General features: G+C 45.8%; 1 protein-coding gene across 1 annotated transcript; it reads left to right on the forward strand.

The window, feature by feature from the left end:
* Nucleotides 1-25040: 25040 nt before the first annotated feature.
* On the forward strand, nucleotides 25041-95254 carry DUSP26 (dual specificity phosphatase 26). Its single transcript, XM_073653560.1, has 4 exons — nucleotides 25041-25253; nucleotides 69674-69845; nucleotides 77052-77263; nucleotides 94260-95254. Exons 2-4 carry the CDS (start codon nucleotides 69682-69684, stop codon nucleotides 94451-94453), a joined length of 570 nt encoding a protein of 189 aa, XP_073509661.1. The 5' UTR covers nucleotides 25041-25253; nucleotides 69674-69681; the 3' UTR covers nucleotides 94454-95254.
* Nucleotides 95255-144179: the final 48925 nt, after the last annotated feature.

Consider the following 144179-nt stretch of genomic DNA (forward strand, 5'->3'; position numbering starts at 1 on the left):
CCTTGATCACATTTCTGTTGTGCGAGGTTGGGGGGAGAGGGCAGAGGAAGGAAGCATGATTGTTACCTCGCCACCAACACAACAGTGACTTGGTGCTCCTGGATGCGCAAGACACATGAGTGCCTTCTTGCTGCACTACCTGCAACATGACCCTTGAATTTTGAGAATTAGAAATAATCCTGACTACTGGGTTGCCACACTGTTAGATCCCCGGTACAAAAGTAAATTTGCAGAAATTATTCCTGCCATAGAAAGAGGTGCACGCATGCAGGAGTATCAGCAGAGACTGTTGCAGAATCTTACATGTGCTTTTCCCCAAAACACAAGTGGTGCACGTAGTGAATCTCACAGTTCCAACTTGCCAACCGTGGGACCGTCGAGTGTTCAGCACTCAAAACGTAACAGAAACACAGTATCTGCTGGTAACATCAATTTTGCGGAATCATTTCACCACTTTTTTAGCCCATCCTTTGCAAGGCCACAGGAGACAAGAAGTCTGACACATAGTCAACGCCTAGAGACGATGGTACAGGAGTATCTCCAAGTAAACATTGAAGCCATGACTGTGTCACTGGACCCTTGCTCTTTTTGGGCTTCCAATCTGGATAAATGGCCGGAGCTCGCCACTTACGCCTTGGAGATCTTGTCATGCCCCGCAGCCAGCTTTCTGTCTGAACGTGTGTTCAGCGCTGCTGGTGGTGTGCTGACAGATAAGCACACGCGGCTCTCCACTGATAATGTAGACAGACTCACGTTCATAAAGATGAACAAATCATGGATCCGAAATGACTTTTCTACCCCTGTGTCATCGTGGGGAGAGTGAAAGCTTGATGATTTGTTAAAATCACCTCACCAACCATTTTAAGCTTTCAAATTACTAATCATGTTTATCTGTTTATTGGCTGGAAAATAATTTGGTCCTTGGAGCAGTGTGCAGTACTGATTCTATTAGGCCATCTATACTAAACCCCACCAGATTTAAAATTACTAATCATGTTTATCTGTATCTTGGCTGGAAAATAATTTGGGCCTTGTAGCAGTGTGCAGTACTGATTCTATTAGGTCATCTATACTAAACTCCACCAGATTTAAAATTACTAATCATGTTTATCTGTATCTTGGCTGGAAAATAGTTTGGGCCTTGTAGCAGTGTGCGGTACTGATACTATTAGGCCATCTATACTAAGCTCCACCAGATTTAAAATTACTAATCTTGTTTATCTGTATCTTGGCTGGAAAATAATTTGGGCCTTGTAGCAGTGTGCAGTGCTGATTCTATTAGGCCATCTATACTAAACTCCACCAGATTTAAAATTACTAATCATGTTTATCTGTATCTTGGCTGGAAAATAATTTGGGCCTTGTAGCAGTTTGCAGTACTGATTCTATTAGGCCATCTATACTAAGCTCCACCAGCTTTCAAATTAATAATAATTTTTAGCTGCATCTAGCCCGGAAAATAATTTTGGGGCTCCTAGATGCGCAAAATACATGACTGCTTTCTTGCTGCACTACCTGCAACATGACCCTCAGATTGTCAGAATTCGAAATAATCCTGACTACTGGGTTGCCACACTCTTAGATCTCCCACACTCTTCGATCAACCTTTTCATTTTAATAAAGAACAAAAAAATGGTAATTTTTGAAATTATAAGCATTAGCAGGTTATTAGAAACTGAAATCAAACAGTTTTCAACTCAAAACTTTATTCTAGGTGATGTTACATTTGCACATAGGACCCCTTGTTCGAAAGGAGCTTCTGAACTCTCTCGTCCATTGAATTTGTCAGGTTTTGGATGGTTTATGCTTCAATTGTTTTGCATGAGGACAGAATACCCTCCCAGAGCTGTTGCTTAGATGTGAACTGCCTCCTGCCATCATAGACACTCCTTTTGATGATGCTCCAGAGGTTCTCAATGGGGTTGAGGTCAGGGGAGCATGGGGGTCACACCATAAGTTTGTCCCCTTTTATGCCCATATCAGCCAGAGATGCAGATGTGTTATGTGCAGCATGAGACGGTGCATTATCATGCATGAAAATGATCTTGCTGCGGAATACACGGTTCTTCTTCTTGAACCATGGCAGGAAGTGCTGTTTGAGAAACTCCACATACATTATGGAGTTCATCTTTACCCCTTCAGGGATCCTAAAGGGGCCGACAATCTCTCTCCCCATGATACCAGCCCAAAACATTACTCCACCTCCTCCTTGTTGGCGCCGTAGCCGTGTTTGCATGGGGTGTCCATCAACCAGCCATCCTCCACTCCATCCATCTGGACCATCGAGCGTTGCACGGCACTCATCGGTGAACAAAATAGTTTTGAAGTCAGTCTTCATGTATTGTTTGGCCCACTGGAGCCGTTTCTGCTTGTGTACAGTGGATAGAGGAAGTCGACAGGATGGCTTACGCACAGCTGCAAACCTCTGAAGGACCCTGCATCTTGTTATTCGGGGGACGTTGGAGGCACCAGCAGCTTCAAAAACTTGTCTGCTGCTATGACAAGGCTTTTTTGCCGCTGCTCTTTTAACCTGACGTAATTGCCTGTAGGAAAGAGTCCTCAATTTTCCCTTATCAGCACGCACACGTGTGTACTGTGAATCAGCTACATACTTCTTGATTGTGCGATGATCAGGATGAAGTGTCTTGGCAATGTTGATTGTAGTCATGCCTTGACCTAAACACTCCACAATTTGTTGCTTCACAGCAGCCGACACATCCTTTTTCTTTCCCATTTTGGCAGAAAATGTAGGCTGCTTAATAATGTGGGACAGCCTTCTTAAGTAGTCTTGCCTTTCATTGGACACACCTGCCAAACTAATTAGCACAGGTGTCTGCAATTGCTTACAGTGATATAAAGAGCCCTGACACACATCACCATCAATGAGTTTAACTGACAAACAAAAAAATTCTTACCTTATCACTCCTAAACACTTTTTGCATAATAATTTGGAACACAGTGTACATGTGCTTTTCCACAAAACACCAGTGGTTCACGTAGTGAATCTTACAGTTCTAACTTGCCAACCGTGGTCTGTATGGAGTTGTTCAATAAAGGGCCCAAAATTAAGATAACATAGACGGGAGAGGTCTCTATGAATACGAATTCCTAAGTATTTGATACCCTGTGAGGGCCAGGCAAAGGGAAAGTTGGACTGGATGAAATCCTGTATGGATTTGGGGAGGGAGACATCGAGGGCCTCAGACTTCGCTGCATTGATTTTAAAATTTGACCATGTAACAAAGTTATCTATTTCAGCCATAACAGCAGGGATGGATATATATGTGATTGAGTGATATATACTAGGACATCATCAGCAAATGCAGAGCACTTGTACTCAGTGCCTCCCACCTCAATCCACCTAATATTGGGGTTATGGCGAATTGATGAGAGCAGGTGCTCCTTCACTAGGATGTATAAGAGAGGGGACAGAGGACATCCCTGCCTTGTCCCATTGGTGATTATGAAAGGTGATGAAAATGTTCCATTTATCTTCAGCCTAGGTGACGTATTGCGATACAGGGCCATGATTTTGGCTATAAAAGGGTCCCCTAGACCCCTACCCCAAGCTTTTTAAGAGAATAATATATGGCGTGCCAGGAGACTCTATGGAATGCTTTCTCAGCATCGAACGAGATTATCTAATTACAAATTTTTAACTGCATCTAGCCCAGGAAATACTTTGTGCCTAGTAGCAGTGTCTGCTAGTCAGCGGATTATCCCAGCTGTTAAGCAAGCTACACCACCTGTAGTTTGGACACTTAATTTTTTCAAATGAAATGGTTCGGGCCCCCGGGACACTCAGTGAAGAGCATCGGGGAGGCACCACAAGGCACAGGGGCTGGGACTGGCGGTAGGACGCCTTGTGGTGGACCGCCAAGCTTGATCCTTCTTAAAGCTTTTTAACTGTAGCAGCTTTAGTGGACGCTACTGGAGCTGGAATTACCGCGGCTGCAGGCATGAGACTTGCCCTTCAATAGATCCTTGTAAAAGGATTTAAAGTCTACTCATTCAAATTAGAGAGACAATGTAAATTAAAAAGATTAGACCTGCCTCCACCACAGGGGGGCTCGCTCGACCCACCAGCGGACAGGCACCAGTATTGGGAGAGGGGGGCTGGCCTTCAGGGTCCACCGCGGCTCTGGCACAAACCCGGCGACAGGGAGGTCGCACGGGCAGGAACGGACTGGCCGTGTCGGCTTCGCACTTTTTTGGTTTTAGAAGGGCATGACATGCCTATATCTGTGTCTCCCCCTCCTTTTACTCCTCCACCTCTTTTCTTTTCGCATGACTATATGTACTTGTCACTTTTCCATGTGTTAGTTGTGTCTTCTGAGCAGTTTGTCAGCTTTTGGACACCTTTGAAGGTGTTTTCTATGTGTTTCTATGTGTTTTTGTTTGCCTGCCATTGGTTTTAACGGTGTTCGACGGTGTTCGACGAACAGTTCGGCGAACATACGGGTGTTCGACGAACCGAACTCGAACACTACGGGGGTGGCTCAACACTAGTCTGCAGTGGCGTATCGCTAAGGAAATAGCACACCCACTTGGTCAGGATCCCCCTTTTTCTGTAGCTTGGAGGGGTGCGGATGAGCCACAGCCACCCTGCCCATTACACTCAGCTAAGCTCCTGCTGCAAATGCTGAGTTGTTGTGCCGATCTCAGCATGTTAACCCCTCATGTGTTGTTAGTAGTGACAGCAGCATGTGATGGATCTGATAAAGGGAGATTGCTCCCTTAGTAAGCCCATCAGCACCCTGGCAGCGCTATTGGATGGATGCTATGGCAACACAGAGGCCTGACAATGGCTTCCCTGTCTGCCATATCCCACAGCCAATCAGATCCTGCTGGGGTGAGGCCTGATTGGCTAGCTGTCAGCGCACTGTAGGAAATAAGTACAGTATTACAGTGTGTTATTAAAGTGATCAAAGGATCACAGGTCCAAGTCCCCTTATGGGTGTAATAACTACTGTAAAAAGAAAAGAAAAAAATGTTTTCAAGTATAATAAAGTTTAAAATGTAAGTCATAAATTCACAGTTTTAATGATAAAAATGTTTTTTTTTTGTTGAAAAAAAAATCAACCACCAACAAAAACGTTACGTATTTGGTATCAACGCATTTGTAACGACCCATACTAAAAAACCTTACACATGTTCATCCCCTATGGTGAATGCCGTAAAATAAATATATGAAAAACTATGCCATAATTGCTAATTTTGCCTCAAAAATAAATAAAAATTATCAAAAAGTCATATAAAGCCAAAATGGTAGAAAAAATAAACTACAATTTATTATGCAAAAAAAACAAGTTATATGCAAACAAGTTATAAAAAAACAAGTTATATGCAAAAAATACTGTTTTATAAATAGAAAGATGGAAAAGTTCGGGTTCTTACACTATGACGACCAAAAAGAAGTGATTTTTTTTTTAAGTTAATTTTCGTGTCAAAAAGTAGCAAAACATGTTAAAAAAAATTGCACTTACGTTGATACCCAATTTATATCGACCCACAAAATAATATTAATATGTCAGTTATACTGCATGGTGAACTCAGTAAAAAAACAACATTTAAAAGCAATTCCAGATTAAAAAAAATTTGTACAGGCCTACTGCAAAAAAACTAAGCAGTGATCAACAAATAGTACATACCAAAAAATGGTACCAGTAAAATCTACAGCTCGCCCAGCAAAAAACAAGTCCTCATGCAGCACCAGCTACAGAAATATATAAAAAGTTATGGGTGTCAGAATATGGTCAGAAATGTTTTATTAAAAAAGTCATTTCTTGTGCAAAAGTAGCAAAACAGAAGAAAATGTGATATTGTCGTAACCGCCGAATAAAGATAACATGTCAATTATACCGAAAGATGACTGGTGTTCGGAAAAAATAATCAAAATATATAATTGCTAGTTTTTTTTGTACTTCTTGTCTCCCAAAAAGTTAATAAAAAGTTATCAAAAAGTCACATTTACCACAACTTACCTCTCAAAAAATAGGCCCTTATACAGCTCCACTGATCGAAATTTTATAGCTCTCAGAATATGGCAACCCCAAAACAAAACAAATATTTTTTTTAGTGTAAAACTAGATAAATTTGTTATTGACATATTATTGATATTGACTGACCCACAGAATAAAGTTAACACTTTATTTGTGCAGCATGGCAAATAGAGTCAATTTTAACCGTAATGACCAAGCCAAATAAATCTGACCAGTGTCACTTTATGTGGTAACAACTCTGGAATGTCTCAACGTATCCCAGTGATTCTGAGCTTGATTTTCATGACACAATGTTATATTAGTGGTAAATTTAGGTTTAGCCCCTGAGGTGCCAGAACAGCAGAAACTCCCCACATCTGAGGGTGTAGTGAGTATGTTGAACGCACATATGCCTCACAGAATTTTATAACATTGGAATGTGGAAATATAACACTTTAGTGGTAAAAATGTAATTTTTTTATTTGTTTCAAATTTGTCACTTAAACAAGGGTTAATAGGTGAAACTGGACCCCATAATTTATTGCGCAATTTCTCCCAAACGTGGTGATGTCTCATATGTCAACAGAAACTATTGTTTGTAGCCTTAGAATAGCTTGCAGGCGACGTTTGCAGAGCCCCTATGGTGCCAGAACAGCAGAAAAACCACAAAAGTGACCCCATTGTAAAAATTGCATTTCTATTTTGTAACATCTACAGCACGCTTTTTTTTTTGGCAAATTGCAAATCTGCCAGTTTAGTGCCCATACATTGTGCCGCCATACAGTGCAGTGCCCCCATACATTGTGCCTAACTTGTGCTTCTGGAGACACGCACCCCATAAATTAAGTGCGCTCTCCCCGCTACAATAATGCCAAACATGTGACCGCTTACTGCAGTTTAGGCACAGTGGGGCTCCGAAGGAGTGGGGGGGCATTTGTATTTGTGAGCGCAGATTTCACTGTATTTTATTTAAGGGGTGGGAGCCATCTCTTTTCCAGAGTCTTTGTTCTACTAGTAAGGTGGGAACCCCTATATTTCCAGTGACAGATGACGGACCTGAGTTTGGGCTGGTTTTGTGCTGGATAAGTTAAGGTTCGTGTTGGTAACATTTTGGGATACATAACATTTTTTTATCGCTTTCTGTATAAGGCTGGGATCACATTCTTGTGTCTGGTTTTCCGTGTAAATCCCACAAAAATTTGATTCAGACGAAACCCCCAACAGAACCACTTACTATAATGAGGCACATGGAAACGCTTTGGACTCTGTTTGCTGTCCAGTTCCGATGGTATCAATCTTTTTAGTCACTCACAGAAGGGTGGTCAACCACACTTGTGCGCTAAAATGACACCTAAAATGATGGGACATTGCCGAAACAGAGACCAGACGCAGTCCAAAGTGACGGAGAACTCACCACCTCTCGTGGCAGCCTGTTCCAAGTTTTAAGTTTTTTCTAATATCTAATCTATATCTTCTCCCTTTCAGTTTCATTCCATTGCTTCTCGTGTTTCTATGTGTTAATGAGAATAAGGATGATCCCTCTACACTGTGATATTCCTTCAGATATTTGTAGACAGCTATTAAGTCTCCTATTAACCTTCTTTTTTGCAAGCAAAATATTCCCAGATCCTTTAACCGTTGCTTGTAGGACATACTTTGCAGTCCACTCACCATCCTGTTAGCTCTTCTCTGAAATTGCCCCAGTTTTTCTATGTCTTTTTTAAAATGTGGTGCCCAGAACTATAAACAGCATTCCAGATGAGGTCTGACCAAGGAGGAGTAGAGGGGCATAATTACTTCACGTGATCTAGACTCTATGCTTTTCTTAAAACATCCCAGAACTGTGTTTGCCTTTTTTGCTGCTGCATCACACTGTTAACTCATGTGCAGTTTGTGATCTATTAGTATACCCAAGTCTTTTTCACCCGTGCTGTTGCCTAGTTCTATTCCTCCCATTTTGTAGATGTAATTTTCGTTTTTCTTGCCAAGATGTACAATCTTGCATTGCTCCCTGTTAAATACCATTCCATTAGTTGCTGCCCATTGTTCAAGCTTATCTAGATCCTTCTGAATTCTTTCTCTGTTTTCTCTACTGTTATCTATCCCTCCTAGCTTTGCATCATCTGAAAATGTGATTAGTTTACATTCAGTGCCCTTATCTAGATAATTTATAATCATTTATAAAAATGTTGAACAACACTGGAGCCAAGACAGAGCCTTATGGTACCCCACTTGAAACACTTTTCCAATTGGATGTGCAACCATTTATTACCACTCTTTGAGTATGATCACTGAACCAGTTATGAATCCACCTAACCGTAGCCTTGTCAATCCCATACTTGGTAATTTTTTCAATACGGATAGTATGAAATACTTTATCAAATGCTTTGCTGAAGTCGAGATATACTATATCTACCACGTTTCCCTGATCCACCCAGTCAGTGATTCCATCATAGAAGGAAATTAGATTAGTTTGACTTGAATTGTATGCTACAAACCCATGCTGGCTCTAGTTAATTACTGTATTCTTATCCACGTACTTACATACATGCTGTTTAAACCCTTTACGATCTATGATGTATAGGCACTTCATAGGTCGCCTCCCCCTGTTTGATGAGCCAGTATTTTTTCATCAGCTGACATGTGCTCCTAACAGCTGCGGGTGGAATTGCGTTGTCAAACTCTAACAGCGGCATTTAGCTCCGCCCATCGGCACCCTGTCACATTATCGTGGGGTGCCAATGGGTTGGCATGACAACCCAGGGTTTGCAGGAAACCCCTGTGGTTATCATTGCCGATCTGCTATGAGCGCCGTCCGGTGGCCGGCACTCATGACAGATGAGCATTTTTGCAACACAAGTGATCTGATGATCACAAATTCTAGTCTCCCATGGAGACTATTGAAGCCAGTGAAAAGTAAAAAAAAGTTCTTAAAAATATAAAAAAATAAAAAAAATATAAAAGTTCAAATCACCCCCTTTTGCCCCATTCAAACAATTAAAAAAAAATCAAAAATACACATTTGGTATCGCTGCGTTCTTGAACACCGAATCTATCAATATATAAAAATAATTAATTGAATCGGTAAACGTCGTAACGAGAAAAAAAAATGAAAACGCCAGAATTACGTTTTTTTTTATAGTTGCAACATTGCAATAAAATGAAATAACGGGCGATCAAAACATTGAATCTATCCCAAAATTGTATTAATAAAAATGTCAGCTCGGCGCACAAAAAATAAGCCCTCAGCCAGCCCCAGATCACGAAAAATGGAGACGCTATGGATCTCAGAAAATGGCACCATTTCTTTTTTTTACAAACTTTGGATTTTTTTATCACCACTTAGTTTAAAAAGAACTTATACAGTTTGGTATCTGCAAACTAGTAATGACAGGTCAGTTTAAGCATTTAGTGGAATTGCACTTTTTTTGCAATTTCACCGCACTTGGAATTTTTTTTCGCGTTTTCCAGTACACTATATAGTAAAATCAATAGTGTCAATCAAAAGTACAACTCATCACGCAAAAAACAAGCCCTCACATGGCCAAAAAATAAAAAAAGTTATGGCTCTGGGAAGAAGGGAAGCAAAAAACTAAAATGCAAAAATGGAAAAACCTAAGGTAGTAAAGGGGTTAATAATTTGTTCAAAGATCTTTCCTGTTATAGAAGTAAGGCTCACTGGCCTGTAATTTCCAGGCACCTTCTTCTTTCCTTTTTTGAAGATTGTGGATGGTGGTTCTGCAATTTCCTCTGCTATCTCTTTCAGTACCTTAGGATGCAAATTGCCTCTTCAGAGATGGAGAGAACTTGAACTCTATAGCGCCACCTATCGGAAGTAGCAATCCTAAAAGTCATAATCCACCCTTTAACGAGTCTTGCAATATGACTTAGGATAATAGCTAAATCAGAATCTCAATTTGCAGACATTGTGTTTCGGGTTATTGACCCTCATCAGTGCAAAGTATGCGATCTGATTTGGCTAGATGAGAGGCTCTGAACTGAGGTCTAAGGGGTAATGTTTCTCCTTGTGGAGAGTGACACACCGGCTCTGGCATGCCAAGGTAAGGAGGCTTTTTCGCCATGCAATGCTCCTCTGGGAAATTTAATATGCAAATTGCCTTCTTCAGAGAGGAAGAGGACTAGAACTCTATAGCGCCACCTATTGGAAGCAGCAATCCTACAAGTCACAATTGACCCTTTAACAAGTCTTGCAATGTGACTTAGGACAATAGCTAAATCAGAATCTCAATTTGCAGACACTGTGTTTCGGGCTATTTAGGGCCAATAGTACCCTAAGATGTAATTCATCTGGACCAGGAGTTTAAAATTCATTTAAAATTTTTTGGTACCATTTTGGGGTACATAACTTTTTTGATCACTTTTATTCAGATTTTTTAGATGTAGAATGAACAAAAAACAGCACTTTAATTATTGTTTTTATTTTTTATGCAGTTCACCATGCTGGAAAAGTAAGACAGATTTGTTCGTCGAGTCAGTACGATTCCAGCGATACCAGATTTATATAGGTTTTTTTATGCTTTGCTACTTTTACACACTAAAAACAATATTTTTCAAAAATTGATTTATTTTTGCATCATTATATTCTGAGATGAGAGCTGTAACTTTTTTTTTACGAATGAGCCAAATTAGGGCTTGTTTTTAGCGGGACAGTTTGGCGTTTTCATTTATACCATTTTTTTTTACATACAGTATGTCATTTTAATATTTTTGTATTAAATGTTTTGTGTCAGTATGATGAAAAAGCGACGCAGGGGATGCTATTCACTTATTCGTGACAAACGGCGGTGAGGAGCAAGGCCCCTTAACGGTCGCCATTTTAATGAGTATTGGTGGTCATTAAGGGGTTAAAAAGCAAAAACAAAGTGACAGAACAGCTGTTTTGTTTATATTCCTACCCATAAAGGTTTAATAAAAGTTTGCTAATAAGTGCTATGAACCCTACAATGATGCCACTGAGAAATACAACTCATCCTGAAAAAAAAAAGTTTTCATATGACTATGTTGCTGGAAATTGACATTAGAGAAGTGAAAAAAATGGTCTGGTATAAAGGCCAAATCTTGCTGTAGAGTAACTAAACTTTTGGGAGATTTTTCATGTTTTAGACCCTTCTAAGCAGCTCGATAATGGACCGGATCCTGAGACTCCCACCAATCACACAATAGATATCTTAAACTTATACAGCTTAGGAGACAAGAGACAAGAGATACACAGCTCAGAGTGGATGCAGTGGAAAATCATAGTCTTTCTGTATGCTTCTGTTTCCTGAGATGCACACTTCTAAGAGGTCTTTTGAGTGATCAGTGCGGGTCTCAGGACCCAAGCACCACCAATCTGTTCAGAAAAAAAGAGCATAATATATCTCCCAAAGTTAAGTTACTCTATAAAAGTTTATAGCTACTGCTTGTGCCTAATCAGTACTGTGGTTTCTCAATGGTCTACAATCTGATGATAGATGACTTCCATCATCTCCTTACCATGGTTAAAGACATACTGGGAGTTGCAAGTCCATGTGATACAATTGTATGTGCTGAAGATTGGGCTAAGCTGACATTGCAATTGATCACTGTACTATGCTTAGTACTTTATTCATGTATTAATGGTGGTTCTGGTGCTGTATTTATACACTAATGTTGGTTCTTGTGTTGTATTCATGTTCAGATTGTGGTTCTTCTGATGTATTCATATTCTAGTGATGTTTCTGGTAAAGTATTCATGTACTGATGGTGGTTCTAGTGCTTTTATCATGTACTAATGGTAGTTCTAGTGCTGTTTTCATGTACAGTTGGTGGTTTTGATTATGTATTCTTGTATTGATGTTTTTTATAATCCTATATTAATGTAAATGTAGTAATTTTGAATTTATTACACTTAATACTAGATCATTGTAGGGTCAGTGTGCTGTTCGTTGCATATAGGGTCAGTGTGCTGTCCGTTGCATACATGAGCAACACAATGACTGAAAATGCAGCGGTCTGAACAAGGCCATGTATGTCGGCTGAACAAGTATTTGACTAAAGTCCCCATACACTTTAGATAGCTGCCATTTAGGCCACGGCCCCACTATCAGTATTTGGTCAGTATTCGGTCAGTTTTTTCTCAGGAGCGGAAGCCAAAACCAGATGAGGAACAATCAGAGAAAAGGTATAATAGAAACAAGTCACCAATTCTGCATTTATCACCCACTCCTGAGAAAAAATACTGACCGAATACTGATCAAATGCTGATAGTGGGGCCATAGCCTTACAGGAGAACTGGTTTTGCCAAGTGCTCCCGTGTTCTCTATAAGAGAGCTAGAACTCTCTGGCCACTGTTTATCTCTTAGAGAACAAAAGGATCTGCAGTATGAAATCAGACATGCTGGATCCTTATCTTCCCTGATAATTCTTCATCAAAGGCACCAATACACATTACACTTTTGGCCAAACCCGTTGATATTGGGTAGTTAAGGCCCCCATACTCATTAGACTATTTAAATGGTATTTGCACTATTAGGAAATGTGCACACAATGACTTTTAGACATCTGAAAATCCGGCAAGCTTTACAAGCGGAAGATGTATCCGGAAATGCCGGCATCTTTTGTACTGAACTGTCTTTGTTTTGCATCTTTTTGGCAGTTTTTCCAACATCTTTTGGTCTCTGGCTTTTTATTTCAATTGTATTGAATAAACTAGTGAGCAGAAATAGGAAGCCACCAGAAGAATGGTTAGGTTTACTTCTTTTAACCTCTTCATGTCTTTGGAAACCTGAAGTGGTTGAGACGCTGAAAAGACAGAACATGTGAACAACAAATTGTTTCTACATTGCTACCCAACTGAGAAAGACATAATGTGCACATACCCTTAGTTTGACGTACTAGTAAGGGGCATAACGACGTAAAGTATGAACATCATATACAGTCCTGTCTACAGCTCCATAATACAAATCTGTAGAGACTTGTGTCTGTACAAGGTAGATACACGTGGCTATGCAATGTGCACAAACTCTAAGGATAATCAAAATTATTAAATTGCTAAAAATGCAAAATTTTGTATTAATTATTTTTAATAATATTTCTATGACATAAATATTCTGAAGCTATAACATTTATCTGCAACTTATTTTTAAGTAAACTTAGAAATCCTTTGTGATGAATTTGTATAAATTGCCACAGTGGCATCTAGTGAACGATTATGTGTACTACAAAAAGAACAAAATCTATGTTAATGTCACAATGTGATTCCTGAGAAAATCCAATAGTGACCGGAATTGCATTAATCCGTTAAAGGAGTGGACATACCATTGGTGCAACCAGTGCAGCCATGCACAGGGGCAAAAGTAGTGTTGCATGGTGTATCCGTTTGTAATCCTAAACTTCATGAATATCATTATATGCTGCTCTTATAAGAGTGGAAAAAGGTAGTATGATACGGACTCTACAACCCACAGAAGTTGCTCAGGTAGTGCAGCTCATCCAGGAGCTGTGGCAAGAAGGTTTGCTGTGTCTGTCAGCATCGTGTCCAGAGGCTGGAGGCGCTGCCAGGAGTCAGGCCAGTACACCAGGAGATGTGGAGGGGGCTGTAGCAGGGCAACAACCCAGCAGCAGGACCGCTACCTCCGCCTTTGTGCAAGAAGGAACTGGAGGAGCACTGCCAGAGCCTTGCAAAATGACCTCCAGAAGGCCATAAATGTGCATGTGTCTGCACAAACGGTTAGAAACCGACTCCATGAGGGTGATATGAGGGCCTGATGTCTACAGATGGGGGTTGTGCTCACAGCCCAACACCGTACAGGGCGCTTGGCATTTGCCACAGAACACCAGGATGGGCAAAGTCGCCACTGGCGCCCTGTGCTCTTCACAGATGAAAGCAGGTTCACACTGAGCACATGTGACAGACGTGACAGAGTCTGGAGACGCTGTGGAGAGCGATTTGCTGCCTGCAACATCCTTCAGCATGACCGGTTTGGCAGTGGGTCAGTAATGGTGTGGGGTGGCATTTCTTTGGAGGGCCGCACAGCCCTCCATGTGCTCGCCAGAGGTAGCCTGACTGCCATTAAGTACTGAGATGAGATTCTCAGACCCCTTGTGAGACCATATGCTGGTGCGGTTGGCCCTGGGTTCCTCCTAATGCAGGACAATGCCAGACCTCATGCGGCTGGGGTGTGTCAGCAGTTCCTGCAAGATGAAGGCACTGAAGCTATGGACTGGGCTGCCCATTCCCCAGACCTGAATCCGATTGAGCACATCTGGGGCATCATGTCTCGCTCCTTCCACCAACGTCATGTTGCACCACAGACTGTCCAGGAATTGGCAGATGCTTTAGTCCAGGTCTAGGAGGTGATCCCACAGGAGACCATCCGCAACCTCATCAGGAGCATACCCAGGTATTGTAGGGAGGTCATACAGGCACGTGGAGGCCATACACAATAATGAGCCTCATTTTGACTTGTTTTAAGGACATTACATCAAAGTTGGATCAGCCTGTAGTGTTTTTCCACCTTAATTTTGGGGGTGACTCCAAATCCAGGCCTCCATTGGTTAATAAATTTGATTTCCATTGATGATTTTTGTGTGATTTTGTTGTCAGCACATTCAACTTTGTACAGAACAAAGTATTCAATTAGAATATTTCATTCATTCAGATCTAGGATGTGTTATTTGAGTGTTCTCTTTATTTTTTTGAGCAGTGTACAATGTCTGTAGACCCTGAGCAGCTTATCACAGAAGGGGGTGGAGTCGGACCATGAGTCACAGGCTGCTGTGTCCTGTCCAAGCAATGATAAGCTCCTGGTGCTAAAACAATCATTGCAAGTAAACAAAACCTTAAGCTTGATAAGAGAGGCATCAATGAAATCTGAGTTTTAACCCCTACCTAATGCTGTCTTCAGATTACATAGCAAAAACTTGTTGACATATTCCATTTAACAGTTAGCCAGCCCTACAGATGGAAGATTTTGGAAGTAAGAAGAAAGTTATATCCTGGTTAGAGTAAAGGCCCCGTCACACTTAGCGACGCTGCAACGATCCCGACAACGATACGACCTGTCAGGGATCGTTGCTGCGTCGCTATGTGGTCGCTGGTGAGCTGTCAAACAGGCAGGCTCACCAACGATCAGGGGAACAACGACATCGTGGAAAGAATCTTTCCACGATGTCCTGCTCCTGGTTACGAGCCTGCTGAAGCAGGAGCAGGCTGGTAACTATGGTAAACATCGGGTTACTAGGGGCACACGCGCTCCTAGTAACCCGTTGTTTATCATGGTTACCACTCTGCTACAGTGAGCGGGAGGTTACCGCTCACCGTAGCAGGCTCGTAACCATGATAAACAGCGGGTTACTAGGAGCTCGTGTGCCCCTAGTAACCCGATGTTTACCATAGTTACCAGCCTGATCGCTGCTCCCGCTGGTCACACACAGCGATGTGTGCTGACCAGCGGGAGAGCAACGACCAAAAAATGGTCCAGGATACTTTGCAGCGATCAGCGACCTCACAGCAGGGGCCTGATCGTTGCAAAGTGTCACACATAGCGACATCGCTGATGAGGTCGCTGTTGCGTCACCAAAACCGTGACACAGCAGCGATCTCGCTAGCGATCTCTCTATGTGAGACGGGGGCTTAAGTCTTCAGTTAGTAGTGAAGTGAAGAGAGTGAAGCCAGTCACAGAGATTGTGACAGACTAGGCCACATGCTGGATGTGTGGTCAAGGAAGAGATTTTCTTAGGTAGTAAGACCTGTAATTGTACTGGGTAAAGTGGCAGTCTGGTTCTTAATATGGCTAACTGATTCTTGGCAAGAGTAAAAGACAAGGAAGGAGAGCTCAGCTATGGTGTGTATGGCCCAGGAGCCCAAGGAGGAATAGCTGTGGGTTTGTGGGAGTCCTGAGACAGCTCAGACAAAGTGGGACTGAAGAGGCAATGTATAGGACAGACCTGGGGGTCTTAATGAGGAAATACTGGACTTGCAAGGCCGAGGCACAGGTACTGCTTGGAAGTGGGCTGTGATCAGTGAAGAACAGTTAGTTGAAAAGGAGTATTCAAGTCAGACATGAAGTCATGCTGAAATATTGTTGCTAACAAGTGATGTACTGCCACATGAAACAGATACATCTGTGCCTCTTTGTAAAACAGAAGTGAAAACCAAGCTTTGTATCTTCTACCTACTGTATACACTGTGTTCCAAATTATTATGCAAATAATATTTTCTCAGATTTTCCCAAATTACCTTTATGAATTGCAGTCATTGTAATTTTCCAGTCAAATAACTATTAGAGTACAATTGAAAGGTTTTTGTACAAACTGCCTATGATAACAGTATATTTTTTAAAAAATAAAAAACTCAAACTGCACTCAAAATGCATGTTCCAAATTATTATGCACAGCAGAGTTTTCAACCGTTTCATTTTAATAAAGAACAAAAAAATTGTCATTTTTGAAATCATAAGCATTAGCAGGTTATTACAAACTGAAATCAAACAGTTTTCAACTCAAAACTTTATTCTAGGTGATGTTACATTTGCACATAGGACCGCTTGTTCGAAAGGAGCTTCTGAACTCTCTCGTCCATTGAATTTATCAGCTCCCAGAGCTGTTGCTTAGATGTGAACTGCCTCCCGCCATCATAGACACTCCTTTTTATGATGCTCCAGAGGTTCTCAATGGGGTTGAGGTCAGGGGAGCATGGGTGCCACACCATAAGTTTGTCCACTTTTATGCCCATAGCAGCCAGAGACGCAGATGTGTTATGTGCAGCATGAGACGGGGCATTATCATGCATGAAATGATCTCGATGGTCCAGATGGATGGAGTGGAGGATGGCTGATTGATGGACAGCCCATGCAAACACGGCTACGGCGCTAACAAGGAGGAGGTGGAGTAATGTTTTGGGCTGCAATCATGGGGAGAGAGATTGTCAGCCCTTTTAGGATCCCTGAAGGGGTAAAGATGAACTCCATAATGTATGTTGAGTTTCTCAAACAGCACTTCCTTCCATGGTTCAAGAAGAAGAACCGTGCATTCCGCAGCAAGATCATTTTCATGCATGACCATTTTTTTGTTCTTTATTAAAATGAAAAGGTTGAAAACTCTGCTGTGCATAATAATTTGGAACGTGCATTTTGAGTGCAGTTTGAGTTTATTTTTTTAAAAATATACTGTTATCATAGGCAGTTTGTACAAAAACCTTTCAATTGTACTCTAATAGTTATTTGACTGGAAAATTACAATGACTGCAATTCATAAAGGTAATTTGGGAAAATCTGAGAAAATATTATTTGCATAATAATTTGCAACACAGTGTACATGTTACACTAGTTTCAACAGTAAAGTTCACTTTATTTTTATAAAATGGCCTAAATTCTTCTTTGCTATTCCTTTAAATCTGGGGTTCCTGTATTATCTAAGAGTATGTGGGCTGGGTGGGAAGCATCTGAAGGGATCAACATCACACACTGAGTGGAACCAAGATAATTGGTTCCTAGGACTGCAACACACACCTTGACCAGAGCTAGCCCTACACTCCCACACATTAAATGAGCTGTATGTAAATGTAACCAGATTCTGCAGATGGGTAATGGCCCAAATGGAAAACCTGTAACAGGATCACTAAGTATAACACATCAGTCATAAGACTGGTACATTTATACATTGCTAGCTAATCTAGAGATTTGAATCATCTCAACTGCATAAAGACCTACGATATTTTATAGCTTTCCATAATGAATACATTTGGTAAAAAGATCTGTCATTTGCAACAAATATGTTTTTTTTTTACCTGTTGTAAATGATACAGTTCGCCTAAATCTGGTGTGTTGTTTTCTGTTCCTGTGACCTCTACATTCCTGAGATATTTCCATCTTCCTTGTATATACAGTAAATCCAGGGGCCGACACTGACAGTTTGGGGTCCCTGTGCAAGAAATGTGTCTGGCCCTCGCTCCTTTTATGGCAACCAAGCTATATATAGATATACAGTTAGGTCCATATATATTTGGACAGAGACAACATTTTTCTAATTTTGATTCTAGACATTACCACAATGAATTTTAAACAAAACATTTCAGATGCAGTTGAAGTTCAGACTTTCAGCTTTCATTTGAGGGTATCCACATTAAAATTGGATGAAGGGTTTAGGAGTTTCAGCTCCTTAACATGTGCCACCCTGTTTTTAAAGGGACCAAAAGTATTTGGACAATTGACTCCAAGGCTATTTCATGGACAGGTGTGGGCAATCCCATTGTTATGGCATTCTCAATTAAGCAGATAGAAGGCCTGGAGTTGATCTGAGGAGTGGTGCTTGTATCTGGAAGGTTTTGCTGTGAAGTAAACATGCGGTCAAAGGAGCTCTCCATGCAGGTGAAACAAGCCATCCTTAAGCTGCAAAAACAGAAAAAAAACATCCGAGAAATTGCTACAATATTAGGAGTGGCAAAATCTACAGTTTGGTACATCCTGAGAAAGAAAGAAAGAAAGCACTGGTGAACTCATCAATGCAAAAAGACCTGGGCGCCCACAGAAGACAACAGTGGTGGATGATCGCAGAATAATTTCCATGGTGAAGAGAAACCCCTTCACAACAGCCAACCAAGTGAACAACACTCTCCAGGAGGTAGGCGTATCAATATCCAAATCTACCATAAAGAGAAGACTGCATGAAAGTAAATACAGAGGGTTCACTGCACGGTGCAAGCCACTCATAAGCATCAAAAATAAAAAGGCTAGACTGGACTTTGCTAAAAAACATCTAAAAAAGCCAGCACAGTTCTGGAAAAACATTCTTTGGACAGATGAAACCAAGATCAACCTCTACCAGAATGATGGAAAGAGAAAAGTATGGCGAAGGCGTGGTACAGCTCATGATCGAAAGTATACCACATCATCTGTAAAACACGGCGGAGGCAGTGTGATGGCTTGGGCATGCATGGCTGCCAGTGGCACTGGGTCACTAGTGTTTATTGATGATGTGACACAGGACAGAAGCAGCCGAATGAATTCTGATGTATTCAGAGCCATACTGTTTGCTCAGATCCAGCCAAATACAGCCAAACTGATTGGTCGTCGTTTCATACTACAGATGGACAATGACCCAAAACATAAAGCCAAATCAACGCAGGCGTTTATTAAAGCAAAGAAGTGGAATATTCTTGAATGGCCAAGTCAGTCACCTGATCTCAACCCAATTGAGCATGCATTTCACTTGTTAAAGACAAAACTTCAGACAGAAAGGCCCACAAACAAACAGCAACTGAAAACCACAGCAGTGAAGGCCTGGCAGAGCATCAAAAAGGAGGAAACACAGCGTCTGGTGATGTCCATGAGTTCAAGACTTCAGGCAGTCAATGCCAACAAAGGGTTTTCAACCAAGTACTAGAAATGAACATTTTATTTACAATTATTTAATCTGTCCAATTACTTTTGGTCCCTTTAAAAACAGGGTGTCACATGTTAAGGAGCTGAAACTCCTAAACCCTTCATCCAATTTTAATGTGGATACCCTCAAATGAAAACTGAAAGTCTGAACTTCAACTGCATCTGAATTGTTTTGTTTAAAATTCATTGTGGTAATGTCTAGAACCAAAATTAGAAAAATGTTGTCTCTGTCCAAATATATATGGACCTAACTGTATGTAAATATATCTAAATATAGATATATATATATATATATATATATATACAGTTGAAACCAGAAGTTTACATACACTATATAAAAAGACACATACAGTGGTGGCCAAAAGTATTGGCACCGCTGCAATTCTGTCAGATAATACTCAGTTTCTTCCTGATAATGATTGTGACGCGCCCCCTGGGCCAGTGTTGTTAGGGATACCCGGAGCCGGATCAGATGGGGGTTGTAGTCTCCGAGTGGCTGTGACCCGGTCCGTGCCCAGGGTGTCAAACTCAGTGTGTGGCAGTCCTTATGATGTTACTAGATGTTCTTTTGTGTCGACTATGCCACCCGTTGATTTGCGGTCAATACGGCCGCCGCTGCAGCAGGGTCCACTGAGGCTGATGATGTGAGTGCAGCTTAGGTAGTATAACCCCCAACGGGAGGGGTATAGCCTCAGGGGGTCAGCCGTGGAGGATGGTGGTTGTGAAGGTGCAGCAAGGAGACTCAGAGGCATAAAATGCAGTTCCAGGGTTTTACTTACTGGTGTTGCTCGGGTCACTGTGTACAGCAGTGACCACCCAAGCCGTGCTGCGTCCACCAGGTCCTGGACTCGGTCAACTCCCAGGCAACTCCGGAGTGTGGTCCTGAGCTCCTTTCTGTCTCTCCCTTCTTCTGGCCGTTCCCACCAGGGATCCACCTAAGTCCGGCTCCCTCGGGCCTCTTGTTGGTCAAGCCTCCTCTGGCCTCCCTGACCCTATTCTTGGTCTGCCTTCCGGGTGGATTTAGTGGGTGATCATGGCAGATCCTGCCCACGACCTCCGGTTCCTGGCTAAGGTGTGCTGTAGCCTCTGCCAGCTTGGGATCCGGTACCCTGTTGCCGACCCTTCACCCTATTAGCTCTCTTATGGGCTCTTGGGGTCCCCTCTGCGCCTCTGGGTCTCTCTCTCTTCTCCTCTGCTCTGCTTCTCAGGCTCTCAGACAGACTGACTGACTGACTGACGTCTCACAGACTGACCCTGATCTAAGATGGTGCCCACCTTATATACTCCCTCTATGTGTGAGCTCAGGTGACCAGCACCCAACGAGCTCCTAGCTTTACCCAGGCTGCTCCCCCTATCTGCCCCTACACTACTGGGATGTTCCACCCCCCTCCCACTCCAGCCAGGAACAGACACTGTCGTACCTGCACATTTCTCTAGTGGGAGTACCGTCGGTCTGTTCCTCGGAAATGGGATGTGTGTAGTGCATGCAGCCTACTAGCTCAGTTCCACACTCCATCCTTACCCGGGAGTGGAATATCACACCTCTGGGTTGAGGTGCAATACCCCTGCAGCAGCCGAATCCTCAGGGTGCTACAATTGCAATCACAAATTCTTTGGTATTATTATCTTCATTTAATTTGTCTTCAATGAAAAAACACAAAAAGAATTGTGCTAAAGCCAAATTGGATATAATTCCACACCAAACCTAAAAAAGGGGGTGGACAAAAGTATTGGCACTGTTTGAAAAATCATGTGATGCTTCTCTAATTCGTGTAATTAACAGCACCTGTAACTTACCTGTGGCACCTAACAGGTGTTGGCAATGACTAAATCACACTTGCAGCCAGTTAACATGGATTAAAGTTGACTCAACCTCTGTCCTGTGTCCTTGTGTGTACCACATTGAGCATGGAGAAAAGAAAGAAGACCAAAGAACTGTCTGAGGACTTGAGAAACCAAATTTTGAGGAAGCATGAGCAATCTCAAGGCTACAAGTCCATCTCCAAAGACCTGAATGTTCCTGTGTCTTCTGTGCGCAGTGTCATCAAGAAGTTTAAAGCCCATGGCACTGTGGCTAACCTCCCTAGATGTGGACGGAAAAGAAAAATTGACGAGAGATTTCAACGCAAGATTGTGCGGATGGTAGATAAAGAACCTCGACTAACATCCAAACAAGTTCAAGCTGCCCTGCAGTCCGAGGGTACAACAGTGTCAACCCGTACTATCCGTCGGCGTCTGAATGAAAAGGGACTGTATGGTAGGATACCCAGGAAGACCCCACATAAAAAAATATAAAAGACCGAGACATAAAAAAGGCAGGCTGGAGTTTGCCAAAACTTACCTGAGAAAGCCTAAAACATTTTGGAAGAATGTTCTCTGGTCAGATGAGACAAAAGTAGAGCTTTTTGGGAAAAAGCATCAACATAGAGTGTACAGGAAAAAAAAGAGGCATTCAAAGAAAAGAACACGGTCCCTACAGTCAAACATGGCGGAGGTTCCCTGATTGACCGTGTGCATGGCATTATGAAGTCTGAAGACTACCAACAAATTTTGCAGCATAATGTAGGGCCCAGTGTGAGAAAGCTGGGTCTCCCTCAGAGGTCATGGGTCTTCCAACAGGACAATGACCCAAAACACACTTCTAAAAGCACTATAAAATGGTTTGAGAGAAAGCACTGGAGACTTCTAAGGTGGCCAGCAATGAGTCCAGACCTAAATCCCATAGAACACCTGTGGAGAGATCTCAAAATGGCAGTTTGGAGAAGGCACCCTTCAAATATCAGGGACCTGGAGCAGTTTGCCAAAGAAGAATGGTCTACAATTCCAGCAGAGCATTGTAAGAAACTCATTGATGGTTACCGGAAGCGGTTGTTCGCAGTTATTTTGGCTAAAGGTTGTGCAACCAAGTATTAGGCTGAGGGTGCCAATACTTTTGTCTGGCCCATTTTTGGAGTTTTGTGTGAAATGATCAATGATTTGATTTTTGCTTCATTCTCTTTTGTGTTTTTTCCTTGCAAGCAAATTAAATGAAGATAATAAGACCAAAGAATTTGTGACTGCAATCATTTTCAGGAAGAAACTGAGTATTATCTGACAGAATTGCAGGGGTGCCAATACTTTTGGCCACCACTGTATGCATGTTTTTCTCAATATCTGACATGAAATCAGAATAATCCTTTCCCGTTTTAGGTCAATTAGGATTACCATAATTTTTAATATTTTCAAAATGCCAGAATAATGAGAGAGAATTTTTAAGGCATTTTTATTACTTACTGTAAAGTCAAAAGTTTACATACACTAAGATTACTATGCCTTTAGACAATTCTGGACTGCCCAAATGATGATGTCATGTGTTTGTTCTCTTAACGGGGCTCCAAAGGCTAGTTGAAGAAGACAGAGATCGTTGTGGGTCCTCCATTTGGATTGCGGCAGACCACTGTGTATTATTATTATATTTTTTAATAAATGGGTAAAACAAAGTAATTTTTACAAATTTTTTACAAATTAAGGACTTCTTTTCTGTGTGTTTCTTTCTTTTGGCTACGGGGTTAGTAATGGGGGTGTCTGACAGACACCACTCCATTACTAACCCTTGGGCTTGATGTTAGTGGACATTACACAGCTGACATCAACCACAAAACCATTACCCCAATTGCCACCGCACTAGGGCAATCGGAAAAGCTGAGACTATGCACCAGAATTGAGGCATCTAATGGATGCGCCATTTCTGGGGTAGCTGAGGGCTGGTCTTATTAAGCTGGGAAGGGGCCAATATCCATGGCCCTTCCCAGCTTATTAATATCAACCTACAGCTGTCTTCTTAGCCTTTGGTGGCTATTAAAAATAAGGGGGACACACATCATTTATTTTTGGCCCCCTGCATTTTTAATAAGCAGCAAAAGCAAAGCAGACAGCTGCGGGCTGATATTAATAGGCTGGGAATGTGCATGGATATTGGCCCCTTCCCATCATAATAAGACCAGCTCATAGCAGTCTGCTTTCCCTTGGCTGGTTATAAAAAGATGTGGGACTGCACGCCGTTTTATTAAATTATTTATTTATTTCACAATGTCAGGCCGGGTCATATGCTGCAGCTGCCAATCACAGCCATGCCAATACTTGGCATGGCCATGATGGGGCTGGAAGTGCCCACAGCCTTAAAGCTTGTTGATTGGCTGCGCTGCAGCCTTTCAACAAGCTTTAATAGTCTGCCAAGCCCAAACAGTAACACGGACTTACAGTCAAAAGTCCCTGTTTGGGGTTCAGTACCGGACACCAAGTGTTCGGTACGAACCCCGAACTTTACAGTACGGGTTCACTCATCCCTAATCCTGCATTATTCTGAGTACAGATAATTAGAACTAGAAATTCTGAACATTTAAGCATCTACCCAAAACAAATGCACATTTTCTGTCAATAGAGTTGAATCAGGGCTTGGTTTTTACTGAATGAGATGTACTGTAGATTTTATCATTACCATTTTGGGGTTCATAAGACTTTTTTATCTCTTTTTATTTCCATTTCTTGGAGCAATGAGTGCCAAAGATACCAGCAATTCTGCCATGTTTTTTTCTTTCAATTGATTTTCTATTAGTCTGAGTTATGCACATGACAATATCAAATATGTAAAAAATATATACTTTAGATTTTGCTTACACTCCAGAAAAAGGTGTATTACACTTTTTTTTTTTCATTTTTTTTTTTTATGTTTTTTTATTACATTTTTTTATTGGTCTCACTTATAGACTTTAAACAGTGGTGATTTGATGGCGCGTACAATGCAATGCAATACTGTAATCAGGAACAAGCATGACTAACACGGGGGCCTTCAGTAGGTCCCCTCGGCTGCCATGGCAGTTCCATTGTCACCAAGAAATCATGTTGCGGAGGGCAAGGGATGGGCATCAGAAGCGACACCTCCCCCCATTTCCAACCACATAAATGCCACTGTCACGAAGCCACGGACTAAACTGCTGGCTCCAATGCAGCAATTACTCTAATGTGCCGACTGTGTACCACACCCAGCATCCGCACTGCGTGGAGGGCTTGTTGCCCTGAACAGTAAAAAATATATAAAGTTGAAATGAACTCACAAGTCTGCAATATATATCAGACTCTGCTTATCGGATGGGACCTGCTTGCTCTGCTGGCCAGCAAAAACATGGGGAAAAAAAAAGTGCTGTAGGAAAAAGCAGGTACGACCCCTTATAAAATTTAAAAATATTTCTTTATTCGGTATCCAATAAAAAAGTTTCTGATTACATTGATTGTTTTCCTGACCTCCGCCGGTTGCTATGGGCACCAAGTTTTTTGTTTTTTTTTAATGTTCTTTTTATTTTTTCCTAAAATGTAGGCTTGTTTCCTGCCAACAGTAAAGATGATGACTGCCATTTATTTCCTTCTTTTTTTTCTAATACCAGCTGTGGATTAGACAGGTGGACAGTTTCTTTTCATATGAAAATTATATACAAGAAAATGGTAACAAAAAAAAATAATAATGCCGCAAATGACTCATTGTTTTCCTTTTTTTTTCCCCAATACAGCATTTAAATGGAGGTTTATTTTGCGCCGCCATCCATTCACTGGACTGTCGGAGGGACACACAATGAGAAGAAATCATTTGCACGTAATTTACACGTTGCTAACAAAAAATACCAACATCGAAGGAAATTAAAGCAGGAGAGAAAACGTGCCGCCATAATGTAAAGTGTTTATATATCATTAACTAGACATGTCTGACTGTCTCCTTCTCTCCCTTCCCAGATCTGCACTTGTCACCGCTTAAAATAGATGTTTACTGAGCGGTTTCCAAGTGCAGCGGAGCAGGCATTATAATTAAGTCACACAAAAACAAGCTACGTGTTAACCCCACACACCGGTACAAGCTGCTAGACTCCATTACAGGAAGGTAAGTTGTGTCTTCTTCATTGTCCAGATAAGTTATGGAGGAGAATGGATATGCTGCCTTCTAATCACACATGGAGGTAGCAGCTCCGAATCCATCAGACATAGCAGGAATCAGTCGGGAACATGATGATGTGTTGTCTGGTTTTACATAAAGCTGCAAGTCGATCTGCTAAGAGTTTTTTAATTATGTGCAAGTAATGCAACCCAATATAGTACAGTTCACCTACAGTTTTTATATTTTACCCTTTATTCCAGTTTGTTTTACTATCTGGCTACATTTTCAACATGGATTTGAAAAGAAAATGGGACTGTAGGTCTTGGTGCAGTGTTATTTATTTTGATTCGGCAAGGAGTCTAAACAGATATGGTCCAATGTTTCGACCGAGAACGGTCTTTGTGAAGGACATCTGTGTGTAGGAAATTTGGCAGGGTGTATGCTGATAGAGGTGGTCTGACCGTTGGGACCCCCAACAATCTTGAGATTGGGGATCTGGAACCCAGAAAACATGACTATGCAAGCCCCATCCTGAATGGAGTGAAGGTGGGGCTGCCGAGTGCAGTCATCGGCTATTTCCTTCATGTACCACAGAAAATGAATGGAGTGGAGGCTGAGAACGCACACCTCCACTCCATTCAGGATGAGGCGGCAGATCCAAGTTCTCTGGGTTTCAAAGACTCATTCAAGGGGCCACCTGGGGTCCCAGCAGTCAGCAAGTTATCACCTTTCCTATTGATCAACAATAACTTGATTTTTGAGAGGTAAAAAAAAACCACCATGCTGTTCACCATGTAATCCCACCACATACAACAAACCTATCCATAGACCCTCATCCACATAACATATAGATGTAACAATTGCCACCATGATAGTGAAAAAAAAATACATTAATAATTGAGTGCGCTGTGCTGTGCTATGCTGTATACATAGCATGATGTATAATCCAATTGTGGCTGCTTCTCAGGCCGCTGTACGCACACCAAATGGAGAGAGCACATAGCATGTAAAGAGAGGAGTGCGGTGTGGTGGATCCCAGGCGCTGCTGCTGACAAAGGTTAATCCAGGCGGTAAGTATAAAAAACTTCCAATTTATTGCAACGCGTTTCAGAGTAGAACCTACTCCTTCCTCAGGCAGAATTTATACCTTGAAATGCGTTGTGAAGGGATGAATTGGAAGTTTTTTATACTTACTGCCTGGATTAACCTTTGTCAGCAGCAGCACCTGGGATCCACCACACCGCACTCTTCTCTCCTTTTCATGCTATGTCCTCTCCATTTGGTGTGAGTACAGCGGCCGGAGCAGCAGCCACAATTGGATTATACATCACTCTTCGTGTAGTTGTGCCGCGCACAACCTGATCAGGTGAGTGACCAACCCTCCGACTCACCTTCACGTTGCCCACACATGGAGCACCTCTTGTTTTTTATCTGTCTAGATATACATATCATGGTCGCCATCATTCACTTTGAATAGGCAGCCTACTATGCCAGCATGTGTGCCATGTTGTCACCAAAGCGCGCAACATATACAATGGCTGCAGTTGCATGCCACAGGAATGTTCTTTTGGCCTCCGTCAGGCTGATATACATTCGTAAAGCCCCATTCAGACGTCTGCTTTTCATGTATATGTTATGTGTTTTTCATGGATAGAACGCATACTCATTTAAGTTCACATGTCTTGTGTTTTTGAAAAAAAAAATGTCAGTTTTTTATTGTTGCTCACGGATCAAATTCCCAAATGAAAACCTATGGATCAGTGAAAAATTCGGACAGAACACAAATGGCATCCACATTGCATCCTTGTACTGTCCATTTTTCCCTGACTGCTGCGAGAAGCTTGAGAAACCTCCATCAGATTTTTTTCATATGATAAAAACTGACACATTGACCAAACACCGAAGATTGAAAATGTAATCCGAAATACTGATGGAAATCGGGCTGTTTTTTAGCATAGGAGAAAATTACTGGATTTACTGAATAGAATAGCACATTAATTTTCTGACTAGAAAGGGGTAAGGAGCGAACAGTACTATTCTTCCCATTAAAGTGACACACGATTCGATCTATCATATGAGGGATCCAGCACAGAAATTTGGCCTCCAATACAATCAGAAGCCACAATGTAAATGTGAACAGAGCCAAAGAGAGATTGTCCTGATTTTATTACAGTCGCAGTAAGGCCTCTTCACATGACCATATTTTTACATAGTAACATCGTTTTTAAGGTTGAAGGAAGACTAAGTCCATCTAGTTCAACCCATAGCCTAACATGTTGATCCAGAAGAAGGCAAAAAAAAACCATGTGGCAAACACCAAGCTCCGCATTGGGGAAAAAAATTCCTTCCTGACTTCATACTACAATCAGACTAGTTCCCTGGATCAACGCCCTATCATGGAATCTAGTATATACATTGCTCAAAAAAATAAAGGGAACACTCAAATAACACATCCTAGATCTGAATGAATGAAATATTCTCATTGAATACTTTGTTCTGTACAAAGTTGAATGTGCTGACAACAAAATCACACAAAAATCATCAATGGAAATCAAATTTATTAACCAATGGAGGCCTGGATTTGGAGTCACCCCCAAAATGAAAGTGGAAAAACACACTACAGGCTGATCCAACTTTGATGTAATGTCCTTAAAACAAGTCAAAATGAGGCTCAATATTGTGTGTGGCCTCCACGTGCCTGTATGACCTCCCTACAATGCCTGGGCATGCTCCTGATGAGGTTGCGGATGGTCTTCTGTGGGATCTCCTCCCAGACCTGGATTAAAGCATCCGCCAACTCCTGGACAGTCTGTGGTGCAACGTGCCGTTGGTGGATGGAGTGAGACGTGATGACCCAGATGTGCTCAATCGGATTCAGGTCTGGGGAACGGGCGGGCCAGTCCATAGCTTCAATGCCTTCATCTTGCAGGAACTGCTGACACACTCCAGCCACATGAGGTCTGGCATTGTCCTGCATTAGGAGGAACCCAGGCCCAACTGCACCAGGATATGGTCTCACAAGGGGTCTGAGGATCTCATCTCGGTACCTAATGGCAGTAAGGCTACCTCTGGTGAGCACATGGAGGGCTGTGTGGCCCTCCAAAGAAATGCTACCCCACACCATTACTGACCCACTGCCAAACCGGTCATGCTGAAGGATGTTGCAGGCAGCAGATCGCTCTCCACAGCGTCTCCAGACTCTGTCACGTCTGTCACATGTGCTCAGTGTGAACCTGCTTTCATCTGTGAAGAGCACAGGGCACCAGTGGCGACTTTGCCAATCCTGGTGTTCTGTGGCAAATGCCAAGCGTCCTGCACGGTGTTGGGTTGTGAGCACAATTTCCATCTGTGGACGTCGGGCCCTCATACCACCGTCATGGAGTCGGTTTCTAACCGTTTGTGCATACACATGCACATTTGTGGCCTGCTGGAGGTAATTTTGCAGGGCTCTGGCAGTGCTTCTCCTCTTCCTCCTTGCACAAAGGCGGAGGTAGCGGTCCTGCTGCTGGGTTGTTGCCCTCCTACAGCCCCCTCCACGTCTCCTGGTGTACTGGCCTGTCTCCTGGTAGCGCCTCCAGCCTCTGGACACTACGCTGACAGACACAGCAAACCTTCTTGACACAGATCGCATTGATGTGCCATCCTGGAGGAGATCCCACAGGAGACCATCCGCAACCTCATCAGCCCAGGTGTTGTAGGGAGGTCATACAGGCACGTGGAGGCCACACACAATACTGAGCCTCATTTTGACTTGTTTTAAGGACATTACATCAAAGTTGGATCAGCCTGTAGTGTTTTTTTCCACTTTCATTTTGGGGGTGACTCCAAATCCAGGCCTCCATTGGTTAATAAATTTGATTTCCATTGATGATTTTTGTGTGATTTTGTTGTCAGCACATTCAACTTTGTACAGAGCAAAGTATTCAATGAGAATATTTCATTCATTCAGATCTAGGATGTGCTATTTGAGTGTTCCCTTTATTTTTTTGAGCAGTGTATTTTTGATCCATGTGCTGTTAGTTGTGGAAAACTGACAGTACATGGATCCAATGTTCTCCTACAGGCTAATTCACATGAGCCGTTCTTCACACGGACCTCACTATTGCAGTACGATCTACTCTGGGCTAATTTACGGACCAGACTTATACATGTAAATCGCAGGCAACGTCTACGCTCATCTGCTTTGCGGACGGGCACACAGAGCTGCACACTGTCTCAATCACATAATTTGCACAGCTAACTGGCTGGAGTTTTACATGTTTTTAACTCTAAGGCCCCACTATCAGTATTCGGTCAGTATTTTTTCTCAGGAGTGGGAGCCAAAACCAGGAGTGGGTGATAAATGCAGAATTGGTAACTTGTTTTAGCTCCTACTCCTGAGAAAAAATACTGATGGAATACTGACCAAATACTGATAGTGGGGCCATGGCCTAAGAGTGGATATTTGTTACTTTTTTTTGCTTATTTCTTTATTTTAGCCAAAGACAGACAGGTGTTACTATAGTTCATAAGGAAATCAGTGGCATAACTAGAGTCTGATGGACCCCAGTGCAAAATTTGGACCTGGGCCCCCCCACATACTCACACAACCACCCCATCCACCGCTGCATGTTGGTCAGATGTATGGGCCCTTGTAGTGTTCTAAATCCTGTAAGGACATAGGAGTTGTGACACCTCTCGCCCTCCCTGGGAAATGGGGTTACTCGGAGACGGGTCAGTGTAGGTGTTACGGGGGATGCAGTCGTGGCCTGGACCCGTTCCGTGCCTAGGGCAGTCACATAAAAGATATAATGGGCTTTCAAGTAAGAGTGGAATGTCGACTACGCCACCTGCGGTTTCCGGTGATGGACACCAGCGCTGCTTCAGTCCACTGAGGCCGGTGTTACGGGCAGCTAAGATGGGACGGCTCCTCGCAGGCGCAGCAGGCCTCAGTACAGTGTGAGAAGAAATGGTGGGTGCAGTGCCGCGCAGGAAATAACAAGCTGAGACGGTGTATGAAGTCATCCGGGTCTTTACTCACTTGGGATGAACTTTCAGCCGCAAAGCTTCTCTCTGCCACTCACGGCGTACTGCGGCCACCGGGAAGGGGGTTCAGCACTTTCCAGGTAGATCAGGTGCACCTGTCGAGACCCCTCTGGTGTGTGTTCCTCTCCTTGGTAAGTTCTCCCACTACGTCTTCTCCTGACTGTGTGTGGTACGAACGTGGTGTGAGGCCAGGTCCCACTGGATAAACGCAGTGTAAGAGATACAGGTGGCGTAGGCTGCTCCGTCCGTATCCCTCTGGGATCCACTAAGCCTCAGGGCTTTTTTGACTGAGACGTGAAGTGACAAAGTCAGATATCGGGGGCCGGTCACCCCTCTTGCAGCAGGAATCCCTCTGACTAGGCCAGAGTAAAGAATACAGGTGGCGACTCCGCTCCGTCCGTATCCCCCTGGGATCCTTTTGCCTGTGGAGCCTATCTCCTCCACACCCCTCCAGGCCTTCTTAGGTCAGGACCTTGACCGGGTAGAGACAGTGGTTAACTCTGACCCGCTCCTCGTCTCAAGGCCAGAGTACGAGGACCATGTATCTTCAGTCAGCTGCAGCCTTTTGCTGGACTCTGGCAGAAGACCACAATCCAAGACGAAGACCACAATCAAAGACGAAGATCACAATCAAAGACCTTGAACTTAAGATGGCCGTAGATTAAATATGAATGAATAGGTGTTTCCTAAAAGTGTGTCCTCCACCCTCACCCACTCCATGGTTCCCCCTTTCTTTGGTTCCCCCCCATCTCCTCTATCCCGGGCCGGGGCAGCACCCTGGTGCATTTAGGCCCCCTTCAGGACAGGAGTGGTGTAGTGTTGAGTGGTGAAGTGGGGTCCTGAGAGATGCTCCATCCTTACCTGAAAGAGGAGATACCACACCTCGAACTGAGGTGCAGTATCCCTGTGGCGACTGAACCCTCAGGGGCGCCACAGAGTAACCCCATCCCCCTCACAAAATACAAAATGTGAAACTCATATATTATATAGAGTCATGACAAGCAGAGTGATCTATTTCAAGTGTTTATTTCTGTTAATGTTGATGATTATGGCTTAAAGCCAATGAAAACATAAATGTCATTATCTCAATAAATTAGAAAACTTTATAACAACAGCTTGAAAAATGCTTTTAAAATTTGAAATGTATGTTCAGTAAATGCACTCAATACTTGGTCGGGGCTCCTTTTGCATCAATTACTGCATCAATGTGGCGTGGCATGGAGGCGATCAGCCTGTGGTACTGCTGGGGTGTTATAAATGCCCAGTTTGCTTTGATAGCAGCCTTCAGCTCGTCTGCATAGTTGGGTCTGGTGTCTCTCATCTTCCTCTTGACAATACCCCATAGATTCTCTATGGGGTTAAGGTCAGACGAGTTTGATGCCAATCAAGCACAGTGATACTGTTGTTTTTAGATCAGGTATTGGTACTTGTGGCAGTGTGGACAGGTGCCAAGTCCTGCTGGAGAATGAAATTTCCATCTCCAAAAAGCTTGTCGGCAGAGGGAAGCATGAAGTGCTCTAAAATTTCCTGGTAGACGGCTGCGCTGACTTTGGTCTTGATAAAACACAGTGGACCTACACCAGCAGATGACATGGCTCCCCAAACCATCACTGATTGTGGAAACTTCACACTAGACCTCAAGCAGCTTGGATTGTGGCCTCTCCACTCTTCCTCCAGACTCTGGGACCTTGATTTCCAAATAAAAATTGGAACTCTGGGATCTTATGGAGTGTGTCAATGACTGCCTTCTGGACATCTGTCAAGTCAGCAGTCTTCCCCATGATTGTGGTGCCTACTGAAACAGACTAAGGGACCTTTTTAAATGCTTAGGAAGCTTTTGCAGGTGTTTTTTGTTAATTATTTTAATTTACTGAGATAATGACCTTTGCGTTTCCAACATTAACAGAAATAAACACTTGAAATAGATCACTCTGTTTGTAATGACTCTATATAATATATGAGTTTCACTTTTTGGATTGAAGAACTGAAATGAATTAACTTTTTGCTAATATTCTAATTTTGTGAGATGCACCTGTATGTCCCCATCCTGTAATATATGTTCCCCATACTGGTATATGCAGGTGCATCTCACTAAATTAGAATATCATCAAGGCCACTGCCTTTTTTTTTCTAAAAGCAACACACTCTTGGTGTGGTTTTCCTTCATGCATTTTCCCACAGGCTGTGCATGCATAAACAAAACTAGCAAGAAAAACAATGCAAAGATTTTAAGACACAGCGCAAGAAAAAAAATCAAGTGCAAATTCAGACTTTAACATCTGAGTGCATAAAAAACATAGATACAAATGCTGCAAAAACACCTTAAAAATAAATAAACACACAAAAATTGTGTTCAAAAGTCGAGAGAAAATTTATTGTAAAGAAGAGAACTTCATGGATAACTGGCAGAACAAGCAAATCTCCTGTAAGGTCATTATTCTGCCAGACATGGGATCAATCACTGACAACATTTTCCGCCTTTTGGAATAACACCCTCTCAACAGTGATGATCATAACTAGGGGAATGTGAGCAGCAGCTCCTTGAGCCACTTTTCATGAGGGCACAGCTGTTAGCATTATTATATGGCCACTTGGCGCTGTTACTCTGCTTGTCACTGTGTGGTCAGAATTTGAGGAAAGAGACGTATGCAAGAAAAATTGTATCACAACTCAGGCCCCGATTCATCAAGACCAGCAATTTTCTCACTAGAGTTGATGAGGTGGTGTGGTAGAGTCAGAATCTCCGAATTCATGAAGAGGTACAAGCACGCTTCCATCTACCCCGCCAAAAATCTCACTCTAGTCAGGGACTGGAGTAAGAGTTCTGGCATTTGGAATGCCACAGCTTGTCATGAATTAGATGAGCTATTGATTGCCACCCCGCTTACAGTAGTGGAAACCAAAGCCCCCATTACTGGTATAATGATAACCAAAACTTTTCCACAGAAATCACACTGAAGCAGTATACCAAGATCCAAGGGGTTCCCACAATACCCCCATTCAGTATTCTCCCAACACACTGTCGTATGCAGCTTCAAGCACCTCCTCTGACCAGTAGTATCATCCAGTCTTCAGCTTCCCATACTTAAATTATCTCTAAACCCCTAAGACCAGTATATGTGCATCCAGATTTGCTCTTCTGTGCAGGAATACACACAAAATCCACCATTTTGAGATGTGCTCTTCATACCTGTTTGCTAGACCTGGAGCTAATCCACCAAGCTGGCAGTCAGCCGTGAGCCCCAATTCATGGGACCACGAGCCACATGTGGCTCCTGAGCTACAGGTTGGGGACCCCTGTCTTGGAGGATTACTTTCCATTTAATCTTCTGTTTTATTTTGTTGAACATTGGTTGCCGGATGGATAAAGAAAATCCAACCCTAAGTCTCAAGGCGAAACACACAGATAAGAAATACACATTCTTTTTATATAAAGTATTACTTTAATGAGCAGAGCCCTCAGGACGTTCTGTGCTCCCCAAAGCGAATTCTGAGGTTTGCTGTGATGAGAATAGCAGGTGGATGGAAAGTAAAGATTGCCCCGCAGTTGTGCTCCGGCTATAATTAAACCCAATCTGTGGCTGGCTGCCATCACTGTGTCACTCCCTTATTATTTGGGAAAGCACCTGTTACAAGGAAGATTAGCGCGGCTGTGTGGCGCAGATAAGTGAGCGTTCAAGTATCTTTCCTTTCAGTGGAGTGCATTGTCATCGAGATCACGTCTAGCAATAGGCACCATAATTAGGAAGATTAGTGCTTACAAAACAACTGTTTACAGATTTGTCTTGGATTGCTGATCGGGAAACCAAAATATATCAGAGAGGCTGCTGAACCCCCCTGGCCTAGATCAGTATTTTAAGGGACAAGGACAAAGCATTTCTGAAGCTCTGTAATCAGGACCTGATTATAAAATTATCTGAAATTACAATGTTTTATAAAACTTATTACCGCACTTATTTTTGGATCATTCCCTTTTTCTTCAGAGCAGATAGCAAGAAAAACGCATCATACAGTATGTAAAACTTGTATATCAGCAAAAGGGCCCTGTAAGGAAGAGGACCACTGCTACCTTCAAAGAAGAATATTATTACTTCTTACTGCTTAAAGGGATAATCTAGTCTTTGAATAAAAATTAATAAAATGACCTCTTTATTCAATCAATCAATGGCCTCAGCGGTCCAGTGCCTTATAAGGGTTCATTCACACATCCAATTTTCTCACGTACAAGAAAACACAACCAATTATTTTTATCTGACTTTGATCAGAGTTTGGTCCGAGTGCCATCAGTTTTTCTCGTACATGGAGGAAAAAAAAAATTTTCTCCATCGTCTCCTTTTTGACAGTCCGTGAAAATCGGACGGAACTCAGATGTTATCCGAGTGCGGTCCGATCTTTTTTTACAGACCCATAGACCTGCAATGCCGATTTTAATCTGATGCTTGGATCAAAATCGGACATGTCTCCGATATTTTCCATGGACCTGTCGGTCAGAGTTAAAAATCCTATATGTGCACAGCCCTCATACAGTAGGTACAAGAGTTACAGTTATATGAAAAAGTTTGGGCACCCCTATTAATCTTAAGCTTAATGTTTTCTTAAAATTGGTGTTTTTGCAACAGCTATTTCAGTTTGATATATAATAACTGTTGGATATAGTAATGTTTCTGCCTTGAAATGAGGTTTATTGTACTAACAGAAAATGTGCAATCTGCATTCAAACAAAATTTGACAGGTGCATAAGTATGGGCACCTCACCAGAAAAGTGACATTAATTTTTAGTAGATCCTCCTTTTGCAAAAATAACAGCCTCTAGTCACTTCCTGTAGCTTTTAATGATTTCCTGGATCCTGGATGAAGGTATTTTTGACCATTCCTCTTTACAAAACAATTCCAGTTCAGTTAAGTTTGATGGTCGTCGAGCGTGGACAGCCCTCTTCAAATGATCCCACAGATGTTCAATGATATTCAGGTCTGGGGACTGGGATGGCCATTCCAGAACATTGTAATTGTTCCTCTGCATGAATGCCTGAGTAGATTTGGAGCGGTGTTTTGGATCATTGTCTTGCTGAAAGATCCATCCCCTGTGTAACTTCAACTTTGTCACTGATTCTTGAACATTATTGTCAAGAATCTACTGATACTGAGTGGAATCCATGCGTCCCTCAACTTTAACAAGATTCCCTGTGCCGGCATTGGCCACACAGCCCCAAAGCATGATGGAACCTCCACCAAATTTTACTGTGGGTAGCAAGTGTTTTTTTTGGAATGCTGTGTTTTTTTGCCACCATGCATAACGCCTTTTTGTATGACCAAACAACTCAATCTTGGTTTCATCAGTCTACAGGACCTTCTTCCAAAAAGAAATTGGCTTCTCCAAATGTGCTTTTGCATACCTCAGCCGACTCTGTTTGTGGCGTGCTTGCAGAAACGGCTTCTTTCGCATCACTCTCCCATACAGCTTCTCCTTGTGCAAAGTGCGTTGTATAGTTGACCGATGCACAGTGACCCCATCTGCAGCAAGTTGATGCTGCAGCTCTCTGGAGGTGGTCTGAGGATTGTCCTCGACTGATCTCATCATTCTTCTTCTCTGCCTTTCTGATGTTTTTCTTGGCCTGCCACTTCTGGCCTTAACAAGAACTGTCCCTGTGTTCTTCCATTTCCTTACTATGTTCCTCACAGTGGAAACTGACAGGTTAAATCGCTGAGACAGCTTTTTGTATCCTTCCCCTGAACAACTATGTTGAATAATCTTTGTTTTCAGATCATTTGACAGTTGTTTTGAGGAGCCCATGATGCCACTCTTCAGAGGAGATTCAAACAGGAGAACAACTTGCAAGTGGCCACTTTAAGTAGCTTTTCTCATGATTGCATACACCTGGCTATGAAGTTTAAAGCTCAATGAGGTTACAAAACCAAAAAAAGTGCTTTAGTAAGTCAGTAAAAAGTAGGTAGGAGTATTTAAAACAAGAAAATGATAAGGGTGCCCATACAAATTTTGTTTGAATGCAGATTGCACATTTTCTGTTAGTACAATAAACCTCATTTCAAGGCAGAAACATTACTGTGTCCAACAGTTATTACATATATCAAACTGAAATAGCTGTTGCAAAAACACCAATTTTTATAAAACATTAAGCTTAAGATTAATAGGGGTGCCCAAACTTTTTCATATAACTGTATCTGTAAAAGCCATGGATAGCACTCGTATGAGAAAATCTGATGTGTGAACGAGACCTTACTGGCATCACCACTTTGCAGTGGGGACCATGATGCCATTAACACTTGATGCATTGCTGAATTTTCAAGTTTTTTCTATAGCTGGAGAACCTCTTTCATATGCATATATTTTTTTCTTCAACTGTGTTATGGCCAAAACTCAGATGGTCTGATGACCCAAATAAAAGACAGGGATGTCTAAAATTGTTCATTCAGGTAAATAAACCAGCACAAAAATGTGTCCAAAGGCAAAATGTTCAAGTAGACGATTATCACCCATTTGCAGTATAGGTAAAACGTTTCTGATTGCTGGGGGTCCCACGCTAGGATTCCCACTGATCACGATAATGTGGTCCCTATTGCCCCACGTGAATTGGACATACAGAGCATTCAGTCAGTCCACTCAAAATCTATGGGACTGACGGAGATAGCCAACTGTGCAATGTCCACCAGTCCCATAGACTTTGAATATAATGGCTGTGCACATACTTGACCACTTGTTCATTCAAATGGGGGAACTATGTGCAGTGGGAGACTGGAGGGCACACGGTGATTTTGAGATTTTTAAGCTATTCAGCAATTTCAGTACAATTGTATGTGGAAAGCAATAAAAAAATTCTATGCATAGATCTAGTCTAAAGTTGAGATGAACCCCTTGTCAGTTTGTAGCAAACCCATATGACTGCATAGATTACAGTAGTATCAGCGCTGTACCACTCATAGATTTAAAGAGAACCGTGAAAAATCATATTTATGTGCAGCCATAGCGGTAATCTGCTTTCCAGCTCTGTTCAGAGTGTTTACAACCGGCTGCCACTATAGCAGATAACAGCTGATTGGTGGAAGTGCCATGTATAGGACCAACACCGATCTGATATTGATGACCTATCTTTGGGATAAGTCATTAACATGTTGATGACTTTAAGGTTTCCATACACATAGGAGCAAAAAGATCAGAATATTCCATTTTTGCAGGAATGGACAGTCATCTTGTGCATACCGGACTCGTGACCAATCGTTTTCAGATTGACACAAATTTCAGTTTTCACATAGTTCAGGAAACTGTGTGAAAACTGAAATTTGTGTCAATCTGAAAATCTTCAGCGTTTTTAGATCTTTTAGTTGGATGTTTTGTATGGTTACAGAATTACAATTATAAGCATTTCATGAGTTTTTACACATTAATTGACAAATACATATAGTTTGGGCAGAGACCCAATATTTGCAGGGCTGACCCTTATTTTCCAAGAGTTCTGCCCTTCGCCCTTCCATGCTGGATATCAGCTTCTGGGCCAAATCCTGACTGATGACAACTGAGTCTTGCCTAATCAGTGCCTGGAGTTTATCACAATTTCTGTGCTCTTGTTTGTCCTTCTGTTTTAGAGGATTGACCTAGCGTTCTCAATTGGCTTGAGATCTGGGGAGTTTCCTGGCCATGGATCCAAAATGTTAATGTTTTATTCGCCGAGCCACTTGCTTAACACTTTTACCTTGTGACATGGTCTCCATCATGCTGGAAAAAACATTGATCATCAGAAGATTTCTCCTGGATCGTTGGCAGAAGTTGCTCTTGGAGGATGTTTAGATACCATTCTTTAATTATGGCAGTGTTCTCAGGCAAAATAGTGGGATGGATGAAAAGCAGCCCCACACATGAATGGTCTCAAGATGCCTCACTATCCTTCAATCCTCAAAAAGATGGTGGGCAAACACAGAAATTGTAATAAACTCCAAGCAGAAGCTGATATCCTGCATGTTAGGGCAACTTGCAGAAGTCTGACTAAACCATCTGACTAAAAGATCTTAAAACACTGAAGCAGCAAATTTGTGAAAACCAAAATTTGTGTTTATCTCAAAACTTTTGACCACGACTGATCTCGCGGAAAAGAAGGAACAAAATTTCCACAAGCTCAATCATTTGTTCTCATGGGGTGTCTGACATTGGCTTTCTCAACTCTACCCACTTAGACATGCATGTGACGCGCTCCCTGGGGCCTTGGGGTACTTGGTAGCCGGGCCGGTCCTTTTCGGGGTAGTCACGGTGGCAGTGACCAGTCCGTGGCCCAGGGCGGTCAATAAGTTAAAGAAAAGAGGGGAAATAAAGTTTTTGGGGATAAAGTTCGTGACGCCACCCGTATTATGCGGCTATAGGGGGCCGCCGCTGCGGTGCAGATCCACTGGGGCTGATGGTGGCGCAGCTGATATTGCAGCTCTCCACGGGCAGAGCTAAAACCAAGGGCAGTATATAGTGCTTGATGAGGTAGATGTTGTTGGCAGGGACAGTGTAGTGCGGGCCCGTGACGCAGCAATTAAGCCAAGGACACAGTGGGGTGCAGTCTTCAAGTATTTACTCACAGTTATTAAGATGCTCCAGGTTACAACAGCCAGATTATAACCGCCCACGTCGTCCTGTGTCCTCCGGGGAAGTGATCCAGCCAACTCTCAGATAATTTGGGTGCACTTGAACGGGACCCCGTTCTTGTGTACCTTTCCAGGTTGTCTCTCTGCGCTGGCTCTCACCCTCCTGCCCTGCGCCTTACACACAGTGTCTCGAGCCAGTGGCCGTGGGCCATGTTGGGCGATGTCCTGTTAGTCCCCTTTGTCCTATATGGCCACCTTTTCAGCGATTGTGTGTGGATTTTGGCTACGGCACATGAAGATACCGCAATCTCCAGTTTGCTAGCTGAGTCTTGCAGTCCTCCACCAGTCTGGGGCCGGTCCCCTATTGCGGCCTGATCCCTTCACGGTCAGCGTGAACTTGGGCGCACGGGTGGACTTCGCACTTCCCGTGCCCCTAGGATCCCTTCTCTCTCTGGAGCCCCTCTCACTGCTCCGGTGTTCTCTCCTCAATCTCCTACTAGGCCCCTTCGCCGTCAGGACCTTACTCCACGCGATCCTCCCTTGCTCCCCTGAGCAGAATTGACTGACCGCTTCTACACTGTGTTCCAAATTATTATGCAAATAATATTTTCTCAGATTTTCCCAAATTACCTTTATGAATTGCAGTCATTGTAATTTTCCAGTCAAATAACTATTAGAGTACAATTGAAAGGTTTTTGTACAAACTGCCTATGATAACAGTATATTTTTAAAAAAATAAAAACTCAAACTGCACTCAAAATGCATGTTCCAAATTATTATGCACAGCAGAGTTTTCAACCTTTTCATTTTAATAAAGAACAAAAAATGGTCATTTTTGAAATTATAAGCATTAGCAGGTTATTACAAACTGAAATCAAACAGTTTTCAGCTCAAAACTTTATTCTAGGTGATGTTACATTTGCACATAGGACCCCTTGTTCGAAAGGAGCTTCTGAACTCTCTCGTCCATTGAATTTGTCAGGTTTTGGATGGTTTCTGCTTCAATTGTTTTGCATGAGGACAGAATACCCTCCCAGAGCTGTTGCTTAGATGTGAACTGCCTCCCGCCATCATAGACACTCCTTTTGATGATGCTCCAGAGGTTCTCAATGGGGTTGAGGTCAGGGGAGCATGGGGGTCACACCATAAGTTTGTCCCCTTTTATGCCCATAGCAGCCAGAGATGCAGATGTGTTATGTGCAGCATGAGACGGGGCATTATCATGCATGAAATGATCTCGATGGACCATATGGATGGAGTGGAGGATGGCTGGTTGATGGACACCCCAAGCAAACACGGCTACGGCGCTAACAAGGAGGAGGTGGAGTAATGTTTTGGGCTGGAATCATGGGGAGAGAGATTGTCGGCCCTTTTAGGATCCCTGAAGGGGTAAAGATGAACTCCATAATGTATGTTGAGTTTCTCAAACAGCACTTCCTTCCATGGTTCAAGAAGAAGAACCGTGCATTCCGCAGCAAGATCATTTTCATGCATGGAACACAGTGTAGATGTTTCCCCCCTCCTTTTATACTCTTCCTTCAGTGCTCCCCTAAACTACTTCCTCCACCCACCTCCTCTACTTAGTTCCACCTTCCTAACAGGGACCAGGCCTGTGCTCTCCCTTAGGAGCTATCTGGACCTTCCCTAATGAAGTGATGTAGTGTTGGATGTGAGTGGTTGGATCCCGGGTAGTACTCCCTCCTTACCTGAGAGTGGGGTACCACACCTCTGGCTGAGATGCAGTACCTCTGTGGCAACTGGACCCGCAGGGGCACCACACATGTCTATTTTAAAGTTGGAAGATATTGAAGGTAGATGGGCACCTTCTCTGTTGAATTTCTGGGGCTACACTTATACCTAGCAGTAATCTAAAGAGACGCTTGAAACAACCAATTTTTTGTAATGCACATGAGCAATCATTTTGATCATATACAGTACTAGTGCGTATTATAATCCAGCACTTATTATAATCTAACACTACTAAATTAACCAAGTGTAGACAAAGAAACCTAGTTCTGTATTCTACCATCCTCTGTGGATTCGGTCACATTGGCACCTGGGTCGCTGACTGTAAGGCCCACATTGTACAATTAGGGATCCAATACAACAGAAGGCCGGGAGAAAAAGCAAATGTCATTTTTCAGCATATGAACGACCTTTCTTCACAGGGTTTTGCTGAGAAATATATAGAGATTTCTTATTACATAAACAAGCTGAATTGTTCCCCTGGTTATAGAAAGAAATGCAGCATTTTCAGCACAAAACAGAAGAATTTGCTGAGCCGGCTTCAAGGTTTGACAAGTTTATTGTATTTTGGTGTTCTATAAATTAACAGGCAAGCATAATTGTCTGCTAGAATGTAACAAGGCAAATTATGAAAAAGTACAGCCTTAATTTATTGCATATGAACTCTAACATAACACAAGACGATAATTTACTGATAAACTTGAAGGTTTCCAACTGTTAGTAATAAACCTATAAATGAGCAGTCAGTTAAAAGGATGATTCACTGCTGCGACATAGATGACCGGTCACTAATATCAGATCGATTTGAGTCCAGCACCCCCCACTGATCAGTTGTTAAAGCTTCGGATGGATGTAGACAGTATACGGAGCGGAGCACAGTTTTGCCAGCAGTTTAATGGGCATTGCTGGGTATAGGGGATCAGATCCTATTCATTTAAATAGGAATTCATTAAAAATATATGATACTGACAGTCACAACCAACCAGAATGGTATTAGTATAGCTAAAGGGTTTCAGACTGTGCAGACGCAAACGCACAAACGCGTTTGCTATACTGATACCATATATATATATATTTATATAATTTTAATTATTAAAATAAACCTGAAGTTTTTAGATCCTTGACGCTGGAACATACCCTTCTTTTCCCACATTTATCCTGCGGCACTGCTGGTTCCAAGCCTCAGACTTCCACGTGGATGAGCTGATTTATTTCTTTCTTGTTGCATGTTTATGTCTCTCTGGAGCTGAGAAAAACTGGTCGGTGGGGGTGCCAGATCCCACCAGTCTGATATTGATGACCTATCCTAAGTCCTAAGGGCTCTATCAAACATCATTATTGTTCACATATGAGAAAATTGGACTGATTATTCTGATCAAAGTTTGATCAGAGTGTGGTCTGAGTTTCATCAGTTTTCCTCGTAAATGGAGAGAAAATAAAAAAAGTTTCTCCACCTTCTACATTCTTTTAGTCTTTGAAAATCAGACTGCACTCGGATGTCATCTGATGTCACACACCCATTTACTTGAATTGCTAATTTTGATCCGATGCTTGGAACAAAATTGGACTTGTCTCCGATATTTTCCATGGATCACCCAGTCCAAGAAAAAAATTGGACATGTGCACAGCCCAGGGCCGGCGTCAGCACCCGGCGCACCCGGCAATTGCCGGGGCCCACTCACCGTTTGGCACCCCGGCGCGCTATGGGACCCGTGAGCAGTGTGGTGCCGGTGTCAGCTCCCGCTCCCCCCCACTTGCTCAGGGCCCCGGCACAATACTTACCTCTCCCAGTGCCTCCACAGCAGTTCCGGTCTCTTCCGCTGCTGCTGCACTGCGACGTCTTAGGTCAGAGGGCGTGGTGACGTCTTTACACCTCTCTACTGAGCAGTCGCTGCGCAGGGCGGGAAGACGCCGGCGCGGGTGAGGTATTTGATTTTTTTTATATATGTATGGAGGCATGCGGCATTATATGTGAGGAGGGGGAGGTGACATCCTGCATGGGGCATTATATGGGGGGAGGAACAAATGACATCCTGCATGGGGTATTATATGGGGGGAGAGGAAGTGACATCCTGCATGGGGCATTATATGGGGGGGACAAGTGACATCCTGCATGGGGAATTATATGGGGGGGAGAGGTGACCTCCTGCATGGGGCATTATATGGGGGTAGAGGTGACATCCTGCATAGGGCATCATATGGGGAGGGGAGGTGACATTCTGCAGGGGGCATTATATGGGGGGGAGTGACATTCTGCATGGGGCATTATATGGGGGGGACAAGTGACATCCTGCATGGGGAATTATATGGGGGGGGGAGGTGACCTCCTGCATGGGGCATTATATGGGGGTAGAGGTGACATCCTGCATAGGGCATCATAAGGGGAGGGGAGGTGACATTCTGCAGGGGGCATTATATGGGGGGGAGTGACATTCTGCATGGGGCATTATATGGGGGGAAACAAGTGACCTCCTGCATGGGGCATTATATGGGGGTAGAGGTGACATCCTGCATAGGGCATCATATGGGGAGGGGAGGTGACATCCTGCATAGGGCATCATATGGGGGGGGTGACATCCTGCATGGGGCATTATATGGGGGGTGACATCCTGCATGGGGCATTATATGAGGGGAGAGGTGACATCCTGCATGGGGCATTATAAGGGGAGAGGTGACATCCTGCATGGGGCATTATATGGGGGGGAGTGACATCCTGCATGGGGCATTATATGGGGGGGAGAGGTGACATCCTGCATTGGGCATTATATGGGGGGAGAGGTGACATCCTTCATGGGGCATTATATGTGAGGGGAGGTGATATCCTGCATGGGGCATTATGTGGGGGGAGAGGTGACATCCTGCATGGGGCATTATATGGAGGGGGAGAGGTGACATCCTGCATGGGGCATTATATGGGGGTTACATACTGCATGGGGCATTATATGGAGGGGGAGAGGTGACATCCTGCATGGGGCATTATATGGGGGTTACATACTGCATGGGGCATTATATGGGGGGGGAGGTGACATCCTGCATGGGGCATTATATGGGGGGAGAGGTGACATCCTGCATGGGGCATTATAAGGGGAGAGGTGACATCCTGCATGGGGCATTATATGGGGGGGTGACATCCTGCATGGGGCATTATGTGGGGGGGGAGAGGTGACATCCTGCATGGGGCATTATATGGGGGGGAGAGGTGACATCCTGCATGGGGCATTATATGGGGGGTAGAGGTAACATCCTGCATGGTGCCATAGGCGGATTATATTGATAGCAATCCATGGCCAGATTGCCCTCATTATAATATGTGCGGTGCCGTGGCACATACCGACAGTCAGAGGCGGGGGGCCCCCGGACCGCTCCCCCAGCAGCGGAGCAAGGCCGCTACTTCTTCTTCGGCCGGGCCAGCACTGCACCTGTTAACTTACCTGTGTGCCGGCGCGGCTGCGTCACTGCTAGGAGACATGGCCCTGTGCGTGGCTGTTTCTGCTAGTGTGACGTCACGCAGTGCACGCTGCACTGCTGCATCAGAGAGGAGCTGGAAGACTGGAGCCGAGCCGGGGAATGGTGTGCGTGTGTGAGAGTGTGTGTGAGTGAGTGTGTGTGTGTGTGCAGGCAGATATCATTGTGCGATGTCTGTTTATATGCATTTTTGTGTTTCAAATGTGTTTATGCGTGTATGTATATGTCTGTATATGTTTGTGTGTGTGTGTTTGACTGCGTGCGGCTTTCTGCTGTGTATAGATGGCACCGGGCAGCCTCCCGCAGTGTATAGATGGCTACGTGCGGCCTCCTGCTGTGTATAGATGGCACTGTGCGGCCTCCTGCTGTGTATAGATGGCACCGTGCGGCCTCCCGCTGTATATAGATGGCTACGTGCCGCCTCCCGCTGTTTATAGATAGCTACGTGCGGCCTCCCGCTGTTTATAGATAGCTACGTGCGGCCCCCACTGTGTATAGATGGCTACGTGCGGCCTCCTGCTGTGTATAGATGGCTACGTGCGGCTTCCTGCTGTGTATAGATGGCTACGTGCAGCCTCCTGCTGTGTATAGATGGCTACGTGCGGCCTTCTGCTGTTTATAGATGGCTACATGCGGCTTCCTGCTGTGTATAGATGGCTACGTGCGGCCTCCTGCTGTGTATAGATGGCTACGTGCGGCCTCCAGCTGTGTATAGATGACTACGTGCGGCCTCCAGCTGTGTATAGATGGCTACGTGTGCTCAATATTAGGCCTTACAATATATGTAAGGCTATGTGCCCATGATGCAGAAATGCTCCGGATTTTTTTTGAGCGTTTCTGCATCTCCCTGGCAGAAAAAACGCATGCAGATTGTACATGCGTGATTGTACATGCGGTTTTCCTGCCAGAGACAAGCAGATGTGAATCGTTCTTCACATACATTTCCGCATGCGGGTTGTCAAGCGCTTTCCTAGCGATTTTAGCATCACTTGGAAAAGTACTTGACAACTTGGTCACACTATATAAATCCATGCAACCGGCAAATATAGTGTGACCGTAAAAGAATGGTAAAAGATAATTATATACTTACCTTCTGATGGCTTGCTGACGTCAGCGGTCGCGTGACCCGTCCCATGACTAAATGATGTCACCACAGGTCCTTTAGTCTACCGCGAGCTGCCGGCAAGCCAGGACGCATCAGATAAAGACACCGGGGGCCATCAGAAGGTACTGTAAGTATAATATTTATTTTTTATTTTATTCTTTGTTTTACAGGTTCTATGGTACCCGGGTCCGGAGGAGAGTCTCCCCTTCTCCAGACCCGAGTACCATCCGCACATTGAAACGCATGGAATCCGCATGTACAGATGCAGTGATGCGCATTCCATGCGTTCCAATGCAAGTCAATGGCAGCGAAAACGCCGCGCTTCCGCAAAATAATTGGTAGTGCTGCAGATTTTTCTGCAATGATAATCTGCAGCGGAAATTTCCGCAGCATGAGCACAGCACATGCGGATTATCATTGGGGAACATGGCAGGCCTTCTACCATGCGTTTTTTAAGCATTTCTGCAGCGGAATTGCACAGCCTAAAAAAAATTATTATAATTAGTATATTAATATTGTGCCAAATTAATTTCACATGAACTATCACATGATCTATCACAGGGGATCATGTGACAAGTGATACATCAGGTGTGTGTGTGGGGGGGAGGGGCGCGCCTTCTAAACTGCCCGGGGCCCTTGCAACTCTTAATCCACCCCTGCATGGGGCATTATATGGGGGGGTGACATCCAGCATGGGGCATTATATGGGGGGAGAGGTGACATCCTGCATGGGGCATTATATGAGGGAAAGGTGGGGGGAGAGGTGACATCCTGCATGGGGCATTATATGAGGGGGAGAGGTGACATCCTGCATGGGGCATTATAAGGGGGGGTGACATCCTGCATGGGTATCCACTATGGAGCGTTATATGGGGGCCAGTATCCTGTATGGAGCATTATATGGGGACCAGTATCCTGTATGGAGTGTTATATGGGGGCCAGTATCCTGTATGGAGCATTATATGGGGACCAGTATCCTGTATGGAGCGTTATATGGGGACCAGTATCCTGTATGGAGCGTTATATGGGGACCAGTATCCTGTATGGAGCGTTATATGGGGACCAGTATCCTGTATGGAGCATTATATGGGGATGAGTATTCTGTATGGAGCGTTATATGGGGACCAGTATTCTGCATGGAGCAATATATGGTGCCATAATACTGTATGGTGTCCAGTCTGCACTTTGCGTTGAGAGAATTCGCCGGTTTCTGAGCTATTGTAGAATTTACAATAGATATCGCTCATGTAATGTAAGAAGTGAAATCTTTGGCCTTGCACTATATATCTATATTTCTCTGCGGTATCTGTGCATCATGAATCGTGGTATGTGTTAAAGGGGCCCACTGAGACTCTTTCGCCCAGGGCCCACAAAAACCTGGAGCCGGCCCTGGCACAGCCCTATAGATTATTATCATAGGTATGAGTGGTATGCGTGAAAACCACGTATAGCACTTGTATGAGACAATTGGAAGTGTGAATGAGCCCCTAGGCAAAAACACATAGGCATGAGAACAGTCCCATAGACTCTAATAGGTATTTGGTCTATCTATTGTAGGGATTGTACTTACTCAGTTGCGATGTGAGGCAAACAGGAGGCATGTTCCTTTAAATGTCCAGTACGGTTTATTGGCTTCATGAACTGGCCAGAAAGTAAAATGCAAACAAACAGTCTTCAGTGCAAGCAAAAATAAAAGTAAACAGTACTTTTAGCAAAAGTCTCTGGTTAGCCAGCGCTGTGGTCACACAGGCTGGTGTAGCATCGAGTACACGGCCTAGTCTGGAGACAACCACAACAGGAGACCTTCTCCCTCCAGACACACAGGCCATGTGCCAAACAACAACCTCCATTACATAGGCTGGTAACCACACCCAGAGGTGAGGTATGTGAGTTGCTGGACCCATCCATTCTCTCCTAACAACCCGTAACTCGGTCCCAGGTTCACCAATTAGACCTCTTAGTGCATGCGTGCACTAGAGAAATACTCCGGGTTACATCACAGAAGACAGCCATCTCTGTGATACATACCTCCCATCGACTATGCGACCATTAGCCACCTTACACTATAAAAAACAAAGATAAAACACGTACATGAAAAATGGATGTCTGAATGAGCCCTTAGAATAGGTCATGAATATCATGGAAATGAAACTGCCATTTAAGTAGGGAACTCTAGAGTGTCCTATTGGACATTATTTTTATGCTGGTCAGCGGGTAATTTGCAAGATTTTCTTCTGCAGGGAAATACTAAAGTTGAGGTGCAGTAGTGGTGACCCCACTAATTTAGTACTACCCATAAGCTTTGCTTTGCCATGCAGCTCTAACCTTAAAGATATTTTAGAGCTTAAGCAAGTTATAAACGATTCACTGGATAGGTGGTAATGGTAACAGATTGTTGGGGATTACCAACATTTGTGTCTCCCTGTTCTTTCCTGGTTGAACGAGGAGCTCCTCTCAGCTAGTTTCAAGTCTCTTCATTGATAGGAAGAGGAGTACCACAGGTATTTCTGGACACAAGTCCATATTCTGGCAATTGGTGGGAGTCTCAGCCTTCAGATCCACATTGATCTACCTAAGGGATAGGTGGTAACATGTTAGGCTGGACTATCCCTCTGAAGTGTAAACCAGGGGAAATCAAGTAAATTTCCTTTAAATTATCGTTAGCCTGGACTTACCATTCTGCCCCCAAAGTCTTACTTGTAGTTTGATACTTTATACATTTTTTGGACATTCCTGCAAAAAATACAAATTTGCATGTGGATTTGCCTACATTTTTTTTCTACATCAATCAAATCACATCAGAAAATTCATGATGTAGGTAAACTACACTCAAGTGTTTCCTCACACTATGAGTAGGTCAAATAAAAATGTGCACTGTATGCACTGATCCTTGGCCAGTACAACTGATCCTTAGCCAGAAGCAAAAATCAGGACTTTACAACCCAACCAATCCACCTAAAAAAACACCCTTCATCAGCCCTCTACCAATGATATGACGCGCCCCCTGGGCCGTGGGGTACTCGGTGCCGGGCCGGTCTTTGCTAGGGGAGATGTCACAGTGGCGGTGACCCTGTCTGTGACCCAGGGCAGTCAATAACAGGGGATTTTAGTTTTATAGTTTAATGTTTGTGACGCCACCTGTGGTTTGCGGCCATATGGAGCCGCCGCTGCGGAGCAGGTCCTCTGGAGCTGTTGGTAATGCAGCAGAGTTGGTTCAGCTCTCCACAGGTAGAGCTAAGCTCCAGGGCGGATATGTGATGGTTAATGATGAGGTAACTGTTGTTGTGCAGTGTGGTGCAGGGGATGATGGCGCAGCAATAATTCACAAAGACAGTGGGGTGCAGTATTCAGAATTTACTCACGATTATCACATTGCTGTGGCGCCCTTGTGGATTCCACAGAGGTACTGCATCTCACCCAGAGGTGTGGTAACTCACTCTCAGGTAAGGATGGAGTACTGCCCGGGACCCAAACACCTGCATCCAACACTACACTACTCCAGACCAGCAGGAGGGGCAAGATACACTGCTGCGCTGCTGAGCCCTGTCCTTGGCTGGAGTGGGGGGAAACAAGAGAGGGGGAACCATGTAGTGGGTGTTGGTGGAGGAAGAAGTTCAGGGGAGCACTTGAGAAGGAGGATATAAAAAGAGAAGCCATCTTGTGAGTCCAGTCCAGTCTGATGGGAACAGATAGTCAGTCAGTCAGAACAGTCTGAGTGCTCAGGAGGAGGGACTTGTGAGAGAGGCCAAGGACAGACTGAAGAGAGGAGAGGAGCAGAAAGGAAGGCTCCAGTAAGACAGAAAGGATCCTAGGGGCACGCACAGTGGGGATGCCACCGGTGCGCCCGAACCCACCAGGAGTGGAAGGATCAGGCCGCAGAGAGGGGACCGGCCCCTAAACTAGCAGAGTTCTTCAAGTCTCAACTAGATAACCGGAGGGTGCAGCATTTCAGGTGCTGCAGCCATAAGCCACATCTAAATCTCCAAAAGGGTGGCCATAGAGAGGGAACAGAGAAGACATCGCCCGACAAGGTCCGCGGTCACTGGCTTGGGACACTGGGTGTGAGATGCAGGGAGACGGCCAGAAGGAACACGTAGAAAGGGGTCCCGTTACGTACTCCGGAGGTACCTGGGAGTTTGCTGAACCCCTCCCTGAGTAAACACAGGACAGCGTGGGAAGTTACCCTGGCCCTGGTAACTTGGAATCTAAAAATCGCGAGTAAAACCCTGAAGACTGCACCCCACTGTCTCTGCGAACTATTACTGTGCCATCATCCCCTGCACCACTCTGCACAACCCTACACACCTACTTCATCTATAACATCCATGCAACGCCCTGGAGCTAAGCTCTACCTGTGGAGAGCTAAACCAACTCTGCTGCACTAACATCAGCTGCAGAGGACCTGCTCCGCAGCGGGAGCTCCCTTTTGCCGCATACCACAGGTGGCGTCACAAACTTTATATAAAAACTATAAAGCCCCTGTAAATATCCCCTTTTAATGACTGCCCTGGGTCACGGACCGGGTCACCGCCACTGTGACATCTCCCCTAGCAACGACCGGCCCAGCACCCAGTACCCCACGGCCCAGGGGGTGCGTCATTGCTCCTGGTTACAACTGCAGATTATAACTACCCACATCGTCCTTTGTTCACCACGGGAGGGGTTCAGCAATCCCTCAGGTAATTCAAGAGCACTTAACGGAACCCCTTTCTGCGTGCCTTTCTCAGTCATCTTCCTGCGCTGGCTCTCACCCTCCTGCCCTGCGCCTCGCAAATAGTGTCCCAAGCCGGTAACCTCAGATCTTGGTAGGCAACCTGGAGTTCCCTGGATCCTGTGTGGCTACCTTTTTGGTGATTAATTGCGGCTGTAGCAACTATACCCTGGAAATGTAGAAGCCTCCGGTTTCTAGCTGAATGTTGTAATTCCCACTAGTTAGGGGCCGGTCCCCTTTGCAGCCGGATCCTTCCACGTCCTGGTAGATTCGAGTGTACGGGTGGCCTCCAGCACTTGCCGTACCCCTAGGATCCCCTTGTTCTTTCTGGAGCCTTCCTCTCTGCTCCTCTCCTCTCTTCAGTCTTACCTCCTGGGCCTCTCTCACTCAGGCCCGCTCCTCCTGAGCAGAGCTCCTGCTCCCACTAACTCTCCTCTCAGACTGATCTGTCCTTTCAAGATGGTTCCCTCTTTTATATCCTCCTTCTCAAGTGCTCCCCTGATCTTCTTCCTCCACCCACACCCACTACATGGTTCCGCCCTCCAGCCAGGGACCAGGGACTGTGCTCTCCCTTAGGATCAATCTCGCCCTGCCCTCTGAAGTGGAGTGTAATGTATGCAAGTGGTTGGGTCCCGGGCAGTACTCCATCCTTACCTGAGAGTGAGATACTACACCTCTGGGTGAGATGCAGTACCTCTGTGGTGGCGACTGAACCCGCAGGGGCGCCACAGATACTCACCTGCAATCTCGAAATTGGCAAGAGTGCAAAGTCTACCGGAAAACTACTATGTCACCCAAATGCTAAAATGAAAGTAATAGGCATTTCTTAGCCCTTTTGAGAAAATGGATCACAGCACATAAAAGACCCTATAGTAGTAGAAATAGTAATGCATGTCTGTATGGATGATACATCTTGCCCTCCTAATTAACAGATACAAGCCACCAAATCTAGCAAAAGACTGAAATTTTGGTAAAAGGTGTAATGGAAATAAAAATTCAGAAACATCTATTCTTAAAACTTCATTATGCCATTCCTCTGTTCCACCTCCTGAAAGTATGTCTGAACTGATAACTATTCTCTCTGTCAATAGGATGGGTCCTTGACACATTAGAACTGATTGGACGGTGTGTAGCAACCAGGAGAAGTAAGCAAACAAGGTCACAATGCAGAGTACTAAGAACATTTCAGCTATTTCATACTGTAGGAGGGAATTAAGATGAAAGAGAATGAGTTGAATTATGTAACATGGGTACTTTAGATGCAGTGACACAGAAACACAAAGCAGCCAATACAGGGTTAATAAACAGGGGGGATTTATTGTAACAGGGTCAATCTCCACGCAGGTAGTAACAGGGGAAAATATGGGGAAAAACAAGGGAAGTAGCAGGTAAAAGTATATAACTGACAGTTCACAGTTTAACTAGATGTAGCAGAGTCGAACCGTCTGTAATCGACAGTTTTTACACTTAGCTGACTCTTATCACCCACAAGGCAGTTGCCAGCTGATGCCGGTGTTGCTTTCTTCAGACTTCCCTGCCCAAACAATGCTCCGTCTTCTGGTGGCAGCGGGCGGTCTCCGGTTTTACCCTCTGAGCCCCTAGTCCATAACACGGCACCTCACGTGCTCGGCTCCACAGACCCTGCGTCTCTTCTCCCTCTAGTCGGCTTGACTCCTCCGGTCCACTGCATTCGGATCTTGCTCCAAGTATTTGAGCCAAGAGCCTGGACCCTCTCACACTGCTCTCCTGAGCGGAACTCTCCTGCCGCTTTCCCGCGCAAAAGTCTTCATCTCCCCCTCTCTCTAGCCACACCACCAGTTTCCCGGTCACCTGACCTCCCAGCTCTCACTCTGGACATGCCCCCAGCTTCCCAGTCACCTGACTCCTGTGCTCGCAGTCTGTCTTCCCCCTGCAACCAGAGGTACGGCCCCGGCAGTTCCGGATCCCTTGTTCTGAAAGTACTTACACCCCTGTCTTCCCCTTTACAATTACACAACTTGAGATGTTTTTGGCACAATATAGGCTTCCGATTAGCTATGCAGAGAAATAATAACTATTTAATGACTTTGCAAATATTGTAATATGCAAATACAATTAAAATAAAGTCATTAAAAATAAGAATGGGATGAAATCTTTTTTAATATGCAACGTATTATAATATGCAATATTACGAAAACAGTAATGTTATAAAAGAGACGTTCAGCTCCAAAATTTTCATCTACCTGTTCAAATTGTAAAGTTAATAAAACATGATTAGGTACAATTCTCTGCAAGCATATTATTACTGAACCAGCATGTAAACCACGCAATGAAGCTTCGGGAATTATGTGCGGTGCATTAAATAATACCAGACTTTATTTATACAGTACCAAGTAGGGAGGTGAGAGCAGGGACATCACCTTAATTCACAGGACCCTACAGCAGAACTGCAAATGAGCCTCTACCTTTATACTTCAAAATACATAACAATGGAAAGAGAGGTCCTACGCTCCCCTCACTAGAAACCCACAATTACCTTTCCACCTCCTACTTTTACCACAAGAAATATAGATATTGATTGCCTGCTACTGCATTTAATGGCCACACCAGCCGTTTATTAACAAATCATCATATAACACATATATTATTATTATTATTTTTATTATTATCCCATGGCACTTTACATGTGAAAAACGAGGTATACATAGCAAAAAAACACAATAGTTTTGAACAAAATGAGTGAGTGATTGGTACAGGAGGAGAGAGGATAGCTCACAATCTACAAGGGATGGGTGAGGATACAGTAGGTGAAGGTGAAGCTGGTCGTGCAGCGGTATGGTGGAGTGGTGGTTACTGGAGGTTGTACGCTTGTCGGAAAAGGTGGGTCTTCAGGTTCCTTTTGAAGATTTCCATGGTAGGTGAGAGTCTGATGTGTTGGGGTAGAGAGTTCCAGAGTAGAAGGGATGCACTGGAGAAATCTTGTATGTGATTGTGGGAAAAGGAGATAAGAGGGGAGTAGAGAAGGAGATCTTGTGAAGATCGGAGGTTGCATGCAGTTAAGTTCCGGAACACTAGGTCACAGATTTATGGAGGAGACAGGTTGTGGATGGCTTTGCATGCCAAGGTTTGGGTCTTGAACCTGAGTCTCTGGGTAATGGGGAGCCAGTGAGGGGATTGACAGAGGGGAGAGGCCAGGGAATAACGGGGGGACAGGTGGATTTGTCGGGCAGCAGAGTGTTAGATTGAAGGTGTGCGAGAGTGTTAGAAGGGAGGCCACAAAGCAGGAGGTTGCAGTAGTCGAGGCGGGAGATGATGAAGGCATGCACTAGTGTTTTTGCAGAGTCTTTGCTGAGGAATGTGCAGATCCGGGAGATATTTTTAAGTTGGAGTTGGAAGGAAGTGGAAAGGGTTTGGATGTGTGGTTTGAAGGAGAGATCAGGGTCCAAGGTTACCCCGAGGCAGTGAGCTTGTGGGACTGGGGAGAGTGGGCAGCCATTAACTTTGATGGATAGGTCAGATGGGGGGGTTGAGTGAGGTGGGGGAAAGATGATGAATTCAATTTTATCCATGTTTAGTTTTAGAAATCTAGCAGAGAAGAAGGATGAAATAGCAGACACATATTGTGCGATTTTGGTTAGTAAGGAGTTGATATCAGGTCCAGATGCTGGGAGACGCTGAATGTCCGGTCTGTTAGGTATGAAGAGATTCAAGATAGGGCCAAGTCCATGATGCCAAGAGATGCGAGAGTCTGTAGTAAGACGGAATGGTCTGACTAGCCCAGGGGATGGGGATGACTCAGTACCCGGGCCTTTGCCTTGGGGATGTCGCGGTGGTCTGCTCCCGGGCCCGTACCCTGGGGTCTCTCTTTAAAAGGGTGGCTATTATACTGGGATAATAGGTTTGTCATTTTTATAAAAGTTTGTGATGCCACCTGTGGCTTCTGGTGAGAATCACCAGCGCTGCACGGTCCACTGAGGCCGATGGTATGGCAGCTCGATGGTATAGCTCCCCACAGGTGGAGCTGGGCCTCAGGGCAGCGTATGAAGGGGGATGCAGGACAGGCAAGACCCAGCCGGGTCAGAGCAAGAACAGGAACAGACACGATAGTCTCTTCAGTACCTTTTACTGATGGGAATTCAGGCACATCCCAGAGCACTGTAGGGTGAAGGGTGCATGTCAGGATACCTCCCCAATGAGCGGGTTTAGGGCCTCCTGTTTCTTGCCTCTGCATAGTAAGTTTCTGACCTGCCTGGAGCTAGGCCTAACTTTGTCTCTGTCCTGCGCTGGCTGACCTTGTGGCAGGGCCTTTTCTTGGAGCACACGCACCTCAGCTAGCGGGGCCTATGTGTCTCCCGACTCTGTTACGTATCAGCACTTTAGCGATCCTGGGGCTTGTAGTTCTCCAGGGATTCCGGTTATGTCTTACTGGGTCATAGAGATCCCGGTAAACTTCGGACCCGGTGTCCGGTAACTGCTTCAGGGTGAGCTAGTTAAGCTCCTCTGCCCCCTATGTACTAACTCTCCACTCACCTTCGGCCTACTCGGGCCCTCATTAGGCTATACACACTAACGGCAGCTTGCCGCGCTTCACCGATCTTATGCCGCTGGCACACCTAAAGCTCACTACTCTGTGCTACGACTCAACTGAACTCAACTCTGTATTCAGATTTGCACTAACTGAACTCTCCAGAGGAACTGCTGAATCACTGAGCTCCATTGCAGACTGACCTGTTTCTGTGTCTCACTCTGCAGGAACTGAACTGCCTGGCTCCACCTTCTCTATTTATATCCCTAACGGGCTCCCTCTGCTGGTCTGAGGTGAAAGGTGGAGATGTGTGAATGGTTATGGGGGCCTCTTGTGGAGGAATCCATCGATGCACTCTTCCAGGATCTGTGATACCAAGCGCAGCTGGGTGTCACATTCCCCCCTAGTAAAGCGCAGCACTCCCGGGCTGAAGTACATTTTATAACAACAGGAAACATGAACAATGCATTAACAATCATCCCTTTTTGGGAGGCACATTTCTTAAACGTTGCATAACAATAACAAATACAAAGCGTCCTCAGAATTCAAGTCTCTTGTGGTGAGGTTCCCAGACAGAATGTCCATCTCACAGGGTAGAGTACTTGGTGGTTTGAGGGACCTGTCCCAAACCCTCAACGTAGGCCCTGGGGTGGCTGCAGGGCATGAAGATCCCGTGTTGGACCTCCAATAGAGCCACTCCAGACAGCTTTTCCTTCTGAGGTTACCTAAAGGGGCACTCCAGGGTGTGCAATTATATACAAAAGCAGTTTTTGGGCTGCACCCAGTCCTCAGCCATGAAGTTCTTAGGTAAATAATAAAAAAATTAATGAGGTAAAGCACAAATTAATACAGTGCATTACAATTTTAATACACAATACCCCAGGGGTAACTATCTACACTTTCAGAAATTTGACCATTTATTGCGTGTACCTAGCAGGGGGTTTACCTCTCGTGCTACGTATTGATCTGCGTAGTGCAGTGGTCTGTGGGGTATCAGAGTCTGCATTGTCAGTTACCCTACCAGTTCTACGTGTGACCATGTTGTAAAACTGCCTTAACCTCTCTCTTGGGCTGGCAAGTTCACCATTGGCTGGGCCCTCTTGCTCTGCTCTGGGCCCTCTTCCTCTGCTCTGGGCACTCTTGCTCTGCTCTGATCCTTCATCCAGGGATACTTCTTGAGCTGGCTCTTCTGCAGCACTTACAGGTTCAACTTGCTGTGGAGGGTTTTCTGACTGTTCGTAGAATTGGAGTACTGGGATGATTACTGCACCTCCTATTTGAGGCCAATGTGCCGGGAAATCTCCTAGGTCAGTGTGTATCACTGTTTCTTCAGGTTCTTCCAGGATTGTGAGAGGCATTTCTTCTTCTTGGGTTTTCAGTAAGTTTGGACACAACTTTAGGTGGTCCCTGGACACTGTAGTAGACGTTTTTCCTCCATCTCGACTGATTAAGCATGTCTTCTTATTGTCAAATCTTGAATTCAATACAGTGTAGGGTTCTTTTTCCCACTGATCGTCAAGTTTATGGTTACGTCTTTTCCTTTTCAATACTGTTTCACCAGGTGTGAAGGGTTCGGTTCTGCGGGTGCGTTTTTGTTGTAGTGCGCCTCCTGCTTTTCTCTCACCCGAGTGAGACTGTCCTCGACACAGGCTTGCACTCTTCTGTACTGCTCTTGTCTGGTCGTGTCCCAGTCCTCAGTGGTCAAATCAGCTTCAGGCTCAACAACAACAAGCTCCAGATCCATGGGCAGCTTTCCTGGCCTTGCCCGCATGAGATATGCCGGAGTGCAGTTGGTGGAACTTACTGGTATATGATTATACAGATCCACTAGGTCAGGTAGTAGGTCTGGCCACTGGTTTCTCTCCTCAAGTGCTATGGTCTTTAGCAGGTCGATGATGATGTTGTTCATCTTTTCGCAAGACCATTTGTTTGTGGGTGGTACGGTGTAGTTCTGATCTTTTTACAACCGTACAAATGGCAGAACTCCTTGAACAACTCCGTCTCAAAGGCCGGGCCTTGGTCCGTCAGCACCTGCTCAGGATAACCATGGGGTCTACAGAAAAACGCTTGGAACGTCTTTGCTGCTGTCTCTGCCGTCAGGGGGCGACCACCAGGAAACGTGAGTAGTGATCCACCATGGTCAGAGCATAGGAGTACCCTGACCTGCTGGGGGACAGCTTGACATGGTCCAGGGCCACGATCTCCAGAGGTCGAGTCATCTTGATGGGTTGCAGGGGTGCCTTCTGGCTGCTGAAGTCTTTACTTCTTAGGCCGCAGGGTCCACAGTCCCGGCACCACCTCTCAATGGAGCTGCGCATTCCTACCCAGTAGAAGCGACACTTCAGCAGGGTCTCTAGCTTTTTCCAGCCAAAGTGCCCCGCCTGATCGTGGTAAGCTTCTAATACCTTGTGGATGTCTGTCTTCGGGACCACTATCTGCCATACCATCTCATGGGTTTTTGGATTGACGTACCTCCGGCACAGCTTCTCACGGTAGATAAACAGCCGGCTTCTCTCGTTCCACAGCTGCTTCACTTGGAGAGACGTGTCCTTCTCCAGGGAGGCACCTTCTTGGGTTATCAGCTGTTTGATGCGGCTGACAACCGGGTCACTGTCCTGGGTCTCTTTCCAGCTGTGGTGAGGAAGGGGGTTTAACGTCTTTCCACGCGGCCTCCTGGAGGCTCGTTGCTCATGGATCATCCCATTCCGGTGAAAGGCAGGTAGCTCGATCTCTTCCAGGTCATCCACTTCTTCTTCTGTGTCTGACTGGTGAGGCATCCTAGACAAGGCATCGGCGTTGGCGTTCTTGCGACCCGCCCGGTATTTGATTGTTAATTGGTAGTTTGACAGCCTAGCGCCCATCGTTGTTCCAGTGCCCCCAACTTAGCGGTTTCAAGATGGTTCAAGGGGTTGTTATCAGTAAAGGCAGTGAACTTACTGGAGATCAGATAGTGCTTGAACCTTTCAGTGATGGCCGAGACCAAGGCCAGGAACTCCAACTTGAAGCTGCTATAATTCTCTGGATTTCTCTCAGTCGGGCGAAGCTTCCTGCTTCCATATGCGATCACTTTCTCTTGGTCATTCTGCTTCTGACTTAGAACAGCTCCCAGTCCTTCATTGCTGGCATCTGTATACAGCAGGAACGGTTGGCTGTAGTCAGGGTAGGCTAGGATCTCATCACCTGTCAGGATCTCCTTCATCTCCTGAAACGACTCTGCTTGCTCCTTACCCCAGTGGAATGGGGGATTTCTGCCTTTGGGGGACTGACCTACCAGGAGGTCTTGCAGAGGGACTGCTTTCTTAGTGTAGTCTTTTACAAACTTGCGGTAGTATCCTACTAGTCCCAGGAAATGACATACCTCCTTGAGGTTCTTCGGCTCCGACCACTTCTGGATGGCTGTGACTTTCTCCGGGTCTGGTGCTACCCCTTCCGGACTGACAATGTGCCCCAGGTACTGTACCTTTCTCTTCAGCAGGTGGCACTTTGAGGGCTTCAATTTCATCCCGTACCGGGACAGTGACTCAAATACCTCTGCCAGGTGTTTCAAGTGGTCCTCGTATGTTCTGGAGTACACTATTACATCGTCCAGGTAAAGTAACACAGTCTAGAAGTAGCAGTGTCCCAGGCAGCACTCCATCAATCTCTGGAACGTTCCGGGGGCATTGCAGAGTCCAAACGGCATACTGTTGAACTCACAGAGTCCCATCGGGGTGGTGAAGGCCATCTTCTCCCGATCCTCCTCAGCCACAGCTACTTGCCAGTACCCACTAGTGAGGTCAAGGGTGGAAAAGTAATTTGCAGACTTTAAGGCAGCTAGGGACTCCTCTATGCGTGGTAAAGGGTATGCATCTTTATGTGTAATGCGATTTACTTGACGGTAATCTACACACATTCTCATGCTCCCGTCCTTTTTCCTAACTAGCACTAGGGGAGCTGCCCAGGGACTACAACTATCCCTTATCACTCCCGTCTTTCTCAGGTCCTGCAACATTTCCTTAGCCTTCTGGTAGTGAGCTGGTGGTATAGGCCTGTAACGTTCTTTGATTGGGGAATGCTCGCCTGTGAGGATATGATGTCGAACCCCCTTAACCCTCCCGAAATCAAGTGGATGTTTACTGAACACCTGCGAGTATTCTTGAACCACCCGGTGTACACCCTGTTTTTGATGGGCAGGAGTGGTGTCTGTCCCAACATGGAGCTGTTGACACCAATCCTCCACCTGGGTTGCAGGGTCATCATCCTCCACCTGATCTGGTGAGGTTAAGGACTCCACCTTGTGGATGCAGTTGTTATTTACAGCATGTAATTTGGCAACAGTGGCATAACGTGGCAGTCTGACCTCATCTTCCCCCAAGTTGAAAAGACGGACGGGCACCCTCTCATTACGTACATCTACCACTCCCCTGGCGGTTAAGAGCGTGGGTCTATGCTCAGAGCAAAGGGGTTCTACTACCGCCTGGTAGCTCTGTCCTCTAAGACCTATAGCAGCTCTACACCAGATGAGCATTTCACTCATTGGGGGGATGACAATGGGTATGGGGTCTGTTACCTGCACGTTACCGATTTCACCGTCTGTTAACCTTACTTGCTGTTGATATATCAGGACTCGGATCTCCTTCTGCAGTGCCCTCCTCTGTCTCGGCCTGGCAGTGTCGGCGATCTGTTGGAGCAAGAACACAACTTCTCCCAAACAGTTACCAACAATGTTAGTGCCTAGGACCATATACGGGTTGGTATCATCAGGATTAGTCTCTACTACAATTAGCCCCTGGTCCTTCAGCTCCACTCTCCCCACTTTTACAGTCACATTCTTAACCCCGAGTAGGTTAAGGGGGAGTCCGTTTGAGGCGTATACAGAAATATTTGGAGCTGGCGGACGTAGGTCGTCCATGGACCAGAACCTCTTGTAGAGGACGTCAGGCATGATGGTTACCTGAGATCCTGTGTCCAGCAGGGCGTGCGTCGGGTTCCCGTCCAGTACAATGGACAGGAAAGGTCTTCCTCCGACGAACCTGTTGTACCAGTCTGATGGGCCTGGTGAGTTTACTCCTGGGTGTCGGCCCTTGGACCCAGGGTTTTCTCGTTTAAAGGACAATTCTGGGCGATGTGTCCAGTCTTGCGGCAGCGGTAGCAGGCAGGGTCCTTCTGTGGCCGGCGTTGGTCTCTGGTCCTCGGCGAGGGTGGTGTTGGCCTCCTCCTCCTTCGCATCCAGGGGACATCCTCAGGGCTATCGGCTAACAGGATTTTCCCTCCTTCCTCGGGCTCCGTCCGCAGCTGCAGGGCACCCAACACAGTGGTCAGGGTTTTGCTCAAGTGACAAACCTCAGAGCGCAGACTGTCCAGCTCTCTAGGGGACGTTGCTGGAACCTTGGCTTCAGCAGCCACTGGGGAAAAGGTGGGTGTAGCAGGTACTGGGGTAGCCCCACCCTGGTAACATTGGATGGCATTTGTTTCCAGGGGCTGCAGTCCTTTTATAGCCATGTCCTTAAGATTGTCAAAGGTGGCATCTGGATGATCCAAGGACCACCAACGTACAGTCCTGCTCTCCTCTGGAGACCTCAGTCCCCGGAAAAACTGTTCCTTCAGCATTTTGTTCTCATTTTCGATTCTGGTTGGACTAACCTGGTTTAGAGCCCGCAGGGCCCCCTGTAGATGCCAGGCGTAGTCCCGAACATTGTCCTCCGGCTGTTGGGAACAGCTGTAGAACCTCATCCGGAGGTCCGCCTCAGTAAGGTCCTCAAAGACAGTCTGTAGTTTTTTAAATATTGTGGACGCTGACTCCTGGTCTGCGGCCGGCCAAATTTCCACTTCCCGTTCCGCAGCACCAGTCAGTTGTCCTAAGACGACAGCGGCTCTTTGATTGCCTGTTATGGAGTACATGCCAAGATACCACATATCTTCCGTTTGAATCCAGACAGGGTATCTGGTTTGCCGTTGTACTGGGGGAGCCATTTTGCTCCAGGAATGTACGGTAAAGTCATGGGAATGACAGGGGTTACAGGCGCTGCTGGTGGAGCCGCGGCTTCGGCCTGCTCATCGTCGGGCGCGGGTTGAACTTCAGGAACGTTGGCCGGCATGTCGACGTTCTGCTGTTCGTCGGACAATCTGGCGCCCCCTAGTTAACCGTAGCTTACCTTCGTAGTTTTTCTTCTGGTAGGCCGCAGCTCCGCATGCGACGGTTGTCTTCAGGACCTTGCGTCGCTTGCGTCCTACGTCAGAGCGTTCAGCGATGCTCCGTACAGGACCTGGCGCTTCCCGGTCTGACGTCGAAGCGTGGGGCGTGTCCGGGGCTTTGCGCTCTTTTGTAGGTACGCCCCTAATTTTCCCACGGGTTACGCCCTTCTTCTCGCTCGGCGCCCAACAATGGCGGCTATCTTCACCACAGTTTAACGTACACAGTTCAGAATAAAGGCGTACAGTACCCGGTGGCAACGGGCATAACACGGCGCCGTTGCAGCGGGCACGGGATCCTGTTTGTGATGCCAGGAGAAGACGACTAGCCCAGGGGATGGGGATGACTCGGTACCCGGGCCTTTGCCTTGGGGATGTCGCGGTGGTCGGCTCCCGGGCCCGTACCCTGGGGTCTCTCTTTAAAAGGGTGGCTATTATACTGGGATAAAAGTTTGTGACGCCACCTGTGGCTTCTGGTGAGAATCACCAGTGCTGCGCAGTCCACTGACGCCGATGGTATGGCATCTCGATGGTATAGCTCCCCACAGGTGGAGCTGGGCCTCAGGGCAGCGTATGAAGGGAGATGCAGGACAGGCAAGACCCAGCCGGGTCAGAGCAAGAACAGGGACAGACACGATAGTCACTTCAGTACCTTTTTACTGATGGGAATTCAGGCACATCCTGGAGCACTGTAGGGTGAAGGGTGCATGTCAGGATCCTCCCCAATGAGCGGGTTTAGGGCCTCCTGTTTCTTGCCTCTGCGTAGTAAGTTTCTGACCTGCCTGGAGCTAGGCCTAACTTTGTCTCTGTCCCGCGCTGGCTGACCTTGTGGTAGGGCCTTTTCTTGGAGTACATGCACCTCAGCTAGCGGGGCCTATGTGTCTCCCGGCTCTGTTACGTATCAGCACTTTAGCGATCCTGGGGCTTGTAGTTCTCCAGGGATTCCGGTTACGTCTTACTGGGTCATAGAGATCCCGGTAAACTTCGGACCCGGTGTCCGGTAACTTCTTCGGGGTGAGCTAGTTAAGCTCCTCTGCCCCCTATGTACTAACTCTCCACTCACCTTAGGCCTACTTGGACCCTCACTAGGCTATACACACTAACGGCAGCTTGCCGCGCTTCACCGATCTTATGGCGCCAGCACACCTAAAGCTCACTACTCTGAGCTACGACTCAACTGAACTCAACTCTGTATTCAGATTTGCACTAACTGATCTATCCAGAGGAACTGCTGAATCACTGAGCTCCACTGCAGACTGACCTGTTTCTGTGTCTCACTCTGCAGGAACTGAACTGCCTGGCTCCACCTTCCCTATTTATATCCCTAACGGGCTCCCTCTGCTGGTCTGAGGTGGAAGGTTATGGGGGCCTCTTGTGGAGGAATCCATCGATGCACTCTTCCAAGATCTGTGATACCAAGCGCAGCTGGGTGTCATAGGTCCACTGTGTCGAAGGCAGATGACAGGTCCAGGAAGAGGAGGACGGAGTAGTGTCGCTTGGATTTAGCGGTTAGTAGGTCGTTGGTGTCTTTAGTCAGGGCAGTTTCAGTGGAGTGATGCGGTCGGAAGACAGATTGCAAATGGTCGAAGAGGGAGTAGGAGGAGAGGTGGGAGGAAATTCAAGGTGAAAATGTTGTTCCAGTAGTTAGGGGAGAAGTGATATGGGGCGATAGCTTGTCAGAGAGGATGGGTCAAGGGAGGGCTTTTTGAGGATGGGTGTGATTGAGGCATGTTTGAAACATGAGAGGAAGACACCAGTTGAAGAAGTGGGTTAGGGTTGGGATGAAGGCTGTGGTAAGGTTAGGGATGAGGTGGGACGGGATTGGGCCAAGTTCACAGGTGGTGAGGTGTGATTTGGAGAGCAAAGAGGACACTTGATCTTCTGTAATGGTGGAGAAGTTGGTTTTGGAGGAGGAAGGTTGAGTAGATATGAGCAGGAGCTGTGGGGACTTTAGGCAAAAGCTTTGTCTGATGTTGTCAATCTTCTGCTTGAAGAATGAGGCAAATTCTTGAGCTGAGATGAGAGGAGAGGGAGGATGCGCTGGGGGATGGAGGAGAGAATTGAAAGTGTTGAATAGCTGTTTGGCGTTGTGAGACAGGGAGGATATGAGCGATGAGAAGTTGGTTTGTTTTGCTGCTGTGTGTGTGGACTTGAGAATAGTGAGGGATTGTTTGAATGCAATGAAGTGCTCGTTGGAGTGGGACCTTTTCTATCTCCGCTCAGCAACCCTGGAGGTCTTTCGCAGTTCTTTAGTCTGGTTGGTGTGCTAGGGTTGCCTATTGATTGTGTGTATTACATGTAATACATAGGCTATCAAACTAGGGCCGATTTTTGCTCTCCTGCCGCCTGTGGAGAAAATTAAAATATCGTTAGTCCTCACAGCAGAATATAAGCCTGCAGTGCATTTTGGATTGTGCTTTAACAATATTTATTTTAAGGTAAAGTAGACTTGTGAACACGATTCTCCAGCTCAGTATGAAGATGGTGATACCAGAGTTACTTTTTTAGTTGCAAAAATTGGGGTTTGGGATGTTATCTTTACAGAACTGTAACATTTTTATTTTTCCATCCATGGAGATATGTAAAGGCTTCTTTTATTTGCTCAGTGAGCAGCTGGTTTTAGTTATACCAATTTAGGGTACATATGACTTTTTGATCACTTTTTATTGTATTTTTTTAGGGAGGTGAGGTGACAAAAAATGCATTTCTTGTGTTTTGATAATTTATAATCACCATCAGTTCATCAATACAGCACCAGAGCCAACATCAGTACATGAATACAACACCAGAGGAATCATTAGTACATGAATAAATCACCAGAACAATCATCAGTACATTAATTCATCACCATAACCACCATCAGTAAAGGAAAACATAACCAGAACCACCACCAGTATATGAATACATAACCTAAATCACTATCAGTTTATGAAAACAGCACTAGAAGGAGCCATCAGTACAGAAATACATCACTAGAGCCATCAACAGTACATGGACACAGCACCAGAATCACCATCAGTACATGAACATATCACCAGAATCATCAATTGTATATGATTACAGCACCAGAACCATTATTAGTACATGAATTAATCACTAGAACCACCATTAGAACATGACTATAGCCACAGAAGTCCCATCAGTAAAGAAATACATCCCACAACTATTTTCAGTACAAAAATACATCACCAAAGCCCTCATCAGAACATGGATACATCACCAGAACCACGATCAATACGTGAATACAGCACTAGGACCAACAACAGTACATGAATACATCACTAGAACCACCAGGCTTTGTACAGCGATCAATTGCAATGTAAGGTCAGCCCCATCCATGTACGGTTGTATCACATGAACCTACAACTCCCAGTATGCTCATAATAAAGGTAAGGAGATACTGGGGGTGGTTGTTACCAGACATAATTAGACTGTAGAGTACACAGGAACCACAGTACTGATTGGATGCAATGAGTATCACAGATAAAAATTTATACCCAAGCTACCTTTTAGGTGATGTCTTCTCTGATTGGAGTTATTTTAATCCCTTTTGTCTCCAAGTTGTCCACAAGTTTCTGCAAACTTCCCTCTTCTTCAGTCTTTTGCAGTGCATCCTGACATAGTGCTCTTACCATCTCATCTCACTGCAGAAGCAACGCTGCTATTGCACTGCAACTTCCTTCTTGTATAGGTGTTAGCAAAAGACAACAAGTTAACGTCTTCCACAGCAGCACCTCAGCGACTCAGTAAAGAATAAATTTAAGCACCACTACACATTAAACACCACTTAATGAACCAAAGTCCAGAAGAGTATGTCTTGGTGTAACCAAATTCAACCAAAGGTTCTCATATCTCATTATGAAACCATACTTACCTCCGCCATCACCAAAGCCCCTAGCCAAGACCTATGAAAAAACTGTGCTGTGACAGTGCACTTCAACTATTCAACACTCCACCCAAACCACCAACCATTAACTAGGGGCTGGAGCTCAGTATGTTGTGTTAAAAGACAAGGTATTGACCCCCCCTGTGTAGTTTAAGCAAATTCCCAACCCAACCCACCAGCCGAATCACATCTTCCCCAGCCCATGGTATTTAAAAATATATATATGGTCTCCGTATCCTCTTCCTTGTCACGATAATCCTCTACCCCAATCAGCTCAGCATAGCTTTACTTGTGGCAGGAGTGATGGATGGCAGAAATCGTCCGGCATCAGTAGTACAGGATTTACATCTCATCAGTCTGCGGTGTGGGTACAGGTGGTGAGTTTCACATGCTTAGGATGGACCACGATGTCTGGGCCTGCTGTGGATCTATTGATTCAAACAGCTTCATACAATGCTTATTTAGATGTTCAGTTTGTGTTAGGAGATCAATCGCTGGTCCGTATCTTGCAGTTTATACTCAGACTGTCAATGTTGGACATATGAAACCGGCCTTAAGCTGGGTTCAGACTGATGTTGTTCAAAGTTCTGTGATGCAGCAGACATCCCTTTAATGGTTCAGTGTGTTTTGAATGACCATGTACCTTCCCCTTTAACTGACTGGTCACATGACCGTGACATCACACAGGTCCTTATGCACACAGAAGGTCTGGACACATGACTGTGACATCAGTTAAGGTCCTATCTGTGGGTGTGTGTGCTGCGGTATATATAAACCCTGTGTGTTCCTGTGTGTAGGAGTTCCTGGGTGTTGGGGGCTCCTGTGTGGGCACCGTGGGCACGAGGCTGTTCCCTGTGTGTGGGGGGAACACCGCTCGTGTGAGGCCGGGTGAGGCCTGGTGGACTCCGGTGGAGGTGAAGCCTGGATCCCTGTGTGAGAGTGTGGGGGATGCCAGTAAGCCTCGGAGTGCCACACAAGCGTCCTGGAGGGTGAAGCCTGGGTATGATATGTGTAATTTGCCAGTAAGCCTTAAAAGGAGTGACGGCTGGAGACCACGTGTGGTAAGCCGTAGAGCCACAGTGGTGGCGTATGAAAAGGACTATAACAGCTGAAGCCGGCAAAGGTAATACTCTGGTGTTATGGACATTTACATGGACATTGTTTTAGTATTACCTTGCGGAAGGCTGTAATTAGAGCCAAGTGGGCCGGTCTGCCACTTGGGCTCGTGGACTTTATCAGTGTGTCGGCGGGCCATGGAGTTGGACCTGGAAAGAAGCTGTTTATGAAGTGTAATAAACTGCTGAGCATTGTTTAAAAACGGAAAGCTTATCATATGTGAGTTGATTGACGCAGCGAAGCGAGTATCCCCCAGGATAATGACAAGCGCTGCCTTACAGTTCGTATATGGACCACAATGATTGAACTGCCTGCGCCACTTACTGAATTTGGCACATCTTTCAACTTCCATGCGCCACTTCACCAAATTTACTTCAGCCAAAGGCATACTTATGTGGAGTAAATCATGATGAATTTGTCAGGCATGCTTGGTCACTCCCTGTTCTGCCCACTATTCAAAAAGTTGGCAAAGCTGTCCAGGACTGGCATACAGAACACCACAACCAGCAAAATGTTTGAAAAACTTTAAGATTTTGATAAATCGAACCCCATAACTTTTGATTTTTCAGTCAATGGAGCTCTGTGGGGGCTTGTATTTTGCAGAAGTGGATGTTACTTTCATAGATATTATTTTGAGGTAAATACATTTTTTAATCACTTTTCATTCTATCTTTTTGTCGGAGTGATGTACAAAAAACAGCAATTCTGTTGTGGTTTTTTTGTAACTTTTTATCAATGATGTTACCTTCATTCTGCAGGTCAATTACAACAATATCAAATTTATCGATTTTTTTTTATTTTTTTTTTATATATATATTTTAATACTTTTGAACAATAAAAGCCTTTTTTAAAAAAAACACGTTTTTTTGTATTGCAGCATATTATCTACAGAAAAACAGTCTTTGCCCTCTGCCTACCTTTGCCTAGTGCAAATGCCTATTGTGTTTAAAGGTAACTTCATCCCTGCAGATCAGCATTTTGTATCTAGTAGTCAAGACTAGAAGTGCAAAAAACAGAGAGAACAACATAACAACAATTTAATGAGGCTGTCATGTGGTCCAGGTGAACACTACAACTAAGGACACACAGTCTTGACATTTGTTTGCACTTTATCCCTTTTCCCAGGGGCCCGCCACCCTAACTCCTCTCGCCTGTCATCACAATTTCAATAATATCTACAGTACATACTTTGTGGGGGACTGTGGGTGACATACTGTGTGTTTGGGCCCTTACTCTACCTGTGAGATCTGTGGGGAACATCATAGTGCGTGTAGGAGCCCTCATAGTGCCTGTGAGGACGATCATACTGTGTACTCTATAGGGGCTGTGGGCCATCATGATATATAGGCGAGTTTTGGGCCATCCTACTGTGTGGGGGGCACTTTAGAGTCATCATGGTGTGGGAAGTATTATACTGTGTTGAGGTTATTGTGGCAGCATCATAATTTGTGGGGGGCACTGTTGTGGCATACTTTGCTGGAGGCACTGTGATGTCATCATACTGTGCTTGTGTGGGGACCGTGGAGTGAAATTGTTGAGAATTCACTGTTGGAGTATCATGCACTATGATTGGAATTTTTGAGGGCATTATACTGTATAAGGGGCCATGAAAGGGGTATAGTAGTGGGTGAAAGCACTAAGGGGCTTCAGTATTGGCATGATTACTGTGTACCAGCTGCATTATGTGTTCCTCCCACTTAATTTGGGAGGGAGGACCTAGCCTACTCCGCCAAATATCTTTTTTGGGGTGTGTGTAGAGGGGGAGCACTATTAGAACATTTACTGTGGGGCCCCCGTTATTTCAATGTAGGCCACTACTTTTTCCATAATCATCGGACTACTTATTTCTATTGTTTTCAAGACCTTTGAACAGGGAATCCCTACACATTCTACCCTATTAAAAAAGGAGTGCCGACTTAGTACATAAGCCTTTACCACTTAAGGCTATGTGCCCACTATGCAGAAATGCTCCGGATTTTTCCTGAGCGTTTCTGCATCTCCCTGGTAGAAAAAACGCATGCGGATTGTACATGCATTTTTTCAGCCAGACACAAGCGTTTGTGAAGCGTTTTTAGCATGCAATTTCGCATGCGAGTTGTCAAACGCTTTCCAAGTGATTTTAGCATCACTTGGAAAAGTGCTTGACAACTTGGTCAGACTATATAAATCCATGTGACCGGCATGGATTTTATATAGTGTGACCAAGTTAGTTAAAAAAAAGAATAAAAATGGTAAAATGGTCACATGACTAAATGACGTCATGGAAGGTCCTTTTAGACCATCGCGAGCCTCCGGGGAGCCAGGACGCATCACTAAGGAGATACCAGGGGCCATCAGAAGGTAAGTATAATGTTTTTTTTAATTTTAAATTCTTTTTTTTACAGGTACTATGGTACCCGGGTCTAGATGAGAGTCTCCTCTTCTCCAGACCCGGGTACTATTTGCACATTGAATCGCTTAATATCCACATGTGCACGTGTAGTCATGCGGATATTAAGTGATTCAATGCAAGTCAATGGCGGCAAAAACGCCGCGATTACGCAAAATAATTGGTAGTGCTGCGGAAATTTCCACAGCTTGTGCACATTATTGGGGAACATTGCCGACCTTCTACCAAGCGTTTTTTAAGCGTTTCTGCAACGGAATTGCCGCTGCGGAAACGCTTAAAAACCGCATAGTGGGCACACAGTCTAATGGAGGATCGCATGACTCAGGATGTCTCCTAGTGGGTGACCCGATATCCGGAACTTCTCGCCCCTATCATTTTTCTTGTTTTTATCTTTTTTTTTATTATATAATTAATGTAATTTAAAACTGTCACAGCGGTTGGCATAAAAAGAGGGGAGTTGGTTGCACTGAAGGATAGGGGGAGTCCAGTGCAGGTAGGGGTGACTCCCTATATGTTTTCAATATCCTTACAAAATTGTAAGCGGGTCCCTACTGGGCTAGGTCTCAGCGGGACAACTTGGGAGGAGCAACATGAAACTATGTGCCCCCGAGCGGGTGCGGTGCGGCTGGGGGTGGTGTGGAGTAGCTGTTTGTTTCAATTCAAGGAAATGGTGTTGAACCTTCAATTCCCCCCTCCTTTTGCTGGTTATTTACTATTGTTTTAATTATTGTTTGGAGTATCCTAAAAGGGAAAAAAAGACGTGGCGCTATCTAAGCGTAGTGAGTTTATGTCAAGTTGTAAAAGGCGAGTTGTAAAAGAAAACTTGCTCACCTGATATAGTTGTGCTGCCTGTCATTTTGGTTTGGATTCAAAAGTGATAGACTGCAGCTATAACTGGAGAGTCAGGGGAAACCGCTTCCAGGAGTTTCCTGATCTCCATTCCTATTGTTTTAATTGTTGTTTATTGAATAAGCGAGACTGCTGTGGCTTTTACATCCAAAGTCTCCCAGTGTGGTGTGCTCTTATTTATTAGATATGGGGATTCAAATGTGATTGGGTTCTTGAATTGTCATAAGGGCTATAGTCACACATTCTGAAGTCATGTCAATAATGAGATCCTCAAGATATCATGCAAGGAGTAGCGTAGCATGGGTTACCTGCACCAAGAGCCAGGCGAGTATCGCACCCTTATCCCTATAATACCTTCTAAGTGCTTCCTTAAAACAATTAATGACACCTGAATGAATCCTTTAGAAATTATTAATGCCCCTTTGGGAGTCATCATTACTTTTTATTGGAGCACTAACTGCAAACACCAAATAATGCTACCTTTTTGACACAGCCTGCAAAAAAGTATACTCACTTAATCAGAGCCACTGAGTCCTCCACTAACCTGCATGGAGGGTGGGCTGTCACAGTGTAAGGGATTGACATCAGTCTGCATTTTAAAGGATGAGCGTGGTGGGGCCTACGGCTCCCTGCTCTATCACAAAATCCAACTGAATCAGCCTCACAGTTGACACCGATTCAGTTTCCAGCGACGCTCACTCAGAGATTCTGGGCACCTTCCAGCAGTCCCGGTTCCTCGGTATGTGCACTTCCCAGGAACAAAGCGACAGCAATTTTTAATAGCACAAACTTTCAAAATAAAAGAAAAGAAAGTATTCATTTATATGCTTAACTGCAGCATGATATAAACTATTACTTTAACCCTTTTCATTGATCTTACAGAGCCCACCATGACTTCCAGATATTCTTATCGCAGCTCATTGGTTAGGGGCCCATTACAACGAGCCAGCCATCCAATACTTAGTGTGTTTGACCTGGAAAAGATACTATATACTGGGAAATGTATACGGAACCATGCAGATGAGGTGTGGCCAGGGCTCTACTTGGGAGATCAGTAAGTCACATCCAAGAAAACAATATTTTATTACTGCATAGACTCATATTTGCTGTGAAAACTGCTATATAGACTCAGACTTTGCTATACTGTCAAATTATGGCAGGATTTACACTGTCCGTATATATCCATGAATGCATCCTAATGGGCAGTGAATTGCAAACAAATTAGTGAAAATCAAATTTGGTGAATTTATCAAACTTTAATGGTCCAGACTAGTGATGAGCGAGCGTGCTCATTTAACCCTTTCGCCGAGCACATTCGGATGCTCGTATATTAAGTTCAATTTCCTGTGTCTGCATGATTTATGGCTGTTAGTCAGCCTCAACACATGCAGAGTGTAGCATCGGCGTCTCTGCCCCCTGACAGGCAGAGACACCGTCCCTCTTACCGCCGCGCTCCTCGCCCGGCGTCTTCCGGCTCTCCTGCTGCTGCGCAGCTTCCCGTCCTAAGGAGTCCCCGGCCATTGGCCGGAGGACTTCTCATATCAAAGGCACCTCCTCCAAATTGGAGGTGCCCATGGTAGGTTGTAGCTCAGCCTACTAACTCTGCTTCAGCTCTCAGGTCCCGCTGCTAGTCTGACTACCAGTCCAGTCCGCCAGCCTGACTTCCACTTCAGTCCGCCAGCCTGACTACCAGTCCAGTCTGCCAGCCTGACTACCAGGCCAGTCCGCCAGCCTGACTACCAGTCCAGTCCGCCAGCCTGACTACCAGCCCGACAGTCTGCTTACAGTCCAAACCCGCCAGTCTGTCTATGGGCCAGGCTTGCCTGCCTACCCGGAGAATGTACCAGTTACCTGCCGTGCCTACCAGCCAGCCTACTTTGAGGTTCCTGCCAGTTACCCGTGGTGTCTGCCAGTCCGTCTACCTGGATCACCCGTCAGCCTGCCTGCCGTGCTCATCTGCTGTAGTCCCTGCCTTCTGACCCATGGGAGTCACCTGCTCTCATACAAGGACTGATCCAGAGTAGCACCTGCTCGGTCCTTCCCTGGTTCACGAAGTCGATTGAGCCGCCGTGTGACCTTGGTCAGTCTGAGTTGATACCTAGTTATGCCCCTCTGGTCCCTCCTTGCACCGTAGCACAGAGGTTCCACCACCCGGATCCGTAACAGTTTGCACGGGCCATGGAACCCGGTGGCCCCCAGGTTCCTTCGCTTGCTGACGTGTACCAGGAGGTTTCTTGTCAGAGAGCCTTCCTGACCTACCTGCGGTCTGTCAACTGTCGCCTGGACACGCTGTCCGTCCCACCTGTGTCCGCCTCGAGCCGAGCGACACCCGCTCCGGCGGCGCCTCTGCCTACCAGTGCCACGGCATCCAGCTCAGGACCCCGGCTCTCTGCGCTTCCTCATTTTGGGGATGACCCCCTCTTATGTCGGGGTTTTCTGAACCAGTGCACGCTGCACTTTGAAATACTGGCACATCAGTTTCCCTCCGACCGGGCCAAGGTGGCGTTCATCATGTCTCACCTCACAGGGGAAGCATTGGCATGGCTAAACCCTCTATGGGAGAGAGGGGATCCCCTGGTGTCCAATCTTCTGGCTTTCCTCACTGCCTTCCGGAAGGTCTTCGATGAGCCCGGATGAAGGACTTCTACTGCCTCCTCATTGCTCCGTCTCTGCCAAGGGAGTCTCACCGTGGGCCAGTATGCCATACAGTTCCGTACCCTCGCTTCTGAGCTTGCCTGGAACAACGAGGCCCTGGTGTCCACCTTCTGGGAGGGTCTTTCCGGACGGATTAAGGATGAGCTAGCCGGCCGGGACATTCCTACCACCCTGGATGACCTGGTGTCACTAGCTACCCGGATTGACATCCGTTTCCTGGAACGAGCTAAGGAGACTACCCGGGAGAGAAGATTTCCTCATCTTGCTCCTGTTTTCCAGAAATCTGCCTTCCAACCAGAAACTCCCCGGGCACGCTCACCCGAACCCATGCAGATCGACCAGACCAAGATGGTCAAGTCTCGCCAAGAAACACGCCGAGCCGAGGGGAGCTGTTTCTACTGTGGTAGTAAGGAGCATCTGATCCGTTCCTGTCTGGTGAAGCCGGGAAACTCCAGTGTCTAGGACCGCTCGGAGAGGTCGTCCTAGGCAAGAATAAATCCTTTCCGTTCTTGACTCTATCCGTTTCTATTTCCTGTGGAGAGAACCGCTTCTTTGAAACCGCCCACCTGGATTCCGGAGCCGCTGGGAATCTCATTTATCAGTCCCTTGTAGAGAAGTATCAGATTCCCACCAAACCTCTGGCTGAACCATTGGCAGTCGCTTACATGGATAGAAGACTCCTTCCGGTGACCATCTTGCTCGTCACAGAGCCTGTAACCCTTCAGGTGGGAATGCTGCACTCGGAGAGGATCTCCTTCCATGTGCTATCCAGACTCTCTCACTCCCTTTTGCTAGGCCTACCCTGGCTACAGAGACATGAACCCGTTCTGAATTGGCGATCCGGTGAGGTGCTCCGTTGGGGGCAGGATTGCCATGAGACCTGCCTGGTTCCGGTTCACCTGGCTCGACCTCCGTCTACTCCGGCTAATTTACCTGGTCTACCGGCACCTTACTGGTCTTATGCAGATGTCTTCGACAAGAAGGAAGCTGAGGCACTGCCACCTCATAGGCCATATGATTGCCCTATCGACCTGGTACCTGGTGCCACTCCACCCCATGGGCGTATCTACCCCTTGTCGCTGGCCGAAACCCGGGCCATGTCGGAGTACATCAAAGAAAATCTGGCTAGGGGATTCATCCAGAAATCTACCTCCCCGGCTGGAGCTGGATTCTTCTTCGTAAAAAAGAAAGATGGTTCACTATTACGCCCCTGTATCGATTATAGGGGACTCAACCAGATTACTATTAAAAATAAATACCCCCAGCCGCTCATCTCAGAGTTGTTCGACCACCTTAAAGGCGCGAAGAACTTCACCAAGCTCGATCTTCGTGGGGCGTATAACTTGGTCCGGATCCGCCAAGAAGACGAGTGGAAGACGGCATTCAATACCCGGGACAGCCACTATGAGTACTGTGTGATGCCCTTCGGCCTCAGTAATGCTCCAGGTCTTCTCTCCGGATCTACCCACACACCGGAGGGATGTTCGTCAGGTCCTGCTTAGGCTCAGGCAAAATCACCTATACGCAAAATTTGAGAAATGCCTCTTCGAGCAGACCTCTCTTCCGTTCCTGGGCTATATTATCTCTAAGACTGGTCTACGGATGGACCCCGAGAAGGTCTCTGCCGTCTTAAAGTGGTCCCGACCGGAGAGGTTGAAGGCGATTCAGCGATTCCTGGGCTTTGCTAACTATTACCTCCTCTTCATCCCACATTTCTGTTCCCGGACTGCACCCATCTCTGCGCTCACCCGTAAGGGAGCAAATCCTAAGGAATGGACGTCCGAAGCGGAGGAGGCCTTCCTCTCCTTAAAACAAGCCTTCTCTTCTGCCCCGGTGCTGCACCGTCCAGATTGAAACAAACAGTTCTTTCTGGAGGTTGATGCTTTCTTTTCTGGAGCCGGAACGGTGCTCACCCAGAAATCTCCGTCCGGGAGAATGGTAACCTGCGGCTTCTTCTCCAAGCTCTTCTCCTCATCCGAGCGCAACTACTCCATAGGAGACCGAGAATTGCTAGCCATCAAATTGGCGCTGGAGGAGTGGCGTTACCTGCTAGAGGGGGCTCTGAACCCGGTGGTCATCTACACTGACCACAAAAACCTGGCATATCTACAAGATGCCCAAAGACTCAATCCGCGTCAGGCCCGGTGGTCTTTGTTCTTCGCCCGTTTCAACTTTACCCTACATTACCACCCTGCGGACAAGATTGTTAAAGCCGACGCTTTCTCCCGATCCTTCCTGTCTTCCGATCAAGAGGAGAAGCCTATGCATATCATCGATCCCTCCAAAGTGATGAATGTGGCTCCCTTGGACCAGTCTCGTTTCCCACCCGGTAAGACGTTTGTAGCAGTTCCGGATCGTAAGAAGGTTCTTCACTGGGGTCATTCATCTAAGCAAGCTGGCCATGCTGGCCAGAGGAAGACCTTCCTGCTCATTACCCGGCATTACTGGTGGCCTTCCCTGCGCAAGGATGTTGTAGACTTCGTCACGACCTGTTCATCCTGTGCCCGCAGCAAGGTTCCCAGACATCTTCCAGTCGGCCGTCTCCTGCCTCTTCCCGTACCTGTTGCCCCGTGGCAACACATTGCTATGGACTTTATTACTGATCTCCCTGTTTCTGACGGTTGTACTGTCATTTGGGTGGTCGCTCACTGCTTTTCTAAAATGGCCCACTTTATCCCTCTGCCTGGTCTCCCATCTGCATCTGTGCTGGCTAAGGACTTCATCCATCACATCTTTCGTCTCCACGGCCTACCCCTCCACATTGTGTCTGATCGAGGGGTCCAGTTCACTTTGCGCTTCTGGAGAGCTACGTGTAAGCTGCTGGACGTCTCCCCGGATTTTTCCTCTGCTTATCATCCTCAGTCCAATGGCCAAGTGGAACGTATTAACCAGATCCTTACCAGCTTCCTCCAGCACTTCGTCAACGCTCACCATATCGATTGGGTAGAGCTCCTACCATGGGCCGAGTTCTCCTTTAACAACTATGAGAACGAATCTTCTTCCAAGTCCCCGTTCTTTGTGGTCTACAATCAACATCCCCGGATTCCGTTTCCCGTCTCCGCTTCAGTAGACAATCATGCCGCGGAGTCTCTGGTTAGCAAATTTTCCACCATTTGGGAGGACACTAGATCCGCAATTCTTCAATCCTCCGAGTGGATGAAGAGACATGCCGACAAGAGACGTCTGGACCCACCTCAATTCCGTCCGGGAGACAAGGTTTGGCTCTCCTCCAAACATGTTCGTCTCAAAATACCCTCCTATAAGTTGGGTCCACGGTTCATCGGTCCATTTGAAGTCCTCAAGCAAATCACTTCAGTGGCCTACAAGTTAAAACTCCCGGCCACCTTACGGATACCCAACTCCTTCCACGTATCTCTCCTCAAACCGGTTGTTCTTAATTCTTTTTCCGACGATCCAGGTACCTCCCCAGCTCCGGTCTCCGCTGAGTACGTCTATGAGGTAGAGAACATTCTGGCCACCAAGAGGGTAAGAGGAAAAAACTTTTTTCTGGTGGATTGGAAGGGGTTTGGCCCAGAGGAGAGAACTTGGGAACCCAGGGAGAACATCCACGCCCCGCTTCTTCTTAAAAAAAAAATTTCAGGCCTAAAGAAGAGGGGGCGTAAAGGGGGGGGGTACTGTAGCATCGGCATCTCTGCCCCCTGACAGGCAGAGACGCCATCCTTCTTACCGCTGCGCTCCTGGCCCGGCGTCTTCCGGCTCTCATGCTGCTGCTGCCGTCCTAAGGAGTCCCCGGCCAATGGCCGGAGGACTTCTCATATAAAAGGCACCTCCTCCAAATTGGAGGTGCCCATGCAAGGTTGTAGCTCAGCCTACTAACTCTGCTTCAGCCCTCAGGTCCCGCTGCTAGTCTGACTACCAGTCCAGTCCGCCAGCCTGACTACCAGTCCAGTCCGCCAGCCTGACTACCAGCCCAGTCCGCCTGCCTGACTACCAGCCCAGTCCGCCTGCCTGACTACCAGCCCAGTCCGCCTGCCTGACTACAAGCCCAGTCCGCCAGCCTGACTACCAGTCCAGTCCGCCAGCCTGACTACCAGCCCAGTCCACCAGCCTGACTACCAGTCCAGCCCGACAGTCTGCTTACAGTCCAAACCCGCCAGTCTGTCTATGGGCCAGGCTTGCCTGCCTATCCGGAGAATGTACCAGTTACCTGCCGTGCCTACCAGCCAGCCTACCTTGAGGTTCCTGCCAGTTACCCATAGTGTCTGCCCATCCGTCTACTCGGATCACCCGTCAGCCTGCCTGCCGAGCTCATCTGCTGTACCAGTCAGTCCCTGCCTTCTGACCCGTGGGAGTCACCTGCTCTCATACAAGGACTGGTCCAGAGTAGCACCTGGTCCCTTTGCTCGGTCCTTCCCTGGTTCACGGAGTCGATTGAGCCGCCGTGTGACCTTGGTCAGTCCGAGTTGATACCTAGCTACGCCCCTCTGGTCCCTCCTTGCACCGTAGCACAGAGGTTACACCACCCGGATCCGTAACACAGAGATTGCGTGTTTGTTAGGGAATCCTCACATGTGTTGAGGCTAACAGTCATAAAACATGCAGACGGAGGGACTCAAACTCAATATATGAGCACACCGAAGATACTCGGAAAGCACCCGAGCGTGCTCGGTGAAAGGGTTAAACGAGCACGTTCACTCATCACTAGTCCAGACATTACTATTGCCCATTATTTTTACTATTCCAGCAATTTATGTCTTATCCCTACTATCTTCTATCTGTACGATACACTCCTGGTTTTAGTTGTAGGAGATTTTGTGGTGTGATACTTAAAATACCCCCCATTACAGGCCCCAATAAAGAATGATGGAAAAATAAATATATGTTTTTAAAATATGAAAAAATACATAAAAACAGTCAGTCAGCCTTTTTTCCAGAATTAATATAAAATCTAAGAAAAAAGTAATAATATTTTTGATATTGCCACATGCATAACTACAGTATTGGAACGAATATAATGTTATAATATTTATCCCAAACAGTGAACTAGTGAACACCAAAATGAGGGGGGGGGGATCAAATTGGCAGAATTAGTGTGTTTTTGGTCAGTTCACCTCCCCAATAACTGTAATAAAAAGATAAAAGAAAGTCTCATGACCCCCCTTAACAGTAATGATAAAAATTACAGGTTCTACCCCCACCTACCCCCCAAAAAAAAACAAAAAAAAAAAACAGGATAAAACTTTATTGACTGAAAAAAAATATTTTTTTCTCTTGGAAGGCGAAAGTGAAGGGGGGACTACTGGGACTTTATCATTCAACAGCCTGTATAGACCTGGAGCTGGTCCTAACACCCTTTCCCTCCAGCACCCACCTCTACTTTCTTGCTGATGGTTATACAGACCCCAGTTGAGTCTTTCTCACTAGGCCACAGAACCCGATGTGCCATACTTGACCATGTCATCCAAACTAACTTCAGTATTCTAGATAGTGATTACTGCGATAATGATTGGTACAATTCTTCCTTGTAAGCTGTAACCTTCCTATGGCTTGGTTCCCATTCTATCACAATGTCCCTGCATATAAGTAGAATTTTATTCTTTATCAGGTATTATTTATTGTGAGGCTTTTCTTATTCCGAGTCCAGGGAGATAGCGGCCAATAAAGGTGAACTCCATCAGATGCGAATCACCCACATCTTGAACGCTACGCACAGTCGCTTCAGAGGAGGAGAGGAATACTACAAAGGAATGAACATTTCTTACATGGGGATCGATGCTCAGGACTCCCCCACTTTTGATATGAGCGTACATTTCACTCCGGCAGCAGATTTTATTCACCGGGCGCTCAGAGAAAGAGGTAAGACCACTGGGAATGCTGGATCGCAAATTCTATAGAAACGATAATGGCAGCCATATTGGTTGTCACCAAAATATCAAAAGAAAAAAAAAATGACTTTAGAAATTACTTGTGGTTCTCGTGAGATGGAGATGAATTGCTGCATGCTTGTGGTATAATGGGAAACTAGCACATGGCAGTGGTTTTCAATAGAGGCTGATGATGGTTCAAGACAGAATTATTAATTATTTACGTGTATATATTTTTTAAATTCATAATGTTCATTTGACTTTTGTAAAAATAGCGGTCTGGTTTATCTTTCAAAAAAGAAGTGAGATTTGTACGTAAAACGGATCAGGACATTATTGATTTACATGAAAAATTAAAACCTTTCAAAAATATTGAGGAAATAGAAACATCGTCTCGCAATATCCAGCAACATATTAAAATTAGAGAAACCGATTTGATCACAAGAGTAAATTTAAGTGAGAAAATATCCCGTAATAACTCACAGGATTTTAATTTACATAGCCTGTTTATTTTGCCTCCTCAATTTGTGACCCTAGATGAGTACCGCAATTCTACAACTAATGACGAGGAGAGAAAACTTGACTTCTCAGATTGTGAGAAATACTAGTACCCATAGTAATATGGGTCGTGCTCATAACTGCAGCTCGATACCTCTTACATCTTGTATTATTATGACCAAGCAAAATACTGATAGACGCAAATCTAGTGGCAATATGAGATCACTGAAACCAAGTGATATAAATAATTAAAGTTAATAACCCAAAAATTACAGCATTATTTTTGGGGACATTAATCATTAATGGCATTACACCAGCTGAAAAATTGATTAAAATGCCATATGTGCACCCCACTACACAGGGAGCTCACATATTTTATAGAGATGCAGAATCCTCTTGTCTAGTCTACCCCGTTGATATATTTATTGACCTCAAACAATACATAAATAAATTAGTGTGACACCTCGCCCTCCCTGAGCGGTGGGGTTACTCGGAGCCGGGTCAGTGTAGGGGTTGCGGGGGATGCAGTCATGGCCTCGACCCGTTCCGTGCCCAGGGCTGTCACATAAAAATAATGGGCTTTCAAGGATGAGTGGTATTTCGACTACGCCACCTGTGGTTTCTGGTAATGGACACCAGCGCTGCAACAGTCCACTGAGGCTGGTGTTAGGGGCAGCTAAGATGGGACGGCTCCCCACAGGCGGAGCAGGCCTCAGTACAGTGTGAGAAGAAATGGTGGGTGCAGTGCCGCGCAGGAAATAACAAGCTGAGGTGGTGTGTGAAGTCATCCGGGTCTTTACTCACTTTAGATTAACTTTCAGCCGCAAAGCTTCGCTCTGCTACACACGACGTACTGCGGCCACCAGGAAGGGGTTCAGCACTTCCCAGGTAGATCAGGAGCACCTGTCGAGACCCCGCTGGTGTGTGTTCCTCTCCTTGGTAAGTTGTTCTCCCACTAAGTCTTCTCCTGACAGTGTGTGGTACGAACGTGGTGCAAGGCCGGGTCCCACTGGGTAAACGCAGTTTAAGAGATACAGGTGGCGACTCCGCTCCGTCCGTATGCCCCTGGGATCCACTAAGCCTCCGGGCTTTTCTGACTGAAGTAACAAAGTCAGATGTCGGGGGCCGGTTACCCCTCTTGCAGCAGGAATCCCTCTGGCTAGTCCAGAGTAAAGAATACAGGTGGCGACTCCGCTCCGTCCGTATCCCCCTGGGATCCTTTTGCCTGTGGAGCCTATCTCCTCTGCTCCCCTCCAAGGCCTTCTTAGGACAGGACCTTGACCGGGTAGAGACAGTGATTAACTCTGACCCGCTCCTCGTCTCAAGGCCAGAGTACGAGGACCGCGAACCTTCAGTCAGCTACAGCCTCTTGCTGGACCCTGACAGAAGACCCTCAATCAAAGACCTTGAACCCAAGATGGCCGTAGATTAAATATGAATCAATAAGTGTTTCCTAAAAGTGTGTCCTCCACCCTCACCCATTACATGGTTCCCCCTATCTTTGGTTCCCCCCCATCTCCTCTATCCGGGCCGGGGCAGCACCCTGGTGCATTTAGGCCCACTACAGGACAGGAGTGGTGTAGTGTTGAGTGGTGAAGTGGGGTCCTGAGAGATGCTCCATCGTTACCTGGAAGAGGAGATACCACACCTCTATCTGAGGTGCAGTACCCCTGTGGCGACTGAACCCTCAAGGGCGCCACATTAGCACTCCAAAAATATTTTTTAAACAAGATCACTGGTCAACAGCATTTTTGGTGCCAAAGATATTTCAACGAATTTAGGGTAACTTTGGGGTGCTGATTCTGAATATGTCATCAGTTTTGCCAGATTGGCTCTAGTTCTTGATATTTTCTGTAAAATGTGTAAAAAAATGACGTAATTTGCTACACGCGCATTAACTTTATTGATATTGTAATGAATACTATAAATTAAACAAAGTAAATGTTGATTATAGTTTATTTTAACTAGTTTTAGAAAGTAATCTTCAAAAATGAACAAGACATGAAAGATAGGAGACATTTAATCTCTGGAAAAGCGCTTTTTATATGATTTTCTTCTATGTGAGCTTTTCGGGCAGTCACGCTGTAGATTCCAGCAGTAATCAGCCATCATATGTCTGTCCCATCTGCCTTGGTACCTTTCCTCCATCACCATAATATCCTGATGAAATCTCTCCCCTTGTTCTTCGCTAAAATCTCCAAGATTTTCTGGAAATCTGTCCAAGTGACTGTGAAGATAATGCAATTTAATGCTCATGTGTACACCCAGATTTCTAAATCTCAATAGCATGTTTTGTACCAGTTCTTCATAATTGTCTGCCTTTTTATTTCCCAAGAAGTTCTTCACTACCAACACAAAACTACACCATGCAGCAGCTTCCATGTCATTCATTTCCTTAGGAAAATTTGAATCTTTAATGAGTTTCCGAATTTGAGGACCATCAAAGATTCCTGCCTTCAGTTTTTCGCTACTAAGACCAGGGAAAGATCTGCAGATGTACATGAAGCAATTACCATCTTTGTCTAATGCCTTGACGAACTGCTTCATTAATCCTAACTTTATGTGAAGTGGTGGTAGAATGATTTTTTCCCTGTCCACCAAAGGTTCGTTCACTATGTTTGATGCTCCTACTGTCAAGGTGTCTGTAACATACCTGGCGGCGCCCTTGCATGGTGGTCCATCTCCCACTGTGCAAGAGCGCGCACTTGATCTCCAGTCCAGAATGTCTCTCTGGCTTCCCTCCATGCTGTCTGTTTGTGTCTGTTTCTGCTGCTTAAGGGCGGCGCCCGATCACTTCCTGCTTTTTGTACCTGCTGTGGGTCACACCCCTTGTGCGTCCTCAGCCTATTGCTGTCTGTCACCTGGTATATAACCCAGCTGCTCCAATCAATCCCTGCCTGAGCATTGTGTTTCATTCAGTGTGTGCTTGCACTCTGAAGGTGCCAGGTCCCGTTCTGTGTTTCTCTTGTCTGCCTATCCTGGAGGCTGTATTTCCAGGCCTGTCTGAACACGCTCCTAGCCTGTTCCTCCCGCCTTCTAGGGGCCGATTACCTAGACCCGCTCCTGTATCTTGTCTGTCCTGTCTGAACACGCTCCTAGCCTGTTCCTCCCGCCTTCTAGGGGCCGATTACCTAGACCCGCTCCTGTATCTTGTCTGTCCTGTCTGAACACGCTCCTTGCCTGTTCGTCCCGCCTCTCTGGGGGCCGTATTCCCAGACCCGCTCCTGTATCCCGCTGCTGTGTCGGTCTCTTCCGTACGCTCAGTTCCAGTCTGAACTCTCTCCTATCCTTTACCTGTTTTGCCTCTATGTCCGTTCCTTTCCTTTTTCTGCAGAGTCTGAACTCGTACCTAACTCCTGCTTGTTGTCTCTGTACTCCCGTTTGTGAGTTTGTGGTCCACTCGCTACTTCACTGCAAGTACCCTGTGGGTATCTGGCTCTGCCTTTCCCTTCCTGTCTGTTCCGTGTGAACAGAGCCCTGTCTCGTCCTGCTCTGCTCTTGCTCACCGCTCCAGGCGGTCTCGTCCTGCTCTGCTCTTGCTCACCGCTCCAGGCGGTCTTGTCCTGCTCTGCTCTTGCTCACCGCTCCAGGCGGTCTCGTCCTGCTCTGCTATTGCTCACCGCTCCAGGCGGTCTCGTCCTGCTCTGCTCTTGCTCACCGCTCCAGGCGGTCTCGTCCTGCTCTGCTCTTGCTCACCGCTCCAGGCGGTCTCGTCCTGCTCTGCTCTTGCTCACCGCTCCAGGCGGTCTCGTCCTGCTCTGCTCTCGCTCACCGCTCCAGGCGGTCTCGTCCTGCTCTGCTCTTGCTCACCGCTCCAGGCGGTCTCGTCCTGCTCTGCTCTGCTCTTGCTCACCGCTCCAGGCGGTCTCGTCCTGCTCTGCTCTTGCTCACCGCTCCAGGCGGTCTCGTCCTGCTCTGCTCTTGCTCACCGCTCCAGGCGGTCTCGTCCTGTTCTGCTCTTGCTCACCACTCCAGGCGGTCTCGTCCTGCTCTGCTCTTGCTCACCGCTCCAGGCGGTCTCGTCCTGCTCTGCTCTTGCTCACCGCTCCAGGCGGTCTCGTCCTGCTCTGCCCTTGCTCACCCCTCCAGGTGGCCTCGTCCTGCTCTGCTCTCGCTCACCTCTCTGGGCGGCCTCACTCTGCTGTGTTTGTCCGCCACATCTGTGGTTCTGTTCCTGAGTCCCAGTGTGTACTGGGTCCTATCCCGCCTGTGTTCCTACCTGCTAGTGCCTTCCTGTCTGCACTCTAGCCGTGCTTGCCTGTACCCCCCTGCCTGCATGCCCACCTGCCTGCATACCAGTCGTGCCTGCCTATTCCCACCAGTCTGTGTGCCAGCCTAACCAGTCTGTTCCTGTATTCCCCTGTGTGGGTCAATAGCCGTGTCCGGGGTCTGTCCTGGAGTAGCACCTGGTCCCTCTGCTCGGTTCCTCCTTGGTGCACTGGCGTCGTATGCCGTCTTGCGACCCTGGTCGGATCGGGTGAATACCTAGTTACGCCCCTCCAGGCATTCACTCTCCGGCACGGTCCAGTGGAATCACACGCACACGCCGCTCAGCCCGGGCGTGTGCATTACAGTGTCCCTTGGAGGCCAATCCACTTTCTCCCAGTGCTGATGTTTTGCTCTACTATCCCACATGCAGATGAAGCAAGGATACTTTGTGTATCCACTTTGCTGTCCAAGTAAAAAGTTGACCATTTTTCAATCAACACATATCAGCCACGAATGTTCATGGTAGCACAGTTTCTCCAAGACCATTTTGACATTTTTGTATTGTTCTACAAGTTTAGTTGAGTGAGCTACTGGAAGAGATGCACACTGATTGCCATTGTTCAACAAAACACATTTCAAACTCCTTTTAGAACTATCTATGAAAAGCCTCCAGTCTTCAGGACGATATACTTGTAAACCCATTTGCAGCATCAGGCCAGGAATATCCTTACAATATACAAGTAGGTCATCTTCACAGAAAAATTGAAGAAGTGCTTCTTCTCTGGTCCTGTAAGATGTAATTTTAGTTCCAGGCGTCAGACAATTTTTCTCACTTAGCCTGGAAGCTAAAAGTTCGGATGCACTTTTTGAGAGGTTGAGGTCTCTTATTAGATCGTTGAGCTCTCCTTGGGTAAATTGCGTAGGTGTTCTGAAACTTCCTTCATATTCTGGTTCACTTCCAGAACTAATGCTTAGCTCCATACCCTGCATTTCATCATCATCAGGTGGGGGAAGGTCAGGTAACATGGTAAACACAGGTACAGGCACATCTTCACAATGAGGGACAGGCCTTCTTGCAGATTCCATGTTAGGATACTCCCATTTTCGTTTCTTATGCTTATTGAATCCTTGCACTTGCACTGCACAGAAATAACAGTCATCATGATGATTTTTTTGCTCTCTCCACACCATTGGAACACTAAATTTGAAGCTTTTTCTTTGTCCTTTGCTCCATTTTCGTAATAATTCGATACATGCTTTGCACACTATGTGTGGTGCCCAAAACTTGTCTTGGTCCCCAAGCATAACCCCAAAATAGGCCAAATACACTTTTTTTACGAAGTCTGTTATGTTTCTTCTATGTTTTGGCAGTGTATATTCACCACAAATGTAACAGAATGAGTCTGGATCGTTAAGGCAACTTCTTCTTGATGAGTTCATGCTTTTCACTGGAAAACAGACAACAACATAAAGTTAATATAAAAATCAAGCTATGAACAAACTTCTAGAACACTAATTAACACAAAACTATATTGAGAACTGCTCAGTTCAAGTACTAATCTAAAGAAATTAATGAGATGACGCGTCGCATTTACCAACACGTGCTATAAATAAGATACCAAAAATCTCAAAAACTAGAGCCAATCTGGCAAAACTGATTGCATATTCAGAATCAGCACCCCAAAAATACCCCAAATTCATTAAAATATCTTTGGCACCAGAAAAAAAATATTTTTTTTGTTGACCTAATAATAATAATAATGACAACCCACTAAGGAGACGGAAATCTTATTGGGACCATCACCAGGAAAGATGGGACTTTCACTAAAAATAAAAATAATCCTGAATATGTTCACACCACTTAACCCAAAAGTCTAAATTCAATCCCATTAAAGAGTATTGTATGGCATTTAAAACGTTGGGAAATATGGTTCTTGGAAAGATACGTAAGTTAAAAGAAATCAAGACTCATTCAATCTAATTTAAAACAAACTGTAAAAGAGAGAATGGCCATTATCCAATTACAGGAAAACCATAATATCACCAGCAGATAAGGGGTGGCATAGTTGTTATGGACACTTCTGCTTATCATGTATCATTTTTGGATACATAAAACTTTTTGATCACTTTTTATTTCATTTTTTGTGAGGCGGGATGAACAAATCAGCTTTTCTGGCAATGTATTTTCTAATTTTCTTTTTTTGTGGAGTTCACATTGCAGTCATTACATACGTGGTAATACCAAACGTGACTTTTTTAAGGTACGTTTATTTTTCTGCAGATTTTGCAATTTTTTTTATTGGGAAAACTGAGATTGCAGGGATACTTTTTTTTCTTTTTTTTAACACTTTGAAAAATATTTTTTTACCATACTTATTAATCTCCTAAGGGGACTTGAACATGCTGTACTACGATCACATACTGTACGGCTGTAATTAAGTAGAGCAGTGAATTACACTATCCTGTAAGTGTTTGAGAAGAAGCCAATCAGTAGTCTACCTAGTAAAGAGACTGAAAGATAACACAAGTCAACTTCCAATGTCTGTGTACTCCTATGGGAAAATGTATTGTAACTTCTATTTAAAGGGAACCTTCCATGTGAAAAAATGCTATTAACCTGCAGATATGGGGTTAATCTGTAGATTAATAGCATTCTGAAGCTGCCAAAACCTGCACTGAAAGAGGAGGAGATTAACTTTATTTCTCCCGGCAGGCTTGGGCTTTCAGTCATAGAGGCGCGGCTTCAATCACAGCTCAGTACATAGTGAGCATCGGCTAAAACCAGCACCGACTGACAGCCAGCACAGCAGAGCATCAGTGCAGAGACGGCTGTCAGTCAGTGCTGGGACCTGGTTACAGCTGCTGCTCACTATGTGCTGAGCGATGACAGAAGACGCGCTGACCTCGCTTCTATGACAAAAAGCCCAAGGCTGTCGAGAGGAATACAGTTAATTTCTTCCCATTAGCTGGGCTTTCAGTGGCAGTTTCAGAACACTATTAACCTGCAGATTAGATGCCCTAAAAAAGGTCCTAAATATAAGGGAGTATTTAACCAGAAAAACCGATAGATGCACTCCCTTTAGTTAATAAGTTATATCTTTATTGAAAATACCGATCAACACACACAAAAAATTGGAAACAATTAAAAAGGGTTGTACGGCAGTAACACAGGTAAATATGCATATAGATATTATGTCAGTCCAAAAGTTCTTATAAACGTCACTTTTTTCTTACTAATGACAATGTGGAGAAAATACATCACATTTTCTACACGTCACATAGAAATGGGTGTTAGGTCTCCATCTAGTGGCAAAATATAATTACTGACTTATTCAGGTAAGTATGACAGTTCATATAACCCTGCAGGTGCATGTGCTAGTAATAGAATCCTATTCCGTGAGGTCAAAAAAAGCCACTAAGAGGAGTACAAAAATATAAGGCAATTTAAGTGATCAAATGCTTCAGCGCTTCAAACAAGCCTGTAGAGTACCAATATAAAGTGCAAATTCATAAGTAATATCAATGGAGGAGGGCATGAGCATCAGATCATAAGAAAAGAATTCAGCCAAAAATACACATTTCAGAGGACAAAGAAAGACATTTACCTATTTACCACCTCTAAGCCCTTTAACTCTTTCACACCAGAGCCTGTTTTCACCTTCGTGACCAGGCCAATTTTTCAATTCTGACCACTGTCAATTTATTTGGTAATTACTCTGGAACACTTCAACGGATCCACCTGATTCTGAGAATGTTTTTTCTTGATATCTTGTACTTCATGATTGTGGTAAAATTTGTTCGATATAACTTGTGTTTATTTCTGAAAATATCGGAAATTTGGCGAAACATTTTGAAATTTTCAATCTTTTAATTTTTATGCCCGTAAATCAGACTTATGTCACACAAAATAGTTAATAAATAACATTTCCCACATGTCTACTTTACATCAGCACAATTTTTGAAACATAATTTTTTTTTGTTAGGAAGTTAGAAGGGTTAAAAGTTGACCAGCGATTTCTCAATTGTCCAACAAAATTTACAAAACCATTTTTTAGGGACCAAATCACATTTGCAGGGACTTTGAGCAGCCTATGTGACAGAAAACACCCAAAATTGACACCACTCTAAAAACTGCACCCCTCAAAGTGCTTAAAACCACATTTAAGAAGTTTATTAACCCTTCAGGTGCTTCATAAGAATTAATGGAATGTGGAAGGAAATAATAAACATATAACTTTTTTTCACAAAAATTTTACTTTAGCCACAAATTTTTCATTTTCACAAGGGTAGCAAGAAAAAATGGACTCCAAAATTTGTTGTGCAATTTCTTCTGAGTATGCCAATACCCCATATGTGGGGGAAAACCACTGTTTGGGCACATGGCAGGGTGGCAAAATTGGCTGGAATCGATAGCAGACGCCATGTTGCATTTGGAGAGCCCCTGAGGTGCTTTAACAGTGGAAATCCACAACGAGTGACCCCATTTTAAAAACTCAACCCCTCAAGGAATTTATCTAAATGTGTGGTGAGCACCTTAAAGGGGTTGTCCGGTCAAAAATGATAAGTCTGCAGTCACTCTGTGTGACTGCAGACTTATGAATCCCCCCAGCGCAGGCACTGCAGTGTGCACAGCAGGGATTCGCCAGTATGAGACCAGGTGTAATAGGCCATAATTAACGCCTCCGCCCAGAATATACCCGGGGTTAAAGTGGACTAGGCCAGATTATACCCGGGTATATTCTGGCCTAGGCCAAACTATACCCCGGGGTTTAAATTGGCCTAGGCCAGATTATACCCCTCCAGGTCAGAATATACCCCAGCTGCTGTAGATCAGATTTTTTATGCTTTTGAGAACCATTGAGTGATATACTTAATAACGGGGTCCCAGTCAGTGCACAGGGGCCCCAGGCAGCACACAGGGGCCCCAGACAGCGCACAGGGGGGAAGAGACAGAGCGCAAGGGAGGGAAGAGAGAGCGCGCAGGGCCCCTGTGAGCTTTCTCTGCCCCCCTGTGCGCTGTGTGGGACCCCCTGTGCGATGTCTGCGGCCCTGTTCTTGAGTATATCACTCAATCCTGTGCGATGTCTGGGGCCCCTGTGCAACGTCTGGGGCCCCGTTCTTGAGTATATCACTCAATGGTTCTCATACACGTGAAAAATCTGATCTATAACAGCAGGGGTATATTCTGGCCTGGAGGAGTATAATCTGGCCTAGCAAATTTATACCCCGGGGTATAGTTTGGCCTAGGCTATAATATACCCATGGTCTATACTCCTCTAGGGAAGAATATTAGTGTGTTTTTGCTGCTGTAGTGCTACAGTATATATAGATGCACATACACAAACCATATACCATTTCATGCGGCTTTTGTCAGATTTTGATGCGGTCTGCAGCAGATTTCCCTCTTCCACGTGACACGGAAAAATCTGCTGTGATTCTGCACAAAAAATCCACATCATTGGGATGCGGATTTTGATGCAGATTGGCTGCTGATTTTTTCCCTGTGGAAAATCAGCAGCAAATCTAGTGCATGGGATCGGGTGGACTAGACTTACAGCATGTGTTGGAGGCATTACATTGAACTGACAGTAAATGGTGCAGTTCCATCAGTGCATAGTTAATGTTATGTGTTGTAACTTGTTATGTATGGTTCTCCCTGCTCTCTACTATGATATGCACTTTAAGTTCTCCAGTGTGAGTTCCTATTCTATCCTGATAAGGTATATAAAGTGAACTTGGAACACCTCCAACAAAAAAATAAGTTTTCTAATTTTGACAACAATGGAAGACCAATTGTATGATCAGCTTCTGAGATTCTACACTGCAACAGAACAAAAGTAACCCCAGTGGATCTACGATCTACCTCAAGAGAAACGTTCAAATGCCAAGTCCCAGTTTAGACAAACGTCTAAGCCATATCGAGCAGAGAAAGGGATTATTTACTATGGAAAAAAGGAGGTTCTCATTAAAAGCCGACTTCCAAATATCCTGAAGGCCTGTCACGACAATCCAACTTCTGGTGGCCATTTTGGCAGAGATAAAACATTTGCCAAAATTTCTAACCGTTATTACTGGAAGGTAATGAAGAACGATGTTCACCAACATGTCAAAGCCTGTCAAAAATGTTTTGTCACAAGTCCCAAAATCAGCAAAGAAGCTCCACCACTCAACAGTATACCAGTGCCTGGAAAAGTATGGAGCTTAGTTGGGACTGATATGATCGATCCTCTTCAGGAAACATCAAACGGCAACAAATATATAGTTGCTGTCACTGATCATTTCTCAAAGTGGACTGAAGCAACAGCGTTTCCAGACAAGAGTGCCATGTCAGTAGCAAAATTTTGTATACCATTATTTGCCGTTTAGGCTGTATGGACACTTTGATTAGCGACCAGGGAAGAGAGTTTGTGAACTCGATCATCAACAACCTTATGGATCATTTTCAAACAGATCACCGCATTTCATCTGCCTACCACCCACAAACAAATGGCCAGCGGGAACGTGACAATCGAACACTGAAAGAATCTCTTAGCAAGCTTGTCAATGACCAAGGAACCAACTGGGACAAGTTCATCCCTGGTGTTTTGTTTGCCTATCACACATCTGTGCATGCCTCAACCAAGTGCACTCCATTTGAGGTCATGTATGGACGAAAGGCTAAGCTTCCTATTGACCTCAATCCATCAGCAAATGACACTATGGATGTCATGTCTCTTTCAGATGATGCCAACCCTGATGTGCTAAATACACTCACAACCATTCATAACAGGATCCACTCAAATGTGAGTACCAACATCTATTCTGCTCAGGAACACCAAAAGTGTGCCTTTGATCGCCGACACAACAGCAACAAAGAAATCACTGCTGGCACCATTGTTTATATCAAGAATCAATGTCGTTTTCATCGCATGGGTTCAAAGATGGAACCACGCTGTGTTGGGCCCTACTTAGTTGTGGAATCCTTAACCAAGGGACGAGTAAAACTTAAGAACAATAAGACTGGCAAGATACTAAGCAACACCTACCATGCCAGCAACCTTAAGATTTGCCAGGATGAAGAGACTTCTCTACCACCCCAGTCCCCTGATGACTGTCCCAGTGACTCTGCCACACAGAAACACAAGCAAAGCAAGACTTTCAACCCAATACCAAGTTCAGGAAGGAAGTATCTTACCACCACTCTTGACCTTATGTTTAGTAGGGTTGTGTACTTTGGATGCACAAGAGATCTTGGACAACCACGGCATACATATAAAACCAAAGGTGATGGGAACTGCTACTTTTGGGCCATCAGGTATATCCTGACAGGAACAGAGGACAACTACTCTCTTCTCAGAGCTAAAGTCATCCACCACATGAAAACTGACTTGTCCAAAAATCTACAGGGCTACTTTAATCAAGATCTGAATGAATATGTCAACACCTCTGGCATCTCTCGTGATGGAGTCTGGGCAACTGATGCAGAAATCATGGCCACAGCAAATCTGTTGAGTTGTGACATCGTCATCCACATAAAAGTCAGTGACACCATGGATTGGTTGACCTATCCCGCAAGCTTCAATCTGCAGTCAACAACAGAACATGCACTTTATCTTGAAAACAAGCATGATCATCATGTTGTTATCAGTGTTTACTAATCATTTTAATGTTGTTATCAGTGTTTACCTTTGAACGTTTATATTGTAGTGTCCTGTCACCAGCCATGTGTACGATAATCGGCCGAAAGCCTCTCTGGAACCAATAGTCGCCCCATGTAAAGGTACATTTATAAGTTGAAGTTTCAGAATGTTATGACTTTTATTATATCCTGAACAGTCAAGTTTTTTATGAACTGTCAAGGTTTTCTGGTTGAAGTAAAAAAAAGTCTGTGTGTTTAGAGATTGAAACGAAACAATAAAATGTTGAAAAATTGTTTTCTGGTTGAAGTAACAAAAGTCAGTGTGTTTAGAGTTTTAAACAATAAAATGTTGAAAAATTATGTAATTCTTGAGTATATCACTCAATGGTGCTCATAAACGTGAAAAATCTGATCTTTAATATGCTTTAATCATTAATATACTTAAGAATGGGGCCCCAGACATCGCACAAGGGCCCCAGACATCACACAGGGGCCCCAGACATCACACATCGCACAGGGGCCCCAGACATCGCACAGGATTGAGTGATATACTCAAGAATGGGGCCACAGACATCGCACAGGGGTTCCCAAACAGCGCACAGGGGCCCCAGACAGCACACAGGGGGTCTCTTTTCCTCCTTGCGCGCTGTCTCTTTTCCCCCTTGCGCACTGTCTCTCTTCTCCCTTGCGTGCTGTCTCTTCCCCCCTTGCGCGCTGTCTGGGGCCCCATGCGCTGCCTGGGGCCCCGTTATTGAGTATATCACTCAATGGTTCTCAAAAGCCTGAAAAATCTGATCTACAGCAGCTGGGGTATATTCTGACCTGGAGGGGTATAATCTGGCCTAGGCCAATTTATACCCCGGGGTATGATCTGGCCTAGGCCACTTTAACCCCAGGTATATTCTGGGCGGGGGGTTAATCTAGCCTGTTACACCAGGACCAGTGACTATGTATATGTTAGACATACCCCCGGCCATTCAGCGCCACATCTCTCCATTCACTTGTATGGAGCAAGAACACGCCCCGTCTAGTGATGTGGGTGGCCAGTGGGCGTGTTCGACTAGAAGGTGCAGCCTCGCACAATGCAAGTGTATGGATAGCGAGGCCATGCCCACTGGCCGGGGGTATGTATAACTCATACTTGAACATACCCTCCGTTACCAGGTCTAATACCGGTGAATCCCCGCAGCGCACAGTGCGTACGCTGGGGGTAATCATAAGTCTGCAGTCACACAGAGTGAATGCAGGCTTATCACTTTCACTGAATTTTATAATGTTGAGATGTGAATAATAAAAAACACATTTTGCCACAAAACTGCTATTTTAGCCCCAATTTTTTTATTTTCACAAGGGTAACAAGAAAAAATGGACAGCAAAATTTGTTGTGCAATTTCTCCTGAGTACGCCAAAACCCATATGTGGTGGAAAACTACTGTCTGGGAGCACAGCAGGGCTTGGAAGAGGAGTGCCATTTGACTTTTGGAATGCAAAATTGGCTGGAATCTATAGCGGACGCCATGTCGCGTTTGGAGAGCCCCTGATGTGCCTAAACAGTAGAAACCTACCACAAGTGACCCCATTTTGGAAACTACACCCCTTGAGGAATCCATATGCTGTGGTGATGACCATCTTGATACCACAGGTGCCTCACAGAATTTTAAAATATTGGGACGTGAGAATGAAGTGTTACACTTTTTTCATGAAAAAGTTGGTTTAGCCTCAAATTTCTCATTTTCACAAGAGTAAAAGGAGAAAATGGACATCACAGTCAATTGTGCAATTTCTCTTGAGTACGCTGATATTCCATATGTGGTCGGAAAATGCATTTTAGCCACAATGCAAAGCTTAGAAGGGAAAGAGCCCATATTGGAGAGCAGATTTTGCTGGAATGGTTTGTGGGTGAAATGTCACATTGTCAGAGCCCCTGAGGTGCCAGAACAGCAGAACCCCCCAAAAGTGACCGCATTTTACAACCTACTCCTCTGAATGAATTCATCTAGTGGTGCAGTGAGAATACTGACACCACAGCTGTTCCATAGAAATTGATACCATTGGGTGGTGAAGAAAAAATAATTACCACTTTTGTACCACAAATGTTATTTTAACCTCAGATTTTACATGGGAAAATAGGTATATAAGGGGAATTCTGTTGTTCTGACACTTTTCAGAGCCACTAATTGCCACAACAGAATGCCTCCTGAAGTGACCCCATTTTGGAAATGACACCCCTCTGGGAATTTATCTATGGGTTTAGTGACCATTTTAACTCCATGGATGATTTTCAAAAACTAGCACAGAGTGGAAGGTTTAGATTCTGGAGAACTATCCCCCCTCCCACCCCTGGAAATTGTTAAGTGATCTCTACTCTAATGTAGCATTCACTAAATAAACCAAAGGCTTGAGTGACAAAATGGGATACATTTTTACAGTTTAAAAACGTGGTTCTGTGTGGAATAATTTAAAGCAGTCAGTGAGGCATAAGGCTGGTAATGATGGGCATTGTGGGCAATAATAGCGGGTATCATGCCTCATTCGTCTCTTGGAACATACACAGCATCTTCTCTGGGGTTCTTTCTTGTTTCTGTTGCTGGAATGAGTACAATAAAATGTCGCTCAGTGAGTATTTTCACATCTTGAGATTCTAATAGATGAGCGAGGCTAACATCAAAAACAAGATTTTCAATAACCTTTTCCTGATAATCAAGGAAAGTATCTGAATTTCCTGTTTTTTGTATAACACAAAAGAATTGTATGTGTCCACTGGAATCAAAAAAATGACTAACTTTTTATACCAGGTATATGATTTTCTTGATACCTGGTATGGCTGTAGAACCTGATCTGCAAGGTCTAACCCTAACTTCAGCCTAAAGGCCCCGTCACACTAAGTGAGATCGCTAGCGAGATCGCTGCTGAGTCACAAGTTTTGTGACTCAACAGCGACCTCAGTAGCGATCTCGCTACGTTTGACACTTAGCAGCAACCAGGCCCCTGCTGTGAGATCTCTGGTCGTGTCGGAATGGTCTAGACATTTCTTTGATCGTTGAGGTCCCTCTGGGTAGCATGCATCGGTGTGTTTGACACCTTACCAATGACCTTGTTGACGACTCAGACACAGAAACACATAGGCGTGCATCGTTATACAGATCGTTACGGGTCGCCGCATCGTTGCTGCGTCGTTGGGAAGATCTGACTGTTTGACATCTCACCAGCAACCACATAACGACGAAGCAACGCTCCCTGACAGGTCATATCGTTGTCGGGATCGCTGTAGCGTCGCTAAGTGTGACGGGGCTTTAACCCTAACTTTCTTTTTCTGTTTGTTTTACTTTAGAGGAAATTGCTGACTGACACAGCTTTTGTCAGCAGCGCTTGTCACACTGTTTCTCTTCTGATTTCTCACTGACAGGAGATCAGAGGAGAAACAGCGTTTTTATGAGGCAGATCACCCGGGAAAGTTTGTTGGTACAACAAAATTCCCAGTGATCGCTCTCATTGGCTGGCGTAACGCTGATGTCATCAGGTCCTGAACCAATCAGGGGTCACAGCCAGTGTTCTGCATTGGGATCCCCGCGTTATAAAGGTGGGGGTCCTGATCAGAACAAAACCAGCTGTCACTATCTACTAGATGCCGCGATCGCTATTGATCGCAGCATCTAGAAGATAGGAACGAGTTAATATCATGGGGATCTGATCCAATCAGGTTCCTATGATGTCACCTGTCAGCTATCGCTCTGCACCGGAATCGCAGCGCTTGCAGGACCCTGGGGGTCCTGAGCACTGCGAAACCGCCAACCGTTGATAAATGTCAGGGCTGCACTGTGCCGCCGACGTTTATCTACAGTGGGTGGTCGAGAACCGGTTAACACACGTTTCGCAGAATGCTTCATCAGAAAGGGTGCGCCAAGCAAAGCAGTGCACAATATTTAAATGGTCAAACAGCCAATCCCGTAGGACATCACATGTGCATAATTATAGTATCTGTATAAGACAACCAGATTGGTTGTCAGAAACGACCTAATCATTGAAGCCATGTAAGTATACAGCTGAGGAGAAAAATATATATTTTTTATATATATTCTCTATATATTTATAACAGCAAGGTGTCAGAGCTCCATTGAAGCCTCCGTGCCAGAGCACGCCAGAGTGCGGCGTCTAAGCCCCCCGCCGACCCGCCACCCCATGTGAGCCATATCCGTAAGACCGGAATTGCATCACGGAGGGAGGAGGAGTCAGACGGGCTGCCGGAGAGGGCATGTTACCTCGGCAACCATGGCGCCGAGACCTTAGAGAGCACATAGCTGCGGGGGAATGTACAGCCACTCAGAGGTCTAAATGGGGTTGTTAGAGGTCCTGATCACCATCCGGAGCAGAGCAAGAGTTATCACATAGACGCCTTGAGTCAATGGGGAAGGATATATCTGCCTAGGTCAATACCCATATGGAGGTATTGGAGTCAATAACGTATAATATAATACCTAGCAAAGCAATGATATATATAAATATATATATATATATATATATATATATATATATATATAGTGAGAACCTGCAGATTAGCCCCATCTCTGCAGATTAATAGCATTTTTTCACATTTCAGTGTGGGATATAATTCACACTATTATAATTGTTTGCTAAAAAAATTATATTTTTCTTTCTTTGCTAGGCAAAATTTTGGTTCATTGTGCTGTGGGGGTGAGCAGATCGGCCACGCTGGTGCTTGCATATCTCATGATTTACCATCACATGACTTTGGTTGAAGCTATTAACACAGTGAAAGAGCGAAGAGGAATCATCCCTAATCGTGGATTTCTTCGTCAGTTACTAGAGCTAGACAACACCTTGAGGGGAATGCGTTAACAGACTGCTATAAATGTATTCCAACCAGCTACCAAGTTTCATTTGCTCCTTAGGGAAAATCCTATTATATATTCCAGGACTAACAACTTCTTTTTGTTCCATCATGTTGTAAGATAGGCATTTATTAGCATTGTTGAGAAAAGAAAAATATTTTAAAAATAGCAAAGTTTGAAGTTCTCCACAATTTGCTAGTTAATTTTAATAAGAAAAAAAGTAAACCAAAATGTAACACACTTACCATACTTATTCTTCTGCCATAGATACCCTCCTGCCCTCAATTTTTCCTGTTTATTTTTCTTTCACAAAAACATGGTATTCAAACGTCTAGATATGAGCGGATCTTTGGAAATTCGACAATTTAGCAAAATTATCCCCAAATATTTAATTTGCGTTGAATAAATTGAAACGAATCTCAATAATGGATATTGCTCGGAAAATACATGGGAGGGAGAGGAGAGAGAGAACCCCACTGACCATAAAAGCTTATACTTTAAGGCCTACTTCACACGTCAGTTTTTAACCAGTACTGGTGCCATCCGTGTGTCCGTTTTTACCATCGGTGTCGTCTTCAGTGTTTTTTTCTGGTTTGGATAAAGAAAGAATTAAATTACAAAGCTTCTTCTATATTTTGCGATGTTAAACACGTACAGCACACGGATGACACGTGGATGCCAACTGAGTGCTGTACGAGTTTTTCACGGACCCATTGACTTGTATTGGCCCTTGTCATTTGTGCTGTCTAGTGTTGAGTGAGTATGTTCTATTAACCCTTTCGCCGAGTATGCTCAGGCCGAGCTCCGAGTATTTACAGCTGCTCGGTGATATGTTTGAATCGCTCCCATGTGCATGATTTGCGACTGTTTGACAGCTTTATTACATGTGAGGAATGTCTATTTCTTACACATTCCTCACATGTAATAAAGCTGTCAAACAGTTGCAAATCATGCACACGGGAGCGATTCAAACACATCACCGAGCAGCTGTAAATACTCAGAGCTCGGCCCGAGCATACTCGGAACAGAACATACTCGCTCAACACTAGTGCTGTCTGAAAAAAATAGACATGTCTCCATGTGGTTTACATGGACACGTGAGCAACCCCATAGGTTATAATGGGCACGTGTGGTATCCATAAAAAAAAAGGATACCATACGTACTGGAAACATGGACATGTGAAGGGGACCTAAAGACGAGAGAGAAAAAGGACCTTAAGAGCTTACACTTTACAGACGATTTAAGTTCGATCCTCTGCAGATGATCCGCTCATCTCTACTTATGTCCCATTATTGTGTGATGTCTGTAATCTTTGAATAAAGAACAATAAACAGAAATGACCAGGCACACCATTGTCTCAGGGACATCACAAAATTACAAGCCCTATTTCTTCCATACATCTCGGAGGATAATTTTAATAGGTGGTGGCACCAAAAGAATTAAGACCAAACTGCCTGTTTAAAAGGGAATCTTTGTGGATGATTTTGCTAAATATGTCATGGCTCTGTAGGTTCTAGAACAAGAACAACAATGATACTCGTTTTGTAGTCATCCAAGGTGCCATTTCTGAGAAATTAAACTTTGAAAGTATGTGTAAATTAGATTGGAAGTGCATTAACATGGCCCAATGGAACTTGCTGGTGGCTTCACAGCTTGTTTTCTAATCCATAGCAAATTGAAATACTACAAAATAAATCTCATTTTTTGTCTTTGTTTTAGGATCTATACAGCTATATCACTAGAGTCATGAGTAAAATTGTTCTCACAAGTTCTCTTTAAGGGGCCTTACAACAGAGGCTTGCCTTTTTCTGATCATATATTTTTAAAAAGTGCCTCCAAACCAAAGATCAAGTTGAAGATCAAAATCCCTGCAGATAATCTAGAAGGCCTAAAAATGTGAAGGACTATGGTAAATATAGAGGACAGATGGAGCACTAAACATCATCAACCCAGTTAGTAAAAATGTTGGGACATCTATATTGAATTTAGTCTATTTGGCATGAAAACTTTTGGGACGGGATAAAATTTTGAAAGATAAATATCCTTCCAAGATTTATTGCTATCTCGACAATTTGCATATTATGTTAACTCAGATTAAACAAGAAAGATACATTTATTAAAATGATGTATATGTTGTAGCAGCAATGCTTGGGAATGATAATAGTCTTACTAACTCTGTGATTTTGAATTACATTAGTGATGAATATAATTATAATATTTTTACATGAATTACACAGAAAACAGTCTACATTAAATATGTCGCTTTCCATATGCTTCTGTGATCAGTATATAAGATTCTTGTCCTTTGTTGCATCACAAAATACATGGTGGTTCAAAAAGGCTGGTAAAAAAGTAAAGGCCAGTAGTTAAAGTAACATCAGTGGTAAATGGACAGTGACTGAAAATAAAAGTAAAGCTAGCTTAGTTGCCCATAGAAACCAATCACAGCACATGTTATTTTTTTCCAAGAGCCAAATTTAAAATGTGCTTATATTAGAAGAGACGGTGAAGAGGATTTAACTGTGTAGTCCTAGAAAGTCAACCAGCCTGACTGGTATGGAACTACAGATGGCACAAGCCATGGTATGAAGTATCTAACAAAAACATTGCGTTGTAAGCCATACAGATCACATCTTTGTCAGGAGCTGAAATCCAGAAGAAAAAACAAAATCACTTTATTTACAAATAGAGATAACAGGGACTTTGAACAAGCACACAGCTCAGGAAAGTGAGAGCCGTGATTAGGAGAACTACTCTGGAAACTGTCAATGCCAGGTGGCCAGGGTAGGAGTGGAGTGGAAATTGTGATTCTACAGAAACAGGCTTTGGAACTTAACATATCCTTGCTACCATCTCTTCTTCTTACAATTCTCCACCTAAATTATGTTCATTCATTGCAGTTACACGTGAGAGCACATCTTCAGAGGCATCACAGGGATCAAAGTATCAAGATTGACTATCAGCCCTGTGGTGTTTATTGGCAAAAGAATAGGTGAGGATTAAGTCAAATTGTGAGAAAAATGAGCATCGAACTTGGCAGAGATTTAACCTATGGGCTGTCTGAAGATATTCCAAATTTTTGTGGTCAGTATAGATGGTTACAGGGGAACTTAACTCTTTTAAGTGAATGTCATCATTCTTTATGAGCTAATTTTATGACTAAAGAGCTCAGATTACCAATGGAATAATTCAGTTCTGCTGGAGAAAATTTCTGGAAGAAGAGTCCACAAGTATGATTATTTGCTCCAGAGGAATTTTGTGAGAGAACTGCTCCTACATCAATAGCAGAGGAACCACCTTGAAGTAGAATGGCCTATTGACTTCTGAATGGTGTACGACAGGAGCAGAAGAAAAATGAGATTTAAGTTCTTGTAATGGATAAATTGCAGAATCCAATCTGTTCCAAGAATTAGTGTCCTTCCAAGATAAGGCCTTAAGAAGAGCAAGCACTTGTCATTTTTAATGGCATAAGGGCAATCATTTGCAAAGCTGATTAATCTTTGGAGGACTTTGAGACCATTTGGTTGTGGCCAATCCAAAATAGCAGAAACTTTTTCTGGATCCATACTTAGACCTCCAGAAGATATAATGTATCCAAGGAACAGTAGTTCATGACGCGCAAAGACACATTTTTCCAACTTGGCATGAGGATGGTTTTGTCACAGTCTCTTCAAAATAGAGGAGAGAGTAAAGGCCCCGTCACACTTAGCGACACTGCAACGATCCCGACAACGATACGACCTGTCAGGGATCGTTGCTGTGTCGCTATGTGGTCGCTGGTGAGCTGTCAAACAGGCAGGCTCACCAACGATCAGGGGAGCAGCGACATCGTGGAAAGAATCTTTCCACGATGTCCTGCTCCTGGTTACCAGCCTGCTGAAGCAGGAGCAGACTGGTAACTATGGTAAACATCGGGTTACTAGGGGCACACGCGCTCCTAGTAACCCGTTGTTTATCATGGTTACCACTCTGCTACAGTGAGCGGGAGGTTACCGCTCACCGTAGCAGGCTCGTAACCATGGTAAACAGCGGGTTACTAGGTGCGCGTGTGCCCCTAGTAACCCGATGTTTACCATAGTTACCAGCCTGATCGCTGCTCCCGCTGGTCACACACAGCGATGTGTGCTGACCAGCGGGAGAGCAACGACCAAAAAATGGTCCCGGACACTTTGCAGCGATCAGCGACCTCACAGCAGGGGCCTGATCGTTGCAAAGTGTCACACATAGCGACATCGCTGGTGAGGTCGCTGTTGCGTCACCAAAACCGAGACACAGCAGCGATCTCGCTAGCGATCTCGCTATGTGAGACGGGGGCTTTAGACAGTGAAAGTTTAAGAGGAAAAGATTAGGATATCACCCAGACAGACTACACACCAGTATAGGACATCACAAAAAGTTTAATTCAAAAAGTGCCGGAACACAACCGGTGCATTGGATAATCCAAAAGGCATAACTATCTATATATATAATTGTCTTATCCCGTCTGTCTGTCTGTCTGTCCAGGAAATCCCGCGTCGCTCATTGGTCCGGCCGCTGTCTGTCAAGGAAATCCCGCGTCGCTCATTGGTCCGGCCGCGGCCAATCAGCGACGCGGGATTTCAGAAAAAGATGCCGGCCGTTAGCGGCTCATCTGCCAAACGGAGGTCAGCGGTGATGCAGCCGGGAGATGAGCGGCGCTAGCCGCTCATCTCCCCGCTGCTGGCAGCACAAGTACCCCGACAGGCGGCGCCACTCACCTCCATGTGGCTAACGTCGGGAGATCAGCGGCTTGCCCCGCTGATCTCCGGACGGCAAGTGTGAATGGAGGACCGGGGAGCGGCGCCGCCGGTTGGGATGCTTCTGCTGCGAGCAGCCGCTCATCTCCCGGCTTCTCGCGGAAGTAGCCGCACAAGCAGCGCCGCTCCCCGGTCCTCACTAATACGACGCTGATTGGTCGCGGTCGACGCCCGCGACCAATCAGCGATATGGAAGGAAAATTTAAACGCCGCTCTGCTGATTGGTCGCGGTGGCAGGCCGCGACCAATCAGCAATGTGGGCGGCAAATTTAAACGCCGCTCTGCTGATTGGTCGCGGTGGCCGGCCACGAACAATCTGCGATATTGGCGGCAAATGTGAACACCGCTCTGCTGATTGGTTGCGGTGGCCGGCCGCGACCCATCAGCGATATGGATGGCAAATTTAAACCCTGCTCTGCTGATTGGTTTCGGTCGCCAGCCGCGACCAATCAGCGATTTTGGCGCAAAATTTAAACACCGCTTTGCTTATTGGTCGCGGCCGCCAGCCGCGAACAATCAGCGAGATTGGCGCCAAATTTAAACAACACTCTGCTGATTGGTCGCGACCACTGGCCGCGACCAATCAGCGACATTGGCGCCAAATTTCAACAACGCTCTGCTGATTGCTCGCGGTCGCCGGCCGCGACCAATCAGCAGTATTTTGGGGCCAAATTTAAACACCGCTCAGCTAACTGCGCCCGGTCGGCCGCATACATATTCTAGAATACACGATGCGTTAGAATCGGGCCACCATCTAGTATATTCATAATGACCATCAGGGATATTGAACACTGTCTTCCATTCTTTGCCTTAATGCTAATCAGGTTAGAAGCTCATCGCAGGTCTGCTTTGGTGAAGATGGTAGCACCTTTAACGCTCCAGCTTTGCTTTTGGGTCATCAGCGCTCTTTGGCCTCTTCCGATGCATGCACATTACAGTACTTTGCTCTGCCCTCAGCAAGGAAGAGCAAAGTACATCTTTGCAGGAGCGCGATTGGGGGACACTGTGTGGATGATGTGGGTGGCCTCATCCATATGAAGCAAGCGAGAAAGTGGTGATTGTGACAAGAGAGGAGGCGCCGGATTAAAAAAAATGGGGCACCCATCGGACCGGACCGCACCGCACGAGAGTATAATAAATGGTATTTTTTGTGCTGTGCAGAAGGGATTGGGGACTTAAGTACAGCTTACTAGACTGCTGTAAAAGAGGCCTTAAAGTACCACTCCAGCGTTTCTTTACTGCACCACTGGAGTGATGCTTTAAATGTAAGTCCCCTGACCGCTGTCTGATATTCACTTGCCACCGCCTTCATCCGTTTCCAGTGTCACTCTAGTTGGTCTCCGGCGAAAAGTGACCTGTTCCAGTGATTCATAGAGCTGCGCAGAGGACACTTTTCAATACAAGTCTATGAGAACCTCATTCTGGCCTTGTTCTGGCTCTCACAGACTTGTATTGAGAGCGTGTGACATGGCTTCTGACTTCCGGACAGTCAGAAGCTACTGTCACAAGATGGTGCTGGGGGGACCGTAGTGGCACAGAAAAAAACTATGAAGAAGCCTGAGGGTAAGTATATGTCCGGGAGCACGGACTTAGAAAAAGAAAAAAATGCTGAAGTGGTGCTTTAAAGGTAGTGGCTGTTCTTTATATTGGGAAAAAACTGGTGACAGGTTCCCTTTAACCAGTCTCTAAGAAGCAGTTCAAGACTCTTACAATGGGTTAACCAGATTGTCTTGAGGAGTATTAGGTGCAAATTGTAGAAATCACAAGAGTATGAGAAGATGATGGCAACAGAAGACACAAGATGGTGGCAAATTACAAAGATCATCACATTACAAATCCAATACTCAGACAAAGGGGTGTGTCTAATTGGGAGATGATGTCACTGAGGAATGCTGTGTCACTTGTAAGACCTGATGTGAAGCATAGTAAAGGGTGCCAGCCATAGGGGAAGGAAGCGGAACCGGGTCCTAAAGACCAGGCAAATGCTTAACACTTCATTGTTTACTTCCATAGGATTAAATCTATCCTGGTCATGTCAGGATCACATGTGCTGGACTACAAGACACTGATCTGATAACTGTACTGTAACAAGTCCTACACCTTCAATGACAACAAGCAGAAATACTGAAGTAAAACAGACCGTGTATTTAAAAAATCTGATAACTTTTTAGAATAATACAATTTATAACTAGTGTTGAGCCACCCCCGTAGTGTTCGAGTTCGGTTCGGTTCGTCGAACACCCGTGTGTTCGCCGAACAGTTCGTCGAACTGTTCGTCGAACACCTTCGAACACCGTTAAAACCAATGGCAGGCAAACAAAAACACATAGAAACACATAGAAAACACCTTCAAAGGTGTCCAAAAGCTGACAAACTGCTCAGAAGACACAACTAACACATGGAAAAGTGACAAGTACATATAGTCATGCGAAAAGAAAAGAGGTGGAGGAGTAAAAGGAGGGGGAGACACAGATATAGGCATGTCATGCCCTTCTAAAATCCAAAAAGTGAGAAGCCGAGACGGCCAGTCCGCTCCTGCCCGTGCCACCTCCGTGTCGCCGGGTTTGTGCCAGAGCCGCGGTGAACCCTGACGGCCAGCCCCCCTCTCCCAATACTGGTGCCTGTCCGCTGGTGGGTCGAGAGAGCCCCCCTGTGGTGGAGGCAGCTCTAAGCTTTTTAATTTAAATTGTCCCTCTAATTTGAATGAATACACTTTAAATCCATTTACAAGGATCTATTGGAGGGCAAGTCTCATGCCAGCAGCCGCGTAATTCCAGCTCCAGTAGCGTCCACTAAAGCTGCTGCAGTTAAAAAGCTTTTATAAGGATCGAGCTCGGCTGTCCACCGCAAGGCATCCTAGTGCCAGTCCCAGCCCCTATGCCTTGGGGTGCCTCCTGATGCTCTTCACTAAGTATCCCGTGGTCCCGAAGCATTTCCTTTGAAAAAATTAAGTGTCCAAACTACAGGCGGTGTAGCTTGCTTAACAGCCGGGATAATCCGCTGACTAGCAGACACTGCTACTAGGCACAAAGTATTTCCTGGGCTAGATGCAGTTAAAAATTTGTAAGTAGATACTCTCGTTGGATGCTGAGAAAGCATTCCATAGAGTCTCCTGGCACGCCATATATGATTCTCTTAAAAAGCTTGGGGTAGGGGTCTAGGGGACCCTTTTATAGCCAAAATCACGGCCCTGTATCACAATACGTCACCTAGGCTGAAGATAAATGGAACTGTAGCACCGAGGGCTCGGTTGCTACAGACGTATTGCACCTCACCCAGAGGTGTGATATCTCACTCTCAGATAAGGATGGAGTGTGGATCAGGACCCGACACCTGCATGCATTACACCACATTGCCGTGGGGCAGGGCGACCAATATGCCCCTGAGATGGGCACGACAGTCCCTGTCCCTGGCTGGAGTGGGGGGAGGGAACACTGAGGAAGGGGAACCCTGCAGTGCAGGAGCAGGGAGGAAGCAGTTCCTGGGTGCATTGAGAAGGGAGTATAAAAGGTGGGCACCATCTTAGTTCAGTGCAGAGAAGTCTGAGCAGAAGTGGCAGGGAGCAGGGGCTCTGCATGAGCTCTGCTCCAGAGGCGGGCCTAGTAACAGAGGCCCAGGCCTGCAAGAGGGAGAAGGAAGGAAGAGGAGCGGAGAAGGCTCCAGGAACGAGGAATGAAGGGATCCCAGGGGTGCGGACGGGCGAGTCGCCACCGCACGCCCGAATCCACCTGCGTGGAGGGGTCAGGCCAAAGGGGGAGACCAGTCCCCGAACTAGTGGAGGCAGGAAACGACCCTCAGCTAGAAACCGGAGGCTCTGACATTTTATGTGGCGCAGCCCCTTGCTCCACCCGCTAGGAAGGCACCACATAGGGTCAGGGAAACTGGCGCCAAGTTTACCAAGAGGAGGCCCGAGGCAGCCGGACAGAAGTGTTGGTAAGAAAGGCCAGACAAAGGACACACAAAGGGGGTCCTGTGAAGCGCTCCAAAGTTATCTGGGAGTTGTCTGAGCCCCTCACCTGGTGAGCACAGTACGACGTGGGCAGCCGTTACCTGCAGACGTGGTCTGGATAATAAGAACTGTGAGTAAAGGCCCTGAACTGCATCACTGACTCCGTGTCGTTACTGCTGCTGCCCTGCACCATCACCCCCATCCTCCGCATACACTGCCCTGAGGCTATACTCCTCCCGTGGGGAGTTATGCTACGCTCTGCTGCACCCACAACACCAGCCTTAGCGGTCTGCCCTGTAGCGGCGGTTCACTCTGACCGCAATCCACGGGTGGTGTAGTCGGACATTTAAACATCAAAACCACATAAATAGTTCCGCCACTGGTTTGACCGCCCTGAGCCACGGAACCGGATCGCCGCCACGAAGACTACAACCACCAGCATCCACCAAAAAGGGTCCGGCTCCGGGTGTCCCAAGGCCCAGGGGGTGCGTCAGAACATTTTCATCACCTTTCACAATCACCAATGGGACAAGGCAGGGATGTCCTCTGTCCCCTCTCTTATACATCCTAGTGACGGAGCACCTGCTCTCATCAATTCGCCATAACCCCAATATTAGGTGGATTGAGGTGGGAGGCACAAGGTACAAGTGCTCTCTATTTGCTGATGATGTCCTAGTATATATCACTCAATCACATATATCCATCCCTGCTGTTATGGCTGAAATAGATCACTTTGTTACATGGTAAAATTTTAAAATCAATGCAGCGAAGTCTGAGGCCCTCGATGTCTCCCTCCCTAAATCCATATAGGATTCCATCCAGTCCAACTTTCCCTTTGCCTGGCCCTCACAGGGTATCAAATACTTAGGAATTCCTATTCATAGAGACCTCTCCCATCTATGTTATCTTAATTTTGGGCCCTTTATTGAACAATTCCATACAGACCACGGTTGGCAAGTTAGAACTGTAAGATTCACTACGTGAACCACTGGTGTTTTGTGGAAAAGCACATGTACACCGCGTTCCAAATTATTATGCAAAAAGTGTTTAGGAGTGATAAGGGAAGAATTTGTTTGTTTGTCAGTTAAACTCATTGATGGTGATGTGTGTCAGGGCTCTTTATATCACTGTAAGCAATTGCAGACACCTGTGCTAATTAGTTTGGCAGGTGTGTCCAATAAAGGCAAGACTACTTAAGAAGGCTCTCTCACATTATTAAGCAGCCTACATTTTCTGCCAAAATGGGAAAGAAAAAGGATGTGTCGGCTGCTGAGAAGCAACAAATTGTGGAGTGTTTAGGTCAAGGCATGACTACAATCAACATTGTGCGATGATCAGGATGAAGTGTCTTGGCAATCAAGAAGTATGTAGCTGATTCACAGTACACACGTGTGCGTGCTGATAAGGGCAAATTGAGGACTCTTTCCTACAGGCAATTACGTCAGGTTGAAAGAGCAGCGGCAAAAAAGCCTTGTCATAGCAGCAGACAAGTTTTTGAAGCTGCTTGTGCCTCCAACGTCCCCCGAACAACAAGATGCAGGGTCCTTCAGAGGTTTGCAGCTGTGCATACGCCATCCTGTCGACCTCCTCTATCCACTTCACACAAGCAGAAACGGCTCCAGTGGGCCAAACATTACATGAAGACTGATTTCAAAACTGTTTTGTTCACGGATGAGTGCCGTGCAGCGCTCGATGGTCCAGATGAATGGAGTGGAGGATGGCTGGTTGATGGACACCCCACGCAAACACGGCTACAGCGCCAACAAGCAGGAGGTGGAGTAATGTTTTGGGCTGGAATCATGGGGAGAGAGATTGTCGGCCCCTTTAGGATCCCTGAAGGCGCTAAAGATGAACTCCATAATGTATGTGGATTTTCTCAAACAGCACTTCCTGCCATGGTTCAAGAAGAAGAACCGTGTATTTCACAGCAAGATCATTTTTCTGCATGATAATGCACCATCTCATGCTGCACATAAAACATCTGCATCTCTGGCTGATATGGGCATAAAAGGGGACAAACTTATGGTGTGACCCCCATGCTCCCCTGACCTCTACCCCATTCAGAACCTTTGGAGCATCATTAAAAGGAGTGTCTATGATGGCGGGAGGCAGTTCACATCTAAGCAACAGCTCTGGGAGGGTATTCTGTCCTCATGCAAAACAATTGAAGCAGAAACCATCCAAAACCTGACAAATTCAATGGACGAGAGAGTTCAGAAGCTCCTTTCGAACAAGGGGTCCTATGTGAAAATGTAACATCACCTAGAATAAAGTTTTGAGTTGAAAACTGTTTGATTTCAGTTTCTAACAACCTGCTAATGCTTATAATTTCAAAAATGACCATTTTTTTGGTCTTTATTAAAATGAAAAGGTTGATCGAAAAGTTTGGGGGATCTAAGAGTGTGGCAACCCAGTAGTCATGATTACTTTGAATTCTGACAATATGAGGGTCATGCTGCAGGTAGTGCAGCAAGAAGGCACTTATGTGTCTTGCGCATCTCGGAGCCCCAAAATTATTTTCCGGGCTAGATGCAGCTAAAAATTATTTTTAATTTTAAATCTGGTGAAGCTTATTATAGATGGCCTAATAGGATCAGTGCTGCACACTGCTACAAAGCCCAAATTATTTTCCAGTCAAGATACAGATAAACATGATTAGTAATTTGAAAGCTTAAAACGGTTGGTAGGGTGATTTTAACCAATCATCAAGCTTTTACTCTCCCCAGGATGACACAGGGGTAGAAAAGTCGTTTCGGATCCATGATTTGTTCATCTTTATGAACGTGAGTCTGTCTACATTATCAGTGGAGAGCCGCGTGCGCTTATCTGTCAGCACACCACCAGCAGCGCTGAACACACGTTCAGACAGAACGCTGGCTGCGGGGCATGACAAGATCTCCAAGGCGTAAGTGGCTAGCTCCGGCCATTTATCCAGATTGGAAGCCCAAAAAGAGCAAGGGGCAAGGGTCCAGTGACACAGTCGTGGCTTCAATGTTTACTTGGAGATACTCCTGTACCATCGTCTCTAGGCGTTGACTATGTGTCAGACTTCTTGTCTCCTGTGGCCTTGCAAAGGATGGGCTAAAAAAGTGGTGAAATGATTCCGCAAAATTGATGTTACCAGCAGATACTGTGGTTCTGTTACGGTTTGAGTGCTGAACACTTGACGGTCCCACGGTTGGCAAGTTGGAACTGTGAGATTCACTACGTGCACCACTGGTATTTTGTGGAAAAGCACATGTAAGATTCTGCAACAGTCTCTGCTGATACTCCTGCATGCGTGCATCCCTTTCTATGGCAGGAATAATTTCTGCAAATTTACTTTTGTACCGGGGATCTAACAGTGTGGCAACCCAGTAGTCAGGATTATTTCTAATTCTCACAATTCGAGGGTCATGTTGCAGGTAGTGCAGCAAGAAGGCACTCATGTTTGTTGCGCATCCAGGAGCACCAAGTCCCTGTTGTGTTGGTGGCGAGGTAACAATCATGCTTCCTTCCTCTGTCCTCTCCCCCCAACCTCGCACAACAGAAATGTGATCAAGGTCTCCCTCATCTGATGAGTCTTCCATCAGTTCGTCCTCCACTTCTTCCTGGGCTCCTGCACCTTCCTCACTAGTTTGGCTGCTACCATGCGCCCTGGTTAAACCATCTCCCCCACCCTCACATGCCTGCCGCCTTGGTGCTGCCGACCGTCTGGACCTTGCAGATGTTAGCCCTTCCGCATACAACTCCTCCTCCTCTACTTCCTCCACCTCCTCTTGTGCCACCACCTGACTCCGAATTCTGTTTAACATGTGCTCCAGCATGTAAATCACCGGAATAGTCATGCTGATAATGGCATCGTCAGCACTAAACATCTTCGTCGCCATTTCAAAACTGTGCAGAAGGGTGCATAGGTCCCTGATCTGAGACCACTCCTCCAGCGTGATTTGCCCCACCTCTGAATCTCGTTGGCCCAGGCTATACGTCAGAACGTATTGCACCAGGGCTTGTCGGTGCTGCCACAGTCGCTGCAACATGTGCAGAGTTGAATTCCACCGGGTAGGCACATCGCATTTTAGCCGGTGAAGTGGCAGGCCCAACGACTTCTGTAGAGATGTAAGTCGCTGAGCTGCGGGATGCGAACGGCGGAAGTGAGCACACAGCGACCGTGCCCTCTGCAGAAGGCCATCTAGTCTGGGATAGTGGGCTAAAAATTGCTGGACAACCAGGTTCAACACGTGAGCCATACAAGGCACGTGTGTGACATTGCCCCGGCGAAGGGCCGCACCCAGGTTTGCAGCATTGTCGCACACGGCCTTCCCTGGTTTCAGGTCCAGTGGAGACAACCATTCATGAAATTGGTTCTCCAGAGCTGACCACAACTCCTCAGCTGTGTGACTCACATTTCCCAGACATTTCAATGTAAAAACCGCCTGATGACGTTGAGCCCTACTGCCAGCATAGTAAGGAGGTGTGCAGGATCCCTTCTGCGCAGTTAGAAAGCTTGTGGCATGACCAGACAGGCTTTGGGTGCAGGTGGAAGACCGAGAGGAGGTTGAGGAGGCAGAAGCAGTGGAGGAAAAATGACATAAAGAGGATTGACGCACAACTCGTGGGGACGGCAAGACTTGGACAGCAGCCCCTTGTCCTGCTGTCACCATAGTTACCCAGTGCCCAGTCAGCGACATGTAACGCCCCTGTCCATGCCTACTCGTCCAAGTGTCTGTGGTGAAATGCACCCTGTCACACACAGAGTTTCTCAAAGAAGCGGTGATGTTGTGTGCGACATGCTGGTGGAGCGCAGGCACACCTTTCTTTGAGAAGTAGTGCCGACTGGGCATCTGGTACTGGGGCACTGCGACGGACATAAGGTCTCGAAAATCCTCTGTGTCCACCAGGCGGAAAGGCAGCATTTCTGTAGCCAAGAGCTTGCAGATGGTGAAATTCAACCTCTTAGCTTTCTCATGGCTAGGAGGAAATGGTCTTTTACTTGTCCACATCTGAGGGACCGAGGGCTGGCTATTGTGCTTAGACGGGGTTGATAAGGGTGTCCCCGGCAAACTGCCGGTCTGTGAGGAAGATGCAGGCGGACATGTTAGGTTGCCTTGATCCAAAGGTGGTGCTATCGATGTCGGACAGCGCTCAACACCAGCTGGTGTTACCACCTCCAAAGAAAATGATGACCTGCCAATCACGCTGGCTGTTGCGGGTAAAGAGGTGGCAGGTCTGCGCCCCAAAACAGGTGTGACTGCTGTCCCCCCAGTCACAGAGGATGAAGAGGCCGCGGATGCACAAGATATGGCAGACGGTGGTTGGCCCGGCCGGCTAGACCGCATTGTAGCACACTGAGCTTCCCACTGCAACTTATGCTTCATGTCCATGTGCCGGTTCATGCATGAAGTACTCAAACTATGTATTTTTTGGCCTCTACTTAGCTTTTGCTGACAAATGTTACAGATAACACGAGTTGGGTCATCTTTATCGATCTGAAAAAATGCCCAGGCTATGCAAGGCTTAGCACCCATGCGACCTGAAGAGCCACCACGACTTGTGGTGAGAGGCAGAGTTGTGTTTGAGGATGCAGTTGTTGACGTGCTTCCAGTACTACGTCTCTGTCCAGGAAGGCGCAACCTGACCTCGTCGTCACTAGCATCTTCCTCCACCTCCTCTGCTGACCTCATCTCTTGGCTGACAGTGGGTTGACAGTAAGTGGGATCTCCGACCTCATCATCATCACCCTGTGCGTTATCACACCCGTCGTCCTCAGAGCCAACCTGTTCCTGCCCTGACAAAAAACTAAAGTTGTCGCTCCAATCAGGTATTTGAGTCTTATCATCGTCTTCCTCATTGTCTCCACCAACAGGAGTTACAGTTTGGGAATGAGGGTCTACATTATGGTCAGAACCTTCTGCGTCTGGTCCTGGATCCGACTCATAAAGATTCTGGGCATCAGTGCAGATCATTTCCTCGTCTGGATTCACAGAAGCGCTGGAGTCGACCTCTGATTCCCAGGCTATAGTATGAGTAAACAGCTCTGCAGACTCAACCATCTGTTCTACCTCATACTCAGACGGGCAGCTGGAGATTTGGGAGCTGTGAGGAAGCAAGTGCGATTTGGGTGACACCTTTGAGGACTGGAGTATTTGTGATGTTGAAGTTGATGTGGAGGAGAGCCCACTTAAAGGAGCACTTGATATCCGTTGAAGCACCTGCTGTTTTTGTGCCTCATCTGGAATTTGTAGCGATTGGCGTGGCCGTAAGAAAGGGATCTTATCACATTGTCCGCTAAAAGAAGTAGACATTTTAGTTTGGCTGGAAGATGGTCTTTCTTCTGCACCTACCCCACGGACACAACCTTTTTTCCCCTTCCCAACACGCCTATTCCCCTTTCCACCAGCAGCAGGCCTTTTTCTACTCATTTTGGTGGTTAACTAATTCACAACTCTGGAGTTGTTTGCACAAAAAAACAATGGATGGTAACCGAGCAGAGCTGAGTGGCCAAACTGTGGTATTAGGCCAAAACTATTGGCTGGGTTAGATGCAGAAAAAAATTATTTTTAATTTGCAACCTGATGGAGGTCAGTATAGATGGACTAATAGACCAAGTCCCACACACCGCTAGAAGCCCAAATATTTTTTCAGAGCTAGATGCAGAAAATTTTTTTATTCAATTTCAACCTGATGGAGGTCAGTATAGATGGACTAATAGACCAAGTCCCACACACTGCTAGAAGCCCAAATATTTTTTCAGAGCTAGATGCAGAAAAAAATTATTTTTAATTTGCAACCTGATGGAGGTCAGTATAGATGGACTAATAGACCAAGTCCCACACACCGCTAGAAGCCCAAATATTTTTTCAGAGCTAGATGCAGAAAATTTTTTTATTCAATTTGCAACCTGATGGAGGTCAGTATAGATGGACTAATAGACCAAGTCCCACACACTGCTAGAAGCCCAAATATTTTTTCAGAGCTAGATGCAGAAAAAAAATATTTTTAATTTGCAACCTGATGGAGGTCAGTATAGATGGACTAATAGACCAAGTCCCACACACTGCTAGAAGCCCAAATATTTTTTCAGAGCTAGATGCAGAAAAAAATTATTTTTAATTTGCAACCTGATGGAGGTCAGTATAGATGGACTAATAGACCAAGTCCCACACACTGCTAGAAGCCCAAATATTTTTTCAGAGCTAGATGCAGAAAAAAATTAATTTTAATTTGCAACCTGATGGAGGTCAGTATAGATGGACTAATAGACCAAGTCCCACACACTGCTAGAAGCCCAAATATTTTTTCAGAGCTAGATGCAGAAAAAAATTATTTTTAATTTGCAACCTGATGGAGGTCAGTATAGATGGACTAATAGACCAAGTCCCACACACCGCTAGAAGCCCAAATATTTTTTCAGAGCTAGATGCAGAAAATTTTTTTATTCAATTTGCAACCTGATGGAGGTCAGTATAGATGGACTAATAGACCAAGTCCCACACACTGCTAGAAGCCCAAATATTTTTTCAGAGCTAGATGCAGAAAAAAATTATTTTTAATTTGCAACCTGATGGAGGTCAGTATAGATGGACTAATAGACCAAGTGCCACACACCGCTAGAAGCCCAAATATTTTTTCAGAGCTAGATGCAGAAAAAAATTATATTCAATTTGCAACCTGCTGGACGTCAGTATAGAAGGACTAATAGAACAAGTCCCACACACTGCTAGAAGCCCAAATATTTTTTCAGAGCTAAATGAAGAAAAAAATTATTTTTAATTTGCAACCTGATGGAGGTCAGTATAGATGGACTAATAGACCAAGTCCCACACACTGCTAGAAGCCCAAATATTTTTTCAGAGCTAGATGCAGAAAAAAATTATTTTTAATTTGCAACCTGATGGAGGTCAGTATAGATGGACTAATAGACCAAGTCCCACACACCGCTAGAAGCCCAAATATTTTTTCAGAGCTAGATGCAGAAAATTTTTTTATTCAATTTGCAACCTGATGGAGGTCAGTATAGATGGACTAATAGACCAAGTCCCACACACTGCTAGAAGCCCAAATATTTTTTCAGAGCTAGATGCAGAAAAATTATTTTTAATTTGCAACCTGATGGAGGTCAGTATAGATGGACTAATAGACCAAGTCCCACACACCGCTAGAAGCCCAAATATTTTTTCAGAGCTAGATGCAGAAAAAAATTATTTTTAATTTGCAACCTGATGGAGGTCAGTATAGATGGACTAATAGACCAAGTGCCACACACCGCTAGAAGCCCAAATATTTTTTCAGAGCTAGATGCAGAAAAAAATTATATTCAATTTGCAACCTGATGGAGGTCAGTATAGAAGGACTAATAGAACAAGTCCCACACACTGCTAGAAGCCCAAATATTTTTTCAGAGCTAAATGAAGAAAAAAATTATTTTTAATTTGCAACCTGATGGAGGTCAGTATAGATGGACTAATAGACCAAGTCCCACACACTGCTAGAAGCCCAAATATTTTTTCAGAGCTAGATGCAGAAAAAAATTATTTTTAATTTGCAACCTGATGGAGGTCAGTATAGATGGACTAATAGAACAAGTCCCACACGCTGCTAGAAGCCCAAATATTTTTTCAGAGATAAATGAAGAAAAAAATTATTTTTAATTTGCAACCTGATGGAGGTCAGTATAGATGGACTAATAGACCAAGTCCCACACACTGCTAGAAGCCCAAATATTTTTTCAGAGCTAGATGCAGAAAAAAATTATTTTTAATTTGCAACCTGATGGAGGTCAGTATAGATGGACTAATAGACCAAGTCCCACACACTGCTAGAAGCCCAAATATTTTTTCAGAGCTAGATGCAGAAAAAAATTATTTTTAATTTGCAACCTGATGGAGGTCAGTATAGATGGACTAATAGACCAAGTGCCACACACCGCTAGAAGCCCAAATATTTTTTCAGAGCTAGATGCAGAAAAAAATTATATTCAATTTGCAACCTGCTGGACGTCAGTATAGAAGGACTAATAGAACAAGTCCCACACACTGCTAGAAGCCCAAATATTTTTTCAGAGCTAAATGAAGAAAAAAATTATTTTTAATTTGCAACCTGATGGAGGTCAGTATAGATGGACTAATAGACCAAGTCCCACACACTGCTAGAAGCCCAAATATTTTTTCAGAGCTAGATGCAGAAAAAAATTATTTTTAATTTGCAACCTGATGGAGGTCAGTATAGATGGACTAATAGACCAAGTCCCACACACCGCTAGAAGCCCAAATATTTTTTCAGAGCTAGATGCAGAAAATTTTTTTATTCAATTTGCAACCTGATGGAGGTCAGTATAGATGGACTAATAGACCAAGTCCCACACACTGCTAGAAGCCCAAATATTTTTTCAGAGCTAGATGCAGAAAAATTATTTTTAATTTGCAACCTGATGGAGGTCAGTATAGATGGACTAATAGACCAAGTCCCACACACCGCTAGAAGCCCAAATATTTTTTCAGAGCTAGATGCAGAAAAAAATTATTTTTAATTTGCAACCTGATGGAGGTCAGTATAGATGGACTAATAGACCAAGTGCCACACACCGCTAGAAGCCCAAATATTTTTTCAGAGCTAGATGCAGAAAAAAATTATATTCAATTTGCAACCTGATGGAGGTCAGTATAGAAGGACTAATAGAACAAGTCCCACACACTGCTAGAAGCCCAAATATTTTTTCAGAGCTAAATGAAGAAAAAAATTATTTTTAATTTGCAACCTGATGGAGGTCAGTATAGATGGACTAATAGACCAAGTCCCACACACTGCTAGAAGCCCAAATATTTTTTCAGAGCTAGATGCAGAAAAAAATTATTTTTAATTTGCAACCTGATGGAGGTCAGTATAGATGGACTAATAGAACAAGTCCCACACGCTGCTAGAAGCCCAAATATTTTTTCAGAGATAAATGAAGAAAAAAATTATTTTTAATTTGCAACCTGATGGAGGTCAGTATAGATGGACTAATAGACCAAGTCCCACACACTGCTAGAAGCCCAAATATTTTTTCAGAGCTAGATGCAGAAAAAAATTATTTTTAATTTGCAACCTGATGGAGGTCAGTATAGATGGACTAATAGACCAAGTCCCACACACTGCTAGAAGCCCAAATATTTTTTCAGAGCTAGATGCAGAAAAAAATTATTTTTAATTTGCAACCTGATGGAGGTCAGTATAGATGGACTAATAGACCAAGTCCCACACACCGCTAGAAGCCCAAATATTTTTTCAGAGCTAGATGCAGAAAAAAATTATATTCAGTTTGCAACCTGATGGAGGTCAGTATAGATGGACTAATAGAATGATGCTATGCCCAAAAGATTTTACTTCACTAGGTGCAGTAAAAAAATTGGTATTCTATACACAGGTGGTATATCTTGCAACACAGATAGGCTACTCCACTGACTAACACACTCTGCAATACGCCAAAAAGGATTAGCTTTGCTAGATTCAGCCAAATGCTGTGAAAAAAACTTGCACAGCACTGGCACAGACCTGCCTGGCAAAAACTGATAGGAACTGATGTAACCTAGTCCTGAAAAGGACTCCAATTACAATTAGTCTTTACTCCCACAATCTATCTATTTAAGAGCACAGACCTGCCTGATAAAAGTCGTAGGAAATGCTGTAACCTAGTCCTTAAAAGGACTGCAATCACAACTATTCCCTACTCCCAAGCTATCTGTATATTTGTGCGAAAATTGGCTTGAAATTAACAAGGTATAGCGCACACAGCAACAGCGGTGCCGTCTAACACGCAGCTGCAGCAGTGAGAAAATGGTGGCGACGGGGAAAATGGCTTGGTCTTATAGGGCAAGGACATGTGACATACACTGCCAATCACACATGCCCTTGCTTGTGTGAAAAAAAGCACTTCGCTCCGTGTGTGCGCTGCTGATAGGCTGACAGATTGCACCTCCCCACTGCAAATGCGGGAAAGAGAAAAAAAAATGGAGATCTTCATTGTTCCTGCAGAGATCCATCCCCTGCCCCTCCCCCCGCCCCGCTGTACACTCAAACTGCGTATTAACATTAATTTTCATCATTACTGAGAAAAAATCCAGTTATGATTTTGGTGCACGAACAGTTATCGAACATAACCTCGAACAGCCGAATTTTTCTCAAATTGTTCGTGTTCGCCGACCGGCTCGAACACCGCCCAAAACAGCTCGAATTTGAGATTGGCGAACAGTTCGAGTAGAACAACGCTCATCTCTATTTATAACCTATATTTGCTCAAGCGGTAATACGCCTTTATGGAATATTGCCACCAAACTCAGTCAGCGTCATAAATAGAATCACCTAAAAGGAGAAAACAAACCATGAAAGGGTCTTAATATTTGCCCCTTTCTGACCCAGCTTGGAGAATTACAGTACATCACTGCCATGAGGGGAAAGTGAAACGGATATTACTTTTCTTTCATATACTCATGGCATGGAACAGATTGTCACTTTTTAGAATTTGTGATTTATGACAGGATATCCAAAAATATGTTGTCCCCATTCGGACAGACATCTAAATAACTTATTATTGGAATTAGTCCGAGCAGGTTAGTCGTACATGGATATATTAAGTGACAGAGGAATAATTAGGCTCTCCTCATCATAATCGTTCTGTATTGGGATTTCTCAATGGAAGGCTAGAGTATATTCCTACATAAGCATTTGTTAACCTTTGTCCCCAGCGTATGGGCCTCCCACCGATGAAACATTGATCACCTACCCGGTATATGGTTGATGATGAGTATAATCAGTGCGATAACCCATTATTATTATGATCTTTGAGAACACCACACAAACACTCACTAGATTAGCATAAATCAGATGGGCCTGTTATAAGGCAATATCACTTATTACGTTTCATTACACAAAGAGTTGATAGATATTTATCGTACTCATCATGGAATTTTTAAAAATGAAACCCATGATGCTAATGAACTGTGACTTATCTACTGTAACCAAGTTATCATGGTGTAAAAAGAAACCAGACAATAGACACGTGTAAGTGCAAATGTGATAATATTCTCGAAGTGAAAGGCCTGAGTTCTATATAAAAAAAAATCAATCCTCGCATTAAGATAACCATACACAACTAAAATTTAATATAAGTAGAGCTTTGGTATCTAACAAAAAGCATGTACATTGGAACCATCTCAACTTTTTTAGAAAACTCATGCAGAAACTTGTCTAATAATGACTGACGAATGTTTAACAGACAAGATAACGAATATAAGATCAATCATTTGTCAACTTCCGTCATCATCTCCACCGTATTAGTCTTCACTTCCGATGAACTAGGGCTGGATTCTTCATCAGTTCTTTAGGAAATCAATAGAAAATCAAATTATTAGATAGAATAAGATGACTAGCACTGAGAATGGATAATAATAATCATATTCATATAAGTCATCAGGCTAGGATCTCCATTGCTAGGATTGGCAGATCAAGATAACCTTCTTGCATGTTGTGGGATTCTGACATTATAGATCTTCGCAGCTGAATTAGCTCCTTCCTCAGGAGACTTAGGGACTAATGCAGTGGCCATTATACCGCTTAGGGACTAATGAAGGGGCCATTATACAGTGTGTGAGCTAATGTGGACACTATTATACAACTTGGGGACTAATGCAGGGGCTATTATACAGTGTGGGATCTAGTGTGGAGTGCCATTATATCAGCTTGAGGCTAACGTGGTAGACATTATATAGTTTGGGAGCTAATGGGGGTCCATTATACAATTTGGGAGCTAATGTGGGGCCATTATACAGTTCGGAGGCTAATGTGGGGACCATTATACAGTTTGGAGACTAATGCGGGGGCCATTATACAGTCTGAGCGCTACTGTGGGGGTCATTATATTGTGGTTTGGGGGAGCAGTGGGGACATCACAGTATGTGTAGGGGAGCTGTGGGCCCATAATACTGTGTATAGTGGAGCTGTGTGTCACGGGTGTGTCAGAAGTGATAGACAGTCACCCTGCAGTGGGTTGAAGGAGATCTCTACGTTTGGCATTGCAGACACCTTCTTAGGGGCTGTCTCTAGGACCCAGCGGCTACCTTCCTCTTGCTAATTAACACCCTGGCCTGGGTGTATAAATACCCGCTGTGTTCCAGAGGGAGGTGCCGGCAATATTCATTACTCCTTGTGAAGGCTTTATCAAGAGCAGTACGTCTTCCTCTCCGGTGCTGAGGACATGTGCGCATTTGTCTGGAGTCGTCTAAAGCTAAGCAATTTCCCCCTGTTTGTCCTCACTTGTTGTCTTTAGTGGTCAGTGGGGATCGGCTAGTGGTCATCTCCTCCCTTCCCTAGCCTTAGCCGAATGCCAGGGAAAGACAGGGCGAGGAACGCGTGCGGCGATTTGTGAAGAGTCAATATAGGAACGTTAGGGGAGACAGGGTTATATTCTATCAGCCAGGAGGTCTCCACTTCCCCTTTCCCTAGAGTCTGGGCTTCCTTACCCTCTTCCCTTTGTGTTGCACTAAGTCTTTCCCACACCTTGCGTGACATTGTGGGACCATTATAATGTGTATAGGGGAGCTGTGGGCCCATTATACTTTGTAGAGAGCAGTTGTGGGAACATCATATTGTGTATAGAGGAGTTGTGAGTCCATTGTACTGAGTATCACGGAGCTGGAAGCCCATTATATTGTATATAGAGAATCTGTATGTGGCGCCCCTGCAGGTACAGTAGCCACAGAGGCACTGCATCTCATCCAGAGGTGTGGTACCACACTCTCAGGTAAGGAGGAATTACTACCCGGGACCCACCCACCTACATCCAACACTACACAACTCCAGACCAGCAGGCGGGGCAGGGTGCACTTGTTCACTGCTGAGCCCTGTCCCTAGCTGGAAGGGGGGGAACTAAGAGAGGGGGAACCATGTAGTGGGTGTGGGTGGAGGAAGAAGTTCAGTGGAGCACAGACAGAAAGGGTATAAAAGACAGAGAGAAACATCTAGAAGGGGCCAGTCCGGTCCAGTTCTGCTCAGGGGAGCAAGGGGAGAGATTCAGCTAGTCTCCTGCTCCAGTACTTGGAGCAGGAGAGCAGGGTGAGTTGGGAGCTCAGGAGGAGCTCTGCTCACGAGAGCAAGGAAGGGGAGAAGAGTTGGGCCCAGTCAGGGAGGCCCAGGAGAGAGAGAGAGAAAGAAGAGAGGAGCGGTGAGGAGGGCTCCAGGAAGACAGAAGGGATCCCAGGGGCACGGCGAGTGCAGAAGCAAACCCGTGCCTCCGAATTCACGCTGATGTGGAGGGATCAGGCCGCAGAAGGGGACCGGCCCCAAAACTAGTGGAGAACAACCAGGCTCAGCTAGCCAACCAGAGGTTGCAGCATTTTCAAGGTGTTGCAGCCAAAACCCACAATTACATCACTGAAAAGGTGACCACATAGGGTCCAGGGGACTGCACGTTGCCCGACAAGGCCCGAGGTCACTGACTTGGGACACTGATTGTGAGGCGCAGGGCAGGAGGGCGAGAGCCAGCGCAGTGAGACGACCGGGAAAGGTACATAGAACAGGGTCCCGTTTAAGTGCTGCTGAGGTACCTGAGAGATTGCTGGACCCCTACCCCGGAGGACACAGGACGACGTGGGCGGTTACACACCGGTAACTGTAACCTGGAGTCTTGAACAACTGTGAGTAAAACCTGAAGATTGCACCCCAGTGAGTCCTTGAATATTTGCTGCGCCATCACCAGCCCTGCACTACACTGCACCGACAACATCTACCTCTTTAATCTCTGCTGTGTCACCATCAGTTCCAGTGGATCTGCACCGCAGTGGTGGCCCCATATAGCCGCATACCACAGATGGCATCACGAACATTATCTCTAAAAACTTTATTCCCCTTTTACTTTCCCTTTAATTGACCGCCCTGGTTCACGGACAGGGTCACTGCCACCCTGACACCCCCAGCACCGACCGGCCCGGCTACCGAGTACCCCACGGCCCAGGGGGCGCGTCTTGTACATTTGGGGACTTAGAGGACATTATTAGATGGTAGGTGGGCACTTAAGAAGCATTAAGTTGTAGGGGCACTCAGAGTACTGTGACCGTCAAATGTGCACAGAGGGCATTATTACTTTCTAGGGCACAAAATATGGACTCTGTTTTCTAGGGCACTTGCACAGGACATTAATATTTTCTAGGGGCAGTTTTACCATCTAGAGGGCACAAAGGATTATTGCTATGTAAGAAGCACAGTGGTGGGCATTATTATGTGGGGGCACATAATACAGTTTCAGTTTATTTTGTACAACAGTAACAAGTTGTAAATTGTACCAATTGTGTAAAAGCAGGTAAGAAAATCTAACTTACTTGTTTAGAAAATGTTGATTTACATTCCTTTTACAAAATAGGATTATGATGACTACCAAAGGCAAAATCAATAAAAAGACTAATAAAAGCCAATTCCTTAAATATATTTCTCCTTTTATGGAGCAATCGCTGCTGTTTTCATCTATTTCATCTGCATGAAACACAATACATAAGTTCATAAGCGATGGTTTGCACAGGCTAAACAACCCTCTCTTGGGTAATTTATCGACCTCATATATAAAACATACTTGATTACGAATTCTGACCCCGCTTCATCAAGACTGGCGTTGTTAACGTTGTCTTGATGAGGGGCATGCTGGAGTCGGACGATCCTGGTTGATGAAGAAGTGCGTGCCTCCTCATAAATCTGGAGCGTCTGACGAGTGGCGGGTGCCTCCGTTCTCTATGCCAGAAATCTTACTCCAGTCAGGTATCATTGTGAGATTTCTGGAGTACACAACACCCACAGCCTGTCAAGAATTCGTTGAGCTATGGTGTTCCATCCACGCTGTGTCCCTGTCCCGCCTCAGCAATGCCCATTTTGGCAAAGCTGGAAGAAACTAGTGTGAAAATGATAAAAGTGGCAAAATTTTGCCGCAACTCCGAGTTGTGCCTAAATTTTGCGACTTTTCAAAGCTTTTACACCAGAATTCTGGCATGAAAGCTTTGATGACTCGGGCCCTCTGTGTATAGATTTTTTCCAAAAAGTATACATATTTTTAAGATCACATTACATATAATAAAGCTGAATTATTCAAACCTATTGTCAAAAGGGCAGATACCCATCCCATTAACCTTTTCTGACATGTTGCGAACCTTTACATCTTATGTCTGGTGCTGCTGTATGAAGCGTGATCAGGAGCTGATTCCACTCCATACATAGCTTGTACTGGCTGCATTATACAGCCAACACAAGTGTTTCAATTGTTGTTTCATTTTTTTAAATGGGTAGAATTACAAAGTGCTTGTAAAAACAAGCAATATTGCAATTTACTTCTTATTAAAAATCCTCGCTGTTTTCAAGAACGGAGGAATTTTTAATGTCATTGTTTACTGCTCATTTCCTAGGTGACCGGCCATTTCTATCTATCAGCAGCGGATGATCTGGGTTGGGAACGATCTGTAATTTATTTTCCTGCAGTTTCAACTGCATATGCGCTAAAAAGGCTGACTTGTACAGTATATAACAACGGGACCTTACAGGAAGAAGGAGGAAGGAGGACGTCATTTACAGGATCCAATCACCTGTAAGTGTGCCGCGTCTACATTTGAATCTTCTGTTGCGAATACCACAGCAGAAGAAGCGCCGGCCGACAGCCGGGGGTGAATATAACTGTGAGTGTGTCTGTCTGATTGTTGCTTTATAAGCAGCACCATACTGTATGCAGGTCCAAACTATACAGTATACTATATTATAGTATGTAGTATGGTACTCTGTATATACTGAATGTATATAGTGTGGACCAGTCAATATATTATAGTGCTCTGTACTGTATATGCTATATATACATATCCTGTGTGATGTATATTCAGCAGCCTCAGTGTTTTCTATGTGATGTATATAGCACTCTCATGTCTCCTATTTGATATATATACACAGCAGTCTCACATGTGACGATATAAAAAGACTCCTGTGCCTATTCACATATAAATAGTTTATAGGAGAAAATAGTAGTACTTACTAGTGATGAGCGAACATGCTCGCCACTGCTCGGTACTTGCCCGAGCATCACTGTGCTCAACAAGCTCGGCAAGTATTTTCGGGTTGCTCGGGCTGGAACTCGGGTCCCCACCCTGCATGTTTGGCGCTCTTTAGAGAGGCAATAAACATGCAGGGATTGCTTGCCACGCACTGTAATGCTGTAGCCATGTTGGTTGTGGGCATTACAGTGATTGGCTGGCTGCACAGCATCATCAGGTCTATATAAGACCTGACACCGCTATGCTCGTCACAGTCTACCCCGGAATCAGGCAGAGTAGGGAGAGCTGCTGCTGTGTCAGAGAGAGATTTGCTTGTTTATAGTTAGTATAGGTATTCCACAACATATATACACTGCTCAAAAAAATAAAGGGAACACTCAAATAACACATCCTAGATCTGAATGAATGAAATATTTGTGGCGCCCCTGAGGGTTCGGTCGCCACAGAGGTACTGCATCTCACCCAGAGGTGTGGTATCTCACTCTCAGGTAAGGAGGGAGTACAGCTCAGGACCCTAACACCTGCATCCAACACACACCACTCCAGGCCAGCAGGAGGGGCAAGATGCCTCCAACGTACTTGCTGAGCCCCTTTCCTGGCTGGAGTGGGGGGAACCTAGCTGGAAGGGGAACCACATAGTGGGTGTGGGTGGAGGACGTAGTTAAGGGGAGCACATAGAAGAAAGATATAAAAAGAGACACCATCTTAGATCAGTGTTCAGTCAGAGGAGGAAAGTGACAATAGCAGAGGCTCTGTAGGAGCTGTGCTCCAGGGGCGGGCCTGGACAGTGAGGCCCAAGGCTGAGAGGAGAAGGAGAGAAGAGAGGAGAGGGAGCGGAGAGGCTCCAGGAACGGAAGAAGGGACCCTAGGAGTACGGGCCGTGCAGAAGGCCACCCGTACGCCCGCATCTACCGGGAGGTGGAGGGGTCAGGCTGCATACAGGGTACCGGATCCCTCAACTAGCAAAAGATTGTACATCTTAACTAGAAACCGGAGGCTGCAGTATTTCATGTCTTGTAGCCAACATTCCATACCAGTCTCACCAGGAAGGTAGCTATATAGGACCCAGGGGACGGAACAGAAGTCACCCGCTAAGGCCTGCAGATACTGGACTGGGACACTTGGTATGAGGTTAGGGGAGACAGCCAGAGAGAAGACACAGAAGGGGGTCCTGCTACGTACTCCGGAGATATCTGAGGGTGGACCGAGCCCCTCACTGAGTAAACGCAGCACGACGTGGGCAGTTATACTGAGCTCTGTAACTTGGACTGCAATAACCGTGAGTAAAGACCCTGGGACTGCAATTCCTTGTCTCTGTGTTTCTTGCTGTGCCATCAACCCCTGCACTACAACGCCCAGCACAACCTGCAACATCATCTACACGGCCCTGGAGCTAGCTCTTCCTGTGGAGAGCCACACCATCCCTGCTGCAATCACATCAGCTTCAGAGGACTGCTCCGCAGCGGTAGCCCCCTTTAGCCGCATTCCACAGGTGGCGTCACAAACTCTATAAAAACTCTATAAATCCCCTACAAATATAACACCCCCTTTTTATTGACCGCCCTGGGTCACGGACCGCGTCACCGCCACTGTGACATTCCCCCAGCATCCACCGGCCCAGCACTGGGTACCCCATGGCCCAGGGGGCGCGTCATACTCTCATTGAATACTTTGTTCTGTACAAAGTTGAATGTGCTGACAACAAAATCACACAAAAATCATCATTTGTTAGGCCTGGATTTGGAGTCACTGCCAAAATTAAAGTGGAAAAACACGCTACAGGCTGATCCATCTTTGATGTAACGTCCTTAAAACAAGTCAAAATGAGGCTCAGTATTGTGTGTGGCCTCAACGTGCCTGTATGACCTCCCTACAACGCCTGGGCATGCTCCTGATGAGGTTGCGGATGGTCTCCTGTGGGATATCCTCCCAGACCTGGACTAAAGCATCCGCCAACTCCTGGACAGTCTGTGGTGCAACGTGACGTTGGTGGATGGAGTGAGACATGATGTCCAAGATGTGCTCAATTGGATTCAGGTCTGGGGAACGGGCAGGACAGTCCATAGCTTCAATGCCTCCATCTTGCAGGAACTGCTGACACACTCCAGCCACATGAGGTCTGGCATTGTCCTGCATTAGGAGGAACCCAGGGCCAACCACACCAGCATATGGTCTCACAAGGGGTCTGAGGATCTCATCTCGGTACCTAATGGCAGTCAGGCTACCTCTGGCGAGCACATGGAGGGCTGTGCGGCCCTCCAAGGAAATGCCACCCCACACCATTACTGACCCACTGCCAAACCGGTCATGCTGAAGGATGTTGCAGGCAGCAGATCGCTCTCCACGGCGTCTCCAGACTCTGTCACGTCTGTCACATGTGCTGTGAACCTGCTTTCATCTGTGAAGAGCACAGGGTACCAGTGGCGACTTTGCCAATCCTGGTGTGCTGTGGCAAATGCAAAACGTCCTGCACAGTGTTGGGCTGTGAGCACAACCCCCATCTGTGGACGTTGGGCCCTCATACCACCCTCATGGAGTCGGTTTCTAACCGTTTGTGCAGACACATGCACATTTGTGGCCTGCTGGAGGTCATTTTACAGGGCTCTGGCAGTGCTCCTCCTCTTCCTCCTTGCACAAAGACGGAAGTAGCGGTCCTGCTGCTGGGTAGCGGCCCCCTCCACATCTCCTGGTGTACTGGCCTGTCTCCTGGTAGCGCCTCCAGCCTCTGGACACTACGCTGACAGACACAGCAAACCTTCTTGCCACAGCATTGATGTGCCATCCTGGATGATCTGCACTACCTGAGCAACTTCTGTGGGTTGTAGAGTCCGTCTCATGCTACCATGAGTGTGAAAGCACTACTAACATTCAAAAGTGACCAAAACATCAGCCAGAAAGCAATGGTACTGAGATGTGGTCTGTGGTCCCCACCTGCAGAACCACTCCTTTATTGAGTGTGTCTTGATAATTGCCAATAATTTCCATCTATTGTCTATTCCACTTGCACAACAGCTTGTGAAATTGATTGTCAATCAGTGTTGCTTCCTAAGTGGACAGTTTTATTTCACAGAAGTTTGATTTACTTGGAGTTATATTCTGTTGTTTAAGTGTTCCCTTTATTTTTTTGAGCAGTATATATATATATATATATCCATCTGAACTAACAGTCCTTCTGAGGACTAATCCAGCTGCATATTTTCAACGGTGAAGGTGATAGCAGGAATTAGGCAGGCAGGCAGTGTATATGGCAGAGTGCAGTGCATATAGTGCAAGAGGGTTCATAGCACGTTCCTGCTACTGCTGTTCTTACAGATATTTGTAGACATAACCCCATATATCAGGGGCCAAGGCCAATTTTTTTTTTATCTTAATCCTGATTATTTGCTTAAAAAGCAATCCAGAGTATACATTTTTTCTGCTCCATTTGCTTGTTAGCACTGCCGAATACAGCCAGATCTTTTCCATATTACAGCAATAAAAATCCAGAAATTTGAACTGAATGTGGAAAATATTGGATAACATTTTCATTTTGTTGCAGTGTGTCGGTCAAACTATTCACACTAAGTCTCTGAGAAGAATAGTATTACTAAACTACAGGCCTGCTATTTAAAACCGTGGTTCTCTGTCAGACATATCTCACATATAACTGTGTCCCAAAATCAGCCATTTCTGCCTTCCATTTCGTTGCAGTGTGTCAGTCAATCTATTCACACTAGGTCTCTGTGAAGAATAGTATTAGTAAATTACAGGCCTGCTATTTAAAACTGTGGTTCTCTGTCAGACGTATCTCACATGTAACATCGTTCCAAAATCAGCCAGTTCTGCCTTCCATTTCGTTGCAGTGTGTCGGTCAAGCTATTCACACTAGGTCTCTCTGAAGAATAGTATTAGTAAATTACAGGCCTTCTATTTAAAACCGTGGTTCTCTGTCAGACGTATCACATATAACTGAGATCCAAAATCAGCTATTTCTAGTGAACGTCGAAAATATTATCCTCCATTTAAAATGGGCAAGGTTTGTGGCAAGGGATGGGGAAGTGGACGTGATGGTGATGGTGCACCAGAGGCCGTGGGCAAGCTAAAATTGTGCCACAACAAACACGCACATCTTGTCGCCCTACCTTCCTGTCCCAATTGCTAGGGGACCGCAGCACACCACTATTGAAACCAGAGCAATGTCAAAAGGTTGTTGGTTGGATAGCAGATAATGCTTCCAGTCACTTTGCCACCACCACTACCACCCTGTCTTCCACATGGTCAAGTCTCAGTAGCCGTGAGTCTGGACCGCATATTCCTCAGCCTGATCCTCCTTCCTCCCACCATGCCGAGTGCCAGGAGACAACTGATCCCTCACTTGGACACTCAGAAGAGCTGTTCACTTTTCCATTTGTAGATTCGTGCCTCTCGCCCGGCCAGCTTCAAGCGAGTCAAGAGGAGAACGCGTGTAGTGATGCCCAAATATTTGAGCAGCCATGGTCACACGAAGGCAACGGTGGGAAAGTGCAATTACTGTCGTAAGAGGTGGATGATGATGATGATGAGACACAATTGCTAGAAAGTCAGGAGGAAGACCAGGGAGCGGAAGTGGAAGACAAGGTGGCGGATGATATAGTAACTGACACAACCTGGCAGGGGGACATGCAGAGCGAGGACAGCAGCACACAGGGGGAGGGAGGCATAGCACCACAACAGGCAGGAAGAAGCAGTGTGGTGGTTGCAGACACAAGACGGGAAAGCGTTCCCCGTAACACCAACACGACGGAAGTTGCCAGTACAACTGTTAGGTCTTCCCGGCTCTGGTTGTTTTTTAAAGACTCTGCAGATAACCCTAAGAAGGCCATTTGCACCAACTGCCAGGCCAGCATCAGCAGGGGTAGCAAAACTAGCAGCCTGACCACCACCGGAATGATCAGGCACATGGCAGCAAAGCACCCTACTAAGTGGGCCGAACCCCAGGGTCCAGAAACAGTGTCTGTGGGTGACACCACTGCGTCTTCCATTTTTGTGTGTACACGCCAATCTCCTGTCCATAGCGCATGCGAAGATGCCTCCCGCCCTTCACGTGTCATTGCACACTCTCAACTAGCACCATCAGCAAGCACATCCATGTCCTTGTCCCAGCGCAGCGTTCAGTTGTCCATACCCCAGTCCTTGGAACGCAAGCGCAAATACGCAGCCCCACAGGCCACACTTCTAAATTCACACATTTCGTGACTGCTTGAGCTCAGAATGTTGCTTTTTAGGCTCGTGGAGACGGAAGCTTTCCGCAACCTGATGGCGGAGGTGGTCCCTCGGTACTCGATCCCCAGCTGCACTATTTCTCCCGGTGTTCCGTCCCAGCATTACATAAGCACGTGTCCCACATTAGTTGTGCCCTCAACAATGCAGTTACTGGGAAAGTCCACCTAACCACGGACACGTGGACAAGTGCTTGTGGGCAAGGACGGTACATTTCGCTGACGGCACACTGGGTTAATATAGTGCTGGTGCATCGTCGCGGCGGCGGTGGTTGGCACACGACTCCGCTCCCGTTCAGGCAGGAAATGTTAGGACCCACTACGAGGTTTTTCCGTAACGTGGCAGTGGGCTTCATACAGTCTCATCCGAATGTTAAGCTAAGAACCTCATGTTCAATTTTATATATTTTTGCTGAGAGGCATTAAGGCCCCGTCACACTTAGCGACGCTGCAGCAATCCCGACAACGATATGACCTGTCAGGGATCGTTGCTGCATCGCTATGTGGTCGCTGGTGAGCTGTCAAACAGGCAGGCTCACCAACGATCAGGGGAGCAGCGACATCGTGGAAAGAATCTTTCCACAATGTCCTGCTCCTGGTTACCAGCCTGCTGAAGCAGTAGCAGGCTGGTAACCATGGTAAACATCGGGTTACTAGGGGCACACGCGCACCTAGTAACCCGCTGTTTATCATGGTTACCACTCTGCTACGGTGAGCGGGAGGTTACAGCTCACTTTAGCAGGCTCGTAACCATGATAAACAGCGGGTTACTAGGTGCGCGTGTGCCCCTAGTAACCCGATGTTTATCATGGTTACCAGCCTGATCGCTGCTCCCGCTGGTCACACACAGCGATGTGTGCTCACCAGCGGGAGGGCAAAGACCAAAAAATGGTCCAGGACATTCTGCAGCGATCAGCGACCTCACAGCAGGGGCCTGATCGCTGCAAAGTGTCACACATAGCGACATCGCTGGTGAGGTCGCTGTTGCGTCACCAAAACCTTGACTCAGCAGCGATCTCGTTAGCGATCTCGCTATGTGAGATGGTGGCTTTAGATCAACGTATGTTTTTGGAGATGCTGTCCATTCTCTTTTTTTAGCTCAATGCATGATCTGTCCTTTTTTTTCAGATGTGCACTCCTCCCATTTGGCACGGGCGATTTTAATTAGCAAGAGACTGCAAAGAGGGTCTAGCCTATTTTTGCTCTCACTTGAGAGCTTGTGGAAGGTGAGTCACAATGCTCCTTTCATGTGGTGCTGGTGCAGTGTGTCGTTCATTGTTGCTGTGGTTTTGTGCTCGTGGGGCGGCGCGGCCTGTAGTCATGGGGACTCGGTCTTGCAGCACGGGTGCTGTGAGGCACCAGGCAGCCCGTCCTGCTGGTGCATCGTTGCGGCGGCGGTGGTTGGCGCACGGCTCCGCTCCCGTTCAGGCAGGAAATGTTAGGACCCACTACGAGGTTTGCCGTGACGTGGTAGTGGGCTTCATACAGTCTGATCAGAATGCTAAACTAAGAACCTCATGTGCAGTTTTATATATTTTTGCTGCAAGGCATTAGATCAACGTATGTTTTTGGAGGTGCTGTCCATTCTCTTTTTTTAGCTCAATGCATGATCTGTCCTTTTTTTTGGATGTGCACTCCTCCCATTTGGCACAGGCGATTTTAATTAGCTGGAGACTGCAAAGAGGGTCTAGCCTATTTTTGCTCTCACTTGAGAGCTTGTGGAAGGTGAGTCACAATTCTCCTTTCATGTGGTGCTGGTGCAGTGTGTCATCCATTGTTGCTGTGGCTTTGTGCTCGTGGGGCGGCGCGGCCTGGAGTCATGGGGACTCGGTCTTGCAGCACGGGTGCTGTGAGGCACCAGGCAGCCCGTCCTGCTGGTGCATCGTCGTGGCGGCGGTGGTTGGCGCACAGCTCCGCTCCCGTTCAGGCAGGAAATGTTAGGACCCACTACGAGGTTTGCCGTGACGTGGCAGTGGGCTTCATACAGTCTGATCAGAATGTTGAACATGAGGTTCTTAGTTTAGTTTTATATATTTTTGCTGAGAGGCATCCTCCCGACGCCGAGGATTGTGGGCCCTGGGTCAATCAGGGTTGCCCCCACATTCTACAGCTCCTGCACCTCCTCCTCTTCAGCCTCCATCTCTGAAATGAGCACATTTGTCAGAAGCTGGAAACACTGCAGCACTGCCTTGGACAAGCGGCAACAGGCTGTGCTGAAGCTAATATGCTTAGGTGACAAACAGCACACCGCTGAAGAGTTGTGGACAGCTCTGAAAGAGCAGGCAGATCTGTGGATGACACAGCTGAACCTACAGCCAGGCATGGTCATGTGTGACAATAGCCGGAACCTGGTGGCGGCTCTGAAGCGAGGCGAGCTCACACACGTACGCTGCCTGGCCCATGTGCTTAACTTCGTGGATCAGCAGTTTCTCAAAACCTACCCAGATCTGTCGCATCTGCTTGTCAAAGTACGCCGCCTGTTTACCCATTTTAGAAAGTCAGCTACAGCTTCCGCCGCCCTTGGCGTGCTTCAGCAGCGTTTGCAGCTTCCAGCTCACCGACTGGTGTGCGATGTCCCCACGCGTTGGAACTATACATTGCAGATGTTGGGAAGGATTTGTGAGCAGTAGAGGGAAGTTGTTGACTACCAGCATCAACACGGCTATTGGTATTCAGGTCAGACTCCACACATAAGACCTCAGGAGTGAACATGGATGTCAGATATCTTTACCATACTCCAAAACTTTGAGGACTCCACCAAGATGGTGAGTAGCGATGACGCCATAATTAGCATCACCATCCCGCTTCTCTGTCTTCTGAAATGCTCTCTGATCACAATTAATGAGGATGTATTGCAGGCGGAGCATGAAGATGGAGCAAGGAACCATACACGGTGATTCCACACAGCCCAGCCTCATCTCATCCCAACGTGGATTGGGTGACAATGAGGAAGAGGAGGAGGGAGAACAGGAGCTAGTTTCCTGCTCTATAGACGGTACTACCTGCACAACTGTCATACCGTCTGTTCAGTGTGGAGGGCCTGAGGACAGGGAGGAGGAAGAGGAGGAAGATGAGGATGAGGAGGAGAGCATGGTCAGTCGTCCTCTTGGTGAGGACATGGAAGTCTTGCCTCTTTGCAGTCTGGCACACATGGCTGAGTTTATGTTACGTTTCCTTTCCCGTGACCCTCGCATTGTCCAAATTTTGGTTGACAGTCATTACTGGTTGGTGACACTTCTAGAACCACGCTACAATGAGAACTTTCTGTCTCTTATTCCTGCGCAGGACAGGCCTAATAAAATGGGGTAGTACAAGAAGGCCCTTGTTGTGGAATTATTTAAAAAATTCCCATCTGAAAACGTTGGCGGCAAAGGTCACAGTTCGTTGGACAACCAAGGAGTATAGGCGAGAGAGACACAAATGCAATCCAGCAGATGCAGGGGAACACTGTCAAAGTTCTGAGACAGTTTTCTCAGACCCTCCCATCGCACAGGCCAGACTGTCACATGGAGGGAAAAGTTTCGGAAGATGGTGAGGGAGTACCTTGCCGACCGTACCAACGTCCTCCGTGATTCCTCTGTGCCTTATAATTATTGGGTATCCTAGCCGGACACGTGGCATGAACTGGCTCTCTACACCTTGGAGGTCCTGGCGTGCCCTACCGCTAGCATTTTGTCAGAGTGAGTTTTTAGTGCCCTGGTGGAATTATAACCAATAGGCACATCCGCCTGTCAACTGAAAATGAAGAGCCTTGGTGAGAGAGGTAAAGAAGAACCCCAAGACCACTGTGGCTGTGCTCCAGAGATGCAGTAGGGAGATGGGAGAAAGTTCCACAAAGTCAACTTTGCAGCCCTCCACCAGTCGGGCCTTTATGGCAGAGTGTCTTGATGGAAGCCTCTCCAGAAGCCTCTCCTCAGTGCAAGACATATGAAAGCCTGCATAGAATTTGCTCAAAAACACATGAAGGACTCCCAGACTATGAGAGATAAGATTCTCTGGTCTGATGAGATGAAGATAGAACTTTTTGGTGATAATTCTAAGCGGTATTTGTGGAGAAAACCAGGCACTGCTCATCACCAGCCCAATACAATCCCAAGAGTGAGACATGGTGGTGGTAGCATCATGCTATGGGGGTGTTTTTCAGCTGCAGGGACAGGACGACTGGTTGCAATGGAAGGAAACATGAAGGCGGCCAAGTACAGAGACATCCTGGATGAAAACCTCTTCCAGAGTGCTCTGGACCTCAGACTTGGCCAAAGGTTCACCTTCCAACAAGATAATAACCCTAAGCACACAGCTAAAATAAAAAAGGAGTGGTTTCAGAACAACTCTGTGACCATTCTTGACTAGCCCAGCCAGAGCCCTGACCTAAACCCAATTGAGCCTCTCTGGAGAGACCTGAAAATGGCTGTCCACCAACGTTCACCATCCAACCTGACGGAACTGAAGAGGATCTGCAAGGAAGAATGGCAGAGGATCCCCAAATCCAGGTGTGAAAAACTTGTTGCTTCATTCCCAAGAAGACTCATGGCTGTACTAGCTCAAAAGGGTGCTTCTACTCAATACTGAGCAAAAGGTCTGAATACTTATGACCATGTGATATTTCAGTTTTTCTTTTTTAATAAATTTGCACAAATTTCTACAATTCTGTTTTTTTCAGTGAAGATGGGGTGCAGAGTGTACTTTAATGAGAAAAAATGAACTTTTTAGAATTTACCAAATGGCTGCAATGAAACAAAGAGTGAAAAATTTAAAGGGTCGGAATACTTTCCGTACCCACTGTATTTACTTAGAAAATTGGTGACATGTTCAATACTTATTTCACCCGCTTTAAATACCACTTCTCCTATTCTTTATGCTGGCTGTAATTCTCAATTTCCTGTATTATTCTGGACATCTCATGGGGCGTGCCTTTTATGGGAATGTGGTCTACATGGGGTGTAATCTTTGTTACGGGGCATGGCAAATGTCTGTAAAAATTTGGGACCGTCTGTCAATTTTGGTTCAGTTGTCCACGAAAAATTGAAAGGTTGGCAACCCTGTGGTTTCCTAAGCAAGGAGCTCTGCTTCCAAACACTTTTCCAAACAGTTTGCTAAAGTGTTTGCAAGTGTTGCTTTGAAGCTGGCCACATTCAGCGAACCAGCCAGCCTCAATGCCACTGTGTTCCTCCAATATCACAAAGGGAAAGGTGTCTCTGTTTGCAACATTGGATAGTGCACAGTTCAGGCCAGCAGCTCAACCATTTAACTGGTCCTCCTGAACTTTCAGTCATCAGGTGCGTACAGTGTCAGACTGAAAAACATTGTGCCCACCAGAGGATTGGATTCTGAGGGCCCACCTCTCTCCCCCACTCAAGAGCCCTAGAGCAGCTGCAAGGTTTGCACTATGAACTCTCCTGAAGGAGAAGCCAGGGCCCACCGGAAGATTCTCCGGTTCTCTGGTAGGCCAGTCCAACCCTGGGTGCGTACCACTGTCAAGAAGCAGGAAGCTGTGCATCTGAAGACAGTGCATGAAAATAAATCTTAAACCACAGTAATCTGAGTATGCTCCAATAACAAGGCAGTCTTACCCCTTAGATGTGGCTATCAAGAGTAACTGTGACATCTAGCCTTCTGTCACCAGATTGGCCCCTATAAAAGACTGCTAAATTTACAATACACTGCAGAAGCATTGCAGTGTGTTGTATCTGTGATCAACTGAGGCCACTAAAGAGAATAATTAAAGGAACATTTTAAAAAATATATTAATATTTAAAAAATGAACATAAAAGATAAATTACCTATCTTCTTCGATTCTGTAAAAAAATAAATAAATAAATAAATAAATGAACATATTTGGTATTACATACAGCTGAGCAAAAAGATCTGCAGGACCCTGGTCCAGCGGCGAGGTCCACAGCCAGTGGCTGCTGAACTGCAGCACTGTTAACCGCCTTCTACATAGATCATTTGTAGCGTCGGCGTCCCTGCCTCCTGCTAGGCAGGGACGCCGTTCCCCTCACCTCTCCGCTCCGTGCCCGGCGTCTTCCTCCCGCTCTGCTGGCAGCGCGCGCTGCTTCCCAGCCTCTGTGCTTAGGGCACGCGCGCGCGCGCTCCCCCTCTCTTAAAGGGGCCGCGAGCGCCATCCTAAGGAGTCCCCGGCCAATGGCCGGAGGACCTCACCATATATAAGGCACCTCCTCCAAAATGGAGGTGCCCGAGCAATGTTGTTGCAAAGCCTTTCAACTCTGCTTCAGCTCTCAGGTCCCGTTACCAGTTACCTGCCAGTCACCTGCCAGATTCCTGCTTGATACCTGCCTGATACCTGCCTGATACATGCCTGATATCTGCTTACCTGCTTGCTATCCTGTGGTCCGACAGTCTGCCTACCAGCACCTGCCAGTCTGTCTATGGATCAGTCCGCCTGCGGACCAGGAAGTACCTGCCAGATTCCTGCCTGATACGTGCCTGCCTGTCCAGAGACTCTTGCCCGCTCACCTGGGAGCGCTCACCTGCTACCTGCCTGCTAGCGTACCTGGAGGCTCTGCCGTCACTTGCCGTGACCACCTGCCTGTCCAGAGACTCTTGCCCGCTCACCTGGGAGCGCTCACCTGCTACCTGCCTGCTAGCCTACCTGGAGGCTCAGCCGTCACTTGCCGTGACCACCTGCCTGTCCAGAGACTCTTGCCCGCTCACCTGGGAGTGCTCACCTGCTACCTGCCTGCTAGCCTACCTGGAGGCTCAGCCGTCACTTGCCGTGACCACCTGCCTGTCCAGAGACTCTTGCCCGCTCACCTGGGAGCGCTCACCTGCCACCTGCCTGCTAGCCTACCTTGAGGCTCTGCCGTCACTTGCCGTGACCACCTGCCTGTCCAGAGACTCTTGCCCGCTCACCTGGGAGCGCTCACCTGCTACCTGCCTGCTAGCCTATCTAGAGACTCTTTCCCTGCTGTCACTTGCCGTGACCACCTGCCCGTCTAGAGACTCTTACCCTGCTGTCACTTGCCGTGACCATCCGCCTGTCAAGAGACTGTCCCCGTCACTTGCCGTGACTTCCTGCCCTTCTACCCAGAGACTGTCCCTGTCACTTGCCGTGACTACCGGCCCGCCTTCCCTGGGAGCCACCCGCTTCCTTACAAGGACTGCCCCTTTGTATAGTTGCTCAGAGGTTCCACCTCCCAGACCCGTTACAGTTTGCTCAGGCCATGGAACCCGGTGGCACCCAAACTCACTCGGTCTCGGACCTATGCCATGAACTGTCCCGTCAGAGGTCCCAACAGGAGTCCATCCTGAGTCACCTGCGTAGTGTTAACTCCTGCCTGGACACACTGACTACATCTTCGGGACCGGCTTCCAGTCGCACGATACCTACCCCGGCAGCGTCGCTGCCCATCAATTCCATGGCATCTCTTCCCCGTCCCCGCCTCACCGCCCCGCCTCGTTTTGGCGGAGATCCCGGTCAGGCACGGGGCTTCATTAACCTGTGCACTCTGCACTTCGAACTGTTGGCACATCAGTTTTCCACCGACCGAGCCAAAGTAGCCTTCATCATGTCCCATCTCACGGGGGAGGCGCTGGCTTCGCTAAATCCTCTATGGGAGAGAGGAGACCCCCTGGTGTCCAACCTGCCAGCCTTTCTCTCGGCTTTCCGGAAGGTCTTCGACGAACCAGGACGGAGGACCTCATCCGCCTCTTCTCTGCTACGCCTCCGCCAAGGAAGTCTCACCGTGGGCCAATATGCCATACGGTTCTGTACCCTTGCTTCGGAGCTTGCCTGGGATAACGATGCCCTGGTGTCCGTCTTCTGGGAGGGTCTGTCCGACCGTATTAAAGATGAACTCGCCGGTCGGGACATTCCTACCACTCTCGACGACTTAATTACACTTGCCACCCGGATTGACATCCGGTTCCAGGAGCGCACCAAAGAGGTCACCCGTGAGAGGAGGTTTCCACGCCTTGCCCCTACCTTCCAGAGACCCGTCACTTCCTCCGTTACTCCTCCGGCGCACTCACCCGAGCCTATGCAGGTCGACCAGACCAAGATGGTCAAGACCCGTCAAGAATTAAGCCGTGCCGAGGGGAGCGGCTTCTACTGTGGCAGTAAGGAGCACCGGATCCGTTCCTGCCCGGAGAGGTCGGGAAACGCCTGTGTCTAGGATCGCTCAGAGAGGTCACCCTAGACAGAAATAAACCCTCTCCATCTCTAATGCTGTCGGTCTCTATTATCTGCGGGGAGAACCGTTATTTTGAACTGGCTCAACTTGACTCTGGAGCTGCCGGAAATCTCATTTCTCAGTCCCTGGTAGAGAAATATCGCATTCCCACCAAACCTCTGGCTGTACCCTTATCTGTCGCCGCCATGGATGGGGGCATCTTACCACATCCCATCCAACTCATCACTGAATCCATAACTCTGCAGGTGGGAATGCTGCACTCTGAGAGCATCTTCTTCCATGTTCTGCCTGGACTCTCTCACGCCCTCTTGCTAGGCCTACCTTGGCTCCAGAGACACGCACCCGTGCTCGATTGGCAGACCGGAGAAGTTCTTCGCTGGGGACAGGACTGCCATAAGACTTGTTTAGTTTCCGTTCATCCTGCTCGTCCTTCTCCTACCCCAGCCAATCTACCCGGCCTACCGGTTCCCTATTGGTCTTTGGCGGACGTCTTTAATAAAAGAGAAGCAGAGACATTACCCCCTCATAGACCATACGACTGCCCAATTGACCTGATGCCCGGCGCTACTCCTCCCCGTGGGCGTATTTACCCTTTGTCCGCTGCTGAGACCCGGTCCATGTCTGAATATATTGAGGAGAATCTGGCCCGGGGATTTATGCGGAAATCTACCTCCCCGGCGGGAGCAGGCTTCTTCTTCATCAAAAAGAAGGACGGCTCATTCCGTCACTGTATAGACTATAGAGGCCTTAACCAGATCACAGTGAAGAATAAATACCCCCTTCCGCTCATTCCTGAATTATTTGACCATCTGAGGGGGGCTAGAATCTTCACCAAGCTGGACCTCCGTGGGGCGTATAATCTGGTCCGTATCCGTCAGGGGGATGAATGGAAGACGGCATTCAACACCTGGGACGGCCACTATGAATATCTTGTAATGTCCTTCGGTCTCTGTAACGCTCCCGCCGTCTTTCAAGAGTTGGTCAATGACATCTTCCGTGACCTTCTCTACTCCTGCGTGGTGGTGTACCTGGACGACATCTTGGTCTTCTCTCCGGATCTTCTCACTCACCGGAGGGACGTTCGTCAGGTCCTGCTCAGGCTCAGGCAGAACCACCTCTACGCTAAATATGAGAAGTGCCTCTTTGAGCAGACCTCGCTTCCGTTTCTGGGCTACATAATCTCTCAGACCGGCCTACAAATGGACCCTGAGAAACTGTCTGCCATCCAGAAGTGGCCCCGACCAGAGGGGTTGAAGGCTATTCAGCGGTTCCTGGGCTTCGCCAACTACTACCGCCTCTTCATTACGCACTTCTCTTCCCGGACTGCCCCTATCTCGGCGCTCACCCGTAAGGGCGCTAATCCCAGAGAATGGCCGCCCGAAGCAGAGGAGGCCTTCCTTTCCTTAAAACGAGCTTTTTCCTCCGCCCCTGTGCTGCATCGTCCAGACGGCAACAAACAATTCTTTCTAGAAGTCGACGCTTCCTCCTCCGGAGCCGGAGCAGTACTTACCCAAAAGTCGTCTTCCGGAAGAATGGTAACTTGCGGCTTCTTCTCCAAACTCTTCTCCTCTTCTGAGCGCAATTATTCTATAGGAGACCGGGAATTGTTGGCCATTAAGCTGGCACTGGAGGAGTGGCGTTACCTGCTCGAGGGGGCTCTTCACCCGGTAATAATTTACACGGACCACAAGAACTTGGCTTACCTTCAGAGTGCCCAGAGACTTAACTCGCGTCAAGCCCGGTGGTCCTTGTTCTTCGCCCGCTTTAATTTCATTCTTCATTTTCGCCCGGCTGACAAAAACATCAAAGCTGATGCCTTATCCCGATCCTTTTTGGTCTCTGATCTTGAGGAGGAGCCTAAACACATCATCGACCCCGCCAAAGTAATGCAGGTGGCCCCCGTGAATCTAAATTGTCTTCCACCCGGTAAGACGTTCGTAACAGTTCCTGATCGTGAGAAGGTTCTACACTGGGGACACTCGTCCAAGCTAGCTGGCCATGCTGGTCAGAGAAAGACCCTCCAGCTTATTACCCGGCATTACTGGTGGCCTACCCTGCACAAGGACGTAATAGACTTTGTTTCAGCCTGTGTGTCCTGCGCCCGCAACAAGGTTCTGAGACATCTGCCAGCCGGCCGTCTCCTTCCTCTTCCTGTACCTGCTGCCCCATGGCAGCATATAGCTATGGACTTTATAACGGACCTCCCTGTCTCTGCCGGTTGTACGGTCATATGGGTGGTCGCTGACCGCTTTTCCAAAATGGCTCACTTTATTCCCCTGCCGGGTTTCCCGTCTGCATCAGAGTTAGCTAAAGACTTTATCCATCATGTCTTCCGTCTTCATGGTCTTCCTCTCCACATCGTATCCGACCGAGGGGTTCAGTTCACCTCTCGTTTTTGGCGAGCCATGTGTAAACTGCTGGGGGTCACCTTGGACTTTTCTTGTGCTTATCACCCACAGTCCAATGGCCAAGTAGAACGGATCAACCAAATTTTAACCAGTTACCTCCGGCACTTTGTTAATGCTCACCATTCCGACTGGGTGGATCTTTTACCGTGGGCCGAATTTTCTTACAATAATCACGAGAGCGAATCTTCCTCCAAGTCCCCGTTTTTTGTAGTCTTCGGTCAGTATCCTCGGATCCCGTTTCCCGTCTCCGCCTCGGTGGACAATCCGGCTGCGGAATCTCTCGTTAACGAATTTTCCTTCATTTGGGAAAGTACCAGATCCACACTTCTTCAGTCATCCAAGCGGATGAAAAAACAGGCTGACAAGAGACGTCTGGATCCACCACAATTCCATCCTGGAGATAAGGTCTGGCTCTCGTCCAAATATGTCCGGCTCAAGATTCCTTCCTACAAGTTAGGGCCTCGGTTCATCGGCCCACTGGAAGTTATCAAACAAATCAACCCGGTGGCCTATAAATTGAAACTCCCGGCCAATTTGCGGATTCCTAACTCCTTCCATGTATCTCTACTCAAAATCGTGATACTTAACTCTTTTCCAAAGTCTACAGGTACGCCTCCTGCTCCGGTATCCGCTGAAAACGAGTTTGAGGTAGAGAACATTCTGGCCACCAAAAGGGTAAGAGGAAGGACCTTTTTTCTAGTGGATTGGAAGGGGTTAGGTCCTGAGGAGAGAACATGGGAGCCCCGGGAGAACATCCATGCCCCTCTCATCCTTGATAAATTTCTGTCTGGCCTAAAAAAGGGGGGGCCTAAAGGGGGGGGTACTGTAGCGTTGGCGTCCCTGCCTCCTGCTAGGCAGGGACGCCGTTCCCCTCACCTCTCCGCTCCATGCCCGGCGTCTTCCTCCCGCTCTGCTGGCAGCGCGCTCTGCTTCCCGGCCTCTGTGCTTAGGGCACGCGCGCGCGCTCCCCCTCTCTTAAAGGGGGATACCTGATACATGCCTGATACCTGCCTGATACCTGCCTGATATCTGCTTACCTGCTTGCTATCCTGTGGTCCGACAGTCTGCCTACCAGCACCTGCCAGTCTGTCTATGGATCAGTCCGCCTGCGGACCAGGAAGTACCTGCCTGATACCTGCCTGCCTGTCCAGAGACTCTTGCTCGCTCACCTGGGAGCGCTCACCTGCTACCTGCCTGCTAGCCTACCTGGAGGCTCTGCCATCACTTGCCGTGACCACCTGCCTGTCCAGAGACTCTTGCCCGCTCACCTGGGAGCGCTCACCTGCTACCTGCCTGCTAGCCTACCTGGAGGCTCAGCCGTCACTTGCCGTGACCACCTGCCTGTCCAGAGACTCTTGCCCGCTCACCTGGGAGCGCTCACCTGCTACCTGCCTGCTAGCCTACCTGGAGGCTCAGCCGTCACTTGCCGTGACCACCTGCCTGTCCAGAGACTCTTGCCCGCTCTCCTGGGAGCGCTCACCTGCCACCTGCCTGCTAGCCTACCTGGAGGCTCTGCCGTCACTTGCCGTGACCACCTGCCTGTCCAGAGACTCTTGCCCGCTCACCTGGGAGCGCTCACCTGCTACCTGCCTGCTAGCCTATCTAGAGACTCTTTCCCTGCTGTCACTTGCCGTGACCACCTGCCCGTCTAGAGACTCTTTCCCTGCTGTCACTTGCCGTGACCACCTGCCCGTCTAGAGACTCTTACCCTGCTGTCACTTGCCGTGACCATCCGCCTGTCAAGAGACTGTCCCCGTCACTTGCCGTGACTTCCTGCCCTTCTACCCAGAGACTGTCCCTGTCACTTGCCGTGACTACCGGCCCACCTTCCCTGGGAGCCACCCGCTTCCTTACCAGGACTGCCCCTTTGTATAGTTGCTCAGAGGTTCCACCTCCCAGACCCGTTACATCATTAATGTCTCTTTTGATTAGTAGCACCCACAACATCATCAAAATGGTGCTGGGATGCTGCAGGGAGTTTGAGATTTGCAATGCTACAGACGTGGCCGCTTCAACAGGGTCCTGCAAATCTTTTTTCTCAACTCTAGCATTAGATCATCTATAAAACACTGAACAGAAGAAATATCACATTATTTTTCCTGCACAAGTGATGCCATATAAACGTGATACAAAATAAATCAATTGAAAGAATTGAAGGATGTGGACTGAAAAATAGTGGAAAAATATGATAAGTGGCTATGGAAAGGAGTAAATCTACTTGCCCAGTTTTGAAACTATTTCAGTTCTTCTCATATACTTTTACATTAGGAAGCCCAGAACTGCATATGAACATAAGCTATATAGCAACTGAATATGAATTCTATATCAGTATGACATTATGTTAGAATCCTGTTTTAAGCTCTCTTTTCGTGAATTCTAAAATATTATTTGCTTTTGCAGCAGCTGCCTGGCACTGAGTGGTTAGCTTACTGTTAACAAATATAGCTAAATCACTCTTACAGTGGGGAAAAAATGTATTTTGTCAGCCACCAATTCTGCAAGTTCTCCCACTTAAAAAGATGAGAGAGGCCTGTAATTGACATCATAGGTAGACCTCAACTATGAGAGACAAAATGAGAAAACAAATCCTGAAAATCACATTGTCTGATTTATAAAGAACTTGTTTTAAAAATTTTAGTGGAAAATAAGTATTTGGTCACCTACAAACAAGCAAGATTTCTGGCTCTCACAAACTTCTTTTTTAAGAGGCTCCTCGGTCCTCCACTCATTATCTGTAGTACTGGCATCTGTTTGAACTTGTTTTCAGTATAAAAGACACCTGTCCGCAACCTCAAACAGTCACACTCCAAACTCCACTATGGTGAAGACCAAAGAACTGCCGAAGGCCACCAGAAACAAAATTGTAGCCCTGCACCAGGCTGGGAAGACTGAATCTGCAATAGGCAAGCAGCTTGGTGTGAAGAAACCAACTGTGGGAGCAATAATTAGAAAATGGAAGACATACAAGACCACTGATAATCTCCCTCGATCTGGGGCTCCACACAGGATCTCACCCCGTGGGGTCAAAATGATCTCAAGAACGGTGAGCAAAAATCCCAGAACCACACGGGGGAACCTAGTGAATGACCTGCAGAGAGCTGGGACCAACGTTACACAGGCTACCATCAGTAACACACTACACCGCCAGGGACTCAGATCCTGCAGTGCCAGACGTGTCCTCCTGCCTAAGCCATTACATGTCCAGGCCCGTCTGAAATTTGCTAGAGAGCATTTGGATGATCCAGAAGAGTATTGGGAGAATGTCATATGGTCAGATGAAACCAAAGTAGAACTGTTTGGTAGAAACACAACTCGTCGTGTTTGGAGGAGAAAGAATGCTGAGTTGCATCCAAAGAACACCATACCTACTGTGAAGCATGGGGGCGGAAACATCATGCTTTAGGACTGTTTCTCTGCCAAGGGACCAGGATGACTGATCCGTGTACATGAAAGAATGAATGGGGCCATGTATCGTGAGATTTTGAGTGCAAACCTCCTTCCATCAGCAAGAGCATTGAAGCGTGGCTGGGTCTTTCAGCCTGACAATGATACCAAGCACACCACCAGGGCAATGAAGGAGTGGCTTCATAAGAAGCATTTCAAGGTCCTGGAGTGGCCTAGCCAGTCTCCAGATCTAAACACTATAGAAAACCTTTGGAGGGAGTTGAAAGTCCGTGTTGCCCAGCGGCAGCCACAAAACATCACTGGCCTAGACGAGAGCTGCATGGAGGAATGGGCCAACATACCAGAAACAGTGTGTTCCAACCTTGTGAAGAATTACAGAAAATGTTTGACCTCTGTCTTTGCCAACAAAGGATATATAACAAAGTATTGAGATTAACTTTTGTAATTTACCAAATACTTATTTTCCACCAAAATTTGAAAAAAAAATTCTTTCCAAATCAGACAATGTGATTTTCAGGATTTGTTTTCTCATTTTGTCTCTCATAGTTGAGGTCTACCTATGATGTCAATTACAGGCCTCTCTCATCTTTTTAAGTGGGATAACTTGCACAATTGGTGGCTGACTAAATACTTTTTTCCCCCACTGTATATACGAGTCATCTGTTCAGAGAGGATTCTCACAGCTTTGACATCTATAAAAGATCACCACATACTGTATGTATAGGAAATTATAAAAAAAAATGTTTGACAATATATACAGAATTTACAGTAATCTACAACACTTTGTATTAATTACCTCAAAATGAGGTGCAAGTCACCTACATGATAACTTCTTAGCTGTTCAGCACTCATGACCTCTTAAGAAACTTCATAAAATGAATCATAAAAATACTAACCAGTATCATCACTCCTTTTTCTTACATCTATTTTTCCAAAATCACCAGACTGATTGCAAAATGGTGGCTCCCAGCCAATATCACAGTGGCACTCGTGCTTATTATTACAAACCTCAAATATTAAAGGAAACACAAAATCTTAGACATGTTTTTTCCTGTCTCTTATATAGGGCTGGATAGGGGGACGGGACTTGTTATACATTCAAGGCATTGTATGCTATACACAAGGGGTACTTATGCCTTGTCACTGGCTTTTGGGATCCATATTTTCTATAGTAGTAATGCAGTTGCCAATGTCATATATTCAATGTTTGCATATAATAGCATTTCAGAGTGCAGCTGTATTTTCTTTGTTATATTGAATAGTCGTGACAGCTTGCACCTGTTGACACTTATTCTGTTTGGAGGAACTGGTCAGTTTTTTGATATTTGCTACAGTGGTGGCCAAAAGTATTGGCACCCCTGCAATTCTGTCAGATAATACTCAGTTTCTTCCTGAAAATGATTGCAATCACAAATTCTTTGGTATTATTATCTTCATTTAATTTGTCTTCAATGAAAAAACACAAAAAGAATTGTCCTAAAGCCAAATTGGATATAATTCCACACCAAATCTAAAAAAGGGGGTGGGCAAAAGTATTGGCACTGTTTGAAAAATCATGTGATGCTTCTCTAATTCGCGTAATTAACAGCACCTGTAACTTACCTGTGGCACCTAACATGTGTTGGCAATAACTAAATCACACTTGCAGCCAGTTAACATGGATTAAAGTTGACTCAACCTCTGTCCTGTGTCCTTGTGTGAACCACATTGAGCATGGAGAAAAGAAAGAAGACCAAAGAACTGTCTGAGGACTTGAGAAACCAAATTGTGAGGAAGCATGAGCAATCTCAAGGCTACAAGTCCATCTCCAAAGACCTGTGTCTTCCGTGCGCAGTGTCATCAAGAAGTTTAAAGCCCATGGCACTGTGGCTAACCTCCCTAGACGGAAAAGAAAAATTGACGAGAAATTTCAACGCAAGATTGTGCGGATGGTGGATAAAGAATCTCGACTAACATCCAAACAAGTTCAAGCTGCCCTGCAGTCCGAAGGTACAACAGTGTCAACCCGTACTATCCGTCGGCGTCTGAATGAAAAGGGACTGTATGGTAGGATACCCAGGAAGACCCCACTTCTTACCCCGAGACATAAAAAAGCCAGGCTGGAGTTTGCCAAAACTTACCTGAGAAAGTCTAAAACATTTTGGAAGAATGTTCTCTGGTCAGATGAGACAAAAGTAGAGCTTTTTAGGAAAAAGCATCAACATAGAGTGTACAGGAAAAAAAAAGAGGCATTTAAAGAAAAGAACACGGTCCCTACAGTCAAACATGGCGGAGGTTCCCTGATGTTTTGGGGTTGCTTTGCTGCCTCTGGCACTGGACTGCTTGACCGTGTGCATGGCATTATGAAGTCTGAAGACTACCAACAAATTTTGCAGCATAATGTAGGGCCCAGTGTGAGAAAGCTGGGTCTCCCTCAGAGGTCATGGGTCTTCCAGCAGGACAATGACCCAAAACACACTTCCAAAAGCACTATAAAATGGTTTGAGAGAAAGCACTGGAGACTTCTAAGGTGGCCAGCAATGAGTCCAGACCTGAATCCCATAGAACACCTGTTGAGAGATCTCAAAATGGCAGTTTGGAGAAGGCACCCTTCAAATATCAGGGACCTGGAGCAGTTTGCCAAAGAAGAATGGTCTACAATTCCAGCAGAGCATTGTAAGAAACTCATTGATGGTTACCGGAAGCAGTTGTTCGCAGTTATTTTGGCTAAAGGTTGTGCAACCAAGTATTAGGCTGAGGGTGCCAATACTTTTGTCTGGCCCATTTTTGGAGTTTTGAGTGAAATGATCAATGATTTGATTTTTGCTTCATTCTCTTTTGTGTTTTTTTCTTGCAAGCAAATTAAATGAAGATAATAACACCAAAGAATTTGTGATTGCAATCATTTTCAGGAAGAAACTGAGTATTATCTGACAGAATTGAAGGGGTGTCAATACTTTTGGCCACCACTGTATATACAAGGCGTCCTGCGGAAATTAACTGCCCTATTTCACTGTGAATACTTAGTGTTGTTTAGGCAGTGGTGATAATAGGGTTTGGTTTTGCTGGGATATGTGGTCCCACATGTGGTTGCCTGCACCTGGTTTAACTCGCTGTCCTTCAGACGTGAGTACAATTGAAGCTCTGACCGCCGGGTCAGAGCTACACCAGCAGCGTGATCAGGCCATGTGACCATGCTGCTGATGTCAGCTGCCAGCGCAGCAGAGGCGTGAACGCTGGTAAGTGCTCCACATTAGTGGAGCTGAAGACACCGAAGATGGGTGGCATATTTACTGCCTGGGGTGCATTTACTGCAGGGGGGGGGTGTATTTACTGCTTGGGGGTGTATTTACTGCTTGGGGGTGTATTTACTGCCTGGGTTGTATTTACTGCCTGGGGGTGTATTTACTGCAGGGGAGGTGTATTTACTGCAGGGGAGGTGTATTCATTGCTTGGGGTGTATTTACTGCAGGGGGGGTGTATTTACTGCAGGGGAGATGTATTTACTGCAGGGGAGGTGTATTTACTGCAGGGGAGGTGTATTTACAGCCTGGGGTGTATTTACTGCAGGGGAGGTGTATTTACAGCCTGGGGTGTATTTACTGCAGGGGAGGTGTATTTACAGCCTGGGGTGTATTCATTGCTTGGGGTGTATTTACTGCAGGAGAGATGTATTTACTGCAGGGGAGATGTATTTACTGCAGGGGGTGTATTTACTGCAGGGGGGGTGTATTTACAGCCTGGGGTGTATTTACTGCAGGGGAGGTGTATTTACAGCCTGGGGTGTATTTACTGCAGGGGGGGTGTATTTACAGCCTGGGGTGTATTTACTGCAGGGGAGATGTATTTACAGCCTGGGGTGTATTTACTGCAGGTGAGATGTATTTACTGCAGGGGAGGTGTATTTACTGCAGGGGAGGTGTATTTACTGCAGGGGAAGTGTATTTACAGCCTGGGGTGCATTTACTACAGGGGGGGTGTATTTACTGCTTGGGGGTGTATTTACTGCAGGGAGGTGTATTTACTGCAGGGGGGGTGTATTTACTGCTTGGGGGTGTATTTACTGCAGGGAGGTGTATTTACTGCAGGGGAGGTGTATTTACTGCCTGGGTTGTATTTACTGCAGGGGAGGTGTATTTACTGCTTGGGGGTGTATTTACTGCGGGGAGGTGTATTTACTGCAGGGGAGGTGTATTTACTGCCTGGGGGTGTATTTACTGCGGGGGAGGTGTATTTACTGCAGGGGAGGTGTATTCATTGCTTGGGGTGTATTTACTGCAGGGGGGGTGTATTTACTGCAGGGGAGGTGTATTTACTGCAGGGGAGGTGTATTTACTGCAGGGGAGGTGTATTTACTGCCTGGGGGTGTATTTACTGCAGGGAGGTGTATTTACTGCAGGGGAGGTGTATTTACTGCCTGGGGGTGTATTTACTGCGGGGGAGGTGTATTTACTGCAGGGGAGGTGTATTCATTGCTTGGGGTGTATTTACTGCAGGGGGGGTGTATTTACTGCAGGGGAGGTGTATTTACTGCAGGGGAGGTGTATTTACTGCAGGGGAGGTGTATTTACAGCCTGGGGTGTATTTACTGCAAGGGAGGTGTATTTACAGCCTGGGGTGTATTTACTGCAGGGGAGGTGTATTAACAGCCTGGGGTGTATTTACTGCAGGGGAGGTGTATTTACTGCAGGGGAGATGTATTTACTGCAGGGGAGGTGTATTTACTGCAGGGGAGGTGTATTTACAGCCTGGGGTGAATTTACTGCAGGGGAGGTGTATTTACAGCCTGGGGTGTA

The sequence above is a fragment of the Phyllobates terribilis genome, unplaced genomic scaffold (genome assembly GCF_046119375.1).
Source record: "Phyllobates terribilis strain yellow unplaced genomic scaffold, ASM4611937v1 Scaffold_11__3_contigs__length_659146591, whole genome shotgun sequence".
NCBI classification, from domain to species: domain Eukaryota; kingdom Metazoa; phylum Chordata; class Amphibia; order Anura; family Dendrobatidae; genus Phyllobates; species Phyllobates terribilis.

Excerpts from the sequence above, each read along its gene's own strand:
- DUSP26 (XM_073653560.1), top strand. The coding sequence starts at position 69,682 with ATGACTTCCAGATATTCTTATCGCAGCTCATTGGTTAGGGGCCCATTA. Across the intron at positions 69,846-77,051 it reads GGGCTCTACTTGGGAGATCA|GGAGATAGCGGCCAATAAAG; the intron begins GTAAGTCACATC and ends TTCCGAGTCCAG. Across the intron at positions 77,264-94,259 it reads CCGGGCGCTCAGAGAAAGAG|GCAAAATTTTGGTTCATTGT; the intron begins GTAAGACCACTG and ends TTTCTTTGCTAG.